This window comes from Trachypithecus francoisi, unplaced genomic scaffold, assembly GCF_009764315.1.
Source record: "Trachypithecus francoisi isolate TF-2019V2 unplaced genomic scaffold, Tfra_2.0 Lachesis_group1, whole genome shotgun sequence".
NCBI classification, from domain to species: domain Eukaryota; kingdom Metazoa; phylum Chordata; class Mammalia; order Primates; family Cercopithecidae; genus Trachypithecus; species Trachypithecus francoisi.
In genome coordinates, this window is record NW_022681454.1 from 8,668,266 (window position 1) to 8,810,865 (window position 142,600).

Consider the following 142,600-nt stretch of genomic DNA (forward strand, 5'->3'; position numbering starts at 1 on the left):
TAATTTGTAAAGAAAAAGAAGTTTAATGGACTCCCAGTTCCACGTGGCTGGGGAGGCCTCACAATCACGGCAGAAGGCACAAGGCATGTCTTCCATGGGGGCAGACAAAGGACAGGAGAGAATTTGGGCAGGGAAACTCCCCTTTATAAAACCATCAGGTCTCATGAGACCTATTTACTAGCAAAAGAACAAAACAGGAAAGACCCGTACCCATGATTCAATTACCTCCCACCGGCTCCCTCCCATAACACATGGGAATTGTGGGAGCTACAATTCAAGATGAGACTTGGGTGGGGACACAGCCAAACCGTATCAGTGATCTTTTTCAGTCAAAATTGTCAGTTACTGTGATACATTTAAGGCAAAGTTTGGCAAATGTGATGCAATTAAAAGGTGTCCTTATTTCTGCAGCAGAGTCTTCATTTCTGTTCTTGCCATCAATGACCCCAGGTCCTCGAGAGTTAGAACTTCTGGGGCCGGCTGTGCTGCTCAGGAATTCAGCAGAGCAGCCATCCCACAGGGGTTGGAAGTGGCCTTAGCTCTCTCAACTCTACAAGGACAAAGAAGCAAAGCTCATGATGGTGACTTGATGGTTCATGTCATAAAAGAGTCTGCAGTCAGTGGCAGGAAGGACTAACTGTAAGTACAGTCGCCCCAGGGGTCTGGCTGCAAAGCATGGTCCAGGGGTCATTCCCAATGTCCTTGCAGAGACCACCCTTTTCAGTTTGGGCAGCTGCCTGCCTGACTTGGACTCAAAACACACCTGATATTGAAGTTCCTATGGACTTTAGAAAGTGATCTAATGATATTGCTCTAAGGTCTTTCAGCTTCATTTTGTCTAAGTTGGGTATATATAGTGATTCCTGAATTACATGTGGGCAGGAGGTTGTTTGTGTATTTAATCCTTGCTCTCATTCCAGTAAACTGGAGTTTAGCCAATGAGTTGGAAGGTAGGAGACAGCCCATCCTTTTCAATTTCTTTCTTTTTGTTTGTTTTTGAGACGGAGTCTCACTCTGTCGCCCAGGCTGGAGTGCAGTGGTGTGATCTCAGTTCACTGCAAGCTCCGCCTCCCGGGTTCACGCCATTCTCCTGCCTCAGCCTCCCAAGTAGCTGGGACTACAGGCGCCTGGGACTACAGGCACCCGCCACCACGCCTGGCTAATTTTTTTGTAATTTTAGTACAGACGAGGTTTCACCATGTTAGCCAGGATGGTCTCGATCTCCTGACCTCGTGATCTGCCCGCCTCGGCCTTCCAAATTGCTGGGATTACAGGCCTGAGCCACAGTGCCCGGCCTTTTCAATTTCATAAGAGGAAGTACCAGTCATAAGCACATGGTGGGATTTCACATGGTAGGCTGGCAGTGGCTCACACCTGTTACTATAATCTCAACACTTTGGAAGGCTGAGGCGGGTGGATCACTTGAGCCCAGGAGTTCAAGACCAGCCTGAGCAATGTAGCAAGACCCCGACTCTACAGAAAAATACAAAAATCTGTCTGGTGTGGTGGCACACGCCTGTAGTCCTCCCAGCTACTTGGGAGAATCACTTGAGCCTGGGAGGCAGAGGCTGCAGTGACCCAGGATCGTGCCACTGCACTCCAGCCTGGGCAACAGAGTGAGACTCTGTCTAAATAAATAAATAAAATAAAGAATTCTGTTGTGAAGTTGTCTTACGTGTCTTGAGTTTTGCTTCCCCCACAAGCATGTTTAGACCTCAGTCCTCTAGTGCCCTTGGTGCCTGCAATTCTGCATCAAGCCCTTGTATCACTGAGCCCATTTTCAAATGGGTTCACAAGGACTAATAAAATCACTCCAGATTGCCCACCCCGGGCTGAGATCTAGGCTGGGTACTCGGGCACTGAGGTCTTCAGGAAGGAAGAGACCATAGTGAGGCCAACACAAGGAATGTTATGAGGTGTGCTGGTCAGAATGTGGGTCTGAGAAGGACTGGCTAATTCTGCCTGGGTGGGGATGGTGGGTACCAGTTTATTAAAGGCCCCTGGACTGATTCTTGGAAGGTAAATGGTTATCTATTAGCTGCTTGATGTTTTAAGACATTTTTTCCATATTCCTGCCACTCTATTTTCACCCAGGCTGTATGAGGTGACATGTTCTAAACAGGGTCCATGTGCCAGAATGAGACTTGAGGTTGAATCTGAGCTTTGTATCCTACTCGCCAAAGGTCCCCGCGTGGGCATGTTACTTAGCATCTCTAAACCTCAGGGGTTTTTCTCTTACACTAACTTTCTATGATAGATAGAGTGAAATCGATATGCTGTACACAAAGTAGCACAGAGTAGGTGTCTGAAAATATCTCCTCTTCAAGTACAGGAAGTACACAGACTGAGCAGTGTCTACCATTGGTTGTCCGAGGCACTGACCCAACAGAGAGGCTCTGACGCCTTGCTTTCTCCTGCACAAAGCTCTCCAAGTGACTGGACAGCCGCAAAGAAGAACCAGTGTGGCCAAACCATACAACAGTTAAATGAAGAAATCCACTTCAATTTTTGAAGTAACACTCTAGTTTATAGTTAATGTGTAACCGTTTTTCTGAACAAAGACGCAATCCTAAAACTGTCAAACCTATATGAGTTAATATTTTAATGTGGGTTTCTGTTGAAGTATGACATAAATATTGAAACGTGTAAAATGTAAATGTACTACTCCGTGAGTTTCATGGAGTGCCCTCACGTCAGTCAAGAAACAGACTATTCAGGCCGGGCGCGGTGGCTCACGCCTGTAATCCCAGCACTTTGGGAGGCCGAGGTGGGCGGATCACGAGGTCAGGAGATCGAGACCAACCTGGCTAACACGGTGAAACCCCGTCTCTACTAAAACTACAAAAAAATTAGCCGGGCGCGGTGACGGCGCCTGTAGTCCCAGCTACTTGGGAGGCTGAGGCAGGAGAATGGTGTGAACCCGGGAGGCGGAGTTTGCAGTGAGCTGAGATCCGGCCACTGCACTCCAGCCTGGGTGACAGCGCGAGACTCCATCTCGAGAAAAAAGAAAAAAAAAAAGAAACAAGATTATTCGGCCCACCTTACTTCTGTCTGCATGGCTGGTTTTGCCTGATTTTGAACTTGATGTAAATGAAACCATACAGCATGTATCTGTTTGTGTCTTGCTTCTTTCACCCAACATTCCATGAGATTCATCTCTTGATGAAATGTTCGATTGTACAGCCTGGTGTGGTGGCCCATGCCTGTAATCCCAGTGCTATGGGAGGCAGAGGTGAGAGAATCACTTGAAACCAGGAGTTCAAAAGCATCCTGGGCAACATAGCGAGACCCCATCTCTACAAAAAATAAAAAATAAAAAAATTAGCCAGGTGTGGTGGCACATGCCTGTAAGCACCTGTAGCCCCAGCTACTCCAGAGGCTGAGGTAGGAGTGTGTCAGCCCAGGAGTTGGAGGTTGCAGTGAGCATTAATCATGCCTGTGCATTGCAGCCTAAATGAGAGAGCAAGACCCTGTCTCAGAAAATAAAAATAAAGGCAGGGCTCGGTGGCTCATGCCGGTAATCCCAGCACTTCGGGAGGCCGAGGCGACAGGATCACTTGAGGTCAGGAATTCAAGACCAGCCCAACCAACATAGTGAAACCCCATCTCTACTAAAATTACAAAAATTAGCTGGGTGTGGCGGCAGGCGCCTGGAATCCCAGCTACTTGGGAGGCTGAGGCCGGAGAATCGCTTGAATCCAGGAGGTGGAGGTTGCAGTGAGCAGAGACTGCGCCACTGTACTTCAGCCTGGGCGACAGAGCAAGACTCCGCCTCAATCCATCAATCAATCAATCAATCAAATGTTCAGCTGTTTCAGGATGGCTAGGTTTCTAATGAAATTGATGATGTCTTCTCCACGTCTCCCGGTGTGTACATACACCTTCTCTTTGCTGCTGAGGGTATGCCCATAGTGGTATGACTAAGTCATAGAGTATATTTCAGCTTTAATAAATGTGGCCCCTTTTGAGAGGGTTTTTTTTTTTTAGCAGTTTAGACTGCCACCCTCATTATTTGAGGGTATATGCATTTATTTTGCCCAAAAATGCACCAAAATTTAGTATGACTCCAATTTCCATCTCTGTGTTTGTCTTTTCAACATAGCGCTGTTATTGAATGCTGTCAGGCAAAGTCACTGGCTACCCCTAGATTATAAAACTGTGAAACATGGTGACTCCATTTTCCCAGCAGATTTCAGTCTTGGATGATGTTAACAATAAAACGGAATAGCAATTTCTTCCAGGTTAAAGAATAGCATCCGCCTTGCCCTGTCCTTTTCACATTTAAGAAACTTGAGATCTTGCTCTTGGCTCACTTATCATTAGATTTAACAGCTTTTGTAATTTGTGGTTGGTCCCTGCTTCTCACTGTCTGTCTGCGTTATAACACAGACGGTTTCTGAGAAAAACAGAAATGGTACGTACTGGTGAAAAGAGAAGTTTCTTTGTTTTCTTTTGAGTGCAAATGCTACCTTTGTTTCTTGTTGCTGCTATGGGATCTAGGGAAGCTTTAATTTATTTCCTTTGATACAAGTGATTAAATTGCCCCTTGGGTAGTTTAAATTGTAATTGCTGAGTAAATACATATGTTTGTCAGAGTTTGAAGGTCAGACATCGCTCAGGAGGTCAGGCCTTTGGCCACAGAGCGGGTATTGTGAGCTGCTGAAATACCACCTTTGCTGCCCGCCTCCCTTCCCGGTGACCTCGGGCCGACTTCTGTCCACTGTAGATCAAAGGCAGGTAAAGATTCAGTTCCACTGAGAGTTGCTAACAGCATGGCTTTGGGGATTTGCCATCAAGTTGGAATCAGGATACTATAGTAGTAATGTCATAGGATAGCCCCGCTCAGCCTGATTTTATACTGAACAGGGAGTTATTAGACAGCTGAACTTGAAACGGCAGTCTCTCTTGCAGGTTTCAGAAAAAAGTTAAGGTCATAGAATTTCTCAGTTTTAGTGTCCCTGCTTAACATCTCTTAAGCCTTTCGGCATTTGTGGCTATGAGATTCTAATTTAGATGCTGGGAGAGCCGGCATAAACATTTATAGCACTTGGCTATTTTTTGCTTAATTTATCCAGATTTCATGATGTTCCACAAAAGTGTGCCTGGCACTCTACTGTGTGAATGAGTTTGAGAGTTGTGGGTCTATAGGGGGTGGCAGTAATTGCAAGACAATTGTAATAATGGTAGCAGCGACTGTATCTTTTTTTTTTTTAATTTTGAGACAGAGTCTCACTGTCGCCCAGGTTGGAGTACAGTGGCATGATATCAGTTCACTGCAACCTCTGCCTCCCAGGTTCAAGTGATTCTTGTGACTCAGACTCCTGAGTAGCTGGAGGCAAGGGCATACCACCACACCCAGCTAATGTTTGTATTTTTGGTAGAGACGGGATTTTGCCATGCTGGTCAGGCTGGTCTTGAACTCGTGGCCTCAGGTGATCTGCCGGCCTCGGCCTCCCAAATTGCTGGGATTACAGGCATGAGCCACCGTGCCCGGCCTAGCTACTGTATCTTGGGGGCTCTTTGTGCCAGGTGCTGTGTCGGTTTCTGAATGTCAGGTTTGCTTCCTGGCGCATCATAGCACCCAGGCTAGGATTCCAGATGTGGCTGTTCTTTCCCTCACAGCTGGGCACTCTGCTCACTGTTGCCAATCTTGAAAGGCTGATAGTTTCTCTCCTTTGTCTTTTCTTTATTTTTTATTATTATTATTATTTATATTTTTGAGAAAGAGTTTCGCTCTTTTGCCTAGGCTGGAGTGCAATGGCGTGGTCCCAGCTTGCTGCAACCTCTGCCTCCCGGGTTCAAGTGGTTCTCAAGTGGCTCCCGAGTAGCTGAGGTTACAGGCACGCACCACCACGCCCAGTTAATTTTGTATTTTTAGTAAGGATGGGGTTTCTCCATGTTGGTCAGGCTGGTCTCAAACTCCTGACCTCAGGTGATCCACTTGCCTCAGCCTCTCAAAGTGTTGAGATTACAGGCGTGAGCCACCGTGCCCGGCTGCCTTTGTGTTTTTTAACTTGAGGGTCAGCAAGTATTTTCAGGAGTTGACATGGTGGTGTTAGGGTGATGTCCAAAGGGATATTACAGCATCCAAGCATCCAACTGACTCACCCTTGTGTGTGGGGACTCATCCTCCAGGGACAACCTTATAACACTGATTTTCTCTTTTTTCTTTTCTTTTTTTTTTTTTTTTTTTTTTTTTGAGATGGAGCTTCACTCTTGTTGCCTAGGCTGGAGTGCAATGGCGCAATCTTGGCTCACTGCAGCCTCCACCTCCCAGGTTCATCCATCCATCATCCATCCGTCCATCATCCATCATCCATCATCCATCCATCTGTCCATTCATCCATCCATCATTCACTCATCCTTTTATCATCCATCCATTCACCCGTCTATCCATCCATTCACCTGTTCGTCCATCCATCCGTCCATTCATCCTTCCATCATCCATCCATTCACCTGTTCATCCTTCCATCCATCCATCATCCATCCATCCATCCATCCATCCATCATCCATCCATCCACCCATCCATCCATCCATCATCCATCCATCCTTCCATCATCCATCCTTCCATCATCCATCCTTTCACCCATCCATCCATTCACCTCTTCGTCCATCCATCCATCATTCATCCATCCACCACCACCAATCTACCTATTAATCCATCCCTCCATTCATCTATCTGTCCATTTGTTTATCCATACATTTGTCTATCCACCCGTCTATCCATATGTACATACATCATCTACCCTCCACCCATCCATACATTATCTACCCACCCATACATGCATACATACATACACACATCATTCCAACCATCCATCCACCCACCCATCCATCCATTCATCTGTCCATCCATCCGTCTGTCCATCTATCCATCCATCCATCCATGCATCCATCCATCCATTCATCCATCCATCCAGGCATCCATCTATCCACACACCCATCCATCCATCCATGTATCTATACATCTGCTCATCCATTCATCCATCCATCCATCCACTCATTCCTAAGCCACTGCTGAGCACCAGTTGTATGCCTTTTCCCTCCCTCCAACTGGTTCCTTCATATCCTCCCCCAGTAGCCAGCATCTTCTCCCTGAGGGCAGAGGCGTGGCCCCTCACAGTGCCCAGCACCTGCTGGTATACAGCACATGCTCAAATAATGTGGCCACTCAGTTAACACACAGAAGAACTTGCTCCAAGTGACACGTGGCACATCTCCTTACAAAATGCATCTATCATAGCAGCTGTTTTCAGAGGCTTTCCCAAACAGAGTGTGATCTGGAACAAACTGAAGCCCGCGAGCCTGGTGAAGCTTTCATTATTGAGCACCTGCTGTATACCTCCTTGAGCTGAGGAGAGAGATCAAGAGCTCATGGCCAAGAGGGGACCAGGCCCACCCACAAACACTGTTGATGTGCGGCCCTGAGCTGTGGCAGGGATGTGGCAATGCAGAAGGGAGCCAGGGGATGGGCTCCCAGCAATCTAGGGGCCATGGAGACTGGTTTGAGTACAGGTGCAGTGGGCTAGGGCTAGCCCTGGTGGTAGGATTCACAGGTGTCAGCCTCCTGGGCTGCAGCTGCTCAGTCACCTCCTGGCATTCAGGAGCATCAGTTCATTGTCCTCATGCCAGTGGTGGGGGCAGCCCTAATGCACAGGGTCTGAAAAATGCTCAGGTGTACTTGCAGTGTGTGAGAGGAAGGAGGCTGGTGAAGGTGGGCGTGGCCACCTTGCCAGGTGTGGGTCTTGAGGAAACTTCTGCCTCCTTTCAGGTGGCACAGAATGTGGCCCTGTACACAGGCGACCCCAACCTGGGGCTGGAGCTGTTTGAGGCAGCTGGAGACATCTTCTTCAATGAGGCCTGGAAGCAGAAGAAAGCCGTGTCCTTCTACCGGGTGAGCTGGCCTGTGGGCTGATGTGGGTGGGCCTCAGGGGGGCACCTGGAGGGCTGAGGCACAGGTGTGGCAGGGCAGAGGCCTCCCACCTGGAGGCAGGGCCATCCATGCCCATGCTTAGTTTTCCAGTGGTCTCACCAGGAATGATATTGACCATGCCCCCTGCCGGGGACAAACGCTTGGGGCCTGGACATGGCAATGGCCCTACCCTTGCCTAGTGGTCTCACCAGGAATGATATTGACCGTGCCCCTGCCCGGGACAAACGCTTGGGCCTGTACATGACAATGGCCCTACCCTTGTACCTGATGATCTTAAGCAACCATGAGCGGGAAGTCCTGTCCCCATCTTACAGATGAGGACACTGAGGCTCAGAGAGGCACAGGGACATGTCAAAGGACACATAGCATGTCAGTGCGAGGCCCAGGGCCAGGGCCCGAGTCTGCCTGCACCCCGAAGCGGGGACGGCTTCTCCCTTCCTCTGAGCTCATGGTATGGCTCAGCCCTGGGCACAGATAAATGTGGTGTTTTTAGAGCAGAGAGGAGTGCTGGCTCCCCCCAGTCAGACCCCCAGTGCCCAGGTGGGAGAGGCTGGTCTGAGGCTGCCGGGTGTAGCTGGATGGGCCTCAGGTGACTCTTCAGTCCCCAACTTGGGTGTCTGAACTGTGCGTTATCCCAGAGCACAGAGCTGTGTCAAGGTCCAGGGGTAGCTGGTGCATGGGAAGCTCCAAGCACATGTTTGAGCTCTGAGGAGGGCACTGGGCAAGGTGGGTGCTGCGGGAAGCCTAACCCCACCTGCCTGTGCGGTAGGACCAGGCCCTGCCCCTGGCAGTGACTACGGGCAACCGCAAGGCGGAGTTGTGGCTGTGCAACAAGCTGGTGGCACTGCTGGCTATGCTGGAGGAGCCCCAGGAGGGCTTGGAGTTTGCCCACATGGCCCTAGCACTCAGCATCACTCTGGGTAGGTCCCCTGAGCCCCCGCCCTGCCAGGACCCACACTTTGCCAGAGCCCAACCTCCAGGTCTGCAGGGCAGGAGCTGAAACAGCTGCGGGATTTTCCTGGTCTCCTGTCCAGGCAGGCAGATCTGCCCAGCTGGCTTTCCCATCCGGCCATGGGGCTCAGCCCGAGGTCTCTCACGCAGTGCAGAGCTCCCTTCCTGGCTGAGCTCTGCTTCCTCTGCCTCTTCCCGCTGCTGACAAGGGCCGTGCAGTGTGCCATCTGCCTTCCAGACATGCCAGGCATCTCGTTGGTCCCTGTATGTGCCAGGTTGAGTGGCACATTCCCTTTCTCTTGTGCCCTTCCCACCCTCATCAACCACACGGCTCTCTGGCTGATGAAATCCCAGTTCCCCTTCCAGTAGCCTGCTCCTTAAGGCCAGGCATCCCCTGGTGCTGTGCCAGGATCATCTGTCCTCCTCCAGAGATAGGGAACGCTGGGCAGACTGCATGCCCCAGCGCCTTGTGCCCTGGGGTCCAGTATGCAGTAGGTGTGCAGCTGTGCGGGAATACATCGAATGCCGGCTCCACGGCACTCACCCTGAAAAGGGGAGGACATCAGAGACAGCCTAGGTGGGTTTGCGCATCTGTGGGGGGACCTGGAGCTCAGGCATGCAGTGACTCCCCAAGGTAGGGGCTCTGATCATGACACACCCAGGAGGAGTCAGATGTCACGTCTGTGGGTTGCCTGGAGCCAGGGTGCCCGGGAGCACCTGGACTGCATGGCTTTTGGGCTCCCCTGGTTAAAACCAGTGAGCAAAGGCAGGTGGCTATGTGTAGGCACAGAATTGGGCCATCCAAGTCCGACTTTGCCAAAGCCTCACAGTAGACGGGGCAGGCCTTATTAGTTCTGCTTTGCAGATGGGAAAGTGAGTCTGGGAACCTGGAAGGGACTGGCCAGAGCTGCCCAGGTGACCACAGGTGCCTGGAGGCAAGCCAGGTGTTGCTCGGGGTCTGCATACCTGCTCCTGAGGGGCCTGTGCCTGACTGCCCCAGGGAGCCACGTCTTCACACCTGCCCCTTTGGCCTGCACCCCAGGGGACCGGCTGAACGAGCGCGTGGCCTACCACCGGCTGGCCACCCTGCACCACCAGCTGGGCCACGGCAAGCTGGCGGAGCACTTCTACCTCAAGGCCCTGTAGCTCTGCAACTCGCCGCTGGAGTTCGACGAGGAGACCCTCTACTGTGTGAACGTGTACCTGGTGCTCGGTGACATCATCTTCTACGACCTGAAGGTGGGTGGGGAGGGGCAGGGCTCTGGGTGTTCCCAGCCCCCTTGGAGTGGGATCCCCACCCAGACCCCAGGGGTCTGGGTTCCAGCCTTCCTTAGGAATGGCCCAGTGGCTTCCCTGGAGCTCTGCACCCAGCTGGAGGAGCCGCAAGGTTAGCAGATACAACCCAGCTCCCAAGCTGGCCAGGCCCCACCCTCAAGAACTCAGTCTCAACCAGGGAGGCTGACACATGAGCGGGCAATGGTGGCCTCTGAGTAAAGAAGGGGGATTGTAGTCAGGGGGGCCCTCCTGGAGGAGGTGACACCAAAGCTGAGTCTTGACAGTCAAGTGTCAAGTTGCATTTAACTAAGAAAACAGGGTCGGGAGAAGGACATTTCGGAGGACGGCATCATCCTCACATTGAATCCACATTGTAAGATCCAACCCAAATCCCGGCGCCTCCTCTAGGAAGCCTGCCCAGGGTGCCAGCCTGCACCGAGCAACTCCTTCCTGGAGTCCCGAGACACCTTGAATCTTCACATCACCCAGGAAGGGTGGGGTGGGGCCGGTGTCTTACCATCTGCTTCACAGACAGGGAAACCCCAGTGCAGGGCAGGTGCAGTGGGGCCGGGCCCCAGCCAGCCAGGCTGAGGCCTTGCTGGGTCGGGTCTGTCTCGAGGGGAGGTGCTGGGACCTGTGCTCCCTCTGCCCCCAGCCCTGCAGGGGTGGACAGCTGGGACTGGCAGACTCAGACCTGGAGCTGGGGTGTCTCCACCCTTCTGCCCAGCAGGTGCCCACCCCTCCTAGCATTGCACCGGCACCGCGTTAGTGCTCCTTATGGGCTGAGGAGCCAGGGCGCTCCAGTCCAGGGACCGAGATCTTAGGGGCCTTAGAACAACATGAGGAGCTGGGGCAGCCCTAAGACCCCGCCCCGTAACCCCCACCTCAGGCCTGGGGCTGCCTGGGAGGTCCCCGCCCAGTGCTGGCAACACCTGGTGGTCAGAAGCGGTCCCTGTGGACTCCCAAGTCCCAGCCAGACAGGGAGGTGCCAGGTGTCAGGCCTAGAGGGACGCTGCTCACGGCCCAGGGGCTCGCCTGGGACCCAGGGGACGGGCCTCCCAGAAGGGGCCTTTATCTCTCTTGGTCAAGCCTGCCGCCCACTCTGCCTGCCCAGGAGCAAGGAAAGGGCCAAGTAGTACCTGAGAGGCCAAAGTCCACGGTTGGGGTCGAGGGGCAGAGGCCTCCTTCACCGGCTACCCCTGCACAACCCTCTGGGCCTCATGGTGACTATGCTGTCAGCGCAGGCCAGCTTCCCACAGGGAGGTCCCCTCGGAATTCCCCAAGGGCGGTTGTCTTTCCAAGGCCACACCCTCCTCCTTGTATAGGAGGCTCTGGACCCAGGGCCCAGAGGAGTGGGAGAGAAAGCCGGGCTGGATGGGGCCTGGAAGGCTGGCAGAGAGGCAGGGGTAAATGGGCATCCTTGCAGATTGCCTCTAAAATGGGGTCCCCTTTAGTCTACATGTGAGAGTGAGCCCTGGAATAGGGTGGATTAGGTGTGTCCTGGCTCAGCCTGCCACTCACTAGCTGCTCACTAGCTGCTGTACACACTACAGGCACACGCAAATGTGCATAGGCACACGCACACTCAGGCACACACACTCAGGCACACACACACAGGTACACGCACACACAGGCACACACAGATGCACACACGCACAGGCACACACACACAGGTACACGCACACACAGGCGTGCACACACAGGCACACACAGATGCACACACGCACAGGCACACACACAGGTACACGCACACACAGGCGTGCACACACAGGCACACACAGATGCACACACGCACAGGCACACGCACACTCAGGCACACACACACACTCAGGCACACAAACACAGAGGCACAGGCACCCACACAGGCACAGTCACACGCACACACAGCCACACACACAGGCACAGGCACACATACACAGGCACAGGCACACAGGCACAGGCGCACACACAGGCGTGCACAGACCCACACGCACACAGGCACACACACAGAGACACGCACACACAGGCACACACACACAGGCACACACACAGGCACAGGCACACACAGGCGCGCACACAGGCACACACACACGGACACGCACACACAGTCACACACACAGACACGCACACACAGTCACACACACAGGCACAGGCACACAGGCACAGGCACACACACAGACACACACACAGACCCACGTGCACACAGGCACACACACAGGGACACGCACACACAGGCACACACAGGGACACGCACACACAGGCACACACAGGCACACACACACAGGCACACACAGGCACACACAGGAACACACACACACAGGCACACACATACAGGCACACACCCACAGGCACACACACAGGCGCGCACACAGACCCACGCACACACAGGCACACACACAGGAACACACACACACAGGCACCACACACAGACACACGCGCGCACACAGGCACACACACACAGGCACACACAGAGACATATGCTTTGGCTGGCTCCTTCCTGTTTCGTTGGGATGTCCCTACCCCTTCAGGAAGCCCTTGCCTCCCACCCCCGACTGAGTCTGGGGCCTCCTGGGCTCCCCACAGGCTCCTGGGCTTCCCTCTGCCACAGCCCAGGCCACCCTGTGTGGTCAGTGTTCACTCCCAGGTCCCCCAGACTGGGAGCTGGGAGCAAGGACGTTAGGCTCAGCCATGCACCCAGCACAGAGTCCAGTGTTCGGCTGGGCCAGGGGGGCATCGGATGAGCAGTGGCGGTGACTCGGGGACTTCTCACGCCCCTGCTGCGTGTGTGGGGCGGGGCAATGAGGGAATGGACTGCTGCATCTTGGACTTTGTCCTTGGCCCTGGGAGCCATCTTGAGATGGTAAAGGGGGACAGGCCAGGCATGGGCCTTAGAGAGGTCCCTTGGGTGACCCCCATGTGGAGGAGGCGCCTGGGGAGAAGTTGGGTGGGGGATGGGAGGGTCAAGGAGGAGGTCTGGGAGGTGGCACCCTAACCCAGGGATGGTGAGTTTGAGCCAAAGATGCATTGAAAACGGGAGTGGATGTCGGCCGGGCGCGGTGGCTCAAGCCTGTAATCCCAGCACTTTGGGAGGCCGAGACGGGCGGATCACGAGGTCAGAAGATCGAGACCATCCTGGCTAATACGGTGAAACCCCGTCTCTACTAAAAATACAAAAACTAGCCGGGCGAGGTGGCGGGCGCCTGTAGTCCCAGCTACTCGGGAGGCTGAGGCAGGAGAATGGCGGAAACCCGGGAGGCGGAGCTTGCAGTGAGCTGAGATCCGGCCACTGCACTCCAGCCCGGGCGACAGAGCTAGACTCCGCCTCAAAAAAAAAAAAAAAAAGAAAACGGGAGTGGATGTCTTGGGAGTCACACTCTGTCAATATTTCAGGGAACATTGCCAGAGAGGACACCCGTGAGATGGTTTTGTACCTGGCCTGGCCCGTGGAGGGCCTGGAAATGGTCAGCATGGACAGGGGCCAGAGGAGAGCCTGAGTCACTCAATGCTGTGCCCCTGCTGTGGCTTGGAGCCACGGGTCCTGCATGGAACTCTCAGAGCAGGCAGGATCTGCCCTGACCTCAGCCCATGGGGAAAGCAGCCACTGCCTGCAGAGAGGGTGGGACTGGGGCAGGAGGCTTGGGATGAGTGGGGTATAGGGACAGGAAGGCTTCCAGGGGTGTCAGGGTCGTCCCCATCTCCTGCAGCTGAGACCACAGCAGTGTCACAGGCTTCAGGGCTCATGGGGTGAGCCAGCATTGGCTGGACATGTGGAATGACCTGGAGACAGGAAAGGCCTCTGGGAGGACAGGCTCTGAGTCCCCCTTTTGCTGAGCATGGCCTGTCCCCTTCGGGACCCGTTTGATGCAGCCGGGTACTACCAGCTGGCACTGGCAGCCACCGTGGACCTGGGCAACAAGAAAGCACAGCTGAAGATCTACACACGGCTGGCCACCATCTACCACAGCTTCCTCCTAGACCGCGAGAAGTCGCTCTTCTTCTACCAGAAGGCCAGGACCTTCGCCACGGAGCTCAATGTCTGCAGGGTCAACCTGTGGGTGGGCCCCTGGTTGGCCCCCAGCCACCCTCGCTGAGGACAGCGTCCGAGGTAGTGGGTTTTGTGCAAGGAGGATGGTCTGCCTCTCCTGGTGTCTCCCATGGCTCATTTTCTGGGAAATGGAGGCATGAAAGCAGGGTTCAAATAGCAATAAATGTTTTTTGTTTTTGTTTTTTGCAATAACATACCGAAGTCCCCAGGGCATCCTTCCCTGGTGTGCTTCCGGGGTGTGTCTAGGGGCCAGCTCCTTCCCTGGTGGCAGCCCTCTGATCTTGGGGATGAGAAGGACCCTGAATCCAACAGACCTGGGCCAGGTCACCATGAGCCTCGGTTTCCTTGGCGGCCAGAGGGGAGATGGTGGTGGAACTCCCTGGGCAGCTCCCTGCTCAGAGCTTTTGCTGTAGGTCTCGTGCCACCCTTGCTTTTAATCTTCAGGCCACTGTGCCCGGATGTGGGGGCTGCTAGTGCCCCTGTTCGCCATTGAAGAAATAGAGGCACAGAGAGGTTAGGCGTCTGGCCCACCATCACACAACAGGCAGGGGCGGAGACGCAGAGCCCAGTACACTGACCACCACACCACCCTGCCAGTCTGCTGCCAGGAAGGTGTCCCCCATTAGGACCCAAGGTCAGCTCCTGGACCTCTCTTGTGGTGTCAGGAGAGCCACAGGCCAGTGAGGGTGGCCCCGAGGATCCCTCACTCAGTGTCCTCTGCTCCCAGACTTGGCTGGGCCGAGCCTGGCCAGTCCCACCTCTGGCCACTGGTCAGCCCTGCGGGAAGTGAGATGCAGGGATGTACACAGACCGCCTGTGTCGACGCTGCTGCCCAGTGTTGAAAGTCTTATCTGGGCTGCCCCCCAGCCGTCCCCACATACCCCTCCCCTTCCGGCCCCGGGCCCTCATCCCAGTCCCAGGAATCCCAGGTTTTCCTTCTTGGAATCTCTTGGCCCAGGGAACACGGCTCACACGGTGTCTTTGCCAGTTTACGGCAAGGAAACCGAGGTTCAGAGACTACGGGTGTCCCACGTGATTCTCACATACACTGCACTCTCCCGCCAAACCCAAGATGGCCACGAGAGTGACCTCTGGTTGTCCTCGCGGCTCATTATGTGCTAACTACAATGTGTTAGCTGCTAAAAGACACTCCCACCAGCGCCACGACAGTTTACAGATGCCGTGGCAACATCTGGAGGTTCCCTACATGATCTCAGAAGGGAGGGCAGAAACTCTCAGTTCTGGGAATTGCCCACCCCTTTCCTGAAACACTCATGAACAGTCCAACCCTTGTTTAGCGTATGATCAAGAAATAACCATGAAAATGGGCAACCAGCAGCCTTTGGGGCACTCTACCGCCTCCTGGGTTCAAGCAATTCTCCTACCTCAGCCTTCGTCGTAGCTGGGATTACAGGCACCTGCCACCACACCCAGCTAATTTTTTGTATTTTAGTGGAGACAGGGTTTTCCCATGTTGGACCAGGCTGGTCTCGAACTTCTCACCTCAGGTGATCCACCTGCCTCAGCATCCCAAAGTTATGGGATTACAAGAGTGAGCCACTGCGCCCGGCCAGAGTAGCCATTCTTATATTCCTTTTCTTTCCTAATAAACTTGCTTTCACTTTATGGACTCGCCCCGAATTCTTTCTTCTGTGAGATCCAAGAAACCTCTCTTGGGGTCTGGATCGGGACCCCTTTCCAGTAACAAACTTGCTTAACCTCTCAGACCCTTCGTCTCTTCATCTGTAACCAAAGACAAAGCCTCCCCCAAGGTTCCAACAGTGAGGAGAGAACGCATGGGAAACGAGGGGCACAGCGTTGGTGTGCAGAACCAGTATCACAGACTGGGTGGCAAGCCACTGTCATACTGGAAGTAATATGCTCTCCCCCACAAGTTACGAGGAACAATATCACAGGGGGGTGTGTACCTTCTCCAGTAGTGGGAGTAGTATCATCATCTCTTCCTTTAGATGACAGGAACAATATCACAGGGTGGGTGTACACCCCGTGTGTTTTTGGAAGCAATGTCATTCTCTCTTCTTCTAGGTTTTACGATTCATATCACAGGCGGGGTGTACACCCCTTCTTATATTGGATGGAATCTCAACCTCTTTCAACCTGTATCTTTAGAACAATATCCCATGGGGGTTATACATCTCTTCAATATTGGTGGTAAGACTATCTTCTCCTTTCTTGGATATAAGAAACAGTATCACAGGAGGGTGTACACCCCTTGCAACATTGGTAGTAATATCTCCTTTCCCCTGTGGTTATTAAGGACAAAATCCCAGGGTGGCTGTACAGTTCCTACTTTATTGGGAGTAATATCATCCACTCACCCCCTGGATAAGAGGAACCATGTCACTGAAGAGGTGTCCACCCCCTTCGATACTGTCAGCCATGTCATCTTCTTCCCGCCTGGATATTAGGAATGACACCCCAGGGGTATCGTCCAGCATCTTTCCCGCTGGATATTAGGAACTATATCACAGGTGTGTGTGCGCCTTCTGGGATAGTGGGAGTAAGGGTTGCTTTAAGTTAGGAGGGACTCCCACGTACCCAACCCATCTGTGTAAATTTCTTCCTTCAGAGTTCTTCAAATCAGCATCACCATTGTTAAAGGTCTCACACATGGTAATAATTGTGCTACAGGGTTTTACAAACATGAAGTTTATGTTTGACTGAATTAACCTCCTTGCTGTGGCACAAGGGGGCCATAGGTGTTTTCACCAATTACGAAGCGGGTTCACTGTGCAGTGGCTACCAACTTTTCTGAGTACAATGAGACCAAACACATTCAAACATAAATTCCATGAAGTGAATTTATTACTTACAAATAGCAAACAAAAGACAACAGAAGTCTAGGATTCAATATGAACCGCTACCACAAGATCAGGAAGGCTACCCAGAGCAGATGGATGGAGTTTTGACTGTAAACGCTTCACTTGCACTACAACTGAGGGACCCCAGAAAGCAGCCCACCTTGGGTTTTCTCCCAGGATGTGGTTTGCTGGACACAAGCGTTAAAGGCCATTCTGTTTCGAGCAGGGACTCTAACAGAGCCTGGGCTGTTCTGACCAATGTCACCTGATTATCAGGATATTGCATTCCCAGCATATCATACAGGTATCTTGAGAACTACCAGTAAGAAAGGGAGGAAAATGGCCCTGCACCCTTAAAACTGAAGGATCAGGATATTTGTTGTGACAGAGGCACAGACAGTAGCGACAGAGTGTTCTTGTGAGCCATGTACTAGTTCTCTTGACTGGAGCATGGCACCTGACTGCTTTTCTCTTCCCTTTCAATGGAAACTGTTTCAGAATGTTTTGAATATTTTGAGTTTCTACATCTATAGAGTTGCAGCACATGATCGCTGGCAGTGTAGACTCTCTGCATGGTTAAAGGAAAGAGTTCAGGAGCCCATCAAGCCACATTGGTGGAGACCACCTAATCCTCCAGAGAGTGCCACTCCAGCTTCCTGGGGTTAGCTCCACATGCAGTAAGGCCATTATGTCTAAGGCCGGCAAGACTTGCAGTCTGAAGATTCGATTTTTGACATGCTAAGCAGCAGTGATCAGAAAATCCCACACACTGGCCAGGAATTTTTCAATGCAAGCAGCTCAGACGCTTCTTCATATGCTTCGGTAGGGGCTAATATCAAACTCTTTCTTCCCATTGTCTTTACTCATCCGTGCCTGAACCATGAGGCACCATAGATGTACACCTCATTAGGAGGGTGTATGGGACAGCAGCAAGGGGAGCAGCAGCACAAGAAACAAACAAGGCCACTACTTCTGCCTACATAATAACTATTGTCTTGGAGTGTACAATAATTAATAATGTTCACATGGCTGCCCTCAGCATACAGAGATGGTGACCAGAGTAGGTGCAGGGACTACAGAGATACAGCCTGATTCTTGCTAATTAGGACTTAAGTGTTGGCTTATGTGCTGTGCTTTTGTGCATTAATAAGCCAGGGCCTCAAAACTGCGTGCTAAGCACAGGCCAAATGTCATGCTGGGGTGCAGTTAAACATTCATGTCTAGGAGGTGAGAGCATTTTAGTGTGGGAGAAGATGACAACACCTGAAGACCACAAAACACTGTGCAGACCAAAGGGAAGGCCCATCGTCAGCTCACGGTTCTGACCCAGGTGCTGATGTGTTACAGAACCGTCAGCCGACAGCAGGTAGGTCAAGTTCAGCAGGTGTCCTGCATGAGGGCTGGTCCATTCCTTTTGTGTTGCATTGCCAATTGTTTCAATAGCGTCTCATGCACCCCACTGGTGAGGAAGGAATTAGCACCCTACGTTTACTGGCACTGTTAAACACATAACATCTATTACTAAACAGATAAGCCAGACATCAGTTATTAATTACATATAGGAGGATGGTGTAAGCTCCCACAGGCCCAAACAGGGATTAACTTGGGAGCAGAGAGTGGTATCGCATTTAAAAAGTTAGGATGTTCCTTTTTTTTTTTTTGAGACAGAATCTTGCTCTGTCACCCTTGCTGGGGTACAGGGGTGTGATCTCAGCTCACTACAAGCTCCGTCTCCTGGGTTCACGCCATTCTCCTGCCTCAGCCTCCCCAGAAGCTGGGACTACAGGCGCCCACCACCACACCCGGCTAATTTTTTGTATTTTTAGTAGAGATGGGGTTTCACTGTGTTAGCCAGGATGGTCTCGATCTCCTGACCTCGTGATCCGCCCACCTCGGCCTCCCTAAATGCTGGGATTACAGGCATGAGCCACCACGCCCAGCCAAGGAATCTCCTTTGTTCCTACAGGAGTATATGATTGGTTTGTCTGTTGGCTGGTAGGGAACTGAATCATGTGACACTGACTGGTAAGCCTGTAATACTGTAAAATACAATATATAAATTATAATATCATAATGGTGTAATACTATCTACCACAGTACCAAAGTCATCGATGAAAAGCCCAACGCTATCATATGTGACTGAGATTGAATGCTTCCTCCCTCAGATTGGTTACAACGTATTGTCCTACCACAGTTCTCTCTCCTTCATTCAAAGTGAACGATCCAAATAACAGACAAAAATAATAAAGAATAAAGGGCAACAGATGCAAAGAACTCACGAGATGATACTCTATGGTAAAGTTTATGTACTTAGGAATTAATACCAACTCATTATTAGCAAAAAATAAACATCTTTACATCAAGAGTAGTTTTTCCTTTAAAAAAAAGAGGTGGAATGTGTATAATGGACAAGGGATAATCAAAATTTGCCCAATGAGGCTAGTAAGACAATCCCAACAATTCACAATCATTATTCACTGGTCCATTAATCACAGGACAATACATACAAATGAAACTTACCTGGCCAGGAGTGGTGGCTCATGCCTGTAATCTCAGCACTTTCGGAGGCCGAGGCGGGCAAATCATGAGGTCAGGAGTTCAAGACCAGCCTAGCCAACATGGCGAAACCCTGTCTCTACTAAAAATACAAAGAATTAGCTGGACATAGTGGCGGGCTCCTGCAGTCCCAGCTACTCAGGAGGCTGAGGCAGGAGAATTGCTTAAACCCAGGAGGTGGAGGTTGCAGTGAGCCGAGATCGCACCACTGCACTCCAGCCTGGGCAACAGAGTGAGATTCCATCTCAAAAAAAATAAATAATGAAATAAAAAAATTAAACTTACCTACATATTAGAAAAACATCAAAAGTCAACCATGAATCCAGCACATTATCAAATGAATAGACAAAAATTCTACCAACAAACTTAAGAAAATATCATTATCTGTGAAACTCAAGTACTACTGCTTAAAGAGCATTGACAGAACTCTCACCTCAAGGTTTCCCTGCCAAACAAGGTGAAATGCATACTCAAGACTCTTTAAGAATGAGCCACTGATAAAAACAACATACTTGTAACTTGTGTAACATTTCATACTTTTTTCAAGCACTGCACGATAGTTAATTTGCATCAGACTTTCCAAATGAGAAAAGCTTCACTTATAGAACTTCTTTCCGGTGGGAATTTTCACATGACTTTTCAAGTAAATGTGAAAACTGAAAATATTCTTGCAGTTTCTAAACTATTAGAGTTTTAATCCTGTGTACGTTCTTGTATTTACAAGGTCCAGCCAGCTACAGTGTGCATTTTCATATGTGCTTGAGTGGGTGTGAGAGAAATGAAACATTCCCACATTCTGGACATTCATAGGGTTTTTCTCAGGAATGAGCTGATGTCTTCAAATGGAACGAACACAACTGGAGGTCTTACCACAAATTTATATTCAAAAGGCTTTTCTCTACTCTGAGTCCTCCCAAATCTTCAAAAACAGGAAAATCTGAAGGCTTGACCACATTTCCTACATTCTTAAGATTTCCCTGCAGTGTGAGCTCTTTCATGTTTATGAGAGAATGGGAAAGAGTAAATGTTTTACCACATTTCTTACATTCAAGGGGCTTTATTTTTTTTGAGACGCAGTCTCACTCTGTCGCCAGGCTGGAGTGCAGTGGTACAATCTCGGCTCACTGCAGCCTCCGCCTCCTGGGTTCAAGTGATTCTCCTGCCTCAGCCTCCTGAGTAGCTGGGATTACAAGCATATGCTACCACACCCAGCTAATTTTTGTATTTTTAGTAGAGATGAGGTTTCACCATGTTGGCCAGGATGGTCTCGATCTCCTGACTTCGTGATCTGCATGCACAGGGCTTCCCCCCAACCCCCCATGGCTTTTTATGTCCTTGAAAAAGAACTAAGACAACTGAAATGTGCCACCATGCCCAGCTTTTCCTTTTTCTTTTTTTTTTGAGAGGGAGTCTCGCTCTGTCACCCAGGCTGGAGTGCAGTGCTGCAATCTCGGCTCACTGCAAGCTCCGCCTCCTGGGTTCACGCCATTCTCCTGCCTCAGCCTCCCGAGTAGCTGGCGTGAGCCACCGCGCCTGGCATTATTTTATTTTTTGTAGAGACAGGGTTTCACCATGTTGCCCAGATTGTTTCACATTGTTTTAATCCAGGCTGGTTATGAACTCCTGGGCTCAAGCAATACACACAATTTGGCCTCCCAAAGTGCTGGGATTATAGGCTGAGTCACTACACCCAGTATCTATATCATGACTTCTTTCATGGTGAGTCAGGTGACTGGAAGGAGTGTAGGCTTTACCGCATCTCTTACATTCATAGAGTTTTTTTCCAGTATGAATTCTTTCGTGGAGGTGAAGGGAACTGAGACGACTGAAGGCTTGGTCACATTGTTTACGTTCGTAGGCTTTCTCTCCAGTTTGAGTACTTCTATGGTTACAAAAGGAACTCAAAAGACTAAAGGCTTTGCCACATTGTTTACATTCATAGGGTCTCTCTCCAGTATGAATGCTTCCATGGTCACGAAGGGAAGCGGAACAGCTGAAGGCTTTATCACATTTGGTACATTTATAGGATCTTTCTCCAGTGTGAGTCCTGGTCTCTGGTGCCCAAGGCGGGGCTCCCCGTAATTTCTACATATAATCCAGTGAAGGAACACCAGAGCGTGGAAAGCTGAGGACGACCGACAAAGAACTCACGAGTAGGTTTTCACTTCAAGCTCTAGGGTAAGTCGGGCGCTCCGGGAATTCCAGGGAAACCTCGGGAAAGTGTGGGTCAGGCTGAGAGTAAGTTCGCTAATTACTTAAGCCTTGTGCGGCAGTTACTGCGCCGCGGAGGGGTAATTGTGAGGACCCAAAATCTCACATCTTTGTTCCATCTGGTAGACAAGTATTCTCCTTGGTTTCCGGAATATGGAACCTTGAATGTAAAAGATTGGGACAAGGTCGGATCAGACTTAAAACGAGCACAACAAGAGGGCCACGATATTCCCGTCTCTGCTTGGTCTGTGTGGTCGGCAATTAAAACAGCACTGGAGCCCTTGCCCACTGAGCGGGAGAAGGGAGAGTTTCAGGATGCCATAGGAAAGTTGAATAATCAGGAGTCTAATTATCAGCTAAGTGAACCATGACAGTCTAGTTTAAAAAAGGGCGAGAAACCGGAAGGTATGTATGCTAACTTATAAAGGAAAACAGTGCCACCTACTGCGCCTTTAGGGGAAGGTCTGGAATGGCCACCCCCAGGCCAGCCTTAGGAATTTTTGGAAGGGGAGCCTGAGACAGGCCTTGCCGCTCGCATTGTTGCAGGCCCCGCCAGTAACTATGGCGAAGGGAAGCTTCAGGCTTGTCCAACAGCCGATTAGGATGCGGGAATGATCCAGGCTTGCCCACCTGTTAATTATGGTAGAGGAATGCTGGGAGCTGGTCCAAATACAAATGATGGCACAGGGACAATCCAGGCATCCATTCACCAGGCACAAGAAATGGGGGATTTGAATGCTTGGCAGTTTCTGGTAATTCTTTCACCAGCTGAGGAGCCCAGAGAACTTGCTCAAAGCATGCTGGGAGCCATTTCCTTTTAAAATATTAAAAGACTTAAAGCAAGCAATTGGACAAGATGGGCCAAATTCTCCTTATGTTCATTCCTTGTTACAATGTGTGGCTTATAACACGCTGAATACCTACAGATTGGGAGGCAGTAGCCCGATCCACCCTGTCCTCCTCTGAATTTCTCCAGTTTAAAACCTGGTGGACGGATGCAGCAACAAATCAGGCACGCAGAAATGCTCAAGCCCAACGTCCCCTTAATGTCACATCTGATCAATTGCTTGGAAGCAGACAGGCATGGGGTACTCTAAATCAACGGATGGTAATGGGTGATGAGGCTGTTGATCAGCTCAGAACTACATGCCTAAGAGCCTGAGAAAAAATTCACGACCTTGCTACTGCTTATCCTTCTTTTCACACAGTTCAACAGGGTCCAAGGGAGCCTTATCCAGATTCTATCGCCCGTTTGCAGGATGCAGCTCAAAAGGCTATTTCAGATTCTCGTGACAAGACAGTGATCGTTCAGCTGCTTGCTCATGAAGATGCTAATACAGAATGTCAGGCAGCAATTAGACCTATTAAGGGAAAGGCAGATCTAAATGAGGAAAAAACTTTAAGTGAATACATTAAAGCCTGCGATGGCATGGGGGGGCACCTCAGCCATCGCGGGGGGTGCCTCACCCCACTGCAATGTGGATCTTAACAGCGAGGGGGAGAGAGGGGTTGCTATTACTCCCCATTATGATGTGGATCGTAATAATTACTCCCCCCTGCAATGTGTGTCCATTATTAGCAGTCTCTTTTGTTCAGGATATTAGGAACAATTTCACAGGTTGTGTGTACACAGTCTGTGATAGGAGAACGAACACCATCCTCTGCACCTCCGGATATTAGGAACCATATCACACATGGGTGTATACTTTTTGGGAGATTTCGGGTAATGTTGTCCTGTGTTTCCCTGAACAATCAGAGACATATCACAGGGCGGCTGTACACCCACTACTCTCTTGGCAGGAACTTCATACTTTACCTACTGGAAATTAGGAGCAATAACACAGACTAGGTGTCAAGCTACTGTCATATTGGAAGTAATATCATGCTCTCCCCCACAAGTTATGAGGAACAATATCACAGGGGGGTGTGTACATTCTCCAGTAGTGGGAGTAGTATCATCATCTCTTCCTTTAGATGACAGGAACAATATCACAGGGTGGGTGTACACCCCATGTGTTTTTGGAAGGAATGTCATTCTCTCTTCTTCTAAGTTTTACAATTCACATCGCAGGCGGGGTGTACACCCCTTGTTATATTGGACGGAATCTCAATCCTCTTTCAACTTGTATCTCATCCTCTTTCAACTTGTATCTTTAGAACAATATCCCGTAGGGGCTGTACATCTCTTCAATATTGGTAGTAATGCCATCTTCTCCTTTCCTGGATATCAGAAACAAGATCACAGGAGGGGTGTACACGCCTTGCAATATTGATAGTAATATCACCTCTCCTCTGTGGTTATTAAGGACAAAATCTCAGGGTGGCTGTACGGTTCCTACTTTATTGGGAGTAATATCATCCATTCACCCCCTGGATATCAGGAACCATATCACAGAAGAGTTGTCCACCCCCTTCGATACTGTCAGCCATGTCATCTTCTTCCTGCCTGGATATTAGGAACGATACCCCGGGGTTGGGGGCGGTGTACACCCACTGCTATATCGAAAGTAAAATCAGCCTCTTTCCCGCCGGATATTAGGAACTATATCACAGGTGTGTGTGCACCTTCTGGGATAGTGGGAGTACTATCAGCCTCCACCCTGCTGCATATTAGGAACAATATATGGGGGGCAGGGTGGTTACACCCCCTGCAATATTGAGAGCAATATTCTTCTCTTTCCCCTGTACAGTAGGAACTACCTCACAGGGATCTGTACACCTTCTGTGATACTGGGATTAATGTTATCCTCTCCCCCACTGAATGTCAAAAACAGTATCACAGAAGGGTGTACACCCCCTGCGATATGGCCAGTAGTATCATTGTCTCTACCTTTGGATACTAGGAACAACATCACAGAGGGTGTGTACACTCCCCTGCAATATTGGGCATAATGTTATCCTCTCTTCCCCTGGATATTAGGAACGATATCCCTGGTGGTGGGAGGTGGAGTACATTAAGAACAATTTCACTGGGTGGGTGTATACCCCCTGCAATATTGGATGTAGCATCATCCTCTCTTCCCTAGGATATTAAGACCAATATCACAGGAGGGGTGCACAGTCACAGCTTGCAGGACCCCAAGGAGCCCTCCTTCTGCTTGGAAGCTGAAGACAACTAGGAGGACCCAGAGGCCCTGAGCTCTCTGCTGCTGTTCCTGAATGCCCCCGGGTACAAGGCCAGCTTCCACGGCCTGTACAATGTGATGCTGCCATGGCTGAGCAGCGTGTTCTGCAGCTTTAGCGACGAGGAGGAGCTGACTGGGCACCTGGCACAGGCCTCCTCATGGCCCTGGCCAGGCTCTGCTTCCTCCTGGGGCGGCTGTGCAGCAGGAGGCTCAAGCTGTCCCAGGCCCAGGTGTACTTTGAGGAAGCACTGGGGGCCCTGGAGGGCAGTTTCGGGGACCTGTTTCTGGTGGTGGCTGTGTACGCCAACCTGGCCAGCGTTTACCAGAAGCAGAAGAATCGGGAGAAGTATACACAGGTGGTTCCCAAAGCCATGGCCCTGCTTCTGGGGATGCCCAGCCACATCTGCAGCACCGAGGCGGAGGGGGAGCTCCTGCAGCTGGCGCTGCGGCAGGCGGTGGGTGGCCAGAGCCTGCAGGCCGAGGCCCGGGTCTGCTTCCTGCTGGCCAGGCACCACGTGCACTCAAGCAGCCCGAGGAGGCCCTGCCCTTCCTAGAGCGGCTGCTGCTTTTGCACAGGGACTCGGGAGCCCCAGAGGCTGCGTGGCTCTCAGACTGCTACCTACTCCTGGCTCACACCTATAGCCGCAAGTGCCTGCCCCACCTGGTGCTGAGCTGTGTCAAGGTGGCCTCATTGAGGACACAGGACTCGCTGGCCGGCTCGCTGAGGAGCGTGAACCTGGTGCTCCAGAACGCCCTCCAGCCCCACAGCCTCCCCACCCAGACTTCCCACTACCTCAGGCGAGTGCTGGCCTCCCTAACCCCGGGCACAGGCCAGGCGCTGCGCGGCCTTCTCCACGCCAGCCTGGCCCAGCTGTACAGCCATCATGGCTACCACGGCCCGGCCGTCACCTTCATGACGCAGGCAGTGGAAGCCAGTGCTGTTGCCGGAGTCCGTGCCATTGTGGACCGCCTGGTGGCCCTGGCCTGGCTGCACGTGCTTCATGGGCAGAGCCCGGTGGCCCTGGACATCGTGCAGTCTGTCCAGGATGCAGTGGTGGCCAGCGAGGACCAGGAGGGCGTGAATGCCAACATGGTGGCCGTAGCTCTGAAGAGGACGGGCCGGACGAGGCAGGCAGCACAGGGCTACTACCGTGCCCTACGGGCGGCTCGGGACCTGGGCCAGCGGAGGAACCAGGCAGTGGTGCTGGCCAACTTCGGGGCCCTGTGTCTGCACGCGGGTGCCAGCAGGCTGGCCCAGCACTACCTCCTGGAGGCCGTGCGGCTGTTCTCGAGGCTGCTCTGCGGGGAGTGTGGCCGGGACTTCACCCATGTGTTCCTGCAGCTGGGTCACCTCTGCACCCGCCAGGGCCCAGCCCAGCAGGGCAAGGGCTACTAGGAGTGGGCCCTTCTGGTTGCCGTGGAGATGGACCATGTGGAGAGTGAGTGCCCTGGTTCCTCCTGTGCGCCTTCCGGGGCCACTCAGGTCAGGGCACACCTGGGGTTTGTGATTTAGAAACAAGTGGTGGTTTTTCCACCATTGAAAGTGCTGAGTCATGGCCAACAGCAGATGTTGGCAAGCACCCTGGAGACAGGCGGTTCCCACACAGGGCCAGGCCCTCTGTGCCCTACTGGGGCAGCCAGCTCTTCCTGGTTTGCCCAGGGACCATCCTGCCTTGAGCACTGAAAGTCCTGCATGCTGGGAATCCCCAGACATAACCCTGGGATCAAGGCAGGCTCTGCTGAGCTGGGACTTGGGGCTCCTGCATGAGCCAGGCCCTGAACGCCGGTTCTCGTGCCCGTGTTATCTGCTTGGTATCTTGGCAGCCCTGTGCACCTGTCATCCCACTTCACAGAGGACACAGGGGCGGGTGATTGCCCAAAGTCGCAGAGCAGTTCATGCAAAAGCAGCTCGTTGTGCAGAGTGTGCCAGGCCCCACCCACAAATGGGGCTTGTGGGGTCCTTGGGTGGCAGGGGCTGAGCATGGGAATGTGAACTTCAGGCCAGAGAAGCCACAAAAGGGTGAGTGGCGTGATGGTGGGGCAGCACTTGGCCCCGGGTTAGGGAAGCCTCTTTAGTCTGGGACCAGAGGGTTGAGAGGATTTAGTCAAGTAGTAGGTGGTGGGTGAGGGGCTGGTGGTGGGGGAGGGGCTGGTGGTGTAACCTGTGTGAAGGCCCAGGGGTGAGCGAGTAGGGGTGAGTGAGCGGGGAGGAGTGGGGTGTGAGTAGTGGGGTGTGAGTGGTGGTGAGTGAGTAGGGGTGAGTGAGCGGGGGTGTGATGGGGGTGAGTGAGCGGGAGTGTGAGCAGGGATGAGTGGGGTGTGAGCAGGGGTGAGTGAGCAGGGCTTATGCAGGGAAGTGCACAGTTGGGAGTGGGTGGGTTGGGTGCTGGATGGTGAGAAGCTGTTCTCGAGAGCTAAGCAGGGCCTGGGGTCTCAGGCTGTGGCTTGGCCTTTTCCCCAAGAGCACTGGGGAGCCATGGAGTGCTATAGAACAGTCACTGCAGACTGAGCAGTGAGCGGACAGTAGGTGGGCAGGGCTGTCCGAAATCTAGGCCACAGAGGATAGATGAGGAATTTGAGTCCAGGGAAATTGCCGAGACAAGCGATACTGTTGTGGGTCCCCTCTGCCTTGCAGCGCTTTGTTCATCCTCCCAGGATGGATGTCATGGCATAGTGAGACCACTCAGAGGTGCCTCCTGTGGCCTGGCCCAGAGCCCCAGGGGCTGTGGCCAAATCTGCCCATTTCCCAGCACAGGCCTGGCACTACTCCTGGCCCTAGGAGGGATGAGATTTTGGAAAGGACCATGTGAAGGGGCCCCGGTCCCACACATCTGCCCAAGGAGGGGTGGGGTTTCAGACCCAGGCTTCTTCCCCAGGGGCATTCTCTGACTGAAAGGAGACCCTCCAGGAACCCAGCGCCCCAGCCCCCACTGCTGCCTCCGGCCTCCGGTGGCTCCTGGCACAATAGCCCGTGGCACCTCCTCCTACGAGGCCCTCCCCGGGGTGCTGGGGGATTCAGACTTGGAAATGCAGGCCAGGGAATAGAGATCATGCTTCCCTGTCTCCCCAACCCACGCTGAACAGTCGAGGAGACCGAGGGCAGGGCTGATGCCCCACATGCTTACTTGGGGTCATTTTTGAGTCACTTTTGGTAATTTGTGTCTTTCTAGGAGTTTGGCTGCTGGGTCTAGATGGTCTGATTTGTTGGTGTACAATTGTTCGTAGCGTTTTCATGGAATCCTTTTATTTCTGTCAGGTCGGCAATAATGTTTCCTCTTTCATTTCTGATTTTAGAAACTCTGATTTTAGATTTTTTATTTTTTATTTATTTATTTTTATTAGAGATGGGGTCTCATCATGTTCCCCCAGGCTGGTCTTGAATGCTGGCCTCAAGCGATCCTTCCACCTCAGCCTCACAAAGTGCTGGGATGACAGGCGTGAGCCATGGTGCTCAGTCTCTCATTTTAGGTGTTTGTGGCCCGTCTTTCTTTTCTTGGTCAGTCTGGTGAAAGATTTGTCAATTTTGTTATTATTTTCAAAAAACCCACTTTTGGTTCTGTTGATTATCTCTTTTGTTTTTCCATTCTCTGTATTTTTACTTTGCATTTCTACTCTCATGTTTATTATTCTCTTCCTTTTGTTCACTTTGGGTTTAGCTCATTCTTTTTCTAGTTTCTCAAGGTGGAAGGTTAGGTTTTTGATTTGAGATTTTTCTTCTTTCTTTGAATGTAGACATTTACAGTGATAAATTTTCCTTTCAGCACTGCCTTAGCTGCATCTTGGAATTTTTGATATGCCATGCTTTTTTTTTCTTTTTTCTTTTTTTTAAAGACAGAGTTTTGCTCTATTGCCCAGGTTGGAGTGCAATTTTGGCTCACTGCAACTTCTACCCAGGTTCAAGCCATTCTCATGCCTCAGCCTCTCAAGTAGCTGGGATTACAGACGTGCATCACCACACCCGGCTAATTTTTGTATTTTTTGTAGAGATGGGGTTTCACCATGTTTCTCAGGCTGGTCTCAAGCTCCTGGACTCAAGTGATCCTCCCGCCTCGGCCTCCCACAGTGCTGGGATGACAAGCGTGGGCCACCACGCTGGCCCGGGCTGTGCATTTGTTTGCATTCTTCTTAAATTAGTTTTCAGTTTCCCTGACGGTCTTTTCTTTGGCTCACTGGTTGTTTAGGAGTGTGCAATTTCCACGTATTTTTGAATTTCCCACGTTTCCTTCACTGTTGATTTCCAGTTTCATGCCAGTACAGCTGAAGAACACCTCTGCTTTGGTCTCAGTCCTTCTCCATTCACTGAGGCTCGTTTTGTGGCCTGGCACGTGGTCTGTCGTGGGGAATGTCCCGTGGGCGCTCGAGAGGACTGTGTATTCAGCTGTTGTTGGGTGATGTGTGTGACAGATGTCCATTTGGTGTACCTGGTTTCCGGTGTTAATCTCTGGAATGTTTTTGACACTAGAAAATCAGAAGCTTTCCACCGTTCCCAGCACCCTGGTTTTGGGAGAGGCCAATGAGCCTGTGGGTTTGGAGCATGGTTACGTGAGAGAAGCATGTGTGGGAACGCCAGGGGCCAGCTTTGAACCCCATTCCCCCAACATGATGCTGTGTGTGGCAGACATGACGCTTGGCTTTGCTCTCTCAGGGTTCCATCTGCGACAGGGGCTACTTGTGCCCCTGGCCTCATCAGCTCAGGCTGAAGGCGGCCCTGGTTCTGGCCAGAGGGGCTTTGTGAAACAGAAATAGATGACCTGGTGCAGGGGCCGAGCCTGGCCAGGACCTCGGCCCTGGGGGTTGTAAAGGCCAGCCTCTACCATGAGCATCTGCACCAAGCTGTGCCCATGTCACGGTGTGCTCGGCGGGTGCCCTTGCACGGGTGCATGGCCTGTCTGCGCTCAGGCTCCCCGCCTATGGGGCCCAGGCTCACAGAGGTGTGAAAGAGACAAGCACAGCGCAGGGGCCTCCGAGCCCAGCCAGCCTTGCTTCGATGCTGGGAGGTTGACGTCTTCTTTTTTGTCTTCTGCCCAGGCCAGCTGTGGGCCATCCAGCGGCTGTGCTACTTCTACAGCGCTGTCATGCCCAGCGAGGCCCAGTGTGTCATCTACCACGAGCTCCAGCTCTCCCTGGCCTGCAAGGTGGCCAACAAGGTGCTGGAGGGGCAGCTCCTGGAGACCATCAGTCAGCTCTACCTGTCCCTGGGCACCGAGTGGTGAGGGCTGGCTTTGCAGTGGTGGGGGCGGGGAGGGGGGCAAAGGGGGCGGGGGAGCAAGGCAGGGAGGGGGGCACAGGGAAGCTGGCCCAGGGCCCCAGCAGCCCCTCTCCTTGGGATCATTTGGTTCCTTGGCATCAGATGCTTTGAGCTGGTGGGCCTGGGGTCGTCCCAGGGCTGCTGATGGCCCGTGAGTCCCAGCTTGAGCCTCCCTTCTTGGGTGACACGTCTTCCCATCCCTGCCTGCACACCTCCCCAAAGGTCATCTCAACCCCAGCAGAGGCAGTACATGCATTCTTGGCTGTTCTTCCTACTATGGTGGTTTTGTCATCTGACCTCTGCCTGCCCCGAGTCTTCACTCCTGGCCTTCATCTGTCCCCTTAAATGTGACCACAGCAGACACCTGTGGCTTCTCTCCCACAGAAGACAGAGCCAGTTGTGTCACCTGCTTCCCTGGGGCAGGGTTTCAAAGTCTTACGTCCCATATGTTGCCCACTCGGCTTCCCCCGAGCATCCTGACCTGGTGGGGTAACCATGGCCCTGGCCACCCCACCCATAGGGCCCGGTGACATTGCTGCAGTCACACCCCCTCGAGTGTTGGACTTACTGAGAGAGCAGGGAAGGAGCCAGATTCCATGGGGACCCCGGAGACTGGCTCCAGTCTTGGCCTCAGGTTCACAGAAGGAAAATGGGCCAGTGTGCTACAGCCATGCTTCTCAAAGTGTGGTCCCTGGACCAGCAGAGCGGCATCCATGTCACCTAGGAGCTTGTGCCAAGTGGGAGTTCTAGGGCCTGCCCCAGGCCTGTGGAGCCGGAAGCTCTGGGGGCAGGGCCAGCAAGCTAGACAGACAGGCCTCCGGGTGACTGTGATGCCTGCACACCTTGAGAACCATCGGCCTAGATAGCCTCTGAACACTAACGGCTCCTGGTGCGTCTGGAGAAGACACAGGCCATGTCTGGGAGGCAGGGGAGATGGACTAGCACACTCCTCCTGCCACAGGGCAGCATGATGCTCGATTCCCTCAGAAGGATGTCCTTCATTTTTTCCATGCTGTGTGTGTTCACCCTGGCCCTCCCAGCAGCCTGGGAAGGGCAGAACACTGCACACACAAGAAGGCCGTTCCCAGTCCCCACATTCCAGATTCATCTGTCACTAGACCCACAGGAGGAGGCAGACTGGTTCCAGGAGGATGAGAGCCCTTGTTCTGACACCTGTGTCTGATTCCAGGGCCTACAAATCCGCTGTGGACTACACCAAACGAAGTCTGGGGATTTTCATTGACCTCCAGAAGAAAGAGAAGGAGGCGCATGCCTGGCTGCAAGCAGGGAAGATCTATTACATCCTGCGGCAGAGCGAGCTGGTGGACCTGTACATCCAGGTGAGTGGCAAGGGATGCAGGAGGGCCCCTGTGCTGTTCACTCTCTGTCCTTCCATCCATCCATTCATCCTTCCATCCATTCATCCTTCCATCATCTATTTACCTGTTCATCCTTCCATCCATCCATCCATCATCCATCCATCATCCATCCATCCGTCCATCCATCCACCCGCCATCCATCCATCCATCATCCATCCATCTCTTCATTCATCCATCCATCATTCATCCATCCTTTTATCTTCCATCTATTCACCCATCTATCCATCTGCCTGTCCATCTACCCATCCATTCATCCTTCCATCATCTGTTTACCTATTCATCCTTCCATCCATCCATCCATCATCCATCAATCGACCCATTCTTCCATCATCTACCGATCCACCTGTGGGTCCTTCCATCCATCCATCCATCATCCATCCATCCATCCATCCATCCATCCTTCCATCATCCATCCATTCACCTGTTCGTCTTTCCATCCATCCATCCATCATCCATCCCTCTGTCCATCCATCCATCTCCGTAAATGTACCTGACAGCAATAACTTAAGCAGACCCTATGGCAGATGCACCTGAATATGTGTTCCAGGCTAGGGAATCCGGGAGTGGCTAACTGGAGATTCTTTCCTTGTCATCTGAGCCCCTGTCCTGTCCTATGGAACACGAGCTGTAGAGAGGATCGAAGCCTTCAGTTTTGGGTTGCATGAAGGTTGCTAGGCGTAGAGTGGAGGTTGTTAGGGGGAGGGTGTTAAAAGATGCTATATAAGCTCTATGCCTTTTGAAAGCAGTTGCAGTTATCCAGGCCAGGCCTCCATCACTGGACTCTGTCTTGTATGTAACACCCCATGTCTCATTTGCTCTGTCTCTGGGTCTCTTCTTCGGCCTCTCGAACCTGGTGGCATCCCCACTGGAATAAATAGGGGTTTGGCACAACAGGTGTCTCCTTGATTTCTTTGTATTCTCCTAGCCAGCATTTTCCCTTGGTGAGGACCTCCCTCTCGTTTCCCTTTCCCTTTCTCAGCACTGATTAGGTCACTATTATAAAGATCTTGCAGGTAGGGTTTTAATTAAAAACAACAGGGTTTTCTAAGTGGGTTCCATGAAGGGCCATGTGATCAGAAAGCCTTTATCATAGTTTTATGGATGATAACATCAGGCACAGCCATCATTCAAATATACAGGGGTTGTTTTGAAAGAGAAAAAAAATGAGTCTGCTTTATTTGATCATCTGCAAACCAGTAACAGACCAAGTTCCAGGCACTGAACAATCAGCAAGTGACAAGACTGACAAGGCTGCAGGGTTCACCTGGGAAGGGCAGTCAGCCAGGACCCACCTCCATTTTCCTCTAGGTTTGCCAGCCTAGTAGTGGCCCTCAACCTGAATGGCAGCAATTTAATAAAATAAATTGTCCTCCCACAGAACTGGAACCCAAATGTTGCCACACAGCCAGAAATTTCAGGAGTGCTTGGAACACTTCCATAGTCAAAGGTCCTGCCCACCTGGCCTTTCCATTGAGGCCAGTTCCCTCCTAGGCCTCCCCTCTTCTTTCTGGTTTTAGGAACTCTCCTTTTCCCGGCTCCTGGTATTTTGCTTGAGACCAGCACCTCTCTTCTCTGTTCTTCTCCCCAACATCCTGTTTCAGAAAACAACACGCTGCCTGTCCTTAGAGGCTCACTTGCAGCCCTTTTCTGCCAGTGCAACAGACAGCTATTGCACTCACATTGACTTCGCTTCTGTGAGAATCCCCTCCATCTCGCTGCATAAATAGAATGCATCCGGAGAAATGCCTGGGAGAAAATCCCAGGCAAAGTGGCACAGGTGCTGAGAGTCAGAAGTATGGCAGGCAGGCACTGAAGAGGTGAGTTCCACAGGGATGACGGCAGGCACACCATATGTGACAGATGCACAGTGTCCTCAAAGCTGCATCACAAGCTGTCCTGGGCTTCACACTCACTCAGGCTTGATGGAAATCCTATTTTTCTTTCAATCTTATGAAATAGTTCAGAGGAATTCTAATAGGTCTCTTTCTAAAAAACTGTACATGCATTTTATGATGATAATGATTATTACTGTCATTATTATTATGATCGATAGAAACAGGGTCTTATCATATTGCCCAGGCTGGTGTCCAACTGTTGGGGCTCAAGCGATCCCCCCGCCTCAGCCTCCTGAAGTGTTGGTATTACAACTGTGAGCCACTGTGAATGGCCCAATATTACTGTTGTCATTACTGTTATTACTTTGCTTAGACTGTGTATTAGTCAGAGTTCTCTAGAGGGACAGAACTAACAGTATATATATATACACACACACGTATATACACATATATATACACACACATATATATGTATATGTACACACACACACACATACAAATAAAAGAGAGTTTATTAAGTATTAACTCACACGATCACAAGGTCACACAATAGGCTGTCTGCAGGCTGAGGAGCAAGGGGAGCCAGTGCAAGTCCCAAAACTAAAAAACTTGGGAGTCTGATGTTTGAGGGCAGGAAGCATCCAGCACAGGGGAAAGATGTTGGATGGGAGGCTAGTCCAGTCTAGCCTTTTCACGTTTTTCTGCCTGCTTTATATTCTAGCCGAGCTGGCAGCTGATTAGATGGGACTCACCCAGATTAAGGGTGGGTCTGCCTTTCCCAGCCCACTGACTGAAATCTTAATTTACTTTGGCCACACCCTCAAAGACACACCCAGGATCAATGCTTTGCATCCTTCAATCCAATCAAGTTGATAGTACTCACCATCAGAGGCTGGTTAAAGTTGGTTACCTTTGCGGGTAGGACCTCTCACAGTACAGCTAATTTGAGTAATGAATGGGTGAGGAAAACTTGGCTCACTTGAAGATGGTTCAAGTGATTTCTACCACACAGTATGTCCCCTAAGTGAAAGACACTAACATCATGAACACTTCCCACGAAATATGCTTTTCCATTTAGATCCTACAGGGCAAGCCCATTCCAACTCTCTTCATCACAGGGTATGAGAAGTAAGAAACAAAACATAGGTATGAACATATGTTGAACATGATCAAACTTAAAAGGCAAACACATTGGAAAAAAGTAGACTTGCCACATATCTGAGGTTCAAAGACAGCCTTGATCTATCAAAATATGCAAAAATGAAAATTCCAAAAGGAAAAAGATATATGCATACTCGATTAACATACAAAAATCTGTTAGCAAAGAAACGCAAATTAAAATGGCAGGTCCCTACGGCCAACAACTATCACTTGGGAAAAATGTATCAAAATGATAAAGCCCACTGCTGGTGCAAACATTGAAGATGGCCTCTCCTGCCCTCTGCTGGTGGGAATTTAAACTACAGTAGTATGGTAAGTCCTTTCTGGAGTTTGTTTGAAAATATCAATCAAAAGTCTTTAAAATGGCCGGGCGCGGTGGCTCAGGCCTGTAATCCCAGTACTTTGGGAAGCCAAGGTGGATGGATCACAGGTCAGGAGATCGAGACCATCCTGGCTAACACGGTGAAACCCCATCTCTACTAAAAATACAAAAAATTACCCGGGCATGGTGGCTGGCGCCTGTAGTCCGGAGTACTCGGGAGGCTGAGCCGGGAGAATGGCGTGAACCCAGGAGGCAGAGCTTGCAGTGAACACAGATGGCGCCACTGCACTCCAGCCTGGGCGACAGAGCGAGACTCTGTCTCAAAAAAACAAAACAAAACAAAACAAAAAACAAAAATTAGCTGGGCATGGTGACATGCACCTGTAGTCTCAGCTACTCCAGAGGCTGAGGCAGGAGAATTGCCTGAACCTGAGGGGCAGAGGTTGCAGTGAGCCGAGATCGTGCCACTGCACTCCAGCCTGGCAACAGACGAAGATTCTGTCAAAAAAAAAAAAAAAAAAAAAAAAAGTCTTTAAAATGTTTGTATCTTTTGATCTAGTGATTCCAATGCTATAGCTTTTACCAGAGGAATAATCACAGCTGTGTAGAAAGAGACACACATTTTTATTGTGTTTTTATACAACAAATGGAAGACCTTTCTAAAACTAGCTTTCTTCTTGGAATGAAGAACAGTATCCCAAATGATAGATATTAACCTTTACTGAGCACTTTCCACATGCCAGGTGCTTTCTAAGAGCTTTACCTGTATTCTCATTCCTGGAGGTGCTCATAGAATACCTGGGGATCAAGGGGGCAGCTACATGGCACAATGAGAGAACAGGGTGGTACTGGTCTAGCCTCAGAGTTGCAAGTAACAGAAAACAACTGAAATTAAAGTTAATTTGAAAAAAAAAAAGGGAAAATTTAACCATCTGTAAAGTCTCAGCAATGGATAATAACAGTTAAGATTTATTGAGAGTTTTCTATGGGCTGCTCTAACGACTCTGCATGTATTAATACTTTTAACCTTTACCCAATCCTGTGAGGTGGATATTATTCTTAATCCCATTTTGCAAGTGAGGAAACTAAGGCAAAGAGTGGATAAGACGCTTGCCCAAGGTTGAAAGAGTCAATAATGACAGGACCGGCAATGACAGCCAGGCAGGCAGCTAGCTCCAGAGCTCAGTTCCTTAACAGGGTTAACTAAGGCTTAGCTAGATCTGGGAGGCGGTGCAATGCTACCAAGACCTCTTAGCTTGCCTCTCAGCACTTTCTTCCCACGTGGGCTCCCCTGTTTCCAGAACGGCAGCCCCAAGCCCAAACTGACCTCACAGCTCACCATATCAAAGCAACCGTGAACATCTTCCCAGCCTAAGACCTGGACTATGAGAGGTCTGTTTTGGGTCTTGTACCCTCCCCTAGGACAGGGTCAGTCTCTGGAAACTGAGCAGGACCACTATAGAAAGCAGTAGTGGTTTCTCAGAGGAAGGATTGTAGGCAGACACGTGTATGTCCATATTGAAGACAAGTTCGCTGTGCTCAAGGACCTGCTATGTGCTCCGTGTTTGCAGGGCACTGGGGGATACCAAGACATGGTTGTTTCTCCCAATCAATTGGGGGAAACACAGGCAAAAGGAAAACAGCAATAAAGCTTGGTAATTCTTGGAAGAGAGACATGAACAAAGAGTAGCTGGAACCCAGGGACAAGGAAATACTGATCAAGGGGTGAACAGGTCCCAGATCTTGACGGCCTGGCAGGCCAAATAAAGGAGTAGTGAATAGTAACTACTGATGTTTGGAGGCAAACTATATATGCCAGGCACTAAGCTAAACAATAAACCTGTATCTTCACTCCAATACCTGATGTTTCACAGATCAGCAAAACTGATACTCAGAACGATAAAATAACTTGCCCAAGGACCCACAGTGATGGAGGCAGGATTCAACAGTCTATAAACATCTTGGATTTCACCATGTTGCTAAGGGGAGGCCAGCAAAGGTCACAATGAAATTCATTGTTCCCCACAAGTAATCCACATTGAAAATGAAAATGTCTTAATTGGTAGCAAATCTGGTATCACATATCTATCTATAATTAGGGTGCCACAGTACACACATTGAAGGCTTTCTATTCTTTTTCTTTCTTTTTTTTTTTTTTTTGAGAGAGAGTTTCACTCTTGCTGCCCAGGCTGGAGTGAAATGGGCGGTCGTGGCTCACTGCAACCTCCACCTCCTGGGTTCAAGCCATTCTCCTGCCTCAGCCTCCCAGGCAGCTGGGATTACAGGCGCTTGCTACCACGCCCAGCTAATTTATTTATTTATTATTATTTTTTTTTTAGTAGAGATGGGGTGTTTCACCATGTTGGCCAGGCTGGTCTCAAACTCCTGACCTCAGGTGATCCACCTGCCTTGGCCTCCCAAAGTGCTGGGATTACAGGCGTGAGTCACCGCACATGCCCAAAGGGCTTCTTTAATGGACCTCAGAAATGAAGCTGTGGTCATTAAATACTGGAATTTTTCCAACCTGCTTTTAAAGTATCAATATGGTGTGCAAGCAGTGCCATTTAAAATTGCAGAGAAAAAAACTCTGGAAGGATTTCAGATCCAAATTCAAAGGCTCTGAAACCACAAAAGGAGAAACCTGATCTGACCTGAACATACCACGTATGGGAACCTGGGATAGCAGCGATGCTCTTGGGAGTATTCAGTTACCAGGGAGGCCCTGCACTGACCCTTTTTCGAGGAGACAATCAACAGAAGATTGTATTTGATGGGACAAATTCACTTCCTGTTAACAAGGCTTCTAACCCTGTACGAGAGAGAGAAGAAGGGAGGGCAAAGACTTTAGTTGGCTTTGAAGAAACGAATCCAGTTCTTTAGGAGTCTTGAAAGAAAAAAAAAAAAACAACGAAAAAAAAGGAGGTATTGTTTAGAAAGGCCATATGATCCACCCAGCTGTTAAATCCTGTGCTCCAAAGGGTGAAGAAAGGCCGAAGAAATGATAAATCAGTAGAGATTTGGTACTTCTCTCTCTCTTTTTTTTTTTTGAGATGGAGTCTCGCTCTGTTGCCCAAGCTGGAGTGCAGTGGCGCGATCACTGCAACCTCCTTCTCCCAGGTTCAAGCGATTCTCCTGCCTCAGCCTCCCGAGTAGCTGGGATTACAGGTGCTGGCCACCACACCTGGCTAATTTTTGTATTTTTAGTAGAGACAGAGTTTCGCCATGTTGGTCAGGCTGGTCTCGAACTCCTGACCTCGTGAATCGCCCGCCTCGGCCTCTCAAAGTATTGGGATTACAGGGATTACACTCTTTTCTTGAGTATTTATTACTTTCCTTTTACAAACACCCCAACACATAGGAGATATTAAACAGTGCCTACTAATTCAAATTTTACTCCCTATGTAGCTCACTGGCTCTCCACCCCTGTATTCAACCCACCTGAAATCACTCTCCCTGCTCTCCCACACTCCAGCAGAATAAACTGCCCTTTACATGTACAGTGCTTCTATTATGCCCCATGTACAGTGTTTCTATTATGGCACTGTATTGAAGCTGCTTCCTCTACTAGATTCTTCTGTCCTCACCACTTTATCACATGCAGCCGCTCAGAAAATGCTGGCTACATTGATGAAGTGCTTTCACACATTTATAAATACAGAGTTACCTTGTAGTACACATCTGTGGTTTTCTTTGGACCAGGAGCTCCTCACGTGCAAGGCCATGTCTTCCTCATCTTTATCTCCACTGCTGGCATGGTGCCTAACAGCTCCTAGCAAATAGTAGGTGCTCAGCAAACGTTTGCGTGGTTAAGCCCACCATTTCTCAGCACATGACTCGGTGGGAAAGGGTTGGGAGAGTAATACGCGGGATTACTGACGGAGAAAAAGTTGTGAACTTGTAACACACAGTTTGTGGGCGTGAGTAGTGTGGAAAACGGCAGTTTGCTGGGAAAGTAATTTAGTTCCCTCGGTTCAGGCTGGGAGGATTTTTCACAAGTGGCGAGGAGGAGGCTCAGGTGAACCACATACAGGTGCTTCTCACTGAAACGCACAACAAATCTAGAGCCAAGTGTAATAGCGAAACGGGCCCCAAGAAGTAAGTTTAATGCCCAGGGGTCTTCAAGTGGTCACTGCCAGGCTCTAGCATCCTGTCCAGCAGGCCTTTCTCCTCCTTTCAAATCTTGCTGGGCGACTCCTGAAAAGCAAAAGTAGGAAAGAAACTGGGGGCTGAGGATGGAGGCCTGGACAGAGGGTATCTCTCCTGCTCTGGCACCCGGGAGTCTGCGAAGGCTTCGGAAGTGCAGGGTCTCACTGTCTCGCATCCAGGACCCGGACGCATCCTGCGGCAGCGGTAATCCTGGTCCTTCTGGGCTTCCATAGGTCGGAATAAACTTGGGAACCTTTCGACCCGGAAAGCTCAGTGTTTTAAAATTCAAATCACACCTGCCGACGCGAAAGCGAAACCCTTCACGCCGACTCAATCCTAGCTGCTCGTTAACTAAAACCGCGAAAAGAACACAGTCTCCAATCTAAACGCCAGGAGACCCAACTCCGCAGCCGACGCCGGAAGCGCTGTGCCTGACGTCACTTCCGTCGCGTTTCGGGGCGGTACCAAGATGGACTCTTCACGGGCCCGGCAACAACTCCGTCGGCGATTCCTCCTCTTGCCGGACGCCGAGGCCCAGCTGGACAGCGAGAGTGACGCCAGGCCGGGTGAGGCGCGCACCAAGCCGCCCCGAGGTTCTCAGAGGCGAGGCGCTGGAAAATGGCCGGCCTCCGGCAGCCCCGGCCCAGTCTGAAGGGACCGAGTTTCGGCTTTGCAAGTCGAATATTTAATGTCAGGGAAGATCTTTAGAATCGCGTAGGGCTGTGCATCGTCATCTCAGCTGCGCTTCAGAATTCTCTGGAGAGCTGATTTGACATCTGTTTGGAAATATCGATTAAAATGAAAAATACCCACCGGTTCTAAGTCTTAAGAATTTACCAGAAACATGCCTGTATCGCCTTGTACGATGATGTGCGCAGGGTGTTTCACCTCAGCATTGCTTGCAATAGCGAAGCACTAGAAACACCTGTCTTGCCCGTCAGCAGAAAGCTGCTTAAGTAAATTTGGATATATGTATACATGACATGCCAGGTCGACTTGTATGTACCAATGGGGATGATTTTCAAAGGGAAGTGCGGAACACTATGGTATGCCGCCATTTGGGTACAAAACAGGTAACCTGTGATGTATGTTCACCTGTAGATGTATAGAATATGGAAGAATTCAGTAGAAATTGTAAGTGGTGGTTGCTTCTGGGGATTAGATCTGAGGTTAAGGATGGGAGTCAGATACCTCATTTTGGATATTTGTATCCCATATGTTTTAAAACCGTGTCCATTTATTACCTTTTCAAAATAAACACGAATAACCTGATGCCCAGGCATGATGGTGTATACATTTTGAGGATATACCAGAATATTATGAACATGCTCCGCAGGTTTTCCGATGGTCATCTAAAGGCCCAAAACCTCAGATGTGGACCATTCATTCTCACGTGAACATAGAGGGCATGTCGGAATCCTCGGAAAACTTTCTAGAAATCATCCATCTGACGCAACCCCCATCCACCCTTTCTTTTGGATTGCGTTCCAGACAGGAAAAATGACTTGTCCATCACCTGTCTAGACAGGGCTGTGCTGGAACTAGAGCTCAATTGTGCTGTTGAAAATATTTAGTTATAGGCTGGGCACCGTGGCTCACGCCTGTAATCCCAGCACTTTGAGAGGCCGAGGCGGCCTGATCACGAGGTCAGGAGTTCGAGACCAGCCTGGCCAAAGAGACCATCCTGGCCAACATGGTGAAACCCCGTCTCTACTAAAAATACAAAAATTAGCTGGGCGTGGTGGCAGGCGCTTGTAATCCCAGCTCCTCGGGAGGCTGAGGCAGGAGAATTGCTTGAACCCGGCAGGCGGTGGTTGCAGTGAGCTGAGATGGAACCATTCCACTCCAGCCTGGGCGACAGAGGGAGACTCCGACTCAAAATATATATATAATTTAGTTATAAAAGTGTTCTTGAAAGACCACAAGTCCAGTTCATGCGCTACCATTTGCCTTTGGCATTTTTCCTAATCAGCAGGACTAATTCCTTTCCTAGAAGAAACGTGAAACACATTAAAATTCTTACATTTCCAGGTGGCATTGTTATTTCCGAAAGACGATGAAAATGTAACTTTGATTTCAAAATATATTTAGAGGAAATAAATTGACTGTATTTGTTAGTGGGCTCTGATTATTTTTTGTAAATATAAACCTATCTCAAGGGTTTTTTGTTTTTTTTTTTTTTTGAGACGGAGTCTCGCTCTGTCGCCCAGGCTGGAGTGCAGTGGCACGATCTCAGCTCACTGCAAGCTCCGCTTCCCGGGTTTACGCGATTCTCCTGCCTCAGCCTCCCGAGTAGCTGGGACTACAGGCGCCCGCCACCTCTCCCGGCTAGTTTTTTGGATTTTTTAGTAGAGACGGGGTTTCACTGTGTTAGCCAGGATGGTCAAGGGTTTTACAGAAGAATTTGTTATCATGGGAGAGACTCTGATTCTTAACTCTAGGAAATGATTTTATTTGGCTTAAATTAAGTGTAATTTTTCCTCACAAAATTATGGTAACTTAATAAGTTGAAATCTCCCTTATTTGCAGAAACCTCCACAGCTGTTGAGAAAAAGGAGAAACCTCTTCCAAGACTTAATATCCATTCTGGATTCTGGATTTTGGCATCCATTGTTGTGACCTATTATGTTGACTTCTTTAAAACTCTTAAAGAAAACTTCCACACTAGCAGGTAAGAAAACTTTATTGCTTCATAAATTAAACGCATGTCTGATTTTTCGTGTTGTATTTTGTTTGTTGAATTCTTCAAACAGTAAGCACCTACCTACTCTCTGCCAGGCCCTGTGTTGGAGGTGCTGGTGATACGAAGATGAATATGAGATGGGGATCAAAGGGTACATATTTTTAGTTATAAGATGAATAAGGTCTGGGGATCTAATGTACATACAGTATGGTGACTGTAGTTAATAATGCTGTATTGTATACTTGAAATTTTGTAAGAGTAGGTCTTATGTCTTCCCCCTGTTCCCTGACCAGTGGTAACTGAGGTGATGAGTGTGATAATTAACTTGATTGTGGTAATCATTTCACAATGTGTGTATATATATATATATATATATATATATATATATCAGGTCATCACATTGTACATCTTGAATATATAAAATTTTAATTTGTCCATTATACTTCAATAAAGATGGAAAAAATAAAACCAGTGGGAGGGTGTGTGCTCTGGGCATACACAGTAGAGTGGAAGAGAACTGGAAGTTATTTGTGTGCAAATAAATATGTTGTAGGATGAGGAAGGTAAGAAATTTAAGAAGGACCTAATCCATTTGGGGAAAAAAGGAGGGAGAAAGAATGACTGAAGGTCTTCATGAAGACCAAGTACAAGAGTACTGGGAGAAAGGATTGAGAACTGTGGCTGGTGAGAACCGGGTCTCAAGGTTGGTTTTAGAGAGTACTTACAGCTGACAAGGTAACTACGGGGTGTGACTGCGTTGGAGTGGAAGTGAAGGTCAGCAGTGGGAGAAGTGCGAGCTTTGTGGCCAGGCCAGATGTACGATAGTGCCTCATCCACAGGGACTGAGATCCCTTCAGTATCCAGAACTGACATGGAGGAGAGGGTTGGAATCATATCCTAGGGTCCTTACTGCACATTGGAGAGTGATGTGGAGACCCTCAGATAATAAACGGAAAGGAGAGGTATGTTGGTGAGCAGCAGAGCTGGCATTGGGAGGGCTGGTGTGTTTAGGGTCAAGAGTAGTAATTTGGAAGTACCAGTGGGGTTAGGAAGATGCAGACAGGACTGTGGTCCTCTAGTATCACCGCAGGACACATGATTTCTCCTCAGGGGCCTTCAGGAGGAGCAGTGATTTCTGGCGGGGGAGACTGTCGAGCCACGTGGAACAAGCCCTCAGGGGAAAGTAGGCAGAGGGGAGTTTATTTAAACTGTCCTCTACTTTCTAGGGGAGAAACTTTCCCTAAACACTCCCATCTTCTCCCCTTCCATGTCACTCACTCCTTTGTGGGAGGTGGCGTGACTGATTGAGTGTGTGATGAAGAATTGGATGAAGGTAGCTCAGCACCTTCTTCTCCTGCACGTCAGCTGCCTGTAGGAAGTGCAGAGTCTGGTCTGCCTTCCCACGGTGTCATTTCATGGGGGCAGCCCCCACAGGAAAAGGTCTCTAGGTTTTCATTTTGACCTGGGACCCAGTGGGTAAGCCTGCCTGTTTCTGGATCTCAGAGATCTGGTATTAGGAAGTGGTTTGTCACCACTCACCAAAGCCATATTCTTCCCACAGCTGCATCAGTATACCAGACATTTAATCTTCATCAGCTTGACTCAGTCATCTGTCTTAGAATGTGGGCTGGGAAAAGAGGGATGGATACTTTATTTTTATTTTGAGACAGGGTCTCGCTGCACTGTCACCCAGGCTGGAGTGTAGTGGTGCGATCATGGCTTACTGCCTTAACTTCCTAGGCTCAAGTGATCCTCCCACCTCAGCCTCCCAAGTAGCTAGGATTATAGGTGCACACCACCATGCCTGGCTAATTTGGTTTATTTTTTTATAGAGACAAGGTCTCTTCATGTTGTCTAGGCTGGTCTCAAACTATTGGACTCAAGTGATCCTCCTACCTTGACTTCCTAAAGTACTGGGATTACAGGTGTGAGCCACTGCACCTGCCTGGAGGGGAGGGATACTTTAATCACCACCAACAGCAGCTGCTCTTTCCTTCATCAGAGACTTTATGGAACCTGAGACGTGTTTGACTGTGGGTGCCAAACACATAGAAGGTGCATTTCTAGCTCTCCAACAGCTCATTTTAGGCTGCAGCAGACAAGTTACCAGGCCTCTTGTGTGCTCTGTAAGTGTAGGCGCAAGATATGGGAGCGTCTAGGAGGGGTACACCTAGTCCAGGTCAGCCTCAGGACTGAGATCTTTTTGAGGTTTTAGGAGATGTGAGTTAACTTCTCTATTTGTGTCCTTTTATTGGTTATTTCTGGTAGTTTAAATAAATGGCAGAGTAAGAAATGATCACACATAAGATGTTTGGGGGCAACTGCAGTGAAGTGGAGTGCCCAGGACCACACAGCTGCTGTGTGGTGAAGCCGGGACGCAGACAATGGGACCAGGGCTGTGGGGGTTGGGGAAAAAAAGTAGAAGTCATAGATCTGTCCTCAACAAGGTGTCATCTTTGAGAGCAAAAGGCATAAATGCATTGTCAAAGGCTGAAGATTTTGAGTCGCATTGTTTTCTTGGGAAGGACTCATTAAGGGGTGTTGGAGGGTATTGAGCAGCCATGAAATGAGAGGGCGGCACAAAAGACAGTGCTGGCTGAGTTCTGCTTTTGGAAAGTGGCTAAAATGGCTTGTTCCTCTGACACCTGAGGTGATTTCTTTTTCCCCTGGTTGTAGCCTAAGTTTAGAAGCTTGAGGCCTTAAGGTTCTTTATATTGTTCAAAGATAGGAGAGCAGATCTGTATTAAAAACTGAAAAACACTGTGATGCTATAGAAATCACAGTTTAAAAAACTCTGCTTGTGTGCATCAAAATCAGCTGTGGACTTAAAAGCAGAAAGCAAAATTAAAATCCCAGATGCTCGGGCCCAGAATTTTGGAAAGTGGGGACTAGGTAGTTTCTCTTAGAAAGGTGCAAGGTGACTGTGATATAAAGCCAGGGCCGAGGACCACTGACCGATAGTATTATATTTTGTTCAGGCAGTTTAAAATTTTTTCTTAGGCCGGGCACGGTGGCTCACGCCTGTAATCCCAGCACTTTGGGAGGCCTAGGTGGGCGGATCACCTGAGATCAGGAGTTCAAGACCATCCTGGCCAACATGGTGAAACCCCGTCTCTACTAAAAATACAAAAATTAGCTTGGCGTGGTGGCGGGCACCTGTAATCTCAGCTACTCAGGAGGCTGAGGCAGGAGAATTGCTTGAACCCGGGAGGTGGAGGTTGCAGTGAGCCGAGATCGTGCCATTGCATTCCAGCCTGGGCGACAACAGCGAGACTCTGTCTCAAAAAAAAAAAGAAAAAAAATTCCTATATCCTTTACCAGTATGTGCTTTTCAGCCTTTTATCATCACCCCTAAGGAGTCTTTTTAGACATTTTTTTTCTAATCATCCCTGTGGAATGTGGAGTTAGATAAACTATATATTCACTTATATACTGCATGCATATCTGTGCTTTATACATACAATTAGAGCCAGATTTTTTTCTTCACTTTGGGGGCAATACTCCCCACAGTGAGACTGCACGCTCTAGCAGAAGAGAGGTCTTTGAAGACTCCTAAAGATGAACATGGACATTTTTTCCTCATAGATATAACTTGAGTGATGGCCGTGCACAGTGGCTGATGCCTGTAATCCCAGCACTTTGGGAGGCTGAGACAGGTGGATCACTTGAGGTCAGGGGTTCGAGACCAGCCTGGCCAACATGGACATGATGAAACCCCGTCTCTACTAAAAATACAAAAATGAGCTGGGCGTGGTGGCCGGCGCCTGTAATTCCAGCTACTCGGGAGGCTGAGACAGGAGAATTGGTGAACCTGGGAGGCGGAGGTTGCAGTGAGCTGAGATTGCGGCACCCCACTCCAGCCTGGGCAACAGAGCGAGACTCTGTCTCAAAAATAAATAAATGAAAATAAAAATAACATGAGTGGAATAATAATGATTATGATTGAGGGTGAGCTGTGAGGAGCACTTTGCTGACTACTTGATTTAATTCTTACAGCTATTCTGAGTTAAGTACTGTCAATATTTCTGAAACACACAGAGGTTAGGTAATTTGCCTAGGGTCACAAAACTAGTTTTACTCAAGTTAAGATTCAAACCCATATAGACAGATTTCAGAGGCTGTGCTCTTAATCCCTTCACTCTACCGCCTCTCATGACTCTGAATCTCAGAAGTGCATCGTCATAAAAAGCCTTCATGGAATCTGGAACCTTGCCATTATTGGAAGCTCACTTTGTGCCTTTGTAACTTAACAGTTATAGTCATCTGTTGTCCCTCTCTCTTCCACATGGACTGTCAGGCTTTTCCCATAGTGAAGCAGATGATGATGGGATATTGGATTGAGTTGGGAGAATGGGAAAGGGACTTCAGCTGGGGTGGAGGGAAGGTGTTGTCCAGGTTGCCTCACACGGGCTGAATCAGATCACAGGTAGAATTGGAAGGGAGTCAAAAGGCATTGGCATTGAAGGTGAGGTGGTGGATAGAAGATATTTTGAAAATGGGAGAATTTCATTTAGGAATCTTTTATGAGAGAAAATTTGAATTATAAAGTCCACTTAACTTGGAGGAATGAAGTTTCCCAGTGATAAACTTCTTTAATCCTGTCACACTCAAAACTTCAGAAACAACCAGAAAGCCACTGTCTTCCTTGTATTTTTATTTATATTTATTTTATTTTATTTTATTTTATTTTATGGAGACAGAGTTTCACTCTTGTTGCCCAGGCACTCCAGGCTGGAGTGCAGTGGCGCCATCTCAGCTCACTGCAACCTCTGCCTCCTGGGTTCAAGCGATTCTCCTGCCTCATCCTCCCAAGAAACTGGAATTACAGGCATGCACCCACCATGCTTGGCTAATTTTGTATTTTCAGTAGAGATGGGGTTTCTCCATGTTGGTCAGGCTGGTCTTGAACTCCTGACCTCAGGTGATCCACCTGCCTCGGCCTCCCGAAGTATTGGGATTACAGGCGTGAGCCACTGTGCCCAGCCTCTTCCTTGTATTTTTAAAGAAAATGCATTGTCGGCCGGGCGCGGTGGCTCAAGCCTGTAATCCCAGCACTTTGGGAGGCCGAGACGGGCGGATCACGAGGTCAGGAGATCGAGACCATCCTGGCTAACACGGTGAAACCCCGTCTCTACTAAAAAATACAAGAAAACTAGCCGGGCGAGGTGGCGAGTGCCTGTAGTCCAAGCTACTCGGGAGGCTGAGGCAGGAGAATGGCGTAAACCCGGGAGGCGGAGCTTGCAGTGAGCTGAGATCCGGCCACTGCACTCCAGCCTGGGCGACAGAGCAAGACTCCGTCTCAAAAAAAAAAAAAAAAAAAAAAAGAAAATGCATTGTCGTGACCAGACTTTTCGCTTGGTTGGTTAGCTGATGAGAGTGTATGTGTAAATGCATGTTTTTCAGGTCTGTCTTTTCATTCTTTCCTGAGTTGTGTGTCTCTTTTTCTGACCCCCATCTGCCATAGATTGAGACTTTCTGAAAGTCTGGATTGTTTAAGTATGGCTTTCTCTGCATCACTTGATATTCTTAGAAGTAGATTTTTTTTGTTGTTGAGATGGAGTCTTACTCTGTCACCTGGGCTAGAGCGCAGTGATGTGACCTCGGCTCACTGCAACCTCCGCCTCCTGGGTTCAAGCGATTCTCCTGCCTCAGCCTCCCGAGTAGCTGGGACTATAGGCGTGTGCCACCACAGCTGACTAAGTTTTTATTTTTACGGGGTTTCACCGTGTTGGCCAGACTGGTCTTGAACTCCTGATCTCAGGTGATCCACCAGCCTCGGCCTCCCAAAGTGCTGGGATTACAGGAGTGCCACTGTGCCTGGCCCCTTAGAAGTAGATTTTTAAGCTGTTAATGAAAACTTTTAAAGATACCCGATGATTCATTAAGTGTTGTCAGCCCTCTTATTGTGTTTATCTCCACAGCTGGTTTCTCTGTGGCAGTGCCTTGTTGCTTGTCAGCTTATCGGTTGCGTTTTACTGCATAGTCTACCTGGAATGGTATTGTGGGATTGCAGAATATGATGTCAGGCGTCCAGCCTTGATACCTGTTACCACTGCCTCCTTTATTGCAGCAGGAATTTGGTAAGTTAACTTTGAAATGACTAACAGGAATGAACAACACATTTTTTTTTATCAGATAGTGATATACTTGGTCCAAACTTGGAAAGAAAAAAGGTATAACAGAAAAGTAGTCTCCTGGTCATTCATACTCTCTGGTTCCCTTTTCATTAGTGTCTCTTTCTCCTTCTATTTATGGATCTAGTTATTTAAAGCACAGATGGTGACATTCTGTACATATTTTGCATTTTGCTTTTTAAATGTATTTGACATACAATGCATATAGAAAAGTGGAAAAAACTAAAATGAATGAATCAGTGAATGAATTCTCATGAAGTGAGTATTGGTGTAAATCGAGCCAGCACAGTGGGAACCCCCTTCATTCTCCCTCACAGTTCCTACACCTTCCCTCCTGCCACAGGTAAATACTGCCCTGACCTTCATGGTAACTACTTGCTTTGCTTCCATTAGGTATTCTATTTTTGTTTCATCTACGCTTTTGAACTTTATAGAAATGGATTGGCACAGGGTGTATTCCTTCACATTGAGCTGGCTGTGTGCAGCATTATGTGCAATTCTTTCATATTGTCGCCCGGAACAGTGACTTATCTTCATTGCCCTTTCGCATTCCATTGTTTAATTGAATCCCAGTTTCTCTTTTCCATTGTTGATTGTGTTTAGATTTTTTTCAATTTGGGGTTACTATAAAGGATGCTATAAAGAGCATTCTTGTATATGGCTCTTGTAGCACAGTGAACACATTTCAGTTGGGTACACCCAACTGAAGTTGGTGTGTGTGTATATGTGTGTGTATATATATATATATGTACCCCAAGGGGTAAAGTTGTTGGGTGTACATACCTTTGACTTCAGTAAATCATGCCAAACCGCTTTCCAAAGTGGTTGTTCGTCTTTTTTTTCCTTTTATTTTTCAATGGATTCTTATAGTTTAGGATTCTTCCATAATGGTACTTATAGATGTTTCTCATTCTTTTAAGCAGTTGCATAGTTTTCACAGCATGGATATATCATGATTTATTTAACCTGTCTTCTGTTGTTGGACTTAATTATATTTATACTCAAACAATGCCACAATGAATAACCTTCTTCATAAGTTAATTAAGTGCTCAATGAAAAATACAAGGTTTTTTTGGGTTTGTTTATAAAAGTAATACTTGCTCACTGAGGAAAGAAAATCTGTAAATTACAGAAAAACACTAAGGAAATACATCCTATGATCCAACCAGAAAGAAAACTAGTTTTCCTATGTTGTGTGTAGCTCTTTAGTTTTTTCTTTCTTTATATCAATTGGATTTTTTTTTTTTGGAGGGAGACAGGGTCTCACTCTGGCACCCAGGCCAGAGTGCAGTGAGTGGTGTGATCACAGCTCACTGCAGCCTTGACTTCGCAGGCTTAAGTGATCCTCCTACCTCACTCAGCCTCCTGAGTAGTTGGGACCACAGGCACATATCTCCACACCTGGCTCTTTTTTGTATTTTTTGTAGAGATGGGGTTTCGCCATGCTGCTCAGGCTCATCTCAAACTCCTGGCCTTAAGCCATCTGCTTGTGTCGGCCTCCCAAAGTGCTGGGATTACAGGCGTGCACCATGACCACCCCCAGCCTAATTGAATTTTTATTTTGGAAGAACCACATACCTTTATACATATTCAGTTTAAATATATTCTTTCTATGACTCACTTTCTGTAGTTGAAGTTCAAAGTTGTTTGACAGTGTGATACGGTTATTGCTAACCTTTTTAGCGATGTGGGGGCATACAGATATGTTGTTTTACTTTTTCCCATAAGGCTAAGGTCATCTCCAGAAACATTAATTTTTTAGACAGTGTGATTATAGTTATTTAATACTCACACTTATCAAAATATTATATATTAAAACCAATAACTATCTGAACTTATTTGAATATAGTTTTCCCTATTCTGTTCTTAGAAATTTCAGTCATTGGCCAGGCGCGGTGGCTCAAGCCTGTAATCCCAGCACTTTGGGAGGCCGAGACGGGCGGATCACGAGGTCAGGAGATCGAGACCATCCTGGCTAACACGGTGAAATCCCGTCTCTACTAAAAAATACAAAAAACTAGCCGGGCGATGTGGCAGGCGCCTGTAGTCCCAGCTACTTGGGAGGCTGAGGCAGGAGAATGGCGTGCACCTGGGAGGTGGAGCTTGCAGTGAGCTGAGATCCAGCCACTGCACTCCAGCCTGAGCGACAGAGTGAGACTCCATCTCAAAAAAAAAAAAAAAAAAAGAAATTTCAGTCATTAAAAATCATTTATACTTAGAAAGTTTTTAATTTTACTTTGATGACAGGAATAGTGTTTTTCTCAATGAAAGATATAATAGCAGCTTATAAATGATAACTGTTTTCATTCTGTTTTTAAGAGAAAATACTTTGGTATTTTTTACCATGATAATTTAGTGTGTGATTTCATAAAAACGGGCTATAGCCATTTAAATTCTTGTTCAGGTGCAGAAACTAAGAGACTTCAGTTTCTATTAAGCCATGTCAACTCCTATTAGGAGACCTTTAGTGGTTTCAGTTCCAGGGCCTTCTTGAAGAAACTGTGATAATTGTGTAAGTATATCTAGAGTTTTCCTTTTCAGCATTGGCTAAGTCACATAACTGAGAATTATGATACATAGAGACAGTTGCCGACTGGATGAACTTTTCCACATTGAATTCTTTAAATCTAGATTCTAGAGTAAAACATATTGATGCATATCAGAGTCGTCAACTGTTTATTTGTTGTTTTTTCAGCTTCAACATTGCTCTATGGCATGTGTGGTCATTTTTCACTCCGTTGTTGTTGTTTACCCAGTTTATGGGGGTTGTAATGTTTATCACACTCCTTGGATGATTTCTGAAGGTAAGATATCTGGAATGGTTTTTCTAAAAATGAACTCGTTTGAAAAATGTCTTTTATGACAATTTTGTTGTCCACACTAGAATTATCCGTCCGTTGACCTCTGAGATAGAACGGATTGAGACTCTTTTTTTTTTTTTTTTTGTAGACAGGGTCTCACTCTGTTGTCCAGGCTGGAGTATAGTGGCATGATCACAGCTCACTGTAGCCTTGACCACCTGGGGGCTCAAGCAATCCTCCCACCTCAGCTTCCCAAGTAGCTGGTATTACAAACATGTGCTACCATGCTTGGCTAATTTATAAAAAATGTTCTGTAGAAACAGAGTCTCCCTATGTTGCCCAGGCTGGCGGGGGTGGGGGACTGAGACTCCTTCTTTTGAAAAAGTTGGTTCTAAGTTTACTACTTTTTAGACAAGGTACACTGCCTCTCAAAGACCTCATAAAGACAGGATTTGCACCTTCCAATGTAGTTAAATTCACACATTAGACCATTTTATGTTGAGATCATATTAATTTCTGTCAGCTTACATTCAATGACTGTTGGCTAGATCATTCTTAAGAAATGGGAATACAGGAAGAATGGACAATTTTACCCAATTGGGAAAAAAAAATCTGCCATCTTCTAACTGTCCTGACTTCCTCATAAAAATGTGTTGGATGACACAATCAGCTTTGGTTTGGTGTTATTTATAGAATTTCTGCCTTCCCACAGATCACCCCATCCTGAGATCTGTTGCCTTACACAGTGGAGGCTGTTTTCTGAGTGTCAGATAACTCTGTTATTAAATAAGTGTATATTGAGAATGCTCACTCCAGATGCCTAGGGGTATGGTGAAAAGGACAAAGTGCCTCCTGTCAGGTCACTTACATCAGAACTTGCAGAAAATCTGCTTTATACAGCAGTTGACAGGTGTGGAAACTGAGGCCTATGGACATGAAAGTTAATACACTAAATTTTCAAGATGTTAATGAAAAACTGACATTTCTGCCAACAGCATGCTCTCTGGGATTTAAAGGAAGGTCAATGGTAACCGTGTATAGAAGAAATGGACATAGTCTCGTTGTTAGCAGTGTGAAAATAGTTGCTAGCACCTCCATGCCCGTTCCAATGTCTCCAGCCTCCTTCATGCACCTTGCTGTGCCTTGGGATCACTGGGAGCCCTCACAGGAGGCCCTTCATTCCTATAACTTGTGGTGTCACAAGCGGCTCTGGGCCTGGAGGAATCCTACACATCTCAGAACACTTCCTCACCTGACCCTGTGAGCCATCTCTCTCCTCATGCTCTCAGCCCCTTCTTTGGCTCTTCAGTTTTGAGTTTTTACAGATGTTTGGGAAGTCTTACTCTGACATGAATTTATAATTGGTAATGGAGACTCAGACAGTGTTGTAGATCACAGAGTGAACTATGCTTTTTAGTGTTAAATGCAATAGCTTAAGATAGAATGTTTTCCTTGGTACATAAATGCTGGTTTTCTTTCAGATTTAAGGACATCTACTTTTTTTTTTTTTTTTTTTTTTTGAAGAGACAGGGTCTTTTGTGTTCCCAGGCTGGCTTTGAACTCCTGGGATCAAGCGATCCTGCTGCCTCACCCTTCAAAGTAGTTGGGACTACAGGCCCACGCCACCGTGCCTGGCTGGACATGTAAATTTGAAGTGAATGGTTAAACATCCAGCTAGCTGAAAGTATGGCAGACCCTAACGGAAAAGCTACAGTGTGTTTTTGCAACTATGAAGTGAATGGTTTCCTGGGAAAAATTGTGACTTTGTATAACTGTTGTTGAAATCAGAATAAATTATATTTCACTTGCATATTCTTAAATTATTAAAATTTTCAGAAGTCAGTGAGTCAGTGATACAGGAATACTATTTTGCAATGTTAATCCATTTGAATATTTGGAGAAGGTGGTATCATTATAGGTGCATAATGCACTCTTAATATTTTAAACAAATAGTTCACTCTTCCATTTAAGGGATAGCAGTTCCTTATATAAAATGACTGGATGTGTATAAAGGAATTATGTTGTCATGTGCCTTTAACCAGCTTTAGTAATTACTATAATCTCGTATTTATGATAGTTTTGTTAGGTACAGGACCAAATGAAAGTGTTTTACGTTTTCCCATCACTTTAGATTTTATCATTGTGTAAATTACTGGGTTTTTAGCATTTCCTAATGTGAAGTTTTAATCATTTTTAAGTATACATATTTTTTTCTGTACCATTTAAATAAAATATTTTTATAACTTTCTTGTGAGTTTTGTTCATGCAAACTTTGGAATAACTTCTGGTTTTTAGCTATTAGCACTTTGAATTAACTATATAAATAACAAGGGCTAACTCTGTTCCTCAAAGACTTTATAAAGACAGTATTTGCACTTTCAAATGCCATATGTCTGCATTTAATCTAAACAGCATAAGCATTGTGACAGAAGGTACCTCATGTTGATTGTGTTCTCTGTAAGGTGACTTCTAATAATGACTTGACTTAATCACCACTTGTGTGTGTGTCTGGTTCAGATCATACCCTGCCATTTACTAGCTGCAAGACCTTCAGCAGTATAGGTTTAGTATCCCTAATTTCAAAATCTGAAACTTTTTGGTTGCTGACATGACACTCAAAGGAAATGCTCATTGGAGCATTTCAGGTTTTGGAATATAATGCAAATATTCCAAAATCTAAAACACTTCTGGTCCCAAGCATTTCAGAGAAGTGGTAGTCAGCCTGTAATCTTTTTCAGCTGTGAAATGGGAATAATATCTGTCTTATTGTGGGTTGTGGGTAATAGTAATAATGTTTGTAAAACCCCAATTACAGTGCCTGACACACAGTAGGTGTCCACTCAATAAATGGTAATGGAGAGGGAAAGAAAAGGGAAGCAGAATCGAGGATCAGGAATATCACATCCGGTTATGATATTTGCAAAAGGGAAAGTCAGGCATGATGAGTAGACAAAAGCAAACCCAGTTTGTGGTCATGGGTATGTGAAGGTGTGGCGAGAGTGTCATTTAAAATAGGGAGCAAGGCCAGGCGAAGGCCATAATCAGGCAGCTGAGTCAGGCAGTGATGAATCAGGCAGTGATGTGAGGGTCCAGCATAACTGAGGCTGCAGCTCTGGAAGGTAGGGCATTTGGATCAGATCCCCTGGAGGGAGCTTGGGTGAAGAGTGCCCCAGTGTCAGCCTTCACACATTTTATATCTGTCTTTTATTTATTTATTTATTTTTCTTGAAGAGTATGCTTACAACATGGATCGAAATCTAAGGCTGGGATGTGTTTAAAACAATTAGTTAAAATCTAGTTTCCCAAGTGCTAGTAACTGGCCAATTAGGATGGTATGAAGATTATCCTATTACTTAAAAAGAGACTTTTTGAGACAGAGTCTTTAACTTGTCATAACATGTCTGAACAGGGTCTAGTTTGAGACACTAAGAAGGGTAAGACATCAGTTTGGAAAGAGACCACATCAGTGCAACATGAATTCTGCTAAAATCAAAGCAAGAACAAACATCAATTTATTGTGAAGCTTGGGTGAAAAAATGGTGAAATCATTAATGCTTCACGAAAAGTTTATGGGAACAGTGCCCCAAAGAAATCAACAGCTTACAAATGAATAACTTGTTTTGAGAAGGTATCAGATGATGTTGAAGAGGAAGCCCTCAGTGAGAGACCTTACACACGAATCTTTGAGGAAAAAATTAATCTTGTTTATGCCCTAATCAAAGAGGACTGATGATTAACAGCAGTTAACAATAGCAGAAACAATAACCAGTGTCATAGACACTGAACACTTGGTTCAGGTTACACAATTCTGACTGAAAGCAAACTTTCCACTTGATGGGCACCAAAACTGTTGTGCCCAGATCAGCTGCAAACAACAGCAGAGCTTTCAATGGAAATTTTAAACAAGTGGGACCAAAATCCTGAAGTATTTGTTCAAAAAATTGCAACAGGATATGAAACATGGATTTTGTAGCACTATTCCTGAAGACAAAGCACAATCAAAGCAATGGCTACCAAGAAGTGGAAGTGCGTCACTCAAAGCAAAAGCAGACCAGTCAAGAGCACAGGTCATGGCAACAGTATTTTGGGGCTCAAGACACTTTGCTTGTTGACTTTCAGGAGGACCAAAGAATGGTAGCATCTGCTTATTATGAGAGGGTTTTGAGAAAGCCAAAGCTTTAGCAGAAAATTCTTAGGAAAGCTTCAGCAGAGTCCTCCTCCACCACGACAATGCTTCTGCTTATTCCCATCATCAAGGGCAATTTTGGGAGAATTTTGGTGGGAAATCATTACAGTCCCAATCTGGTTCCTCCTAACTTCTTTTTGTTTCCTAATCTTAAAAATTCTGTAAAGGGTACCCTTTTATCTTCAGTTAATGTGTAAAAGACTGCATTGTTATCGTTAAATTCTCAGGACCTTCAGTTCCTTAGGCATGGGCTAAATGGCTGTATCATGACTTACAGAAGTGTCTTGAACTTGATGGAGCTTATGTTGACAAATAAAGTTTGTATTTTTTTTTTTTTTTTTTTTGAGACGGAGTCTTGCTCTGTGGCCCAGGCTGGAGTGCAGTGGCCAGATCTCAGTTCACTGCAAGCTCTGCCTCCCGGGTTCACGCCATTCTCCTGCCTCAGCCTCCCGAGTAGCTGGGACTACAGGCGCCCACCACCTCGCCCGGCTAGTTTTTTGTATTTTTTAGTAGAGACGGGGTTTCACCGTGTTAGCCAGGATGGTCTCGATCTCCTGACCTCGTGATCCGCCCGTCTCGGCCTCCCAAAGTGCTGGGATTACAGGCTTGAGCCACCGCGCCCGGCCGTATTATTATTTTTAATTCATTTTTCTCTAAATTTTGAAGTCCGAGGGTACATGTGGAATGGCTAGATTGAGTTCATTAATATATGCATTACTTTGCATACTTATTTTTTGTGGTGAGATTTCTTAAAATCTACTCTCTTCACAATTTTTAAAATGCTATAAATTGTTATTAACTATAGTTACTATGTGTACAGTAGGTCTCTTGAACTTACTCTTCTTAATTGAAATTTGGTACCCTTTGACAAACATCTCCCAACCCCCCAATTCCCCCTGCTGCCCAGCCCCTGGTAGCCACTATTCTACTCTCTACCTATATGACCTCAGCTTTTTTAGATTCTATATATAAATGAGATCATGTGGCATTTGTCTTTCTGTGCTTGGCTTATGTCACTTAACATAGTATCTTCCAGGTTCATATCCATATTGTTGCAAATGTCAGGATTTCCTTTTTTTTGTTGTTTTCTTTTTTTGAGACAGGGTCTGGCTCTGTCACCGAGGCTGGAGTGCAGTGGCACAATCTCAGCTCACTGAAACCTGGACCTCCCAGGCTCTAATGATCCTCCTACCTCAGCCTCCCAAGTAGCTGGGACTACAGGTGCGCACCACTGAGTCTGGCTAATATATATATATATATATTTTGACACAGTGTTTCACCCTTGTTGCCCAGGCTGGAGTGCAGTGGCGCGATCTCGGCTCACCCGCAACTTCTGCCTCCCGGGTTCAAGTGATTCTCCTGCCTCAGCCTCCTGAGTAGTTGGGATTATAGGCATTTTTACTAGAGATGGGGTTTCTCCATGTTGGTCAGTCAGGTCTCAAACTCCCGACCTCAGGTGATCCACCTGCCTCGGCCTCCCAAAGTGCTGGGAGTACAGGCGTGAGCCACTGCCCTCAGGCTTTTTTTTTTTTTTTTTCTGTAGAGTTGAAGTTTTGCCATGTTGCCTAGCTGGTCTTGAACTCCTGGGCCCAAGTGGTCCACCCACCATGGCCTCCCAAAGTATTGGGATTACAAGCGTGAGCCATTGTGCCTGGCCGTTTCCTTCCTTTTAAGGCTGAATGAATAGTATTCTGTTCTGTATGTATACAACGTGTATACATACACACATTTTCTTTGTCCATTCGTCCATTGATGGATGCATAGGTTAATTGCATATCTTGACTATCATTTGTGTGTTATGGCTTGAATTTTCTCTCACCAGAAGATCTGTTGAAATCCTAACCCCTGGTCCTCTGATTGTGGCCCTATTTGGAAATGGAATCTTTGTAAATTTAATTAAGTTGTAAATAACAAGTCATACTGGAGTAGGGTGGGCCCTTAACCCATTATGACTGGTGTCTTTCTAGGAAGAGGAAAAGAGACACAGATACAGAGGAAAGATGGTTAAATGACAACAGAGGCAAAGATTGGAGTGATACAGCCACAAGGCAAGGAATGCTAAGGGTTGCCAGCAACTAGCAGAAACTGGAAGAGGCCAGCGCTACTGGAGCCTTCAGAGGGAACTTGGCTCTTCTGACATCTAGATTTTGAACTTCTGGCCTCCCAAACTGTGAGAGAATAAATTTTCATTGTTTTAAAGCCACCCAGTTAGTGGCATTTTGTTACACCCATCCTAAGAAATGAATACACTTGGGTGTGCTTGGTGGCTCACACCTGTAATCCCAGGACTTTGGGAGGCCGAGGTGGGTGGATCACGAGGTCAGGGGTTCGAGACCAGCCTGGCCAGCATGGTGAAACCCCCGTCTCTACTAAAAGTACAAAAAATTAGCCAGGCATGGTGGTGTGCACCTGTAATCCCAGCTACTTGGGAAACTGAGGCAGGAGAATCACTTGAACCCAGGAGGCAGAGGTTGCAGTGAGCCATGATCACGCCACTGCACTCCAGCCTAGGCGATAGAGTAAGACTCTGTCTCAAAAAAAAAAAAAGAAAGAAAGAAAGAAAAGAAACAGATACACTAACTCTTTTGTTCTTAAAAATACTGGGATTACATAGCTACCACCAAAGGTGACTGAGGGCAAAATGTTCTAATTGCCCCTTGAGACCTTCTGTTATCTCTGGTAGCTGAGTGTGCTAGGGGGCCTCTGGCCTTGTGAAATCCCATCATCTTCACTGGAAGAAGGGAGCTCATGCGATCTTTAAAAAGTCAGGAAACAACAGGTGCTGGAGAGGATGTGGAGAAATAGGAATGCTTTTACACTGTTGGTGGGACTGTAAACTAATTCAACCATTGTGGAAGACAGTGTAGCGATTCCTCAAGGATCTAGAACTAGAAATACCATTTGACCCAGCAATCTCATTACTGGAAATATACCCAAAGGATTATAAATCATGCTACTATAAAGACACCTGCACATGTATGATTATTGCAGTACTATTCACAATAGCAAAGACTTGGAACCAACCCAAATGTCCATCAATGATAGACTGGATTAAGAAAATGTGGCACATATACACCATGGAATACTATGCAGCCGTAAAAAAGGATGAGTTCATGTCCTTTGTAGGGCCATAGATGAAGCTGGAAACCATCATTCTGAGCAAACTATCGCAAGGACAGAAAACCAAACACCGCATGTTCTCACTCATAGGTGGGAATTGAACAATGAGAACACTTGGACACAGGGTGGGGAACATCACACACTGGGGCCTCTTGTGGGGTAGGGGGACAGGGGAGGGATAGCATTAAGAGAAATACCTAATGTAGATGACAAGTTACTTGGTGCAGCACACCAACATGGCACATGTATACATGCATAACAAACCTGCACGTTGTGCACATGTACCCTAGAACTTAAAGTATTTTAAAAAATAAAGAAGGGAGCCCATGTCTGAGGGCGGCATGTCTGCCTGTCCATCTGCGTGGCACTGAATCATCATTGGGGGGCAGGTGCCTGGTCAGGACGTTTCCAGCTTTTACACTGATTGAGCCATGCCACACAGTTCTCAGGACACAGTGTGGGCAGGGATAAGATGTGCCAAATGTGGTGAAAACAGAAGGCCTGGGTGCTACTAGAGCATCATATCTGACCCCTTGTATCTGCCCACCACAGAGCAGGGGTCAGTCATAAGAAATGGGGGGCCCCGTGTGGCTCAGATTTTTGAAAAAACATCTCACTGGTGGAAGGCAGAACACAGTGTGGGTAAATCTCTGATTTATTTACTTACTTACTTACTTACTTACTTACTTATTTATTTATTTATTTAGATGGAGTCTCGCTCTGTCATCCAGGCTGTAGTCCAGTGGCACAATCTTGGCTCACTGCAACCTCTGCCTCCTGGGTTCAAGCGATTCTCCTGCCTCAGCCTCCCAAGTAGCTGGGATTACAGACGCGCACCACCACACTGGCTAATTTTTGTATTTTTAGTAGAGATGGGGTTTCACCATGTTGGCCAGGCTAATCTTGAACTCCTGAATTCAAATGATCTGCCTCGACCTCCCAAAGTGTTAGGATTATAGGCTCTCAGTTAGTTTTAACATTGTCTTGAGATTACAATAAAGGGGGCTGACTGTAGCCTCCAGAAACTTTCATTTCATTGCTTCTTAAAAAAAATGCAGGCCAGGCGCGGTGGCTCACGCCTGTAATCCCAGAACTTTGGGAGGCCAAGGCAGGTGCATCATGAGGTCAGGAGTTGAGACCAGCCTAGCCAGCATGGTGAAACCCCATCTCTACTAAAAATACAGAAATTAGCCAGGCATGGTGGCAGATGCCTGTAATCCCGGCTACTTGGGAGGCTGAGGCAGGAGAATCGCTTGAACTTGGAAGGCAGAGGTTGCAGTGAGCCAAGATTGTGCCACTGCACTCCAGCCTGGGTGACACAGTGAGACTCCATCTCGAAAAAAAAAAAAAAAATGCAGGTAGCCCAGAGACAGGCATTCCACCTGATTTTCAGATGGTGACTGCATGTTATTTATCTTTGTATACAGCGGGTTAAGGTACTGCTAGCTACTGGAACATTTCAGACTTGTGGTGGCTTAGCACAATGGAAGTTTATTTCTCACTTGTGTAAAGTCCAGCTTCGGGAGAGGAAGCTGCTTCACCAGTCACTGGGGAGACAGGCAGACTGCCTCTTCCATCTTCAGCTCAGGCCCCCAGGTTGCTCTAGCTGCTGGTGTCGGCATCCATTGGTAGGAAGAGGAGGGGAGAATGTGGAGGGTTCCTAGTAGGTTTGCTGGATCCTCTTCCTGGACTGCCTTTCCAGACCCCGCTCCCTTCCGCCTGGCCATCCACTCCTAAGCCTAAAGAATGTACAGGAGGCCAGACGCGGTAGCTTGAGCCTATAATCCCAATGCTTTGGGAGGCTGAGATGGGAGGATGGCTTGAGCCCAGAAGTTTGAGATCAACCTGAACAATATAGCAGGACCGCTGTCTCTACAAAAAACAACAAACAAACAAACAAACACAAAAAAAGAACCAGGCGTGGTAGCACACACCTGTAGTCTTAGCTATTCCGGAGGTTGAGGTGGGAGGAGCACTTGAGCCCCAGAGTTCCAGGCTGTAGTGAGCTATAATCACACCACTTCATTCTAGCCTGGGAGACATAGGGAGACCCTGTCTCTATTAAAAATAAAGAAAGAAAGAAGACTGTGCAGGTGTTGCCTCCTCCCTGAACCTCTCAGCCTTCCTGCAGACCTGGGTTCCTCCCAGGCCCCTCTTCTAGCCCTGCTTAAGGGTGCTGTGCTGCTTACTCTGTCTCCACCCCCAAGCTCCTAGAAGTTGAGGGCTAAGTCTCACAGGTCATGCTCCCCAGCTTCCCAGTAAGGGCTCATTAGCTGTTTGTCTATTGCTATATCTCTCTGCCTGAACATCAGCTCCACCTGAGCAGAGCCTTTCATAGCTGAAACCCCAGCGCCTAGAACAGAGACCAGCAAATGATTCATAAGTCAGCACGTAAATATGTGTTGATCAAATGAATGAACGCATGAATTGGAAGCATGATGGTGGCAAGGCAAGGTCCCCCAGGTTGACTCCTTGCCGGCCCAGGGCTACCCGCCCCTCCTTTACTAGTCAGGACCTGCTATTGCAATTTGCTGCGCTCAGCGCAAAACAAAAATATGGGCCCTCTTGTTCAAAAATTAAGAATTTCAAGACGTCAAGAGCCTTAAACCAAGAGGGAAAGTGTGTCTTCCGGGGCCCAGCCCTGGGCTGCTGCACGGTGGGTTGTGTGCCTGGCTCCCAACTCCCCTCTCCAACCTGCGGCTGGGGTGCGGCGCCTCCTGTCAGCCACGCCTGACCCGTAGGACGCTCTTCTGCAGAAACTTCCCAGACCTCCACTTAGCGGCACCCCAGCGGGGAGCCTTGGCGGACGCAGTCCCCTTCCGGGAGCAGGCGGGTGCCAGGCGGGCACCGGGGCTTTGGAAGGGGCTGGTGGAGAGGCTTGGGCGCGGGTAGCCCCAGGGCAGACCCTGGGGCGTCCCACATTCCAGCTCCTCTCTGTCCAGAATGGCTGCCGCTCTTTTGGGAGAGGGTACAGGATGGTCTCTTCTTAGAAAGTGACTCAGGTCTTATTCCGCGTCGGGGCATCTCGCAGCCAACACACAGGCACACCAGACGGACAAACAGAAAAACCCACAGAAGGCGGCCCCTCCCCCAATTCAGAGAGCCAGTGACGGGCGTTCCTCCACCCCTAACCAGACACACCCGAAAACAGACGGCCAGAGTGACCCGCACAGAGAAGACAATACAGAAATACGCAGGGACGAGGACAGACCGAAGGACGCTCGGACACGGACCCAGGCAGGATCACCTGGACCTCTGGGTTCCCCAAAGGAGACCCTCGGGGAAGGCTCGGAGCATTGCACGCCCTGGGGAGCCCCGGGCACCCCACTTGGCAACAGCCACTCCCACCCCCGCGCACACCCCCTCGGGCTGGCTCCAGGAGACCCCCTCTCCCCAGCCCCGCAACCCCGCGACCCCGGGAAGCACCTCTCGTCACCCAGCGTTTCCGGGGCGCCCGGACAGGGGCAGGGTGGGCGGGCGTCGGCGCAGGGGTGAGGGCTGCAGACGGCGGGCAGGGGCTGGGCGCGCGGGGGGAGTTGCGGGAGGACGCGCAAGTGTCTCGGCAGTGCTGGCCTGTGTCCCAGGGATCAGGAGCGGGGAGCTGTCCGCGTGGGTCCCGGAGCGGGCAGGGGGCTGCCCGGGGCGTTGCCTAGTGAGAGGCAGTGGGCAGGGGAGCTCGTAGAATCCTGGGTCAGCGGGGTGGGGCGCTGGGTAAGTGGACAGGGCGGTACCTTGACGGAGGACGAAGGGGCAGAAGAGGGGAGGGTGGGCGTCGGGAGGTGACAGGAAAGGGGGCAGGTTGGCAGGGGCGTGGGATAGGAACAGGAGGGGAGTTGAAAAGGGGAGTGCTGGTTGGCAGAGGCGTCGGGGCAAGGACAGGAGCCAGGAGCGCAGGCGGAGCCCGACGGTAGCCACCCCCAGGACCAGACTCGGCGCGGGTGTCTCGAAGATGTTCGAGGGCCTGGGGTCGCCCGCCTCGCCCCGGGCAGCTGCGAGCACCTCGGTCGTGGGGTCGTCGGGGCCCGCGGCCTGCCCGCCTCCCTCCCCCTCGGCCCCTCGGTCCCCGGAGTCCCCGGTCCCCCGGCGGGGCGGTGTGCGCGCCAGCGTCCCACAGAAGCTGGCCGAGACGCTGAGCAGCCAGTATGGGCTGATCCTGTTCGTGGCGGGGCTGCTGCTGCTGCTGGCCTGGGCGGTGCATGCCGCGGGCGTGGGCAAGAGCGACCTGCTGTGCTTCCTGACGGCGCTCATGCTGCTGCAACTGCTGTGGATGCTGTGGTACGTGGGCCGCAGCTCCGCGCACCGCCGCCTCTTCCGCCTCAAGGACACGCACGCCGGCGCCGGCTGGCTGCGCGGTGAGTCCAGGCACCGAGCGAGCGGGTCTCGGCCTCCTCGCCCGCTGGCTGCATCCTGAGGCGGCTCTGCGCATTTCCCACCGCTGCCGTCTTCCCTTCAGCCTTTTCTGCCTTGGTCTCTGTGCATCTTTCCTTGCTTTCCCGTCTGCCCTTCTTTCCTCTCTCTCTCCCAGACGCTTCCATCATTACAGCTATAGTTACAGAAATCTCTCCAGTCCTTCCCTGGCTTAAAGCTATGCAGTGGCCCTACTGACCCCATGATGGAGGCCACACTCCCTCTCCTGGCACTCAGGGCCTTCTAGCATCCGACCCTCGAGGGCCCGTTTCCTTTGATCCCCTCCTTTGTTCTCATCCTGTCCTGGGGTCATTCTCGCGGACTTTCTTCTCCCTTCGCAGGATCTCTGCCTCTGCACACTCGGCACCTTGGGTTTCCTCCTCCAGGAATGTCTTTTCCACTCTCCCGCCTGCCTCCCTGCTTTCCGAGACAGGGTTTAGGCCTCACCCCATTCTTCCCTCGAAGCTTCTCTGACCCCGTCTCCTCCCCGCTTTGCAGGTCTGACCACACGCCCCCAGCCCGCACTGGGCCCCAGTGCTCTTGTCGACATGTCTGTACCCTCCATTCCACTGGGGAGCTCTGTGATCCCTGTCTCTCGGTCCTAGAGCCACCTCAGGGCCTGACACGAAGTGGGTGTTGAGAAAATGAGGGGGGGATGAATGAAGTAATGAATGCGTGGATTCAGAGTGCGGCAGAGAGGGATAGAGGCTCCTGCTGGTACTCACAGGCATTGACTGAAATTGTCAAGATAGGAACTCTCCCTTCCTCAAAGGGCTGCGACTTATTATTATTATTATTTTTTGAGACAGTGTTGCTCTATTTCCCAGGCTGGAGTGCAGTGGCACAATCACAGCTCACTACAGCCTCTTCCTCCTGGGCTCAAACAATCCTCCCACTTCAGTCTCCTGAATAGCTGGAGCTGTAGGCACACATGGCCTTGCCCGGCTAAGTTTTGTTTTATTTTGTATAGATAGGGACTCGTTGTGTTGTCTTCTGGTCTCAAACTCCTGACCTCAAGGGATCCTCCTGCCTTGGCCTCCCAAAATGCTGGGATTACAGGCATGAGCCACTGTGCCTGGCTGGGGCTGCCAGTCTTGAATGGGAGAGAGATGTCGTGCAGGTGAAAGGGAGGAGGTCATGGGGAGCATGCTTGTGAAGAAAGCCTCTGTCTGAGTAACCTTCCCGGGAGAGGCTGGGTGCATTTCACACCATGTGGTCCAGACACATCACACATGGCCACTTGGATTCTCATATTAGACCTGAATTTAAATCTCCATTAGAGTGGGGCTTCCGTGTTCCTTGCATGCATGAGCTTGGGCAAGTTACTTGATTGCCTCCCTTACCCTGAACCCTGGTTTCAGCATCTGTAGAACAGGGATCCTGCACTGGATAGGATCCAGTGACTGACGAGGTGGCTGCCCAGCACACACTAGGCCTCCTTTCCACATTTCTTTCAAAGGTCCTGGCCAGATGCCACCTTCTTTCCAAATGCCTGGCAGGAATTACTCCTCACTTCCATGGGCCACCATGACCTTCTTTCTGTAAAGGTCTTTTGGTCTTTGTCCATTTCTGCCTTGTATTATGACTATTAGATATTAACCTTATCATCCAGATGAGATTTTAGGCTTCTTAGGCTCAGGGACTGGATCTAGTATCTTGCTTTTGGGAAAATTTGATACCATTGCAGGGTGGCCCAAATTCCTGTTCTGAAAATGGTTGTTTTAGGGAAGTTCATGGTTTTGTGATTCTGTGAATGACAGTGAATCTGGTACTATTTAAAACAAGGCACAAAGTGTTGTTTTAGGATATTGACTTACACAGGCTAACAAGGATTATACACATGAGCCTTTACCTATGCTTTCCTGCAGTCAAAGCCCCCTTTTCTGTTCCTCACTTCTTTTTCTCCTCCATCCTTTTTTTCCCTTCTTCCTTCCTTCCTTCTCCTTTCCTTTCTTCCTCCTCCCTCCCTCCCTATTTCTTCCCCTTCCTTCCTCTCTCACTTTCCTTCTTTTTTTCTTTTCTTTTCTTCTTCTTCTACTTTTTTTTTTTTTTTTAAGATGGAGTCTTGCCCTGTCTCCCAGGCTGGAGTACAATGGTGTACAATCTTGGCTCACTGCAACATCCGTCTCCTGGGTTCAAACGATTCTCCTGCCTCAGCCTCCCGAATAGCTGGGATTATAGGCGTCTGCCACCATGCCCAACTATTTTTTGTATTTTTAGAAGAGACGGGGTTTCATCATGTTGGCCAGGCTGGTCTCGAACTCCTGACCTCATGATCCGCCTGCCTCGGCCTCTCAAGGTGCTGGGATTACAGATGTGAGCCACCATGCCCGGCCTCCTTTTCCTTCTTTTTTCCTCATTTTCTTTCTCTCTTCTCCTCCTTCATCCTTTCTTCCTCTCTTCCTTCCTCTATCCTCTCCACCATCCCTCTTCCCTCTCTCTCTCCTTTCTTTGTCTTCCTTCTTCTTTTCCTCTCTCCCCTGCTGTTTTTTTGTTTGTTTGTTGTTTTTCTTTCTTTCTTTCTTTCTTTTTTTTTTTGATGGAATCTCACTCTTTTGCCCAGGCTGGAGTGCAGTGGCTCGATCATGGCTCACTGCAACCTCCACCTCCAGGGTTCAAGTGATTCTCCTGCCTCAGCCTCCTGAGTAACTGGGACTACAGGTGCGCACACCACCGCACCCAGCTAATTTTTGTTATTTTTTAGTAGAGACAGTGTTTCAGGTTGGTCTCGAACTGCTGAGCTCAGGTTATCCGCCTGCCTTTGCCTCCCAAAGTGCTGGGATTACAGATGTGAACCACCACACCTGGCCTGGTGCATTTAGAATGTTCTCCTTCTCTCCTCCTCCTCCTTCTCCTTCTCCTTCTCCTTCTCCTTCTCCTTCTCCTTCTTCTTCTCCTTCTCCTTCTCCTTCTTGTCAGTCTGTGCTTATCCAAGGAATGCTCTTCTTTATATTGAAGTGCAGTTAACTTCCCAGAACCATCATCCTCTTCCCTGGAGCTTCTGTCATCATTCATTTATTCATCTGATCCATCCATCCATCCATCCATCCATCCATCCATCCATCCATCCATGTTTTTTTGTTCTTCCTCTTTCTCTGCCTCCTCCCAGGTTGACTCCGAGCATTGGCGCCTGAGTCTATGGGTGAATGGTTGCACCATTTCCCAAGATTGGGAAGCCAAACGGAAGAGCAGGGTGGGGACACAAAACCAATAATGACATGTTACATTTCTCTTGTGGACATGCTACCTTTAAGGTGTCTTTGGGACACTAAGTAGAGAGGGAATAAATGGGCGAGGTAGAGAGAGCATGTGATAGGTGTTCAGTAGATGGTGACTGTTTAGACATTCAGGGAGTTTCCTCATAATAATGTAATTCAAGTGAGGTGTGTGTATCATGGAAATGGTGTTGGCTCTGGAAGGCTTGACTTGAGGTCTCAGTTCTATCACCTTCACCTTTCTGAGTCCCGCTTTCCTCATCAGTAAGATAAGAATCCCAACCTTTCTGGGAGGAGCTGAGGGATGTTGAGAGAAGCAGTTTGCAAAGAACTGGCCATTCCTGTGGGTTCATCAAAGAAGCAAGAAGCTAATTATTAGTGTCGGGAGGCCCTGGTGCCAAAAGGAAGCACTCCAGCAGGGACTAGGGTTTCCTCTGGAATTCTAGCTGGAAAGACAGGTTTGACCCAGGAACTCTGCTCTGCCCTGGTGCTGGTGACAATCTTAGATCAATTGGCAGAGGGCAAATCCCTCAGGAAAAAGAGGAGTGATCTCCAAGATCCATTCTGGGGCCACTATGAGAGTCTTGCTTAACTGCATGCATTTTCTTACATATTTATTTTCTTAGATGAAATGTCTGGTCCAATGGAAAATATAGACTTAGTGTCACAATTTCAATACAAACAAGAGAACGTTGCTGCCAAAAAATCAGATGCAAGCTTGGCTTTCATTGGAAAGGAAGTCAGACTGTGCCTGGGGGGTATCATCCTTCTTGAGCATTTTACAGGCCCCTGGAAAGAGTGGTGGCAGGAGGAACAAAAGGAGGGTCAGTCTAGAAGAGAGAAGGATGAGGAGGTCACAGAGTAGAAAGTGCTGCTGCCTTGCACCTGTCAGCTCCAGGCTATCCTCTGTCTTTCAGCAAATAAGAGTCATTTCCTCTGGGAAGCCTCTCCTGATAGTTTCAGACCAGGGGCAGCTCCCAGGTTGTATGGTCTCATAGCACTCTTCATTTTCTTTCTAGCACTAATCAAGCAGGAGATTGTATTATTCAGTGACTGTTGGGGTAGCCAGACTGAGCCCCTAAAGGCCGAGACCCTGTCTGAATGTGCTTACCATTGTATCCTGAGCTCCTGGCATGGTGCCTAACATGTAGTAAACACCAATTCATATCTACTGAATAATGGAATGAATGAATGAGTGGATGGATGGATGGATGGATGGATGGATGGATGGATGGATGACTAGATGCGTGAATGCATAAGTGAATGATGATAGACGCTCCGGGGAAGAGGATGATGGTTCTGGGAAGTGAACTGCACTTCAATATAAAGAAAAGCATTCTAAAGTAAGCACCAGGCCAGGCGCGGTGGCTCACGCCTGTAATCCCAGCACTTTGGGACGCTGAAGTGGGCAGATCACCTGAGGTCGGGAGTTTGAGACCAGCCTGGCCAACATGGTGAAACCCTGTCTCTACTAAAAATATAAAAATTAGCTGGGTGTGGTGGGGTGCCTGTAATCCCAACTACTCAGGAGGTTGAGGCAGGAGAATTGCTTGAACCCGGGAGGCAGAGTTTGCAGTGAGCAGAGATTATGCCACTGCACTCCAGTCTGGGGAACAGAGTAAGACTCCATCTCAATAAAATAAAATAAAATAAAAAATAAATAAAGTAAGTACCAGCTGGTGATGGAAGGGTGCGCTTTGAGAGATGTTGAGCCTCCCAGGCCTGGGTTTGTCCAAGTAGAGGTCAGATGGCTGCCAGTCATGATGCATTGGAAAGCATTCTTGCATGGGATAGAATGTAGACTAACTCTGTGAGACTTTCCACCTCTAAGAGGGGGGTTCAAGATTCTAGCCTCCTAGGAGGGATTTGGGTGCCTACCAAAGGGGGGGGGGTCCCTCTGCCATCACTAGATGGGTACCCTAGTTAGTCTTTGGATTATTCTCAAGTATTGTAGCTGGTAAACTTTCTAATTGATTCTAATGCATCGACTTTTTCTTGGCAATTGAGTGATGACAATAACATCCTGCTTATAGAACTTTCTAGGTAAGGAACACTGTTCTAGGCGACTTCCATATAACGACTCACTTAATCTCCTCAGCACCCCTATGAGATAGGTGTTATTACTGTCATTACATCTTAGAGATGGGGAAACTGAGGCAAAGGTAAGTTACATAATTGCCCAAGGTCATTAACTAATAAGTGGTAGGAATTGGGCAGCTGGCCTCTGCCACTCTATGTTCTACTGTCTTTTAGAGCATGATTTTTGTCAGTATTCCATGGACATCCAACATTGTATACTCTGTTTTGAGGTATGCAAGATTTTATATACATATAAAAGCAAGTTCATTGATTGTACGATTCAATTCTTCTATGTCTTATATTTTGTCTACTTGATCTATCTAGTTCTGAAATTTTCCATTTTTTTTTATTACCAGCAGTTAAATATATAAAGCAGGGAGGCTGAGGCAGGAGAATCCCTTAAATCTGGAAGGCGGAGGTCACAGTGGGCAGAGCTTGGACCATTGCACTCCAGCCTGGCCCAGAAGAGCGAAACTCCATCTAAAATATATATTTTATATATATATGTATATATGTGTATATATATTTATTTATATTTATATATATTTATACATATATGTGTATATATAAAGCAAGAGCTGTTTTATTTGGGCACACGTGTGGCTGTTATATCTTCCTCATACAGTCTGTCTTTTATCATATGTAGTGATAAAGGAGGAGGGATTCTTTATCCTACTTATTACATTAAGTTTAAATCCTGTGTGGTCTGATATTAATATTGCCATTCCGATTTCTTTTTGTTTGCATTATCTGATTCCTCTTTGTCCACTACTTTATTTTAAACCTTTATTACTTTGTTAAAAGTGTGATTTGTGTAAAGATCATGTAACTAGGTGTTGTTTTTAATTCAATCTTCCTATTGTTGCTTACTACTTAGTGGGAGGATTTAGATCATTCTAATTTAGAGTAATAATTTATATATTTGACTTTTTTGTTTCCATTTTTCTTTATGATGTTTATGATGATATATTTTACATTCCTATTTCTTCTTTTTCCTTTTCCACGTTTGCCTTTTTTGAGCATTCGAAAAATTTATTGTGATTTTTTTATTCCATTAATGGCCATTTTTTTTCTTTCCTTACTCTCATAATCAGATGCCTATTACTTCATTCTTTTTTTTTTTTGAGACGGAGTCTCGCTTTGTTGCCCAGGCTGGAGTGCAGTGGCATGATCTTGGCTCACTGCAACCTCCACCTCCCGGGTTCAAGTGATTCTCCTGCCTCAGCCTCCTGAGTAGCTGGGACTACAGGTGCCCATCACCACACTGGGATAAGTTTTTGGTTGAGACAGGGGTTTCACCATGTTGACCAGGCTGGTCTTGAACCCCTGACCTCAAGTGTTCTGCCCATCTTGGCCTCCCAAAGTGCTGGGATTATAAGTATGAGCCACCGCATCCGGCTGCCTATTACTTCATTCTTATTTGAAAACAAAATATTGAACATTTCCCTCAGTGAGCCACACTGTGTCCCAGTCCAAGATGCTTGCTGCTCCCACATCCTCTCTACCTCATGAGATGGGACCTTTAGCGTGCATTTGCCTCCCTGTTCCTTTCCATTCCTCCCTCTCCCTTTCTGTTTATTTACCATGAAGGCTTTCAAAGGTTTTTCTTTGTTCCGTATCCAGTCCTTCTCCAACTTAGGTTTTTTTTATTATTGTTGTTTGTTTTTGGTGTTTGTTTTGTTTTTGTTTTTGTTTTTGTTTTTTTTGAGACAGAGTCTCTCTCTGTCACCCATGCTGGAGTGCAATGGCACAATCTTGGTTCACTGCAACCTCTGCCTTCCAGGTTCAATTGATTATCCTGCCTCAGCCTCCTGAGTAGCTGGGACTACAGGTGCTTGCCACCACACCCGATTAATTTTTGTATTTTTAGTAAAGACGGGGTTTCACCATGTTGGACAGGCTGGTCTCGAACTCCTGACCTCTGCCTCGGCCTCCCAAAGTACTGGGATTACAGGTGTGAACCACTGCACTCGGCCGAACTTAGGGGTTTTCTAGAGATGGTTAATAGAATTTCGCCTCAAAATGTCTATTCTGTATGACAAGTCTATATAGGGCATGTCAATTACACATGTCAGGCAGTTATCCATTTGAATTTAACTTCTTTTCTTTTCTCTCCTATTAATCTAATCATCTATCTCCATCTGTCTCTCTATCCTTTATGCCTCCACCCTCCTCCAGCCTTCCACAAAGTTGATTGGTCACTGTAATTTGCTCTCCTTTTCATCTTCCCCTCTTTTGGGGACTCTCTTCCAGTTCCAAGCTGTTTGGTTAAAGTCCTTTGTCAGACAAGTTATGTGGATGACAGTTTTCTCTCACCCTCTGTTCTCTGTTCAACAGTCACCTCCTTTCCTGTCCATGTACCTTCAACCTCAGTCCCCTTTTCTGCTTTACTTTTCTCGTGCACTTAGCACTTCTTGACATTCCTTATATGTCTACTATTTACTGTTTTATCTTTTGCCTTCCCCACTAGATGTGAAACTCCTCAAGGCAGATACTCTGTTTTATTGACCTTTATCTCTTCAGTGCCTGGGACAATGCCTGGCCCATGGTTGCTGCTCAATAAATACTTGTGGAAAAAATTACATTTTGTATATCTTCAAACATCGTTCTGCCTTTTGCCCTGACATGTAGGCGACATCTTAACTGGTAATAAGGTTTCTGAGGTGCAGTCCTTTCCTTGTGGCAGATTCTTCCATTGTCTTCTGGTTTCTCAGGCTGCACAGAAAAAGTCTGTTGCCAGCTCATCACTCTGATATTTTGTGCACACCCCAATTTATGCAATATTATACTTGTATATTTTTGTTTCTACAGCAATCTCGTATGTCTGTCTTTGAGCCCGTCGCACAATGTCTCATGCATAGTAGGAGTCCCCAGTATATTTGTTGTATAAATAACTGGATGAATGAATCCATGGATGAATGGATGAGCACAGGAAGAAAGGGAGGACTTAAAGAGTATAAGAAAATATACAAATATTTATTACTGAACACTTGATATGTCAACCACAGAGATAGTTTAGACCAGTAGTTTTCAAAGTGGGGCCTAGATTAACAGTGGCAGCCCCACTTGAAAACTTGTTAGAGATGCAAATTTTGGGGGCCCCGCCCAGACCTACTGAATCAGAAACTCTGGAGGCGGAGCCCAGGAATTTGTATTTTAACAAGATGCAGGCTCCAGTTTGAGAGACACTGCTGTAGACCATCCTCATTTTCTGTATGGGATCCTGAGGCTGGGAGCAGGAAGTGACTCAGTGTTCTGTGAGTGTCCAGGTCCCTATAGTTTCAGGCCTGTGCTCTTGCCACTCAACCACGCTGCCTCGCCTCATCTTGCTATGTTTTTTTGTAATTAAAACCAACCACGTATTTGTCAAAAAATTTCAAAGCACTGGGATCGAATCTCCACTCTTACAAAGTTTCTGATTTCATTGGGGCATTTCCAGGATTAAAAAAAAAAGTGAGTTAGAGTTGTTTCTATAAGGCTTTGAGCAGTGGAAAAGTGCCAGGCGATTGCATTACTTTTCAGAGGAGGCTTCTCAGGCTGGAGCTGTAACGTTATAGCCCAATGTTATGGCTCATGCCCTCCTCTCTGCTCAGCGCCTTAATGCACGTCCTACATGATCCAGTTTCCTCCTGTTGGGGATCCTACATGATCCAGCTCCCTCCTAGTGGGAGCAAATGTGTAAATGGCGGTCAATGCTAGCCCAGGAGAGAGATGAGGATCTCTGACTTGATCAAGCGCTCATGATCATGGCCTTTTTCTCACTAATTTCTTCATTTGTCACCAAGTGTCTTTTTAATGTATTTTGTATATTTATTTCCAGTCTTTTTTATATGCATATTTTTTATTAGTTTGTTTTTATATTTTGGGCAAAACCATGCTCATTATCTTATCAAAGATTGCTTGCTTTCTTCAGTACATCTAGCACAGTCCCTTCCTCAGCTACTACTCTAGAGCCCTTACCCATCTTTTTTTTTTTTTTTTTTTTTAATATGCTTTCAGCTGGGCTCAGTGATTCATGCCTGTAATCCCAGCACTTTGGGAGGCTGAGGCAGGCTGACCACTTGAGGCCAGGAGTTTAAGACCAGCCTGGCCAACATAGCAAAACCCCGTCTCTACTAAAAATACAAACAATTAGCTGGGCATGGTGGTGCACACCTGTAATCCCAGGTACTTGAGAGGTTGAGGCACAAGAATCACTTGAACCCAGGAGGTAGAGGTTGCAATGAGCCAAGATCGTGCCACTGCACTCCAGCCTGGGTGACAGAGCAAGACCCTGTCTCAAATAAATAAATAAACATTCTATTTTAGAAAACCTTTAGATTTATGGAAAAGTGGCAAAGATAGTTCAGAGAATTACTGTATACCTATATGACCTACACACTCTGCACTCTAATTTTTTATTTATATATATATATTTTGAGACAGTTTCACTCTTGTTGCCCTGGCTGGAGTGCAATCACGTGATCTCGGCTCACTGCAACCTCCACCTCCCGGGTTCAAGTGATTCTCCTGCCTCAGCCTCCTGTGTAGCTGGATTACAGGCATGCGCCACCACACCCTCTAATTTTGTATTTTTTAGTAGAGACGGGGTTTCTCCATGCTGGGCAGGCTGGTCTCGAACTCCTGACCTCAGGTGATCCACCCACCTGGGCCTCCCAAAGTGCTGGGATTACAGGTGTAAGCCACTGCACCTGGCCAGCTGCACACTTACTCTTCAGAGAACAGGATTTTAGGATTAGAGAACTGAGATTTTTGAGTAGAACAGTGACATTCTTAGATTGCTCCTTTTTGAAAAAGCTTCTAGAAGCCTTCTGTTGATTGGACCAGGCTTCGTTGATTGTATATCATTTGTCAGACTCTGGGCTATGGGGTGGGTACAGTGATGAACAGGACACAGCACCTGCCTTCTAGTTTTACCTTCACAACTCAACAGTAGAATTTATTTATTTATTTAGAAATAATTTTTATGTTATTTTTGGGTAGAGATGGAGTTGCTTAGGCTCTTGGCCTCAAGTGATCCTCTGGCCATGGCCTCCCAAAGTGCTGGGATTACAGGCATGAGCCACCATGCCTGGGCTAGAATTTATTTTATTAACATATTTTCAATTATGGTAAAACATGCATTTATATATACAAGATTTACCAACTTACCAGTTTTTAAGTGTACAGCTCAGTGGTGTTAAGTACATATACACTGCTGTGCAACCAATCTCCAGAAGTTTTTCATCTTGCAAAACTGAAACTCTGTCCTCATTAAACACTAACTCCTCATTCTTCCCTCCCTCCAGCACCTGGCAACCACCATTCTACTTCTGTCTATGAATTTGCTTACATCTGATACCTCATATAATGAAATCCTACGGTATTGTCCTTTTGTGGTTGAGTTTATTTTACTTGGCATAATGTCCTCATGGCTCATCCATACTGTATCGTGTGTCAGAATTTCCTTCCTGTTTAAGCTGAATAATATTTTGTTGTATGTCTATTCCTCATTGTGTTTATCCATCCATCTGTCGATGGATGCTGGTTTGCTTCCACCTTTTGGATACTGAAAATAATGCTGCTATGAACAGGAGAATACAGATATCCCCTGGGGTCCCTGCTTTCAATTCTTTCGGGTATATACTCAGAAGTGGAAATGCCAGATCATGCCATAATAGTGTTTTGAATTTTTTGAAGGCCCTCCCTACTGTTTTCTATAGTAGCTGTGCCACTTTACATTCCCACCAACAGAGCACTATTTCTCTATATCCTCACCAGTGCTTGTTATTTTCTATCATTTTCTTCTTCTTCTTCTTCTTCTTTTTTTTTTTTTTTTTTTGGATAGTAGCCATCCTGATAGTGTGGCGGTATTTTTGTAGTTTTGATTTGCATCTCTCTAATAATTAGTGATAGTGGGCATCTTTTCATATACTTGCTGGCCATCTTTATGTCTTCTTTGGAGATATGTTTATTCAAGTCCTTTGCCAATTTTTAAATTGGCTTTTGTCATTGTTGATTGATTGATTTTTGGAGACGGAGTTTTGCTCTTATTGCCCAGGCTGGAGTGCAATGGCGTGATCTCGGTTCACTGCAACCTCTGCCTCCCAGGTTCAATGGATTCTCCTGCCTCAGCCTCCCAAGTAACTGGAATTATAGGCATGCACCACCATACCCGAGTAATTTTTGTATTATTAGTAGAGACGGGTTTCACCATGTTGGCCAGGCTGGTCTCCAACTTCTGATCTCAAGTTATTCACCCTCCTAGGCCTCCCAAAGTGCTGGGATTACAGGTGTGAGTCACTGTGCCCAGCCTACTGTTGTTGATATATAAGAATTCTCTATAAATTCCCTCATAGCAGCATTATTTTCAGTATCCAAAAGGTGGAAGTGACCCAGCATCCATCAACAGATAGATGGATAAACACAATGAGGTATAGACATACAACAAAATATTATTTGGTTTAAAAAGGAAGAAAATTCTGATGCATGATACAGTATGGATGAGCCATGAGGACATTATGCTAAGTAAAATAAACTCAACTACAAAAGGACAGTACTGTACGATTTCATTATATGAGGTATTTAATGTAAACAAATCTGTATATTGTGGATATTAATGACTTATTAGATATATAATTTGCTAATGTTTTCTCCAGTTCTGTGGGTTGTCTTTTCACTTCATTGGTAGCGTCCTGTGATATGTAAAAATGTTTCATTTTCATGTAGTTCAGCTTATTTATTTTAACTTTTGTTGCTTGAATTTTTGGTGTCACACCCAAGAAATTATTGCCAAAGCCAATGTCATGAAGCTTTCCCCCACGTCTTCTTTTACAAGGTTTATACTTTTATTTTAGATCTTTTATCTGTTTTGAGTGAATTTTTGTGTATGGTGTAAGGTGAGGGTCCAACTTCATTCATTTGCATGTGGATATCCAGTTTTCCCACCACATTTGTTGAAAAGACTGCTCTTTTCCCATTGAATGGTCTTGGCACCCTTGGGAAAAATCATTTGACCATATACATAAGGGTTTAATATATAATATAATTTATTTTGAAATGACATCATTGTATATTAATGCAATGTGTGTGTTTCCACTTCCCCTTTCATCCTGCATTTAGGTAGTATCACATTGTTTGCATTCATTACCATCATCCTGGGAGGCCTTAAAATTGGATACTTCATTGGATTTTCAGAATGTTTATCAGCCACTGAAGGAGTTTTCCCTGTCACGCATGCAGTGCACACTTTGTTGCAGGTAAACCACTGACGTTTATTTATGTTGTCTCATTCCTGTGAAGTGTCTCCCAGGATGTGTAGAAACTTGTAACATCAAGACGTGCGGCAAGTGGAGCCAGTGTGAGCAGCTGTGGACTGCTCAGCCAGTCCCAAAGTGAACTGAAGTCTTTCTTTGAGGCTTAGTTCTTCAGCTGCCTCCATTGCAAAATAAAAGTCTGTGTCCCCATGGCCGTGTCTGCAGGGATCCTATGAGGCAGAACTTCTAATGTTGAAGAGTCAGGAAATTCTGCCAAGCCTAAGTCTGCAGTAAAGGCTTGAGGGAATTTTATTTTCTGGGTATGTAACAGCTTTATTGAGAGAATTCACATGGCATATAATTCGCCCATTTAACGTGTGCAATTTAATGGTTTAGTCTGTTCATAGAGTTATGCAACATTGCCAAAATCAATTTTATTTTTTAAAAAAAATTTAATATTCTTCTTCTATAGAAACCTTGTCCCCTTGCAGTGCCTCCTCTGGGTCATGGGAACACTTTTGTTTTCTCATTTGGGGATTAAAATCTTTTAGAAATGTATGAGGATTTTTTCCCATAGCACCAGTAAACTTGGTGTGGCTCAGAAGTAAGGATTTGATAAATATGATTTAAATACATAGCTCAGGGTAAGAAAATTCTCATGGTTGAAAAGAATGCTAGATGGGCCTTCAGGGTAGTGTTCGCCCTTGGCAGAAATACTTGGTAATGTTATCAGAGTCAGGATGTGAATTGTTGAATTGTTAGCCTCATTTGTTTTTCTTTTTTATTGCATATGTTTAAGGTATACAACAAGATTCTTCTATATTCCTATCCATAGCGAAGTGATTACTACAGTCAAGCATATTTATGTCTGTCATCTCACATAGTTGCCTTTCTTTGTTTAGGTATGGTAAGAGCACCTAAAATCTATTCTCTTAGCAAATTTCCAGTATACAATGCAATATTATTAACTATAGTCTTCAAGTTGAGCATTACATCTCTAGAATTATTCATCTTACATATTTGCAACTTTGTACCCTTTGACCAAAATCTTCTAATTTTTCCCCTCCAACCACCATTCCACTCTTCATGTTATTTTATTTTTATTTATTAATTTAATTTAATTTTAGAGACAGGGTCTTGCTCTGTTGCCCAGGGTGGAGTGCAGTGGTGCAATCATGGGTCACTGCAGCCGTAAATTCAGCTCAAGTGATCCTCCTGCCTCAGTCTCCCTAGTAGCTAGGACTACAGGCCCACGTCACCATGCCCAGCTTCCACTGTCTGTTTTTATGCATTTGATTAAAAATGTTTTTCTAGATACCACATATAAGTGAGATTATGCAGCGTTTTTCTTTCTGTGTCTGCCCTTATTTCACTGAGCACAATGTCCTCCAGATTTGCCCATGTTGTTGCAAATGGCAGGCTCTGCCCTCAATCTTTTCTAAGGAAGAAGCTGGAGCTCAGAGAAGGCAAATGACTTGCTCAAAGTCACTGCGGAGACACAGTGATTATTTTCTTCCCGACAAGTCACGCTGGAAGACCATGAACTTGTTCTAGTGATCCTGCCATTGCTGGAAATATTTTTGAGTTCCCAGTTTGAGAATGTTCTTTGGAAAGTTTTCTACCTCTAGAAAACCAGTGATGCCATTTTTAAAACTTCGTCTTTTACCCAAAGTGGCCTTCAGTTTATATCCCCAGCTGACTTACCAGATAGCACTGGATGACCTTAGAGTGTTTCTCCAGATCAAACACATTCTCGAACAGTGAAGCTGACAGACAGAACATGCCCAGTGAGCCTGGAAAGAGTTTAACTCAGTGGTGGCACAGTGGGATCGCTGGGGAGCTTGCTGAGGGGCTCATTTGGAGGGGCTACGGAGGGGCTACCTTGCACTCGAAAGCTGTTATGGACTGAGTGACTGAGTTGTATCCCCATGAAATTCACATGCCGAAACCCTCATTCTCAGTCCCTGAGCATGTGACTGTATTTGGAGATACGGTCGTTTAGAGGAAATTGAGGTTAAATAAGATCATTAGGATAGCCCACATTCAATATGCCTGGTGTCTTTATTTTGCATTTTTTTGAGACGGAGTCTTGCTTGTCGCCCAGGCTGCAGTGCAATGGCATAATCTCGGCTCACTGCAACTTCCGTCTCCTGGGTTCAAGCAATTCTCCTGCCTCAGTCTCCCAAGTAGCTCGGCTTACAGGCACCTGCCACCATGCCCAGCTAATTTTTGTATTTTTAGTAGAAATGAGGTTTCACCATATTGGCCAGGCTGGTCTTGAACTCCTGACCTCAGGAGACACATCTGCCTCGGCCTCCCAAAGTATTGGGATTGTAGCGTGAACCACTGCGCCTGGCCTTGGTGTCTTTGTAAGAAGAGGAGAGAAGGACACAGACACACACAGAGGGACAGCCATGTAAAGACACCGGAGGAAATTGACCATCTACAAGCCGAAGAGAGAGGCCTCAAAAGGAACCAACCCTGCCAACACCTTGATCTTGGATTTCTAGCCCCAGGACCCAGAGAAGAGAAATTCCTGTTATTGAAGCTGATGGTCTGTGGTCCTTTGTTATGAAAGCCAGAGCCGATCAAAGATAACTGGCTGCTCATTCCAGGGGAGCCAAATCCCATGAAGACAGAGCCTTATAGTGATTCAGTGACAATGTGGAAAGCTTTAATGAGGCCAGAAAGAACTGCATTCGTTCATTCATTCATTTTTCATGCAGTTCATCTTTAAGTACTGGGCGAACATTGTTCTCAGCATGGGGAATACAAGGGTGCAAAGCCATGGTCTGTGGCACACACCATGAGGGTGTCAGTTAGGTGACAGTCTCCAAAACAGTGACAACACTGGGCTCAGTGCTTTGACCAGAGTGTCCCAGAGCAATGAGGGAATACAAAGGAGGGCATTTTGACAGCTTGGCGTGAGGGTCGCTTTCTGCCGGGGAAGGTCCCAGAACCATCTGCGAGAGAGGGAGGAGCACAGGGGTAGACGGTCAGAGGCCACTGGAAGAGGGTGTCTTTGGGACGTGCAGTCTTTCCTCACAGTGGGGTAGGGAGAGGATGTGTGGGCACAGGCTGGATTCGCGGTTTGGTGTAGGGCTTGTAAGCTTGCACTCTGGTCAGATTGCGTGACTCTGGCTCTGACCACAGCAGTGTGACTTCAGGCAAGTTACTTAACTTCTCTGGGCCTCATGGGTCTTACCTGCGAGGTGGGGACAATCACAGTACCTACTTCATCGGCTCGTTGTATAGATTAAAGGCACAGGTGTATGAAAAGCACTTAGCACAGGGCTAGGTGTGCAGCAAATTCTTGGTCAAGGCTGACCATCAGCTAGGGGCTTGGGTTTCACCTCGAGGGCAATGGGGAGCCACTGAAGGCTTTAGGCAAAAGAATGACCGGGACAGATATGAATTTTCAAAATATCCCTTTTAGTTGGTGGGTTGGAGATCCTAGCTTTCTAATTTAAGGCATTTTATTGGCCTGGCAAGTCAATGAATTAATCATTCTATACCTGTTGGACCCTTACCATGTGCTTTTGCTACATTAGATGACTAGAGAATGGGAAACAGTATATGTGTGTGTGTATATATATATACACACACACATACACACACACATATACACACACACACACATATATATATGTAACAATTAGGCGCTGTTCTAAAAAACAGAGTATGTATTTTAAAATTGTGGCAAACACTGTAAAACCTGTAGATACCAGGATGAAATCACTTTTGTCAGACCCAGGCAAAACAGGCCTGGGAAAGCACCAAGGAGAGGGGACTCCTGCCTACATGTCTGAGATATAAAGTGTTTCCAAGGACTTTCTAAAAACCTTTCATGCATCTCCTGCTTTGATGAAGCTAGACATTATTAGACATTCTTTAGGACTGCAGTAAAGCAGATAAGATGCTCCTGGAAGAACTCTTGCCCAGCACTGGCATCTCCACCAATAAACTGATGACAACTCTGGCTTTGAGCCTCTAGAACCAATGAACTCTGTTTCTCAGTGAATTATGTAAATCTCTCTTTGCTAATAACAGCTCCTCCTTACCCTTCCCTCACGCAACGCACTGGTGACTTGCCATTCCATGCATTCTGGATTGTAATTCCTATTTCTATTTCCAACTAAATCCAACATATTTAGAGATAATTTTCTCTAGTGTCTTTTTTTTTTTAGGTTGACAATCACATAACATCTACCATCTTAGTCATTTTAAGCGTACGGTTCAGTAATGTTAAGTACATTCACTTGTTGTACAACCAATCTGCAGGCCTTTTTCATTTTGCAAAACTGAAACTCTGAGCCCATCAAACAACTCTCTATTTCCTCCCTCTCCCCGGCTTTTGGCAAACTCTGTTCTACTTTCTGTCTTTATGAGTTTGAGTATTCTAGATGCCTCATACAAATTGAATCATACAGTATTGGTCTTCTCGTGTCTGGCTTATTTCTCACAGCATAATGTTCTCAAGGGTCATCCATGATGTAGCACGTATCAGAATTTTCTTTCTTTTTGAAGTTGAGTGAAATTCCATTGTATGTCTATACACTGTGAAAGGAAAATTAATCTTGGGACCCCAAAATCACTAAGCCAAAGGGAAAAGTCAAGCTGGGAACTGCATCAGGCAAACTTGCCTCCCATTCTATACCTAAATAAGATAGCTACACAGATTTTAAAGATTTTAAAAAGCTACAAACCTCCCTCACAATTTGTCCACTAGGAAATTCCTTGTGGGATCCAAGATCTTTACTCTACAACAGTTGTGTTAAATTTCACCCTCCCAATGTAAATGGATAGCTGATCTTCACAGGCACAGGAGAAAGGACAAAGCCCAAAGTCAGCCCTCTGCTCACCTGAGACAAACGCGTACCTGATGGCTTCTTGTGCTCTACATTTGTTTTATCTTAGTAGAAACGCAGTTTTGCCGAGCTAGATGGATGCGTAAGCGACTATTCCTCTACCCTCTTCACATGGGAAGGGCTGATCAAAGACTCAAAAGAATGCAACCATTTGCCTCTTATCTACCCACACCTTTATAAAAACATTTCTTCCTTGTTTCACAGTACTTTTCCTTTCTCTTTAAAATATTGAAGACCTCAAAATCATCTGTAAAGAAAGGCATAGACTTGTCTCCCAGGTGCGTGTCCTTAATGTTGGCAAAATAAACTTCTAAATTGATTGAGACCTATCTCAGGTGCTTTGTGGTTTTTTTTTTTTTTTTTTTTTTGAGACGGAGTCTCGCAGTCGCCCAGGCTGGAGTGCAGTGGCCGGATCTCAGCTCACTGCAAGCTCCGCCTCCCGGGTTTACGCCATTCTCCTGCCTCAGCCTTCCAAGTAGCTGGGACTACAGGCGCCCGCCAACTCGCCCGGCTAGTTTTTTCTATTTTTTAGTAGAGACGGGGTTTCGCCGTGTTAGCCAGGATGGTCTCGATCTCCTGACCTCGCGATCCACCCGTCTCGGCCTCCCAAAGTGCTGGGATTACAGGCTTGAGCCACCGCGCCCGGCCTGCTTTGTGGTTTATACTACATTTTGATCATCCGCTCATCCATCAGTGGGCACGTGAGGTGCTTCTGCCTCTTGGCTATTGTGAATAATGCTGCTATGAACATGGGTGGCCAAATTCTCTTTGTGAGAACTTGCTTTCACTTCTTTTGGAGATATATACATATATATATATATGTATATATTTCCAGAAGTGGTATTGCTGGATCATATGGTAATTCTAAAAAAAAAAGCAAAAAGCATTTATTTTTAAAATATAATGTAACATCACTGAGAAAAAGTGGAAAAGATAATAAAAATGCACCTGTAAGCAAATCAACTGCAACCAGCATTCGCTATTGTTTTTATGTATTTCCTCCATTCCTTGTACTTAAAGTGTACATTCTTCTCAAAGTTTGTGGGTGTAGAATTTTCTATTACAAGTTTTTCACTAAAAAAAGGTTTCAATGTTGGTAGGTAGTTTTTATAAAAAGCATCAATTAAATGACTGTCTAATTTTAAATCATTGATAATTGCTAATTTACTTAACTGTTTCCCTATTATTGGGCTGAATGTGTTAACGAGGAGTCACTGCTGTCTGTTTTTATTACTGGATGTTTCAAGACAGTTAATGCCCTGCGTGTGTTTTCCTGAGTAAGACGGTAAATCTTAGGTAAAAGAATGTGAAAGAGGTGATACGTGGATATTTGTTTTATTTTATACTGTCTGATTTTATTTTTGTGACTCTTAATTAGAAAATGAAGATTAAATGAGACATTTATAAAATGCCTAGCAGTGTTTGGCATGCAGTAGGTGCTCAATATGTGTTTATCTCTAAAATAAAGCCCAAAGCATTTTAGAAGCCCAAATAATGCCTGGTATATAGGAGGAGCTCAGACAATGTCAGTGAATTAGTGAGTTAACAGTGGAGAATATTATTGAAAACATACACGCTTCTTCAGGTGCTAGTCTAAGTGATTGACATGGATCATTTCATTTAATTGCTCACAACACCCTCTAGGGTAAGTTCCTATCATCCCCATTTCAAAGATGGGAAAACAGATTCAGCAAGGTTCCCTGACTTGTCCAAGGCCATGGGTTATTCAGTGAGGAAGTCAGGATTTTCACAGGTCTGTTACTATATAGAATCCATGATTTCAATCCCTTCCCTGTATTGCTGCTAGTGACTGCATAATTGGGAGACTGCTTAGCATATGTAATAGACTGAAATAAAAAACCAGCCCAAATCAATTTCATTATTCATTTAAAGCTCTCAACATTTCCTTTCTGGCCACTGGCACACAGTAACTGTACAGTGAATATTTCTTGGATGAAAACTAATATGTGATATAAACCAGTTATAGGATTAATGTCAGACAGGCTACTACTTCCATACCCTGTCCCACAGCAGACATCCTAAATCAATCACCCCATCTCACAGAAGACACAGAAGACATCCTTAATGCATTGCAGCAGCATTTCTTCCTGAACCAAGAGGCCTCGCTTTATCTTTCTGCACAGTAGTCCTGGATCATTGTCCCCACTGGGGAGTGGCACTGCCACCTAAGATGGAGCAGGAGGTCACTGATGTCCCAGCATTTTCTCATACCTTTTCTTTGAGTTTTATAGCTTCTCAAGTTTGCAAGTGTAATGATGAGTGTATCACCGATTTTTCTTTTCTTTCTTTATTTCCATCTAGGTATATTTTCTTTGGGGGCATGCAAAGGATATTATCCAGTCTTTCAAAACACTGGAAAGGTAAACATTGTGGGTAATTGCTTTATATATTGAATTTGGCATTCATTTAGAATTATCAAAACTCGTCACTGCCATCTCGCTTTGATTATAAAAACAGACCAACTCTCCACTCAGTCCTGAAAGCTAAGCCCCCACTTACGGCAGAGAGAAGAGGATTTCTGCTTTTGGCTTCTCCATGGGACAGGTCCAGAAGTAGCATGAAGTGGGCTTGAAGTTCGAATTTGAGTCTGTATCTTAGACACTTTTCCCTTATGACCCTCAGTTTCCTCCTCTATGAAATGGAGATGAAGGGAAGAAAATGTAATTTCTTTTTTTAACCCTCATAAATTCTCAGTTGAGATGCTGTCCTGAAAACAAAGGTCGGATTAAAAAGATAAAAACTAACAGGAGTTTATTGACACTTGCCGTGTGCCCATAATGTGGGAGGAACCTCAGTTCTAACAAATTTCTGTTAAGGCAGTGGTTTGGGGGCCTTGCTTAGATAGTATTTTAACGAGGAGCCATAAATCTTACAAGGACAAGACCAAGCCAAGTTTGCTCCCAGATCCTCCTATCTCTGCTGACCTCATTTCTGAGCTGGTAAGAGCCCAGAGCTATCCCCAGTAAGAACAAAACTCACATCTCTGTCTGTATGCAGGAAAGGAAGGGGAGGTAGCAAGATCTTTTGTTTTTGTGAATCGCCATCCTGCCATCAGGCAGGCACAGGGAGAGGCAATGTCCCCTGCGTTTTTAACCTTCTGCCGCTTGACAATCTTCAGTATCGTGGAGAAGAATCTATTGGTTTCTTTCAGAGAAAATAACGTAGCCTGCCTCAAGGACTGAATGAAGGAATTGATGTAAAGCACTATGTAACAGGCACTCAGCAAGTGTAGGATCTGTTACTAGGTCCACCCACCACCCTCCCAGGGGATTGTGAGGATGGAAGGAAAGAATCGACAGGGTAATGGAGTGAATCTCCTAACTGCAAGGTGTTGTTACCATGTAAGAAAGCACCATGCGCACACACACAGATGAAGGAAACATACACTGAGATTAGAAATGGCTGATGAGAGCCTTCCGTTTACAGTAGTCTGGGATTGTCAAATCCAGTGATGAGAAAGGCAGCCTGGCATGGGAAAATGACACCTGCCCTTGGTTTGTGGACCATTTCCAGATCAAGCCAACAGGAGGCTGCCAGCTTGCAGGGAGCTTGTATGGCAGAACAGCTTACAGCCATGCGTGGCAACAGTGCTACCTCCTTGAGTTCCATGGGCCTGGGACTGGATAGTGCCATTTGGACCAGGAAAAAGGAGAGAAGAAAGGGGAGCTGTGTGCATTATGAGTAAAAGAAAAGCCAGCCAGTATGAGGCAAACAGCATTGTCTGCGTTTGTCAAAGGCTCTATAGAATGCTTCCCAGATACTTTGGGGAAGGCTGGCCATGATCTACAGCAACTGGGCAAGCGCAAGGGGCAAACAGATTGGCAAACACCTGACTCAGAAACCCTGGGATTCTGTTTCCTTCTCCAGTTGTGCTTGGACATTATGCCAAAGGAAGCCAGGATTCAAATGAGGCAAGGTTTTGCCTGCAGTTTCCCGTGAGAGTCCCAAAGAGATCAGCTGAGGTTAAAACTGAGAGAAGAGGCAGGGTCAAGGTTGAGGACGCAGTTGCACCATTTTTCCCATGGGCAGATCATGGTTGAGGGGTCTCTTTGTTTGTCTCCTTTTAGTAAATTTTCATCCCTCTAGCTCTGCTTCCAAGACCCAGCTTCTTTGATGTCCTATAGGCATTGAGTTGAGTACTGTCAAGTTCAAGACTAAGGCTGAATGCCAAGACTCTGTGGTTTTGGAAGGTTCCATGGATCTGCCCCTCCCAGCCAGGCAGGGGACCCACCCAGAGCCTGAGCTGCCAGGTGAAACCGGAATCATGCTTCCTGTGGGCCTCTGCTTTCCAATTTAGGAGGGATCAATTCCACAGAAAGTTTTAAAGAATCCCTCTCTCAAATCACCAGTGTTTGCGGCACCTGCTACCTGCAAGGCACATTGCTAAGTACTCTGAAAGCTACCAGTGTGAATACACCTTAAGCCTGCAGGTGTAGGAAGACTTTGGAGTATTTGAAGAAATCAGTGACCCTATGGGGACCACATTTCCCATGGGTCTCTCGCCTGCTACCCAGAGTCCAGTGTCTACCTTCCACTTAGTTCTCTTTTCTATCTTCTGCTGTAGGAGGCAGCATGGCACAGAGCCAAGGGCAGGACTCTGGAATCAGACTAGAAGAGCTCTGCTGCTTACCGTCTCGGCAAACCCCCATGTGGCTGCTTACTCCATGTGTGACCATGGGCTCATCCTTGAGCCTATCTGGATCTCCCGCAGCTCAACAATGTCATTACCGAGCAGGCTCTTTCTAGATTTCCACTCTGCCATCCTCAGTGGGCTGCAGCTTTAGCCCAAGCTGGCTGTCTCATGGTCATAAGATGGCTGCCACAGCTCCAGCCTTCATGTCGACATTCAAGGCTAGATAAAAAGGAGAAAGGGACCATAGCAGACTTTTCTTATTCTTGTTTCTTTTGTCAGGAAAGCAAAAGCTTTTCAGTAGTGCCCAGTAGACTAAAGCTCACATCTCACTGGCCAGAATGGCCATGCCTGGCTGCCAAGGAGTCTCTGGCTTGTTTCAGTGTCCTTAGAAGTAGGTGGCGTGGTAGAGGGGTGGATGATGGTTGGGGCTGGCCAATCAGCAGTAAGGGTGGACCCGCTCTCCAGATTTCCAATGGTACTCTTTCATCTTTCCCTCATTGTTCTCTCCTCTCCTCTTCTCTTCTGGGAAAAAGATTTGGGGTGTGGTGTGGTGGGTTTTCTGCTTTCAGTAAATTTTCATCCCTCTGGCTCTGCTTCTAAGACCCAGCTTCTTTGATGTCCTATAGGCATTGAGTTGAGTACTGGCACGTTCAAGACTAAGGCTGAATGCCAAGAATCTGTGGTTTTGGAAGGTTCCATGGATCTACCCCACCCAGCCAGGCAGGGGGCCCATTCAGAGTCTGAGCTGCTAGGTGAAACCAGAATCATGGCTGAGAAGGAGCCGTGTATTTGTGTGCACACGTCTGTCTCAGTCCATGGGGCTTGAGGCTCTCCTAGGGCTGCTTGAGGCTCTCTCAGGGCTGCTTGAGGCTCTCCCAGGGCTGCTTGAGGCTCTCCCAGGGCTGCTTGAGAACTGAGTCCTTGTGTTTTTCAGGTTTGGGGTGATCCACTCAGTGTTCACCAACCTGCTTCTGTGGGCCAACGGCGTCCTCAATGAGTCCAAGCACCAACTCAATGAGCACAAGGAACGGCTCATCACTCTGGGCTTTGGGAACATAACAACAGGTGAGTGGTGAGAGAGGTGAGTGGCCCTTCGGCCATGTTGGAATATCTTGGAAACCTGCAGAGTCCACAGTGCAGGTTCCAAAGAACTGCAGGGCCACCCAACTCAGCATCAGCCAGACAGCCCCCTGTTGTTGAAAATCTTCCAAAACCTGAATCTCTCATACGTGATGTGTAATTAAAGGTTTCTTCCATGACTCAGGGACTTGTGAGACCGACAGTGATCATTCTGATGGCCATTCCTCATGGTCCAGTTTGCTGCAGAAATAACTGTCTTTGTTTTCAGCTAGAGAAGATTGATGGTTGCTTCTGCTTGTGTTTTTAATTAAACCTCTATTACCAGTTCCTTCTAGTGAAAGTATGGCTTTTAAAAATTCATAGAAGTCTAATGGTAGGTTGTGGTTAATAGGCTGTAGTTCATTTAAAGTTTTAATTTAGCTGTACTTGGCTTATAATTCTAGCTCATGTCTGTTCCACCTTGTTCCCATTTGAGAGCCTGTTGGGTTAATCTTTATATATATATATATATATATATGTATTTAATTATACTTTAAGTTCTAGGGTACATGTGCACAATGTGCAGGTTTGTTACATATGTATACATGTACCATGTTGGAGTGCTGCACCCATTAACTCATCATTTGCATTAGGTATATCTCCTAATGCTATCCCTCCCCCACAATCTTTATATTTTCTTCTAAAATCCTTTAGCATTTACAATATGTCACTCCTATATTAGAACATTCAGGCTGAGGGGAATGTGGGGCAGGGAACTGGGTGTCTCAGGTTTGTTCCCATCATGTGCGAGCTGTGTGACCTTTGGAAGGACATTTAATCTCTCTGAGCCTCCCTTTTCTCATTTGTAAAGTGAGGGTATCCAAATCATGCACTTGCAAAGATCCCTTCTGGCTTTAATGTGCGGTGAGTCTGTGCCAGCTGTGTACACCCAGCCTGTCCTGGAGAACCACTTTGAACCTGTTTCGTCATCAGTGGGGTGGAGACAATGAAATCACCACCCCCAACCAGCAGCTACTCTTGGTATTTGGGCCTCATGTCCTCCTTGGTATCAATATCAGTAGCAGCAATGGCAACAATAACAAAAGTAAACTTTTATTAAGCATTTGCTGAGTGCCTGCCACTGTTCTTGGAAATTTACACATGTCATTTAATTTGTGCCCCCACACTCTCTGGTAGGCTATATATATGTGTTTTTTTGTTTTGTTTTGTTTTGTTTTGAGACAGAGTCTCACTCTGTCACCTAAGCTGGAGTACGGTGGCACGACCTTGGCTCACTGCAACCTCTGCCTCCCAGGTTCAAGCGATTCTCCTGCCTCAGTTTCCTGAGTAGCTGGGACTACAGGTGTGTGCCACCACACCCGGCTAATTTTTGTATTTTTAGTAGAGACAGGGTTTAGCTATGTTGGCCAGGCTGGTCTCGAATTCCTGACCTTGTGATCCACCTGCCTTGGCCTCTCAAAATGTTGGGTTCACAGGCGTGAGTCACCACGCCTGGCCTCAGGTAGACAATATTAACCTCATTATATGGATGAAGCCATCAAGCCACGGAGAAGTTAGCCTAGGGTAACACAGTGAACAAGTGATCGAGTCATGATTTGAATCTTAGCAATCTGGCTTCAAGGCCCTCTGTGAAAGATGAGGTTGGATTAATTTTCTAAAAAAGAACTCTGTCAACTCTAACATTCTGTTACTCTGAACTTTTCCTCCTGATTTCTTCCCTTGTCTTCTGCATAATGTCGTATTGAATTGTAAGTGCTAGGGAAGCCCTGTACAGATTGAAGATTATTACCGGGGGCAGCGGCTCACACCTGTAATCTAAGCCCTTTGTAATCCCAAGGCAGGATCATCCCTTCAGCCTAGGAATTTGAGACCAGCCTGGGCAACAAAGGGAGACCCCATCTCTGAAAAAAAAAAAAAAAAAAGCCAGGCATGGTGGCATGGGCTTGTGGTCCCAGCTATAGCTACATGGGAGGCTGATGCAGGAGGATCACTTGAGCCCAGGAAGTCAAGGCTGCAGTCAGCTGTGTTTGTGCCACTGCACTCCAGCCTGGGCAACAGAGGGAGACTCTGTATCAAAAAAAAAAAAAAAAAAAAAGAAAAAAAAAAAAAAAAAAAAAGAAAAAGAAAAAAAGAAAAAGAAAAAGAAAATTACATAGTGTTCTGTGAATGTAAAACTAATGCTACGATATAGCTTTTCTCAGATTTTATAAGTAATATATACATATCACAAACTAAAACAATGACAAAGTGTGAAGGAAAAAAAAAAATCCACAACACTTATCCAGAAATGCAGTAAATGCTGTGAATGTTGGGTTATTTTTTTGTAGTGTGTCACATATTTATAGTTGATTTTATACTATATGTTTGATTTTTTTTATTGCAACCTACAATAAGAGACAGATTTTACACTGTAACCCAAACACGCACACACCTATGTGTGTATGGGTGATGAAATAATACTTACTTTTACTATGTCAGAGACGCTCCCAAATTTTATGGTAGTTGATTCCACTCCATTCTATGCTATTCTAGTCCACTGAAAATTACTTCTGCTACAAAAAAGTTGGTTGCTACCTGATTTTACAGCCTGGTACTGGGTTGTGACTTGCATTAAAAAAAATAGATATACGGTTTGTTCTTACTTCTTTCCATTTTCCTTGAAACGGGATTACTTTCTTAATATTCGAACACATCTTGGCCGGGTGTGGTGGCTCATGCCTTTAATCTCAGCACTTTGGGAGGCTGAGGTGGGTGGATGGCATGAGCTCAGGAGTTCCAGACCACCCTGGCCAACATGGCAGAACCCTGTCTCTACAAAAAATATAAAAATTAGCCAGGTGTGGTGGCACTGGCCTGTGGTCCCAGCTACTCAGCAGGCTGAGGTGGGAGGATGCTTGAGCACAGAAGGCTGAGGTTGCAGTGAGCCAAGATTGTGCCACAGCATTCCAGCCTGAGCAACAGGAGACTCTGTCTCAAAACAAACAAACAACCCCCCCCCAAAATACCAAAAAACCATAAAGCACATCTTAATTATAATGTACAGTGGTTGCCTACTATCTCATTGTTGGGATATACTAAAATTTACTTAACAATTTCTAAATTGTTGGAAATTGAGCTGTTTCTCTCTGTCTCTCTCTTCTCTCTCTCTCTCCCTCTCTCTCTCTCTCTCTCTCTCTCTCACACACACACACACACACACACACATACATACACATACATAATTTTACCTGACCTTTTTTAAAAAAAAAATTATTTTTTGAGACTGAGTTTCGTTCTGTCACCTAGGCTGGAGTGCAGTGGCGCAATCTCAGCTCACTGCAACCTCTGCCTCCCAAGTTCAAGCGATTCTTCTGCCTCAGCCTCCCGAGTAGCTGGTATTAGAGGCTTGCCACCACGCCTGGCTAATTTTTGTATTTTTAGTAGAGACGAGGTTTTGCCATGTTGGCCAGGCTGGTCTTGAACTCCTGACCTCAAATGATCGTCCTGCCTTGGCCTCCCAAAGTGCTGAGACTACAGGGCTGAGTGACCGCGCCCGGCCTTACCTGACTCTTCGATTATATTTTTTTATTCGTCCCTTTGAGTAGAAGGGTAGAATGGGAAGAATGGAATTATGGGTCAGAGACTGCATTGCCTTTAGGGCTTTGGTGACCCATTTCGTCATTTACTTGCAGCATCTGCCCTCCTGTGACGACAGGGCCCTCCATACCGCAGTCAGCTTCTCTTCCAGAAGGTGGTGCCCATTTGCTTTGCCCGCACTGATGCTGGAGAGCGCCTGTCTCCTGCATGCTTGCTAGCACTGGAGTCTTAAGAGGCATATCTTTTGCTAATTAAAAGGGGCAATTTCTCCAGAAAGTATTTTTAAAAATTAATTTTTAAAAATCACACGTGTAAATCATCTTCACAGAGAAAATTTAGAAAATACAGGGAAGCAAAATCTGGAAGACATTAAAAATCATCTGTCATTTTTCCACCCAGAGATAACCATTGTTAAGATTTTAGTTTGTGTCCTTCCAGATTTTTCCCATCTGTGTGTCTGTCTATCCATCTATCTATCATCTACATATCTATTTTTTACAACAATAGAGTCATCTTCTCTATCCTCTTTGGCAACCCACAAAATAAATGCGATTTAGGTAATGCATAAGCTTTGGGGATACTCAGGGCTATCAACTTAGCCATGACATTAAACGTGATAATAAGCCATGACATGATACAGCTTGTAATCCAGTGGGAAGATCCAAGCCTGAATCCACGGTGGAAACGGTTTTCTGTGCTTTTCTGCTTCCCCTTGCACATGCTAATCGCCCTCCTGTGTGATGTACCTGTCTCCCCTAGTTTTAGATGACCACACACCGCAGTGTAACTGCACACCCCCAACTCTCTGCACTGCCATCTCCCACGGGATCTACTACCTCTACCCCTTCAACATAGAGTATCAGATCCTGGCCTCCACAATGCTCTACGTCCTGTGGAAGAACATCGGGCGCAAAGTTGACAGCCATCAGCACCAGAAGATGCAGTTCAAGTCTGATGGGGTCACGGTGGGCGCAGTCCTGGGCCTGACTGCACTGGCCGCCACCATTGCTGTGGTGGTGGTGTACCTGATTCATATTGGGCGCTCCAAGACCAAGAGCGAGTCGGCGCTCATCATGTTCTACCTGTATGCCATCACCCTGCTGATGCTTATGGGGGCTGCGGGGCTGGCTGGAATCTGGATTTACAGGATAGAGGAGAAATCACTGGACGAGTCCAAAAATCCGGCCCGCAAACTGGACTCAGACCTCTTGGTGGGGACCGCCTCGGGCTCCTGGCTTATCTCCTGGGGCTCAATTTTGGCCATCCTCTGTGCCAAGGACCACCCCCGCTACACCTGGTACAACCTGCCTTACTCCATCCTGGTGATGGTGGAGAAGTACATCCAGAACCTCTTCATCATCGAATCCATTCACCGAGAGCCTGAAAAACTCTCTGAGGACATCCGAACCCTTCGGGTGGTCACAGTCTGCAATGGCAAGCCCCTTGCTTCTTCCTGCCTCAAGAGTGGAGGTGTGGCCGGAGATGTGGCTCCCCGGGGCAGGGACCTGCCACCAGCAGCCAAAGGAAATGTGTGCATGAGAGAAGGCTGTGGAAAGGAGGAGGAGAAGCAGGAGGAGAGCAGCTGGGGAGGGAGCCCAAGCCCAGTCCGCCTTCCCCGTTTCTTACAGGGCAACACCAAGAGAAAAGTCCTGAGGAATATTGCAGCCTTCTTGTTCCTCTGCAATATTTCGGTAATCTGCACCAACTTATTCTTATTCTTTTAATTTTACTTTAAATTTTCATTTTAGGTTCAAGGGGTACACATCAGGTTTGTTACCTGGGTAAATTGCGTGTCACTGAGGTTTGGTGAGCAAATAATCCCGTCACCCAGGTAATGAGCATAGTACCCGACAGGTAGTTTTTCAGCCTGCACCCCACTTCTGACCTCTCCCCTCTACTAGTGCCTAGTAGTGTCTATTGTTCATATCTTTGTGTTCATGAGTACCCAATGTTTAGCTCCCACTTGTGAGAGAGGACACGTGGTATTTGGTTTTCTGTTCCTGGGTTAATTCACTTAGGATAAGGACTCCAGTTCCATCCAGGTTGCTGCTAATAATGTGATTTCATTCTTTTTTAAGGCTGCATAATATTCCATGGTGTATAGCTACCACATTTTCTATTTATTTATTTATTGAGACAGGATCGCACCCTATTACCCAGGCTGGAGTGCAGTGGCATGATCACGGCTCACTGTAGCCTCAACCTGCTGTGCTCAAGCAATCCTCCCATCTCAGCCTCCTGAGTAGCTAGGACCACAGGCATGTGCCACCACACCTGGCAAATTTAAAAAAACTTTTTTTCTTTTTTTTGAGACAGAGTTTCACTCTTGTTGCCCAGGCTATGGTGCAATGGCGTGATCTTGGCTCATTGCAACCTCTGCCTCCCGAGTTGAAGTGATTCTCCTGCCTCAGCCTCCAGAGTAGCTGGGATTACAGGCACCAGCCACCACACCTGGCTAGTTTTTGAAAATATTTTTAGTAGAGATGGGGTTTCACCATGTTGGCCAGGCTGGTTTTGAACTCTTGACCTCAAGTGATCTGCTTACCTCGGCCTCCCAAAGTGCTGGGATTACAGGTGTGAGCCACCACGCCTGGCCAAAACTTTTTTTTTTTTTTGTAGAGATAGGTTCTCACTGTGCTGCCCAGGCTTCTCTTGAACTCCTGGGCTCAAACAATCCTCCTGCCTCAGCCTCCCAAAGTACTGGGATTACAGATGTGAACCACTGTACCCTGCCATAATACATTTTCTTTATCCAGTCCATTACTAATGGACATCTAGGTTTCTCTTGCTTTTTTAAAATAAGGAATGGAGGCAGCTTGTAATAAAAATACTGTAAGTACAAAATTAAAATATAAACCTGGAAAGTAGACCTATATTCTACGAATCTACCTACTGAAGACTTGCTGCATGCTAGGGGCTGGGCTGGGTACTAAAGATTAAAGTGGAAAGATTCAGTCTCTTTTCTCTAAAAGGTCTCAGTATAACGGGGGAGGGAGACAATGAGAAAATCTAATACAGTGAGCAGGACAAGTGCTGAGAGGGGCTTGTGCAAGTTGTACTAGGAGCAGGGATCCAGAAGGACTTCAGTGAGTAGTGGGTGCTTGAGGTGAGGTCCAGTGTCAATCAGGAATGCTTTTGGTTGCAAGTGATAGGCAATTTTATTCAGTGTCTTCAGTCTTAACAATGTTTAATTGTCTCATGAGAATTCCAGAGGTTGGCTGCTTGGGGTTGGCCTGGCAGCTGAACCAAGTCTTCAGGCATCCAGGCGCTGTTCATTTTGTCACTTGGGTGGTGTGGCGCTTGTTGCCACATGGTCATGAGATGGCTGTAGCTGCACCAGGCATCACATCTAGGTTCAAGACAGAAAGCAGCGGGGAAGAGCTGTGTGTCTCACGTGGGCACCCCTCGCTGCAAGGGAGGCTGGAGAAATGAATGGTTTGCTTTCCAGCTTCTCTGATGGAAGGTAGCAAGGGAGAGGAAGGTGTACAGTCACTCACCCAATCTTGTCTGCATCAGCAAGGAATGGCTGGAAGTTTGCCAGGTGATCAAGGCAGGGAAAAGCATTTCAGGCAGAGGCACACAATATGTGAAGACACAGAAGCAAAGACACCATGGCACGTTCTGGGAGCACCAAGTAGTTTGGCATAAATTCCACGTGTGTCAAGCAGAGCCGCAGAATGGGAAATAGGAGAGAGGGCCCAGCTAGGTGGACTCTGGCTTGAGCAGGGCTTCCTAGGCCTGGCTGGAGTCTGGTCTTTATGCTGAGGGTAAGGGAGAATTCTCTCAGATTTGTGTTTTGGAATGATCCTCCCAGCAGCTGTGTGTAGCAAGGATGGAGACAGATAGGGCCAGAAGCAGAAAGACTGGGAAAGAAAGCCCTACAACAGCCCAGGCAGGAAGGGGAGGAGCTTGAACCAGCGCAGTGACAGAGGGATGGAGAGAAGAAAAAGAAATAAGCATTGTGTGCTGTTGGGATTTTTTTAAAGACACATAAAGGAAGGATGGTGGGGGTTGGTGAGAAGGAGGGGGAAGCAGCCTTTGCCACCGCTTGAGTCTCTGCAGTGATGGTGACTGGTGGCTGGAGGGGAATGCCCCAGTCCACAGAGGTGCCTGCCCATCACTCCGGGTGAAGTCAGCTCTCTGCTACCAGCCTCCATTATCAAGCCTGCTCTCTGTTGCCCCAGAAGCTCAGAAGCTTTTGAGCTTCCTCCCCTGAATTTCAGGTGGTGCATACAAGGCCTGCAACTTTTGATATAGCCCTAAGAATGCAAAGTTGGGAAGGTCCCTTCTGAAGTCAGAATGGATGTGTGTCTGCCAAGCAAACCTGATCCACCCTAGCCTTGGATCACCCAGGTTCCTTCAGCTCGCTAGGCAGTGAGGAGGGGTTTGAAGGGGGAAGGTCAAGAAGAGTTTGGCTGCAGGCAGACTCTCTTCTCCATCTAATAGACATTTGCCAGGCACCTGCTGTATGCCAGGGACTATGTCAGGGGCACAGCAGTGAACCAAGAATTTAAAGAGTTAACAAGAGAGATAGATACTAGTCGGCTGCAGCTTTTTGAGGTGCATATTCCAAAATGCAAATTCTTGTAAAGTCAGAGCTAGTTCTAGAATCCTCAAGCATATGCTTTTTGTACATATCCTGTGATTAATATTAATATACATTTATTTTGAGATGGAGTCTTGCTCTGTTGCCCAGGCCGTAGTGCAATGGCATGATCTTGGCTCACTGCAGCCTCCGCCTCCTGGGTTCAAGTGATTCTCCTGCCTCAGCCTCCCAAGGAGGTGGAGCTACAGGGATGCACTGACCATGCCCAGCTAAGTTTTGTATTTTTAGTAGAGACAGGGTTTCACTAGGTTGGTCAAAAGGTGGTCTTGAACTCCTGACCTCAGGTGATCTGCCTGCCTAGGCCTCCCAAAGTGATGGGATTACAGGCGTGAGCCATCACTCCTGGCCTGATATATCTTTTTAAAACTGAGTTCTGAAAAGTTATTTTTCCCTGGTTGCCTTTTTCGTTGACCACTGGGTGAAATACTTGGCTTGCATTTTTGGACCCACTTGAAGAAAGATAGCACTGTCTGAAATACCAGAATCAAGTGGCAACTGATGGTCTGTCAGGACCGGAAGGCCAGACCCAGGGCCCAGTCCAAGGAAAAGGGTGGGCTTCATTTCTTCCTCCCTGTGCTTGGCCCATGATGCCCCCAGGCACTGGTTGGGTTCTGGGGGATTGAACCAGAGGATGGAAATCATCACAGGGTGGTGTCTTAGGATGCCCATGCTGGCTCATTGGGTGGCATTTTGAAACCTTGTGGTTGACCCCAGGTGGTGCCAAAGGCATCTGGCAGAGGGCAAGAGCTGTCTTCTCTAGCATCAGGAGCCAGTCCAGAGGCGCCAGCTGCAGGTGCTGACGTGCATGTCCAGGTGGAGTGGGCTCCACTCCAGAGACGGAGATGGAAATGTTAGTTAAATTTCCAGGAGCCGTGGCACTGGAGACAACAGAGGGTGGGTGTGGTGACAGGGAAGGGCAGGGTGCTGTGGGAAACGGGTCAGGGAAGGCCTCTTCTAAGAAAGGGTGTGGATGGGGCTGGGGTGAGAGACTATCAGGGCAGAGCTACAGGTGTGGGGAAGGGACGGATGCAAGGCAAGGCAGGGTTCACTGGACATGGCTGGAGCAGAGGGCAGAGGGGAGACCACACAGGGCCTGTGAGCCAAGACTCGATCCTAAATGCAAGAGAAAACCATGGAAGGGTCTACACTGAGAGTGATGGGATCTGACTCATGCTTATTTTATTATATTTTTAATTGTGGTAAAAACCATACCACATAAACTTTCCCATTGCACCCACTTTCAAGTGTATAGTTGAGTAAAGCACGTTCACATTGTTGTGCAAACATCACCAATGCCCTTTTCCAGGTTATTCTCATCTGGCAAAACTGAAACTCTGCCCCATTATATATGAACTCCTCATTCACCCCAGCCCTTGACAACCACTGTTCTTTCAGTCTCTAGGAATTTGACTCCTAGACGCCTCATATAAGTGGATTCGTGGAGTATTAGTCCTTTTGTGACTACTCATCATAACACCCTCCAGGGTCTCCAGGTTGCAACTCGTGAAGGGTGACAGATGCCAAGCATGACCCCTGCCTTCACACTTGAGTTCCTGGGGAGATGGTGATCCTATGTTGGAGACGGGGACACTGGAGGAGGGGCAACCTTGGGAGTGGTGGGTGGAGATCAGTGTGGAAGGAAGGACCAGAGTTAAGTAATGGACATGTTCTGTTTCAGGTGCCTCTGCAGCATCCAAATGGATGAACCCAATAGGCAGATATTTTGGTTTTCTATTGCCATGCAATGAACTACCCCAAATGTGTGACAAAAGCAACATGCATGACTGTTTTTGTCTCATGGCATTTATTGTGACTCATGGCAGGGCTTGGATGGGCAGTTCTGTTCCTCACAGTATCAAGTGAAGTTGGTAAAGCCTTGGCAGGAAGCTCCGTGGTCTGGTGTCTTGGGTGGGAGTGGCTGGGAGGCTGGGCTCAGCGGGACTCTTGACTGGGGTATCCACAGTTGGGTCTCCAGCATGATGTCTCAGGGTTGTCGGACTCTGTACCTGGTGGCTCAAGGTCCCAGAGCCGACCCTCCAAAAGATTGAACTGGAAGCTGCTTGTCTCCTAAGCCCTGGGCTTGGAAACTGCATGGTGTCACTTCTGCCATATTTTATTAGTCATGTAGTGACAGAGTCCATCTAGATTCAAGGAAAGAGGTCATAGGCCGCCTCTCAGTAGGATAAGTAACAAGAATTTACAGATAGCTGAACAGCAGACATAAAGATGTGGATTTCAGAAAAGAGGTCCCATTTTCCTGCCTTCCTTTCTTCTCCTTTCTCCCCCCTGTCTCCCTCTCCCTTCCTCTCTCCCTTCCTTCAAAAGGTGTCCCTTAAGTACCTACAGAGGTCTAGGGACTGCTATGAATGGTGAGGGTACAGCAATGACCAAGATCTCTGGTCTTCCTCTTACGGGGCTTACAAACCAGGCAACAGCAGGCAAAACCATCAACTGAGCAAGAAAGACACCTTATAGTGTACCCGTATTAAGCAGAGAAGTGGAAAAGGAGGGTGTGGGAAACAGCTCTTGGGTGGCCACTGCAGATCAGATGGACCAGCTTAGCGGGAAGTCCTCGCTGAAGGGTGACGTGAGACAGGGAGGGGCTGGCCACACATGTTCAGGGCAGAGGGAACAAGGACTGGTATAAAACCCCCGGTGGGAGTGAGCGGGTCTGGTTTGAGAAACAGGAAGAAGGGCTGTGTGCCAGGTGGGTGGGGTGAGTAAGGAGAAGCATGGGCAGTGGTTAGAAATCAGCTAACAGAGCGCTTTATCACCCCATGCAGGAGTGTAGCTTTTATTTTTATTTTTATTATACTTTAAGTTCTAGGGTACATGTGCATAACGTGCAGGTTTGTTACATATGTATACTTGTGCCATGTTGGTGTGCTGCACCCATCAACTCGTCAGCACCAATCAACTCGTCATTTACATCAGGTATAACTCCCAATGCAATCCCTCCCCCCTCCCCCCTCCCCATGATAGTCCCGGTGTGTGATGTTCCCCTTTTGGGAAGACTTTGGGGGTTTAATCAAGGTAGGGACAGGATCTGATTTCCATACAATGTAAATCTGGTGGCCGAGTGGAGCCCTAGTGTGAGCTGGGCGACCAGGCAGGGGGCCACCGCCATGGTCCAGGTTAGAGAGTCCGACTGGACAGGTGGAGAGAGAGAGCCACAGGTGGGCTGAAGATACTGCTTTGGAGGTGCACAGTGGAGATGCACTGATGGACTGGATGGGAGGGGGTGTGGTTACGAGAGTAGGAGGGAAATAAGGATGACACCTGGAACCTCGATGGACCACCTGGGAGGACGATGTAGCTGATCAGATGGAGAAATGGGGAAGGTAGGTTGAGTCTGAGATGTGTTTTAGACACTCAAGTTGCCACTGGAAACTATGAGCTTGGGGTTCTTGGGAGTGGTCCAGGCTGGAGTTTTAGACGGAAGTCATAGGCCTATAACTGGTATTTACAACCAGGGACTGGGAGAGAGCCCCAGGGCTCATGTGTATAGAGAATAGAAAGGGACCCAGGAATGAGCCCTGGACACTGGCCAACATTTAGAGGCAGAGCAAAGGAGAAACAGCAAAGGAGACTGGGAGGGACCGGACGAACAGGTAGGAGAGATCCTAAGAGTCACAGCAGCCAGTAAACAAAGTAGAAGAGAGGGGTCTTGGTTCCAGGGCCCCGTGGTGGATCCCAAATGCACAGATGCTCAAGTCCTATATAAAATGGGGTAGTATTTGCATGTAACCTACCCATCCTCCCGTATACTTTAAGACATCTCTAGATTACTTAGGATACGTAATACAATTTAAATGCTATGTAAGTAGTTGTCATACTGTATTGTTTAGAGAATAAGGACAAGAAGAAAGTTTGTACATATTCAGTGCGGACACAACCAACCATATTATTTTTGAATTTATTTATCTTTATTTTTTGAGACAGAGCCTCAGTGTTGCCCAGGCTGGAGTGCAGCATCACGATCCTGGCCCACTGCAAGCTTCGCCTCCTGGGTTCAAGGGATTCTCCTGCTTCAGCCTCCCGAGTAGCTAGGATTACAGGCACGTGCCACCACACCCAGCTAATTTTTTGTATTTTTAGTAGAGACAGGGTTTCACCATGTTGGCCAGGCTCGTCTTGAACTCCTGACCTCAGGTGATCCACCTCCCTCGGCCTCCCAAAGTTCTGGGATTATAGGTGTGAGCCACTGTGCCCAGCCTACTTTTTGAATATTTTTGATCCGTGGTTTGTTGAATCCACAGACACAGGTCCCTGGATACAGAGGTCTGCTGTACATACCAGGGAGTTTTCTATATGGTGATACTAATGAAGGCTCTATGTCTCAGTTACCTATTGCTATGGAAAAGAGCACCCCAATACTCAGCAACTTAAAACAATGTACATTTATGATTTCATAGTTTCTCTGACTTATGTTTCTCCAACTAGTTTTAGCTGAGTGTCTCTGCACAGGGCCATTCCCAGGCTGAAACTTTTGGCTGGGACTGCATTCATTTCAAGGCTTGACTTTGTGAGAGGTGGCCGAGGATTTATTTCCAAATCTACTCATGTGACTGTTGGCAGGATTCAGCTGTGGCTTGTTGGACTGAGGGTCTGAGTTCCTTGCTGGCTGTTGGTGGGAGTGCTCCCTGGGCTCCTTGCCGCATAGGGTGCTTTGCAGCATGGCAGCTCTGCCAACTGTCTTACGGGAGAACACCAGCAAGAGGGATAGCAGGTCCTTTTGCAACTTAATTTCAGAAGTGACTTCCCGGGCCTTTTGCCATATTTTGTGAGTTGGAAGTGACTTGTTAGGTGCATCCCACACTCGAGGGGTGGGGACTCCACAAGGGGGTGGCTGCAGGGGCTGGGGAGCATTGAGGGTCATCCTAGAGGCTGCCTGCCACAGCCAGGGGGTGGAGGAAGCTGAAGAAGTGTGCAGCCTGAAGTGGGAGTGAGGAGCCTGACAACTCAAGGGGTGGCAGAAGGAGAGAGAACTGGGACAGAGAAGAGACTGAGAAGCAGGGAACAGTGTATAGGTTCCACGAGCAACACAAACAAAAGTCACTGCTTTCAGTTTTGCAATCTTAGTTCTCATCTAAGCCCTCTCAGACACGTGTTAGAATTCCCATCTTACAAATGAGGAAACCGAGGCTGGGCGAGGGCTGTAGGGATGGAGAGAGTTAGATGGGTTCAAAAAGCGCTCATTCGGGAGGGATTGCAGGGAAGGGTGGGTGAGGAAGTGAGCAGGATCATGGCAGACATAGATATGGTGGTTTCTGTGGAGATGGGAAATGCCGCGAGGTCCCCTTATTGTTCTGTCAGGGGCGACTCAGTCTCCATGTATCCAGGTCAGCTCCCACGAGGCCTGGGACTTGAGTGGGGCCTCTGTGGTGGCTTGCAAGCCGCTCCCCACCACAGGCCATTTTCTCTTCTCTTGCAGCTTTGGATACCTCCTGCCTTTGGCTGTCGACCCGAGTATGACAACGGATTGGAGGAGATTGTCTTTGGCTTTGAACCCTGGATAATTGTGGTCAACCTGGCCATGCCTTTTTCTATTTTCTACCGAATGCACGCAGCTGCCTCCCTCTTTGAGGTCTACTGTAACATATAGTCTGGGTCCACAAGAGACAGAGGAGTGAGCTAATAAGAGTTCACTGGAGCCACCTGGGAGTAGCCAGGTTGGACAAATATTGCCTGACAAATATGAGAAGGGCCACCTTTTGTCTGCAAAGATTGTGCTTCCTGTGGGCTGGAACTGCTCATCACCCCTGATGAATGTAAACAAGTTAGATCAAAATCCATGAGGTTGCTGGAATCTATCCAATATAAAAAGATATTTCTTACCTGAAATGTTGGCACATTTTTGTGATCATTTTCAAGTATTTTTAAAAAGAAATTTCACTGTTCTCTCTTTCACTGTAAACACGTACATGTTTATTGTAAAAAATTTGGATATTTCAGGAAAGTAGAGTGAAAAAGTCACCTATGATGCCATTGTTCAATTAACAATTACTTTTAATATCTTGGTGTATTTCTTCTGACCATGTTGATGAGATTCTTTTTGTTGTCATTATTATGCCTTTGAATGTGATGTAACATATTTGATTTTGTATTCAGTTATTTTCCCGCTTAACAATATGGTGTAAACCTTGCCCCATATTGTTATAAGTTCTTTATAAATATCATTTTAATGCTGTACGATAGTCTATCAAGTGAATGTACCTTAATTAACGTAGTTTCCTATGATTGGTTTTACAGTGTTTATAACTTTTTGCTTTTATAAGTAACTCTGCAAAAATCAACCCTATTTGTGAAGCATTTCCTATATTTAGAATTGCTTCTTTAAGATATGGAATTACAATTAGGACGTCTAGTCCAAAGATTAAGATTATAAATATTTCAAAGGTGCCTAAGGAATATTGACATCTGGGAGGCCTTTGTATAGTTTTTCCATAGTTATTTCAAAATAATAATAAAAATAATTTTCTTACTGTAAGTATTAATGTGAATATCTTTTCATCTGAGTGTGTTTTTTTTTCAGACAGTGCAGGCAATAGGACAATAATAGATACAAAGTTTGTTTTTATATGACTAAGTACACTTATTTTAGAAAAAACTAAAAAATAGGCATATGCACTAAAAAAAAAAGGAAAACATCATCTATACATGTCCCATCTAGAGAATCGGTTCTCCACCTGGGGACCTTGTTCCTTGAGGGGACATTTAGCAATATCTTAAGATATTTTTTAATATTTATTTTTTATTAAAATTTACGTAAATCTAAATTCTACATAATATTTGTACATACTTATAGGGTACATGTGATATTTTGATATAAACATATAATAACTAATAATCAAATCAGAGTGGTTGAGATATTCCTACCCTCAAGTATGTATCTTTTTTTGTGTCAGGAACATTCTAATTTCACTATTAGTTACTCTGAAATATACAATAAATTATTCTTAACTGTAGTTGTGCTTTTGTGCTACCAAACACATTTTTGATTGTTATATTACTGCGCCCAGGGATACTGCTAACACCCTGCAACTCACAAGACAGCCCCACCCCAAAGAGGCATCAGGCTGATTGACAATGGTGCTGAGGTAATCTAGAGGTAACTGCTGTTAAGTTTTGTTATCTAGGTAGCTATTAGTACACACACACAGGCTGGGCGTGGTGGCTCACACCTGTAATCCCAACACTTTGGGAGGCTGACACGGAAGGATTGCTTGAGGCCAAGAGTTTAAGACCAGCCAGGGAACACAAACATAGTGAGACCCAGTCTGTACAAAAAACAAAAACAAAACAAAAAAATCCCAGGTGCGGTGGGGTATGCCTGTAGTCCCAGCTACTCATGAGCCTGAGTATAGAGGATCACTTGAGCCCAAGAGTTTGAGACTGGGTAGTAAGCCAAGATCGTGCCACTGCATTCTAGCTTGGGTGATACAGCCAGATCCTATTGCTAAAAAAAAAATAAATAAATAAATACATACATAAATAATATATATATATATTTATTTATTTTAAACTTTTTATTTTTTGAGATGGACTTTCACTCTTGTCGCCCAGGCTGGAGTGCAATGGCACAATCTTGGCTCACTGCAACCTCCGCCTCCTGGGTTCAAGTGATTCTCCTGTGTCAGCCTCTGGAGTAACTGGGATTACAGATGCCTGCCACCATGCCCAGCTCATTTTTGTATTTTTAGTACAGACAGGATTTCACCATGTTGGCCAGGCTGGCCTCAAACTCCTGAGCTCAGGTGATCCACCCACCTTGGCCTCCCAAAGTGCTGGGATTACAGACGTGAGTCACCGCACCCGGCCAATAATTTTTTTTTCAAAAGTACACATACACTCACACCCACATGAAGGGGGTGGTTTTTATATATATACTGCATTTGTATGTAACTTGCTTTTTTCCTCTTGATATACCAGCATGCTTCTTCCCTATTTTGAGTCCCAGGCATCGACGCTCTGGCTTTAGTGTGCCTGAGACTCATCTGGGGAACTTCTTAGGATTCCTGTCCTCCAAGCTAGAAGTGCAGATTCAATCTGGAGGAGAGCCTGGAAATCTGCACTTTCACCAGCATCTCAGGGGGTGCCAACTCCCTTTGATAGGCATCTCCTTGGGAGTCCATGGACTCCTGAGCAAGTTTCCTTGACATTGTGCAGTGTGATTGTACAGTATCCATGTGCAGTATGATTTTGGGTGGCTTTAACGTACATTCCATGGAAGGATGTACCATTCCTTAGTTTTTCAAACCGTGATGTTGGACATTTAGAGACATTTAGGTGGTTCCTTTTTGTTGGTACTACTGTAAACAATGCTATGGTGATCATCTTTGTAACTGAGTCTTGGAGGTCAGTGACAAACTGTGCTCTGGAGTGATTTATGCTGACTCAGCAGTGACTGAGCAGGAATACCAGTTTCCCCATTTTGGTTGGCATTACCTTTATCCCCATTCTAAGCACATTAGAATAGCCCTGAGGCCTCAGCTGTGGGTTCTGGGCTCTGCCAAGGAGACAAAGGAGCCATCATAATGTTGGGAATGATGGATCCAGGCTGTGGGGATGCTATTGTGGACACAGGGCAGCATTGGAGCTTGGAAAAGCCTGCATGGCTGGCCGGGCTCAGCGTTTCCAAGAAAGGACCTAAAGACGGATGGAGCATCTCTTATCCCCAACAGGCAGCCTCAGGGGTGGCTATTTCTTCCCTGTTTTGGGTCCCAGGCATCGACGCTCTGGCTTTAGTGTGCCTGAGACTCATCTGGGGAACTTGTTAGGATTCTAGCCCTTCAAGCTGGAAGTGCGGATTCAGTCTGGAGGAGGGCCCAGAAATCTGCACTCAGGAAGGTGCTTTTTACCTCCAAGTAATTAAGCATCCTGATTCAACCAGGGTAGGTGGCAAGGAAAATTTACTATTTTTTTTATATTATTATTATACTTTAAGTTCTAGGGTACATGTGCATAACGTGCAGGTTTGTTACATATGTATACTTGTGCCATGTTGGTGTGCTGCACCCATCAACTCGTCAGCACCCATCAATTCGTCATTTATATCAGGTATAACTCCCAATGCAATCCCTCCCCCCTCCCCCCTCCCCATGATAGGCCCCGATGTGTGATGTTCCCCTTCCCGAGTCCAAGTGATGTCATTGTTCAGTTCCCACCTATGAGTGAGAACATGCGGTGTTTGGTTTTCTGTTCTTGTGATAGTTTGCTAAGAATGATGGTTTCCAGCTGCATCCATGTCCCTACAAAGGATGCAAACTCATCCTTTTTTATGGCTGCATAATATTCCATGGTGTATATGTGCCACATTTTCTTAATCCAGTCTGTCACAGATGGACATTTGGGTTGATTCCAAGTCTTTGCTATTGTGAATAATGCAGCAATAAACATGCGTGTGCATGTGTCTTTATAGCAGCATGATTTATAATCCTTTGGGTATATACCCAGTAGTGGGATGGCTGGGTCATATGGTACATCTAGTTCTAGATCCTTGAGGAATCGCCATACTGTTTTCCATAATGGTTGAACTAGTTTACAATCCCACCAACAGTGTAAAAGTGTTCCTATTTCTCCACATCCTCTCCAGCACCTGTTGTTTCCTGACTTTTTAATGATTGCCATTCTAACTGGTGTGAGATGGTATCTCATTGTGGTTTTGATTTGCATCTCTCTGATGGCCAGTGATGATGAGCATTTTTTCATGTGTCTGTTGGCTGTATGAATGTCTTCTTTTGAGAAATGTCTGTTCATATCCTTTGCCCACTTTTTGATGGGGTTGTTTGTTTTTTCTTGTAAATTTGTTTGAGTTCTTTGTAGATTCTGGATATTAGCCCTTTCTCAGATGAGTAGATTGCAAAAATTTTCTCCCATTCTGTAGGTTGCCTGTTCACTCAGATGATAGTTTCTTTTGCTGTGCAGAAGCTCTTTAGTTTAATTAGATCCCATTTGTCAATTTTGGCTTTTGCTGCCATTGCTTTTGGTGTTTTAGATATGAAGTCCTTGCCCATGCCTATGTCCTGAATGGTACGACCTAGGTTTTCTTCTAGGGTTTTTATGGTATTAGGTCTAACATTTAAGTCTCTAATCCATCTTGAATTAATTTTCTTCCCCATCTTCGTGGTTTTATCTGCCTCTGGTCTTTGATGATGGTGACGTACTGATGGGGTTTTGGTATAGGTGTTCTTCCTGTTTGATAGTTTTCCTTCTAACAGTCAGGACCCTCAGCTGTAGGTCTGTTGGAGATTGCTTGAGGTCCACTCCAGACCCTGTTTGCCTGGGTATCAGCAGCAGAGGTTGCAGAAGATAGAATATTGCTGAACAGCGAGTGTACCTGTCTGATTCTTACTTTGGAAGCTTCCTCTCAGGGGTGTACTCCACCCTGTGAGGTGTGGGGTGTCAGACTGCCCCTAGTGGGGGATGTCTCCCAGTTAGGCTACTCAGGGGTCAGGGACCCACTTGAGCAGGCAGTCTGTCCCTTCTCAGATCTCAACCTCCGTGTTGGGAGATCTACTGCTCTCTTCAAAGCTGTCAGACAGAGTTGTTCGTGTCTGCACAGGCCTCTGCTGCTTCCCGTTTTGTTGTTTAGCTGTGCCTTGTCCCCAGAGGTGGAGTCTACAGAGACAGGCAGGTTTCCTTGAGCTGCTGTGAGCTCCACCCAGTTCTAGCTTCCCAGCGGCTTTGTTTACCTACTTAAGCCTCAGCAATGGCAGGCGCCCCTCCCCCAGCCTCGCTGCTGCCCTTTGGGTTAGATTGCAGACTGCTGTACTAGCAATGAGGGAGGCTCCGTGGCCGTGGGACCCTCCCGGCCAGGTGTGGGTATAATCTCCTGGTGCACCCGTTTGCTTAAAGTGCAGTATTGGGGTGGGAATTACCCGATTTTCCAGGTGTTGTGTGTCTCAGTTCTCCTGGCTAGGAAAAGGGATTCCCTTCCCCCTTGCGCTTCCCAGGTAAGGCAATGCCTCGCCCTGCTTCAGCTCTGGCTGGTCGGGCTGCAGCAGCTGACCAGCACCGATTGTCCGGCACTCCCCAGTGAGATGACCCCAGTACCTCAGTTGAAAATGCAGAAATCGCCAGTCTTCTGTGTCGCTCGCGCTGGGAGTTGGAGACTGGAGCTGTTCCTATTCGGCCATCTTGCTCCGCCCCCCAGAAAATTTACTATCTTAATGCCAAAGCAATTTGCCGAAGAGGAACCAGAATGTGCAATATGCAAGTGTTAAGATCTCAGGGATTAATACAGCTAACGAAGCCCTTCCCTCCACGCCTGTCTGTGAAGTCCCAGCTCACAGTTGACCTGGTTAGGTAAGCACTTATTTTGTTTGAACAGAGGGAACCTTTGGATCACATGTACATAAGTAGTCAGTGGCAGCATTTGGTTCATCATGCCTGTTTTAAGAACTTCATTGCCTTTTCTCTTCATTAGTCATATCATCTTATAAAGAAAGTCAACTCAGTAAAAATATCCGTTAAACAATGCCTCAGGGATATGCGTACAGAACAATCAAATCAGCTGACAGAACATCTGGCTTTTCACCCACTTATAAAATGCTGCACTTTGCTTAACATGGTGAAGAATGAAAGCTGCTAACAGCTGGTTCTTTCTCCCAAAATGTGAGCCCTGCTATGGGAGAGTGCAACTAGCAGGCGGTGCCGGCGCCTTTCCCTGAACTTCAGGGCAAACTTCAGAGGGGGCACCTGGCACGTGGACAGTGGCCTCAAGGTACCAAACAAAGGGCTGGGCGCAGGGTGTGCTGATTGGACTCCATTGGCTGCGCTGGGTTCCTGTAGAGTGTGTCAGAGATGCCTGTCACCACTTCCCAGCCAAGACTCAGCCTGTTTCAGAAAGGACGTTCCCTCACTGTACCCACTAGGACCCACTCCCTGCAGGGCACCCTGGTCTGTCTCAAGAGGCTTTGGAGGAACTTGGGGGTTACAGGGTGTTCCCCTGATGGGAGAGTCCTTGGCATGCGGGGTGTGAGTGGGACTGAATTGGGTGGGGGAGGCTGGGGCAGCTGGCTGGGAGGGCACTTTTGCTCGGTGTGATGGGGAATGTAGGCGATGTTAGTTCCTCCTAAGAGTAGCCACTAAGAGGACTCTGGGGAGGGACAGACGGGCACAGTGTTTTAACCCACAAATGGGAGGGTAATTCTGGCATGGTGGTTTCAGCAATGTTAGTAACATAAGAACCACCATAACCATGATAGTGAAGCTACATGTCTAAAAAATGTAAATCAAATCAGGCCACCTGCTAAAAACCATTCAATGGTTTCCCACTGCTTTTTTTTTTTTTTTTCTTGAGGCGGAGTTTCACTTTTGTCGCCCAGGTTGGAGTGCAATGACATGATCTCAGCTCACTGCAACCTCTGTCTCCTGGGTCCAAGCGATTCTCCTGCCTCAGCCTCCCGAGTAGCTGGGATGACAGGCGCGTGGCATCACACTTGGCTAATTTTTGTATTTTTAGTAGAGATGGGGTTTCACCATGTTGGTCAGGCTGTTCTCGAACTCCTGACCTCAGGTGATCCACCCGCCTCGGCCTCCCAAAGTGCTGGCATTACAGGCATGAACCACCACGCCCTGCCCTCCCCTTGCTTTTAGTAGAAAACACAAACTCCTACCCGTGGTCTATCGGAGCTGTCACGATCTGGGCTCTGCATCTCCATTTTCTTCTCATGCCAATCCCATCCTCTGCCTCCCCTCCCCCATCGCCCTTCCTCCTGCACTGCTGCAGCCACACCTGGCCTCCTCTCTTTAATAGTCCTACCTTAGCCACACCTGGCTTCCTGTCTTTACTATTCCTACCTTGCCTGCCCCACAGGACCTCCCCAGGAGCTGCTCTCTCTGGGGCGTGCACTTCTGGCTCCGGGCAAGGATCCATCTTTCTCATCCTTTAGGCCGTGTGTAGATAGATGTCCCTCTGTAGTGAGGTCCTCACTGTCCATCCCATTACGCTTCACCTCGGCACCCTGTCCAGCCCCTTCACAGCCGGCCGCCAGCTGTGTTTTCTTATTTATTGGTGCTCATCCAGTCCAGTCCTGGATGGGACTGCCTGCCTCATGAGGGCAGGAGCTTTGCTTCCTCCTCTCCCGGGGCCTCCCTGATGTGGTTGCGTGGACACGTGGGCCACCCTCCCAGCTCCAGACTATCGCAGGGCATGGGAAGGGCGGGGGCCTCCATGGGCCCTGAGGATCGCCATGTTTCCTTCTCTAGTTTTTGCGACTTTGGTGAAGATCCTCTGCCCGCTTCTAGCACACACATCCTGACCTCCTTTTGCCTCGAAGACACAAGATGGCGCTTTAAGCCTGGTTTTTGAGAAAGAGGACTACAGACGCTTGAGTTTCTCCCCTCTGCTCGCTCTCAGACCTGGCTTGCGAGGGGATCCATGGGGTCCACCTCTCCGCAGCTTGGTGGGTTCTGTTCTCCTCCTCGGACAGGGGAGGACCAGCAGCCAATCACTCCTTCCTGCCGGAGAACGAAGTGGACCTCAAACCGTTTTTCTGACATCAGTAATAGCTGCGTGCACTCCTCTGGCAGGCATCTCTGAAACATCAGTTTTGGATGATTGGTCTAAGCCAAGCACCTTTGATATCAAGGGTGAGCCTGCTACCCCTTTCCTGGAGATGGGCACGGAGGTGGGCATGTGAAGAGTGCCAGACCAGGTGTTGACAAACTATGGCTCATGAGAAGAATGGAGTGTACATTTTTAAAGGGTCTTCTCTCTCTCGCACGCTCTCTCTCTCTCTGACACACACACACACACACACACACACACACACAAATATGCTGCAGAGATTGTACATGACCTGACAAGCCTAAAACACTCACTATCTGGTCCTTTATAGGAAATGCTTGCTGACCCCTGGTCTAAACACTGAGAGGTAAGGGGCCTCTGCTGCACCACCCTGGAAGGATTTTGATCCCTAAATAAGAAGAGGTGAGGAGGAAGCCTGCCCTTCCTCCTGGCTTGAATGTGCTTGTGAGAGGCAGTCAAGCCTGTAACTGCGGCAGCAGGCTTGTGACCATGAAGCAACCAGCCTGAGAAGAAAGGCCAAGCTGCCGAGAAGGGAATAGGAGCCTGGGCCCTCAATGACATTGCTGAGCCTCTGTGTGACCCTGGAGCTGCCTTCCTCTGGAGTTCTTGTGATGGCAGATAATTCAATGTTGTCATTGCTCAAGTCAGGGGTGGGTGAACTTTTTCTATAAAGGGCTACGTGGAAAATATTTTAGGCTCTGGGTGGGCCATAAGATCTCTGTTGCCACTATAACCCTGAAAACAACCATAGACAATGTGTAAATGGATGGATACACCTATGTTCCAATAAAACTTTATTTATAAAAATAGATGGTGGGCTGGGTTTGGCCCTGAGGGCCAGAGTTTGCTGTGTATTTTGTTGGTTTGTTACTTGCAGCTGACCCAGCCTAACTAGTACTCCCTGATGTCTGCCTCAGCTCAGAAGTGCCCTTGGGTTCTAAGCCACAGGGGCTAAGCTTGAGTGTGGGTGGGGTCTGCAGCAGGGTGGTGGGAGGGATAAGCACATAAAGCCCCACCCATTGATCTGTCCTTTCTGCAGTCCAGGTCGTGCTTTTCTGCAATATCTTCTCATCATGGGCCTAGCAATCATGACGGGAAGGCACCGCTTGAACAGAATGCTTTCAGCATTTCCAGATGGTCCCTGTTTGCCCTCAACACCACACGCAGACCTCAGCCTCCACACCTCGCATGTTCATTAAGCAACACTAAGCCACACGAGGCGACAGGGCAAGGGGAGGGTCTTTGTGTCCACAGGGTCCCACGGCAGAAGTGTGGTTCGGGGAGAAATGGGGGAGTGTGCCCTTCCCAGAACAAGCACATTCCCTCAGTGTGGAGGAGCCCCTCCAACAATTTACAAGTGCTATGATGACACGATGCTCATTCAGACCATCGGCGGCAGACGGATTGCAGAAATACGTGAAGGCTGTGTCCCTGGAGGTAGGATCTGGTTGCTCCTTGTCCCTAAGCTGGGCCCTGAAGGGAAGGCAGGATTCTAGCCAGATTGAATGAAGAGTAAGTCTTCTGGGGAAGGACTTGGATTGCCTCTTGTGCTTGTGTTCACAGATTCCTGATGATTGGTTCTTTCTCAGGGAGACGAGGCTTCAAGGCCAGGTCTCTGCTCTGAGTTACCTTCACCACTCTGCACCTTGGTGGCAGTAAGAGAGCGACCTCAAAGGGCTGCTGAGAGGACCGAGGGGGATGCATGTACAGCTCTAGGTATGGCACCCATTCCGGCCCATGGCAAGCTCTTACTATGGTTGCAGGTGTAATTTCCAGTCTCTGCCTCCAGGGATTGCTGCTGAGTATAGACAGACGTTTCTCTGCTCACAGAGTGAGGCTGCGAAGATGATTCTAAGATCTCTGGTTCTGTACACAGCCCAGATAGCCTGTGAAAGGGGGAATGATAACCCCAAAAGATGTCCATGTCCTGATCTCCAGAACTAGTGAACGGGATGTTGGCAGAAGAGACTCTGTGGTTGTGATTACTTCAAAGATCTTGCGATGGGGAGACTATCGTGGGTTATCTGTGTGGAACTGCAATGTAATCACAAAGTGTCCTTATAAGTGAAGAGGGAGGCAGAGGAGATTCAGCTACAGAAGAGGAGGTGATGTGACCACAGAGGCAGAGATTGGAGTGATGGGGCCACAATTCAAAATGCCCACCAAAGAGGCAAGGAATGGATTCTCCTCTAGGGCTTCTACCAAGGGTCCTGCCAACACCTCAGTTTTAGTCCAGGAAGACTTGTTTCAGACTTGTGACCTCCAGAACTATGAGAGAATACATCTGCATTGTTTGAAGCCACCGGGTTTGCAGTAGTACGTTAGAGCAGCGTGGAAAATCCATTGAGTCCCATTGCCCTGCTTTGTGTGCCTTGTACAAAAGCAGAAAATGGCATGGATGGAACGGGAGGTCATTATGTTAAGTGAAACAAGCCAGGCACAGAAAGACACACATTGCATGTTCTCACTGATTTGTGGGATCTAAAATCAAACAGTTGAACTCATGGAGCTAGAGAGTGGAAGGATGGTTACCAGAGGCTGGGAAGAGGTGTAGGGGGCTGAGGGCAGGTGGGGATGATGTCAGAAAGAATGAATAAGACATACTGTTTGATCACACAGCAGGATGACTGTAGTCAATAATAACTTAATTGTACATTTACAAATAATGAAAAGAGTGTAATTGGATTGTTGGCATTAGAAAGGATAAATGTTCTGGGTATGGTGGCTCACGCCTGTAATCCCAGCACTTTGGGAGGCCGAGGCAGGCAGATCACGAGGTCAGATCGAGACCATCCTGGCAAACACTGTGAAACCCCATCTCTACTAAAAATACAAAAAAATTAGCCGGGCGCGGTGGTGGGCACCTGTAGTCCCAGCTGCTTGGGAGGCTGAGGCAGGAGAAAGGCATGAACCCGGGGGGACTGGAGCTTGCAGTGAGCAGAGATGGTGCCACTGCACTCCAGCCTGGGCAACAGAGCAGACTCCATCTTAAAAAAAAAAAAAGAAAGGATAAATTCTTCAGGGATGGACACCCCATTCTCCATGATGTGCTTATTTCACAGTGCATGTCTGTATCAAAACACCTCATGTACCTCACATCCATTTGCACCTACTATGTACCTAGGAAAAGATATAAAAGAGTATAAAAAGAAAAAAAAAACCCAAAAGCAGAAAAGAGGGCAAATGAGAGCCGGACACTGTGATCTCAGCTTGCCCAGGATGAAGCCAGGTGACCTGGGTATAGAGCAAGTCCCTTGGCTTCTCGAGCTCCCATCTGCAGAGTGAGGGGTGGATGCAGGGGTAGGGTGTGACTTCGATGACACATTCCCTCCAGGTGGCTCTGCCGTCTGCCCCCTCTCAGGATCATGTGTAGCTCTTTGCCTCTTCTTAGCCATTTGGAGTTTTCAGGGGCCCTGCTAGGTCCTCCTGACTTCTCACTTTGCTCTCGTTGGTGGTCTAATTCATGGCCAAGGGTCCACCTGCTGTCTGGATGCTGATTTTCAACCTGACCTCTCAGCTCCAGGCTGGTTATTTCCAACAGCCTACTTGGATGTCTCAAAGGTACTTTACACTCAATGTGTCCAACACTGAACTCAAGGCTCCTGGCATCACCAGCTGGTTCTCCCTCCACATTTCCAACCCAATGGATTGCACCAGGGTCTGTCCATTATGCAAGCTAGGCTGCAAAAGCTCTCTTGACTCTACCCTTATGCTCTGTCAGGGCTCAGAAAATGACACCCCAAAGCGTGGTGCCTCAGCCTGAGTATTTTGAACTGAAGGATACTGGAAGGAACTCAGAAGCAAGGTCTTTCCAACCTTCTCTTGACACCCTCTCTCCTGCTTGTCTTTCTCCTCCAAAGTGAGTAACATAAACCAGAATTCATCTTCCTTAAGGTGGGTCATAGAACCTAGAAACCCTCCTGCTAAAGCAAACCATAAAACCTAGAAAGGTCACTCTCTACCTTCTGCTTCTCCTTTGAAAACCCTCATGACAGAAGGGGTCCTGCCCCATACCCGGGAGGAAGGAAGGCTACACAGAGAGGCTGAGAAGAATCTGAGCAGACAGCTTTGCTGGGTCCCCTTTCAGTCTGTTTCCACTAGGTCATACCCATTTATCCAAACACATTTCTTCCTGGCTGTCCATTCTTCATCTAACCTAAGCATAAAAATCAACAGTGTTCCTTGGGTCTTTGGGTTGTGATTTCTGAAGCCTTCCATGTCACATAAAACTTGGAATAAATAAATTTGCTCTGCTTTTTCTCTTGTTAATGTGTGTTTTGTTACAAGAGTGTTGGTCATGACCCTTAAGGTGGATGAGTAAAGGACTCACACCTTCACAGCCCTGCAGCCCCATCTCCAATCAGTAGCCACACCTGCCACTTCTACCCACAAATACCTAGATTCCACTCATCTCTTCCCATCGTCATTCCTACCACTCAATTCCCTGTCACCATCATCTCCTGATGAGTCTTCTGGAGCAACTTCCTTACTCATCTCTCCAGTTCATCCCCTGCTTCTACCAGTCTGTCCTTGCTGTGGCAAGAGGGGCATTTGAGAAAGGCCATTACATGGTTACCTCTCCCCTGCTCAGCACCCTCCAGTTTGATGGACACCAAAATCCTTGCCTTGGTCTCCTCGGTCCTGTGTTCCCTCCACTCTGGCCTCATCTCAAGCCACTGCCCTCATGTCGCACTCTTCCTCTGTAATCCACACTGCTAGCTCCTTGAGTTCCTTGAATGTGCCATGCTCCCTCCTGCCGCAGCAGGGCCTTGCACTTGCTGCTTCCTCTTCTTTCTTCTAGTGAATTCCTACTCCTCCTTCAGCTCTCCATTCAAGCCAGTGGCTCAGGGAAGTCTTCCCTCACCTGTAGATCAGGTCTGGTGTCCCTGCCATGAAGCCTCACAACACTATCTAACTTTGCTTCATTGCGTCTGTCATAGCTTTTGATCATACAATGATGTGTGACTTTCTGAATAGTGGTCCCTCTTTACCAATTTACTGTGAGCCTCAGGAGGCAGGACCAATGTCTGTTTGCTCCCCCCCTGTATCCCTAGCGGTGGTAGAAGAGGAGTTCAATAATTATCCTCAAATGAACTAAAACGAATGGATGCTTAGATCTTTTTTTTTCTTTTTTTGAAACAGGGTCTTGCTCTGTTACCCAGATGTGATGATCACGGTTCACTGCAGCCTTGACCTCTGGGGCTCAAGTGATCCTCCCACCTCAGCCTTCCAGGTAGCTGGGACTACATGCATCCACCTCTATGCCTGGCTAATTTTTGTATTTTTTTTTTAAGAGATGGGATATTATTACGTTGCCCAGACTTGTCTCGAACTCCTGAGCTAAAGCAATCTGCCCACCTCGGCCTCCCAGAGTACTGGGATTACAGGCAGGAGCCACTGTGTCTGGCCCAATGCTTAAGATCTTTTGAGACAAAAAGGAGGAAGTGGGATAGTTTAAATACTAGAGGAAGCTCAGAAAAACAAAAAACCCAAAACACCCCCCCTAGTCCCCCCAAAAACATACATATATTTATTTGATACTTGGCTATGCAGGTTAAAAATTTATTTATTTATTTATTTGCTTTTGGCAAAACTCAAGTCAGCTTGGTGAGGTCACTTTTTTCTGGCATTCCTTCCTATTTGGGGAGTAAAGGGCCCTGCATGATCTGGATGGATAATTGTGATGAGGAGGTTACTGGGATTACCCTGAAAGCATTGACTGTGAGCTTTCAGGGATGGAAGCTGCATCTTCATCTCTATAACCCCATGTTTGGCGTCAGCCTGAGGAGACGCTCGGCGGCAAATACGAATTATGGCCCACACTGTTAATTTCTTACCCATGAGTAGTTCCTTTGCTTGATAAGAGAAAATCCTGATTTTGCTTGGGGAAACGAAGTATTCAGTGTCAGATAATGACTTATGGTTGGTTTAAGCCAGGCTGGGGGCTTTTGTTCCTTTTTGCCTGATACTTGAGAGAGTTTACAGTAGGGACTGTCCTGTGGTCCACTTCCGGATAATGAGACGTAAGAAATCTGCTGGATCCTTCTAAGAAGATTTTCTTCATTGGTTAAAGGCAAGAGACACATCAAGAAAAGCTCCCTTAACATAGTTTCCTCTGTCTTGCTCCTGGAGTCTGAACTTGGTGATGATGCCTGGAGCGATAACAACTATCCTGTGACCATGAGGCTCCAAGGGTATAAAGCAGTAATATTCAGGAAGGTGGTGCCTTTGGACAAAAAGATAAAAGGAATCTTGCAAAGATAAAAGGAATCTTGTAAAGGCTCAGCTACATCACTGAGCCTTTGCAAGCCCTTGCCTTCTTCCTCTTAATTTCTGTTATGTTAGATAACTAAATGTCTGTATTGCAAAAGCCACAAGTAGTCACACTTTCTGTTATTCACAGCTGAAAGCATTTCTCTTATTTTCAAATAATTTCAGACTTACAGAAGAATTAATTGTAAGGCAAAGAACTTTCATGCCCTTCACTCACATTTCACCAATTGTTATTTGCCACATTTACTTTCTCGATCTATATAGTCTATTCTGCTCTATTATCTTTCCCTGAACCATTTGAAATTCAGTTGCAGGGATCCTTCTCCTCTCCCTTAAACATTTCAGAACATATTCCCTCTGAACAAGAAGAGTCTAGTGCTCAAGTTCGGGAAATTTGAGGTTGATGCCATACAATCGTCTAGTCCTTAATAATTGTCTAATAGTTCACATTAAAATTTTGCCAACAGTCTCAATAACGCCCCTCAAGGCACCTTTCCCCTGATCTAGCTGTCATGCCTTTTTAGTCTCCTTTAATCTGGAACAATTCCTCCACCTCTTTTTGTCTATCATGGGGTTGACACCAATGAAGAGTTCAGGTCTGTCCTTGAAGGTCCCTCCATCTGTGTTTGTCTGATGTTTCCTTCGGGGGAAAAGAATGCTACAGAAGCGATGCTGTGTTCTCAGCGTGTCACATCAAGAGACACTTGGCACCCATTTGTCCTATTCCTGGTGATGTTAACTTTGTTCTGTTCATTAAGGAAGGACCTGCCAGGTTTCTCTACTGTTAACACTTTTTCTCTTCGTAATTAATAAACCATACGAGTGGAAGTGCTATGAGACCATGAAAATATACTTTACCTTTTTAAATTTTCACTCAGTGATGATTCTTCCTTCAATAACCTATTATGATCATGGTTGCAAATGAAGTTTTCTATTATTCCCTCTATATTTATTCATTGGCATTCTACTGTAAGAAAGACTCCGTCCTTCTTCCCTCCTTCCCTCTCTCTTTCTTTCCTTTCTTCCTTCCCTTTTCTTTCTTTCTATAGCTATGGGTTCTCATTGTATTCAATAGACTATAACCTACCATTGTCATTATTCATTTGGATGTTCACATCATCCCAGATTTGGCCAGTGCAAACCCCTTCCAATTGATTGATGTGTCCTTTGACATGTCCCTGCCATTTTTTGAGTGCTTCCTTGGTTTCTGGCACCACACAGCACTCTGGGCTCACCTTGTACTTCCCTACCCCAGCCTTAGCATCAGTCACTTCTCCAAGGAGCTCTGGGTCCTTTTAGTGAAGGGTGGTATTTATAAACCACAATCTGGATGGTTTGTGGATATTGCACAGCATTCAGTCAGAAGCCATGGGAAATGGAGCAACATTTATTCAAACTTGTATTAGTCAAGCTACTTAATGCTAGGCTAGGCTGCAGTGAGTAATAATTCCTAACCTCGGTGACAGTGCAGAAAAAGGAGGGTGTCATTATGTGGAGTCTGATGCAGGACAATGGCAGTTTCCTCCACTTGGTGACTCAGGTATCCAGGCACATTCATCTGTGCAGGTCTGCCATCTTGACACGAGGTCATTGCAGAAGGAGAGAGGGTATAGAGTCATGCCAGTTCTTAGGTGCTCCTGACAAGGAGAGCTGCAGCATTCTGCTCACATTCCTGTTTTCCAGAACTCAGTCAGTACCCAACGCAACTGCCAAAGAGTCTGGGAAGCATAAAGAGTACACGGAGAACTGGAGATCCCTCATCACTGCTGCCACGATATGTTCATTTATGCAATACATATCAATGGGCTCACCCCAGTAAGGCTGACTCCAAGAGGCTGACTTCACCTTGCGTGGTTTGCAGCTGGGAAAGAAAGGCAAGTCAGCACCGAATGAACATATTATCCACTTCAGTGGGTTGTCGAGCTGTGCTAGAGGCAGATTCAGTGTTCTGCAGAAATACAGATGGTGGCTACTACCCTGGAGTCTTGGCGAGATCCTGATGTGCATTGGTGTGGGGTTTGAAAGGTGAGTGGGCACTCACCCCCCTTAGGAAGAAGTGGCAAGGACATTTCAGACAGGGGCAAGTGCAAAGGCACAGGGCCTGAAAGAACTAGGCTGGGAGAAGAGGACAGCACTGGGTTGGGTGGGAGAGGGGTCTGCTGGGGAAAGCTGGAGAGGCAAGAGATAAGGCTAGACAAGCAGACTGTGAAGGGCCACACTGAGGAGCTGGGAATTAATGCATTAATTTTTATTAATTGGATTAATGATAAATAATGTGGGTTGCAGGGAATCATAGGGAATATGAAGAACACTGTGGTTGTGTTTTAGGAGGATTGCCTTGGTGGTAGAGTGTTGGATGGAGTAGATAGGGGTAGGGGTGAAGACATCAACACAGAAAGAGCTACCCAAAGGCTCTGGCAGCCATGCAAGCAAAAAGCATCAAGGACCTGAATTAGGAGGTGGCACTGGGGATGGATACAAGGGGTTGGCTGGTGGAGCCATTTTGAGATAATGAATGTATAATAGCTTCCATCTATTGTGGACTGTCAAGATGCATTATTGGCTCACAATCCTTCCTGGTCTTTCCACATTCCTGCGACTTCCCTGTGAACAGAGCAGATTTCTTTCTGTGCACATGACCAGCTTTGGCTAGAGACGCATGAGCAGAGTTAGTGCACACTTGGTCTGACCGGAGGCTCTAACTGAATGTGGTGTCAGGTGGCCCCATTGACCCCCACCCCTGCACTATGAGAAGAGCAAGCTCCAAGGAGCCATCGGCCTGTGAATGAGACACACAGAAGCAAACAGAGCCTGGACCCCAGTCCGAGGCAAGACTTCCCAGCTGACTGCAAACTATTAGCAAGAAGTAAACACTTGTTTTAAGCTGCTGAGACCGTGGGGCTGTGTGTTATGCAGCATTGCTGTAAAAAAACTTGACCAATGCAGGGACTTGCCTTTTCCTAAGTACAGCATCTTATTTCCCCATGATATCTCTTCATAGTAAGGATTAGGGGTGCCATTTTAAAGATGAGGCAACTGAAGCTTAGAGAGGTTACATCACTTGCTTCAGGTTCCAGAGCTGGTAAGTCAGAGGAGGATTTGAACCCAGGACTGTTTTGTAAGCCCATCCTTCTCCCTCTGTCTACACAGTGCTGCCTTTCAAAGCTGCCAAGCTCCTGAGTTAGCCATTTTAACCTGCCAGAAACCTCCTTGCCCCTGGACTGGGGAGAGGGACTGAGCTTTGGGTTTCAAGAGGAGGCTCTAGGGCCACCATCAGGGGGCCTGTGCTTGAGGTGGTGTGGCTGGCTCATCACTTGGGACTTTCCACTTGCCCCTCCCCAGCCCCTCCTCCCTACCCTGCTCCCTGCCCTTTGCCAAGCTGAGCACATTGGCAGGGCTGGTGGCTGGGAGCTCAGCGTGTATCCTGCAGCCACGGAACAGAGCTTTCATTGCTGTCATACAGAGTTGACTCTTTCGATACCAGCAGTGGGTGCAGCAAAATCCCACCCATTTTCTTATCAAGTTTTCCATTTATCTCAGTGAAGCAAATCCAATTTAAAATGCATCTTCAGAAAAAGGAGGGCCAATGAGTTCAACTGGAAGAATATTTGCTAACTGGATTAGGAAAACTCGCTCTGTGCTGAAATGTTCGAGGAAAATCCTCTTAGTACAATTTTGCAGGAGCCAGGCATGTGAAAGGATCATTTCCTCGCTATCATCCCCTGAGATCAGGGCTCTGGCTGGATGAAATGAGGCAGGAGTTTATTAGCTGCTTAGCTGATTAGAGCCTGTGCCGATGAGGCTGAGCTCTGACAAGTCAATGTCAGAGAGAGATCTTGGTTTCCAGTAGTTTTTAACTCTGCCCATCTCTTTGTGGGAAAGAGCCTGGATAAGAAAGGACACGCACTACTTACTCAAAACCACCATCCCCACCAGACAAGCAGCTCATGGAGCCCTCCCCGGGTAAGACTGAAGGCTGTGGAGACCTAGCTGCGTATTATATTATATTTTGCATCATAAGGTCTTGATACAGAAAAAACTCTCAGTTTCCAAAAATGATGAGAAACCCAGTCTTTTTTTTTTTTTTTTTTTTGATAGAGTCTTGCTCTGTCTCCCAGGCTGGAGTGCAGTGACGCAATCTCAGTTCACTGCAACCTCTGCTTCCCAGGTTCAAGTGATTCTTCTCCCTCCCGAGAAGCTGGGATTACAGGTGTCCGCCACAACATCCAGCTAAATTTTGTATTTTTAGTAGAGATGAGGTTTCGCCATGTTGCCCAGGCTGGTCTCGAACTCCTGACCTCAGGTGATCTGCCCACCTCGTCCCCCAAAGTGCTGGGATTAAAGGCGTGAGCCACCACACCTGGCCAAAAAATGATGAGACACTCAGTTGTTTGGATAACAGGGAGAATGTTTAGTGTTCTAAAAACGTATCCTTTCACATGTAACGCTTCCTGCCTCTGAGGCTATGCCTGTGCTGTTCCCTCTGTTAGGGTCGTATTTCCACTCTGCATGCTGGTGAATTCCACTTTGCCCTCCTGCCCAAGTGTCATCTTTTCCGGACAGCCCTTTCCTGTGCTGCCCATCAAACAGGTCGTCCCTTGTTCTCATGCCACTGCTGAACATTGTTTATTCCTTGTGCTAGTCAGGGCTTTGTCAGTTGTAACAACTGAAACTCCACTCAGACATGTTTCAGCTAAAGGGTGACTTACTGACTTTTGTAATTGCAGAGACCATGGTATACCTGAATTTAGAGAGTCAAAGAAGTCATTTTCTCTCTCTCTCCTCTTCCTCTCCTTCTTCTCATTTTCCTTATCTTTTTCTTTCCTCTCCTCCTTCCCTCGTTCTTCTTTTTCCTTCTTTTCCTCTTCCTTCCTCTCTCCCTACTTCTTTCTCATTCTCTCCCTCTAATTTGCTCTATTCTCAATATGGGCCTCATTCCTTCTACTGCAAATAAGGAAAATGACTACCTGGAAACCCAAGGCCCACCATATCCCAGCAGAGCCACCCCAGCAGAAAGAAACCCAGCTTCTCTCTCCAGCATCTACACATCAACCCAGGCCAGAACTCCATCTGACCGTTGTGAGACATGCTTCCATACCTCGGTGGACCGCTGAGGCCAGAGAATTCAGAATAATGACGGGCACTTCTGGGATCATGGGCCTTTCCCTGTAGCTAAGGTGACAGAAGGACAGACTGGTCTGGAATGTCCATGCCAGCTGGCTCACATGGCCAGCCATTGATGCTGGCTGTTTTCTGGGAGCTCAATTGTGCTCTAGACCAGAAAACCTCCATGTGGCCTCTCCACATGACTTTCATTTCTTGCAGCATGGTGACTGGGGCCCAACGGGGAGACTCTCATGAGCAAAGTTTCTAAAAGACCAAAGTGGCAGCTGTGAACCCCCTCATGGCTGAGCCTCAGCCCCCATGCTGCATCAGAGCCACTGCAGTCTTGGCTTCCCAGGGGGCCAGCCCAGAAGCAGCATGGAAGGGGATGTGGAAACCAGGAGGTCTGGTTCCAGGGAAGTCCCTCTGATATAATTTGGATATTTATCCCCACCCAGATTTCATGTTAAATTGCAATCTCCAGTGCTGGAGTTGGGGCCTGGTGGGAGTTGTTTGGACCATGGGGGTAGATCCCTCCCACAGACTCTCTCTTGCTTGCTCCTGCTTTGGCCAAGTAATGTGCCTGCTCATGACTGTAAGCTTCCTGAGGCCTCCCTGGAAGCCAAGCAGATGCCAGCACCATGCTTCTTGTAAAGCCTGCAGAACCATGAGCCAATTCAACCTCTTTCTTTATAAATTACCTGGTCTCAGATATTTCTTTATAGCAATGCAAGAATGGCCTAATACACCATCTTTGGAGACTAGCTAGCATATGGGCCTTCTCCATCTGTAGCTACACTTGTAGAACACACGGGGCTTCCAAGACCACTGCAGCAGCCGGAGGAAGAGCTCATCCTGTGGGATGTTCCTAAGGCTCAGATCTGTGGTTCACATCACTTCTGCCCATATTCTATTGGCCAGAATCTCAGTCCCTAGCCTCCACCTGACAGCAAGGGAACCCAAGGGGAAGGATCTGCTGGGGGCCATCTCTGCCATAAGGAGCAAGTGAACCCAAGTAGAGAGGAAGCCGAGACTGATGCCCAAGTGGGAGAGGTGCTGAGGAAAGAGGTATTTCTTTTATTTTGACAGAGTTCTGAATGTTTTAGAGTAGTCTAAGTGCACCCAAAAGCACAATGATTAAATGAGGGGCAAGAGAGTGGCTTAGAAAAAGATTGTTTTTCTAGATTCAGCTCCAACAAAATTTGTTCCCCACGTCTTGGTGCTGTGCCGTGGTCCTTCTCGCCACTGATATTCAGCCTTGATACCCCGCTGTGGCTCTACCAGGGAGGGAAAATATTTTCCTGCCACTGCCCTTAGCCTCCTGACTGACCCCAGCTACCTTGGACATCCCAGCTTTTGGGACTACCTCAGACCTCCCTATAACCAACAATCAGGCCGGCGCAGCAAGGGTGCTCTGGTACCCTGCCTGGTGCTCCAGGGTGACAGGCAGCACGTGCTATCATTGATCGGTGTCTGTGCAGTATTTGCTAGAGTTTTGTGGATCTCAGCCTTGAAACCTGTGTCTTTTTACAGTCAAAGGGTCTGAGTTGGGAGAAGGCACCTAGATATGCTCCACCATAGCGTTCTGGTGTTTCCTGTCATCTCTGAAGCCTCTGAGCTCTTATAACAGGGGCTTAAAGAATGTAGCATTGGGATATGAAGACTCCTAGTTATCGTCCAGTCCAGGGGACTTTAACTCCGGGTCTCTGGAACTTAGAATAAATCCTCACGCCCTCACCATGGCAACAGGGCTCACCTCCTCTGTCTCATACCTCTCCCTCTCTTGGCCACTATTGCTACAGACATCCTGACCCTTTTATCTCTTTATCTCTGCCCGAGGGCCTTTGCTTGGGCTTGCTTTCTTCCGAGAATAATTTACCCCTGATATTTGCCTGGCTAAATCCTTCTCACCTTTCTGATTGCAAAGAGGCTTCCTTGACAACCCATTCTGAAGCAGTTTTTCCCTCCAGTCTAGCTACTCTCTCTTTTGCTATTCTGTTTGATTTTATTCATAGCACTTAGCACTGTATGACATTGTTTATTTTGAAATTGTTTATTTCTCTCTCCTCAATAATATAAGCCCGAGAAAGACAAGGAATAAGTTTTTTATTCTGTTTCTATCCCTGGGCCCTAGAATAGGGTCTGGGAGGTGATTGCAGCAGAACCCCTAGCTGAAAAGGCAATCTTGTGCTAATTAGAAAAAAAGAGCTCCCTTGCCCCCATCCATGCTTTTTTTTTTTTTTTTTGATGGAAACTCCCTCTGTTACCCAGGCTGGAGTGCAGTGGTGTGATCTTGAAGACAGCCCTTTCCTGATATACTTTATCATCTTCTGCTAGAAGATTTTTATACTCATTATACAAACCCACCCTATCTGTGACTGACACGACCTGTATGGCCCTGCCTCCATCCCATCAAAAATGCTTGTGGAGTGAATGAATGGATTGGTGGAAGTCAGGGGGACTAGAATATCTGAAAACAAATGTCAACGTGTGTGGCCAGCGTCTGTGCACCCTTCTTGGTTGATTGCATCTTCTGTGCATTGATTTCACAGTGTTGGGCACAGGATACCTTTTTTTGCTCATTACCAACAAAGATTTGTCAAGCACCCACTCACTGTGTTCGCTTGGGGAATTCAGACACGAACAAGACACGATTTCTTGATTTAAGAAGCTGAGATTCTAGAGGGCCAGGCAGTGATGTGAAAGATGGTGCAGTCCAGGGTCATAACAGCTGCACTAGGAGCCAGCCCAGGGCTCTCCTGGAGACAGGACACCTGTTCAGTGCAGAGGACTCAGTAAGTCTTTCTGAAGAAGTGATTGAGCGAGCTCTGAAAGGATGGAGAGGTTCGAGCATTGCTAAGTGCTTTGTACAACTTATAGAGATCCATGTTGCCCAGTCTCCAAGCAGTCTCATGTTCAGTAGACAAAAGGCAATTTTCAAACGGAAAGTCTTTACTTGCATTTCTATTTCTATTTCCTCCCTTCCTTCCTTCTCCCCATCCCCCCACCCTGAATCTTGCTCTGTTGCCCAGCAGACTGCCGTGCAGTGGTGCAATCTCGACTCACTGCAACCTCCAGCTTCTGGGTTTGAGTGATTCTCCTGCCTCAACCACCTGAGTAGCTGGGATTACAGGCACACGCCACCATGCCTGGCTAATTTTTGCATTTTTAGTAGAGACAGGGTTTCACCATGTTGGCCAAGCTGGTCTCGAACTCCTGACCTCAAGTGATCCACCTGCCTCAGCCTCCCAAAGTGCTGGGATTACAGGTGTGGGCCACTGTGCCCGGCTCTTTACTTGCATTTCTTAAATTCTGTGAAGTCAGTAGGGATTGTTCTCTAGAATTCCCTTTTACTCTCCTATCCAGATTCCCCCAGATCCCAGTTCCCTCACCTCTTTCATGCAATTTTCCCTGCAAAACTCCACCTGCAGCTTTCAATACCTCTCCCCACTTCTCTGCTCTTTATTGTGAAGACAAGCACAGTCTCTTCCTTTTGGGACCATTCCTCCCTCCTCCAGCTTTTCAGGTCTAATGATGTATCCAGTCTCTATCACCAAAGCCAAGTTAGAATCCTCATTGGAGCGCAGCCCAGGTCAAGAAACTGCACAGATACAGCAGAGGGAGAAAGGAGGTTCAGAACACTCATGAGTTAATTATTTCGGTCTCATCACAGTTTCTTTTTTCTTTTTTCTTTTTTGAGAGGGAGTCTTGCTCTGTCACCCAGACTGGAGTGCAGTGGCGCGAACTTGGCTCACTGCAGCCTCTGCTTCCTGCACGCCATCATGCCCGGGTAATTTTTGTATTTTTAGTAGAGACGGGATTTCACCATGTTGGCCAGGATGGTCTCGATCTCCTGATTTGTGATCTACCTGCCTTGGCCTCCCAAAGTCCTGGGATTACAGGCATGAGTTACCACACCTGGCCAGTCTCATCACACTTTCTAAACGACTATTATTACCTAATTTCCCAGATGAGAAAACTGAAGCTCAGAGAGATCAAGCCACCTGCCCAATATCCCAAAGCTAGTAAGTGCCTATTCTTCCTGCCTGCCATACTTCTCTTCCCTCTGTCTTCCCCTTTGCCTACTTAACTGTGATTCAACCCAAAGAGAAATTTCCCCAGGAAAGCCTTCTCTAAACATCTTGCCTTGGCCAACCTCCCCAACTACTGTACACTTCAATAAGTCTGTGAACTTTCCCTTCACAGCCCTTGTCACATTTGTAATTGTGCATTTCTTTGGATTATTCCTGGGTTAAAGCCTATCGAGACTTTAAGCTTTTTTCTTTTTTTTTTTTTTGAGATGGAGTCTCACTCTGTCGCCCAGGCTAGAGTGCGTTGGTGTGATCTCGGCTCACTGGGTTCATGTCATTCTCCTGCCTCAGCCTCCCAAGTAGCTGGGACTACAGGCACCGCCACCATGATCAGCTAATTTTTTGTATTTTTAGTAGAGAGGGAGTTTCATCGTGTTAGCCAGGATGGTTTCATTCTCCTGACCTCGTGATCCACCCGCCTCAGCCTCCCAAAGTGCTGGGATTCCAGGCGTGAACCACCGTGCACAGCCTAGACTTCAAGCTTTTAGAATAGCGCCTCTCTCTCTTTCTCTCTCTCTCTCTCTCTCTCTCCCTCCCATTGTATAACCAGTGAGTAAAACAACATCTGGGACATGTCAGCACTTGTTAAATATTTACTGAATAAAAGAATGAATGACTGGAATTCAAACCCCTGTCTCCAAAATCCAAGTTCTTGTCTGACATCATGACTTGGCGTTCTCCAGGAGGAGAGGATGGGGGAAGGTCATTCCAGGTTGAGGAAGTACCATATGACCGTTTACAATGTGTGTTCTTTTCTGGCTGTGGTGGTGGTGGCAGCAGCTTGAATCCAGGCTGTATGCAGAGTGGTGAAAGGAGAAGCAGCAGGAGCTATGGACAAAGATGAGGGCAAGAGGAGGAAAAGACCTTGCATGCCGGGCCAGGAACAGGGGCCACAGGGAGCTGATCATGAAACACAGTGAGGGTGTTTCATCGGGGGAGTGACATGAGCATAGTCACATTCAGGAAAGATCACTGCCTGCTGGGAAGGCAGAGGGTCAGGGCAGAGCCTGGAGGCCAGGAGAGTGCCACCATCAAACCAGGTGGAGGAGGCACAGTTCTGGACAGGAATGTCAGTGGCGAGAGGAGTGGTCCAGCTCCCAGAAGATGAGGAGAGACAGGAGGTGAGAATGGTCCTTCGGTTTCAGGTTTAGGCACCTGGTCAGATGGTCTTACCCTCTCCAGCGGCAGAAAGCACTGAAGGGGAAGGAGGTTGGGGGAAGGGACTGCATAGGCTGAGCAGCCTAAGTCTGAGAAGCTGGGCCACTTGCAGGTATTGGTCCAGGGTGCAAGTGTGTTTGGTGGAGGAGGAGACTAGGAAGGGAGGAGAAAGTCCAGTCTGTTTCTAGACCGCACCATGCTGCAGGTGTCTGGGCCAGCAGGTCGCAGATGGAGCTGTGCAGCTGGCTGCTGTCACATCCCTTTCTCTCCCAGCTGCCTTCAGCTGAGGCCAAAACACTTCACAAATGCAACTTATCAGTTGGAAGGTGCGCTCAGAGCTCAGGAACAGCTTGCCCTCTTTATTGTTTGCCATCATTCTTTTTTTTCAGTTTGGGTTTTGGGCCCCCTCAGTTTCTTTTCTGTTGACACTGGGCTATTTATCCATCCCTCTCAAGGTTGAAAAAGAGAAAGACTGTAAAAGTGCCCTGCAAAGAAGAGGCTTCCAACTCTCTGGGGTACTCTCTTCCTCTTCTTGTCTTCTGGGTTCATCCCAAATTATTCCCCAAGGGAAAAATCGCTCAAGGATTTAGGGCGCTCAAGGATTTCCCCCAAGGGAAAAATCGCTCAAGGATTTAGGGCGCTCAAGGATTTCCCCCAAGGGAAAAATCGCTCAAGGATTTAGGGAAAAGGACAGTCTCCAAGAGGTCAGGTGGAGCCCCAGCCTCAGGGTGTTGAGGGAGGGGCTGGGGGAAGCGGGAACCTGTTCCTAGGAGACACTGTTTACCGGACACCTCGTCCTAGACGGCTTCCCCGAGTTCTGACATGGTCCCAGGAGTAGGAATCATTCATTATCCCACACTGCGGAGAAGGAAACCAAGGCCGGGTAAAGTTTTGTAGGGCCCTCAAAGTTGCAGAGCTGGGAATAAAGTCCGGATTGGGACTCAGGTCTGTGGGCAATCCAAGGCCGCCCCCTTTACTCTTCAAATGCTCTTTCCTCCTCCGGAAGCCCTCGCGTCCTCCTCCCTACCCCACCTCTTGTTCCCCAAGCGTGGCCAGGGCTAGGGCTCCAGGGCTGCGCCAAGCGCCGTTCGGTCTTCCCGGGGAGAATTTTCCCCGGCCCGGGGCTAGGGTCTGGCGCTGGGGCGCCCCTCAGACCTGCGGGATCTCCCCTAAACTCTGGGACGCTGAGCGCGGTGAGCGAGGTCGCCAAGGCACAGGTGGGGCGGGAGCTCGAGAGAGCTGAGCGCGGAGGCGCTGGGGGCGGGACGCCGGGCCCGGGAGCGGCCAGGGACCGCTGCAGCGCCGCAGTGCCAGCCCGGCGCCCGCGGCTGCCTGCCCCAGCCCCTCAGTGGCGGCTCGCTCTCTTCTCTCCCTCTGAACTAGACACAGCCGCTGCCGCTGCCGTCCGGTGCGCTGCAGACTCCCTAGAACAGCCCTGGCTGTCAGCGGGCACCAGCCGCTTCCTGTCCCCAGCGCTAAGACTGGAGGGGCGCGCCACCTCCACCGAGCCAGAGACGCTTCAGGAGGCAAGAGAAGTCCCCGCGCGCTCCGGGGCCCGGCGCAGCTCATGGTGAGCGCCCTCTGGGGCTCGAGGGTCCCTTGGCTGAGGGGGCGCATTCTTGGGGTGTCCCATGGGGCTGCCTGGGGGTCGCAGGTCTGAAATTGGGACCGCCCACAGACCGCCCCGAAATGCTGCCGCCAGGGAGCAACGGCACTGCGTACCCGGGGCAGTTCGCGCTGCACCAGCAGCTGGCGCAGGGGAACACCGTGGGGGGCTCGGCGGGGGCACCGCCACTGGGGCCCGCACAGGTGGTCACCGCCTGCTTGCTGACCCTACTCATCATCTGGACCCTGCTGGGCAACGTGTTGGTGTGCGCAGCCATCGTGCGGAGCCGCCACCTGCGCGCCAAGATGACCAACGTCTTCATCGTGTCTCTGGCCGTGTCAGACCTCTTCGTGGCGCTGCTGGTCATGCCCTGGAAGGCAGTCGCCGAGGTGGCCGGTTACTGGCCCTTTGGAGCGTTCTGCGACGTCTGGGTGGCCTTCGACATCATGTGCTCCACAGCCTCCATCCTGAACCTGTGCGTCATCAGCGTGGACCGCTACTGGGCCATCTCTAGGCCCTTCCGCTACCAGCGCAAGATGACCCAGCGCGTGGCCTTGGTCATCGTCGGCCTGGCCTGGACCTTGTCCATCCTCATCTCCTTCATTCCGGTCCAGCTCAACTGGCACAGGGACCAGACGGGCTCTTGGGGCGGGCTGGACCTGACTAACAACCTGGCCAACTGGACGCCCTGGGAGGAGGACGTTTGGGAACCCTACGTGAGGGCAGAGAACTGTGACTCCAGCCTGAATCGAACCTACGCCATCTCTTCCTCGCTCGTCAGCTTCTACATCCCCGTGGCCATCATGATCGTGACCTACACGCGCATCTACCGCATCGCCCAGGTGCAGATCCGCAGGATTTCCTCCCTGGAGAGGGCAGCAGAGCACGCGCAGAGCTGCCGGAGCAGCGCAGCCTGCGCACCCGACACCAGCCTGCGCGCTTCCATCAAGAAGGAGACCAAGGTTTTCAAGACCCTGTCCGTGATCATGGGGGTCTTCGTGTGTTGCTGGCTGCCCTTCTTCATCCTTAACTGCATGGTCCCTTTCTGCAGTGGACACCCGGAAGGCCCTCCGGCCGGCTTCCCGTGCGTCAGTGAGACCACCTTCGACGTCTTCGTCTGGTTCGGTTGGGCCAACTCCTCACTCAACCCCATCATCTATGCCTTCAATGCCGACTTCCGGAAGGTGTTTGCCCAGCTGCTGGGGTGCAGCCACGTCTGCTCCCGCACGCCGGTGAAGACGGTGAACATCAGCAATGAGCTCATCTCCTACAACCAAGACACCGTCTTCCACAAGGAAATCGCAGCTGCCTACATCCACATGATGCCCAACGCTGTTACCCCCGGCAACCCGGAGGTGGACAACGATGAGGAGGAGGAGGGTCCTTTCGATCGCATGTCCCAAATCTATCAGACATCCCCAGATGGTGACCCTGTTGCAGAGTCTATCTGGGAGCTGGACTGCGAGGGGGAGATTTCTTTAGGCAAAATAACACCTTTCACCCCAAATGGATTCCATTAAATTGCATTAAGAAACCCCCTCATGGATCTGCATAACTGCACAGACACTGACAAGCATGCACACACACGCAAATACATGCCTTTCCAGTGCTTATCCCTTTATCATGTGTTTCTGTGCGGTAGCTCATGTGCTTAGAAACCTCACCCCATTGATTGGTAGTTCAAAGAATTGGCGGAAGTGGTTGCAATAAACTCAGTCAAATATACCCAGCCTACCAGAGATGGACCAATGATCCTATTAGAGAAGAGAGTATGGTGCTGCGTCCTTTAAAAAAAAAAACAAGTGATACTTGGTCTTAAAAAATATGCTCTCCCCTCCCCTTTTAAACTAATGGCTTATTCAGTCACTTGTTTGTGTTTGAATTGATTTTTAAACAGCAGTTTGTGTGTGTGTGCAGTGATGCGGTGGGAGCACAGCTTTCCTGTGTCTGGATTCCCGTGACTCTGTGCTCATGTCATTTCTTCTCTCTGTGCTGGTGGGTGTCTCTTCACCATAGCTGAAGAAGTCTCTCTGATTTATTCTGGTGTCTAATAAACACAAATTATTTGTATTATGCAGTGACTGTCTTTGCTTTGCTACACTGGGTTTCAGGATTGCTTCCGAAAAAATCATGAGTGCATCCTTAAAATGCAAAGAAGATATTTGCTGGGTCTGGAAGTACATGCTTATTCTCTTTACAGTTTGGCCTTGAAGATACACCAGGGCAAAGGACCTTGAGGAGCTTCTGTTTTCTCAGGTTTCTTTTTATTACTTATACACGTGTTGGCTCTGTGCTGAAACCTGGATTCAATGGCATGGCATTAGATCTTCTCAAGCCTAGATTTTTTTTTTTTTCCTCATTTGTAATCTGTTTTGAAGTAACATAAGACGACTCTCCTGATTCCTAGACAGTTGCGATCAGTTCATTGAAAAGATCATGTAGAATAATACCTTGAATCTTTCTCCATCTGAAATCTGTAGCATGTTTTAGAATGACATGGCTTTTGAGAAATCGTGTTTTCTGAAGAGCTTTGAAATGTGTGAATCAAGATGCTTTAAAAAAGAAACGCTATTTTTAAATAGGCATTTTCCTTAGTGGACAATAGCAAAATAGGGAAATGCTTTTTAACTAAAATGTAGAAGCCAGAGATGAAATGTGAATGAACTTGAAATTGGAAAATCTGTAGGTCGAGGTGCTCAATAGAAAAGCCCAGCTGACTCCAGTGATTTTGTTTTTGCTCTCTGCAGTGTGGACAGTCAAGGGGAGTGTTTTATTCCAGACCCACACCAGTTGAGAGCATATTATTACCATCAGATCTAAATGTGAGCACTATTAATGGAAGCAAATGAAATGAGAATATGCAATTTCTTGCAAGTCCCTGCTTTGAAGCAGTTTTATCAAGGACAGTTCAATCAATTTTGATCTCTTTAAGGATAATTTTATTGTCAGTCTTCTGTGCAGCCATATTTTGATCACTGCAAAATGTGCAGTTCCTGGCACATAATGCTTAATAAATATTTGTTGAATGAATGACTATTTCTGGAACAGTGAGATTGAAAGCAAATCCTATTCAGTATGTCAATTTTTATATATAATTTAGTCAAAATGATACTGGAATCTGAGGTCCATGTTCAGTTTCTGACCTCCTGTGAACGGATAGCTAAGCAAACCATTAGGCAACATTAGGAGCAGTGAAAAGCACACAGCTCTAGGATTCAGGAGATGGTCGCGTGACCTTGAATGAGTCAATTAACCTTTCTGGGCCTCATTTTCCATCTGTGTCTGTAAATGGAAACACTTATACTAGATCACTGTTTACCCAATTGTGCTTTGTGATGCAGATGTTAATGGAAGGGGTCTCAGGTGAAATAAGTTCAGCAAACCCAGGTTCAATACCTGCTTTCTCGATAGGACTTCTTAGAGCTTCTCCTGTGCACGATGCATCCTCTAGTTGGGGAAGTTTCTGTATCAGTTCCCAATGCCGTTCACCTTGTGAACCTTGTTTGGTGGAATTCCTGTTACTGTTTCTCTGGAGTCCACAGTCACGGTTTGAGAAACTCAAATCTAACTGACCTGGAAGTCTTTACAATATTCTGTTCTAAAGCACAGGTTGCTATAAGCAAAATCTTTAGTGAAAAACACTGTTCTAGGCTCCAGTTTAGACAAGTTCTGGGTTATGGAAAATAGATTATGTAAGGACTTCGGAATTTCCTTTTGTAAAATATCACTCACCATTCATTATAATTTTGTACTATGCACTAGGCATTGCTCTAGATGCTGGGAATATAGTTGTCAATCAAATTCTCTGCTGTCTTGGAACATTTAGGTGAGTCGGGGGAGAGATAAGCCAATAAAGAGTTCTGTACTATACTGCACTGCATTGCACTGTGCCGTACTGATCAGGATAGGTAATGCCAGGCAGGGGTAATTGCTATGTTGCAAAAAACCCAGGGTGAATAGGGTGGTGAAGCTGCTGTTTTATTTATGGTGGTCAGGGGAGGACTTTCCAAAGACGCACATGAAGAGAGACCTTGATGAAGTAAGGGTTGGAGGGCTGCTAATGTCTGAAAAGGAGAATAATCCAGGCAGAGGGAGTGGCAAGTGCAAAGGCTTGGAAATGGGGTTGTTCTTGCAAAGGCTTGGAAATGGAGGAGTGTGGTTGGAAGGCTATAAAAGAGGAGCATGATAGGATTAATGTTAATTGCCATAGCAGCAATCGCAGCAGGCATGACGGAGACTCAGCCTATGGTGGGTACAACATATGTATTAATTAATTTGACTCTCACTGCCCTGTGAGGTAAGCACTCTCATTACCCCATTTTACAGATGAGGAAATGAAGGCATTGGCAGGGTGTATAACCAGCCTGTGGTCACAGAGCTGTTGAGTGGCAGAGCTCAAGTTGAACCCAGGTAGCCTGACCGTGGAGTCTTTAATCCTAACTGCACTTTGATGGTGAGAGAGGATGCCAGGACATCTTCAGTCAGCAAATGCACTAGTTCACAGATCAGAACATTCAGTTTTTTGTTCATTTATTACTGAAATCGTTAACTGATTCATCCCCACAGCTATACGACAGCAGATCTTCATTTTGTACCTGCTCTGTGCACGGCTTTGTGTTTGGAGGGAAGGCACCCTAGGGTTATGGGCAAAGTAGTTCTTACTTGATGGGCCAAGTGCTTTCCTGTATTCTTATTTATTCCTCACATTAACCTTACACGTTATTATTTTTCCATTTTACAGATGAGGACATAGGGGCACAGACGACCTTGAGGACAAGGTTGTTTGTACAAGGTCATGTGAGTAGTGGTGGAACCAGGGTTCAGTGTAGGTCAGTGGTTCTTAATTGAGGGAACTTTGCACCCTGCACCCCCACAGATATTTGGCGATGTCTGGAGACATTTTTGGTTGTCACAGCTCAGTGTCAGGTGCTCCTGCCATCTTGTGGGTAGAGGCCAAAGATGCTGCTAAACAACTTATGGTGCACAGAGAATTATCCAGCCCCAAATACCCATGTTGCAGCACCCAAGAGGCCTTGGCCAGGTGGACAGACCCCAGGTCCCAGCTCCCTGTCCACAAGGCCACCTGCCTGGGATTGGAGGCTCCACCGCCCTGAGTTTGAAGTTTGGTTCCACCATTTATTAGTCATCTGAATTTGGGCACCTTTCTGAGCTTTAGCTTCTTTATCTGAGCAATGGGCACACGAACCACACAGAGTGTGTATAACACAAAGCACATGCCCCAGAACTTTCTTGCTCTGATACATGCTGAATCTTCTTTTATAATCAGGCCTCCACACGCCATATTCATTGGTTAGAAGTGAGTCATTAAGTCCAAATCATATTCAAGGGGAGGCAATTAGACTTCACCTCTTCATGGGAAGAGTGCCAAAGCATTTGCAGAAAAGATGTTTCACATTTTATGCTTTATTTTTAACAACTGGTTCTCACAGTTTCAGACTTACAGAAACCTTGCAACATGGTACAAAGAATTCCTAAATATTGTTTACCTAGATCTCCCAAACATCAATATTTCACTGTATCACTTATCTCTGTTCTTCCCTTTTTCTTCTGAGTCACCTAAGATGTGATGCCCATTTATTCTTGAGCATTTTGTTGCATATTTCCTAAAAACAGGGAATTTTCTCATCTCATCTACAGACTTTATTCAGACTTCGCGATAATGTCCTTTATAACAAAACAATCCAAGACCATGTGTTGCATTTAGCTGTCCCCTGTAATTTGAAAGTTCCGCAGCTTTGTCTTTCATGACGCTGACCTATGTGAAGATTACCTGGCCAGTTACTTTGCAGAATTGTCCTTCAACTCAGGTTTTTTGGTGCTTTTCCATGATTAGATTCTGTCATGCACACTGGGCGGGAATATCACAGATGCCATGCTGCACTCCTCTAGCGCATGACAAGAGGGGCAGGTGCTGTTAATTAGTCCCCTTACTAGCAACGTTAACTTTGCTCATGGGGTTACGGTGCAGTCTACCATTTTACCCTTTATAATTCATAAGTATTTCCTCTGGAGAAATACTTTGAGACTATGAAGATATCCTATTATTTCTCGAACTTGCATCCATTGGTTTTCGCATTTATTAGTGACCTTTCCCTGAATCAGTTATTACTGTGGTTGTGAAAAGGTTGTTTTTAAAAAAATTCCACCATCTTTCTAAATTTATTGTTGGTTTTCTACTGTAAGAAACAGTACGCTTTTTCCTACGCTCTTCCAATGGCCCTTTGCAAAGGGTAATTAGACCTCAGTTGTCTACACGGGTGAGATCTGTTCAACATGAAGGGGGCTCTATTTTTCTACACCCTTGATAGTTTGTGGATTTGGGAAAGCATGCCCAGTATGGCCTGTCAGGGCTAACACATATGTCCCCGTTCGTATGTCAACTTGGCTTCATGGGTAGGGGCTGCCTGGAGTCCTGGGATGAGAAAGACTCCAAGGTTGCATTCCAACCAATGACATTGAGGGGCCTGGTTAATAAATGATTTCTATTAGGAGCTTGGGAGGTGGGGGATGTGTGAATGTTCTAAGTACTTGCTATTCTGGGTCTCTCAATAGCCCCTAAACCTGTCTATCCTAGAACCACTTGAAAGTTAAAATATTGATGCCTGGGGCCCACTCCAAATTAGTTAAATCCAAATTTCTAGGAATAGGGCCTACGCCTCACTTTTTAAAAAAAAACTTGAATGTGTTAGAACGTATATAGCCACAACTGAAAAACACCATTTGTCTACACTATCATTAGGCATGATTGAAATTTATCTGCCTTGATCCTGCCCTGATCTTGCCTTTGCTACAATATTAAATGAGCTCTTATTATCAACAAATACATCTAAGTATTCTCTAGATCTTTTATTAGCTTGAATTATTCTTATTCAGGAAACATAAAAGATTTTGAATGTATGGTCTTTGTGGTTGATGGTCTAAATAGCTAAATTCAAACCTCACTGCAGCTGTGACTAGAAAGTCCTCATTGATGGAGAACCCTAGAGGTCCTTTTACAGAAGAAAAAATAATTCAATGGGCTAAGCTGTAATATTTTGCCTCTGATTCTCAGATTCCTTGTTGGTAAAACGGGAATGCAAAATAAATAAGGAGTCTATAGTAAGTACCTAATGAGTATTTGTTGGATAAACAAATTAGTGGAATACAAAATTAAAATACTTGTCTCATTAAACATCTAGAGAAAAAGGAGACAGATACAGAGCTAACCCATGCCTGTTACACCGTTTAATGCTAGGTGTATGGAAGCAGATACTGTGTCTCTAGTTTCACAGGCTCTCAGATTGGGAGGAACTGTACTCTAGGAGCTGCATGTGACTAGTCATTCCTAAGAAGTCCCCACCCCAGTACCTGATTTGAAGAGATTCTGAACTTTAGTTGATGCTGAAGTGGGAGGAGACTTTTAGGGATGTTGGGAGGATGTAAGTGTATTTTGCATGGGGTGGGGGATGTGAATCAATAGGGGCTGGAGGACAGGATTCCTGGCAACCCCTAAGATGGCCTCCAGTGACCCATGCCTCCTGGTATTCCTGCCCTTGTATAATCCTCTCCACTCCCTTGCATGTTGGCTGAATCTAATGTCTTGCTCCTAACAAACACAATATGGCGAAAGTGATGAACAGCACCTCCGAGAGGTTACAAAAAGACAGTGACTTCCATCCTGCTCACCCTCTCTTGCTCTCTTGCTTTCTTGTTCTGATGGAAGCCAGCAGCCATGTTGTGGGTGTTCTATGAAGAGGCCCAGTCACAAGAAACTGGAGGTTGGGGAAGTGTCTGACCAAGAGCCAGCCAAAACCTGAACCTGCTAATAACCACATGAGTGAACTTGGAAAGGAAGCCTCCCTCGGTTGAGCCTTCAGATGAGGCCATAGCCTTGTATTACTGCTTGATTGCAGCCTTTGGAAGACTGTGAGCCAGAAGACCCAGGAAAGCTTTGCCTGGGCTCCTGACTCATAGATACTATCAGAAAAACACTTGCTGTTTTAAGCTGCTAAGTTTTGGGTTAATTTGTTACTTTGCAATAGATAACTAATATAGAAGAAAAGGGAGAGAACATTTATTGAATCCTTCACTATACCCCAGGTACTTTGTAAACCTTTTTCCATTTCATCCTTAAGTCAACCTGGATGAAAATATTCAAGTTCAGAGATGCTGGGTGAGTGCCAAGGGCAGGATGTGAAATTACTACCATTTGATTTGAAAGCCTGTGCTCATTTCTCTATTCCAGGATGCAAACCAGGAGACATTTTCTATTCTATGTTTCTGTTTTCTTTTCTTTTCCTTTTTTTCTTTTCTTTATTTTTCTTTTCTTGTGGCAGGGGGACAGGGTCTTGCTCTGTCATCCAGGCTAGAGTGAAGTGGAGCAATCATGGTTCACTGCAGCCTTAAACTCTTGGATTCTGGTGATCCTCCTGCTACAGCCTCCCAAGTAGCTGGAATTATAGGCATATACCACCACACCTGGCTAGTTTGTTTTGTTTTGTTTTGCTTTTTAATTTTTATTAGAGACAAGGTCGCCCAGGTTCGTCTCAAACTCCTGAGCTCAAAGGATTCTTCTGCCTCAGCCCCCACAAAGTGCTAGGATTACAGGTAGGAGCCATTGCGTCCGGCCACATTTTCTGTGTTCGTAAAGTCAGCAGTAGAATAGCTAACGTTGCTGCTAACAGTGTGTATAAAATGAGTAGTTATTAGTGTCCCTGCATGCAGCCACCTACTGTTGCTGACCTTCTGGGCCTCTGCAGCCAAACACACACCAGGTACTTATGTACACACACTCCACAGGCACACAGATGCCTCCGCAATACACATGTGGCCAAGAAGCAATTGCGAGCACACAAGTGCACAAATAAGCACACACATGTGTCTTCACAAAGAACTATCTCCACCTTCATTTTCTCCCATCCAAGTACTAACCAGGTCTGACCCTTTTTAGCTTCTGAGATCAGATGAGATTGGGCATGTTCAGGGTACATGGCTGTAGCCTACACCCTCATTTTTAAATGAAAGACCCTTTGAGACAGTTCATACCTAAATATGTAAATAGTACACAAGATTTTGCAGCCTGAACAGAAACAACCACTATGGTTTTTTCTCTTTAGCAATTTTCTATTTGCTTTAAGCACATTTGAAACCTGGCTAGAGACTTCATAAATCATGTTGACCACTCCCCGTGTTGTGCAGATGCGGAAATTGAGGCCTTGAGGGACTTGCCCACGCACCCCAGCAAAGTAGTGTGAACTGGAGTCCAGGTCTCCCAACTCCCAGTTGACTGTCCTTGCTGTGGCACTGTGCACTGTTGGTGGGGAGAGCACTCCTGGTCCTTGGGAATCCATTTCCGAAGGACATCAGGAGCACAAACAAGTTCAGGCCCTATTGTTCTTTCCACGTAAAAGAAGTTGATGACATTTATGCTTTTCTCACAGTATCCCATTAAGATAGAACATTGTTGAATTATTTGTGGATTAAATACAGATGTGCAGGGATTTTAGGGCCCTGATTGATTTTCTACTGAAAGAAGTGAAAGGAAGGTTAATTTACAACTGGCAAATGTTAGCTCTTAGGAGGGGGCAAAACAGCATTTCAAAGGCCTGTTTTTCGTTTGGTTTTGGTATTTCATGAAAGAGATTTTTCTGTGCAAGGTGGCAGGAAGCCATTTTCAACAAGAGCTAAAGGGAATGAAGATTCAAAAAATGCATTGAAAACAAACTCAAAGATGCCGGGCCTTTGTTACTGCAAGCCCCTCCTGCAGGATGAGAGGCTGCTAAAACAAAATCAATAATTTAAGCAACTTTCTGTCCCTCTCTCCCCTGCTATTCTGGTAAAATGATTTGACATTTCAGACAACAAAGAATGAACATCAGACCAGGAAGAAAAGGGCTTGGGTATGAGTCCCAGGTGTGTGATTTTAAGTAAATGATTAAATGTTTCTGAATTTGGTTCTCTCATCTCTAATAATGAAACCATCATGCTTACATCTTGAGTGTAAAAAATGCTCATTTACTAGAACTCACCCCATATCAGATGCCACATTAGGATTTGTGCAGAATGATCTCATTAATTCTTTTTTTTTTTTTTTTTTGAGATGGAGTTTCACTCTTGTCACCCAGGCTGGAGTGCAATGGTGTGATCTTGGCTCACTACAACTTTTGCCTCCTGGTTTTGGTTTCAAGTGATTCTCCTGCCTCAGCCTCCCGAGTAGCTAGGATTACGGGCACCCACCACCATACCTGGCTAATTTTTTGTATTTTTAGTAGAGACAGGGTTTCACCATGTTGGTCAGGCTGGTCTCGAACTCCTGACTTCAGGTGATCCACCCACCTCGGCCTCAAGTGCTGGGATTACAGGCGGGAGCCAACACGTCCGGCCTCATTAATTCTTTATAGCAGCCCTGTGAGGAGGTCTGTTCATTCTCATTGTACATCTAAAGGTGCTGAGGCTCAGAGAACTCAAGCTCCTCGCTCAGGGTCACACAGTTAAGAAGTGACAAGGTGGAGATTTAAACCTATGCTTGTCTGGCTAGGCACTGTCTTATATAGTAAGAGTGTGGGGATGACAGATTGCAAAACAAAGCAAAATAAAACTCACAAGCTCTGAAGATGTAGTGACTGCCTACTCTGCCCCTGTGCTAGTGACCCAGAGTTAAAGATGGGTTCTCATCATGGTCTCTGCTTCTGTGGACCCCTCAGCGGCTTGAGAAGAAAGCAAACCTGGTGGTGGCGACGAGGGGATCTGGTACTTTGGATTCCATTTTGGACTCATTTTAAAATACATATGGGCTATTCAGGTGGGTGTATGAGCTGAGGACCAGAGCAGAGGTCTGGGTTTGGGACCAACATCACCAAAGATGATAGCCAACCCTGAGTGACTGCTTAATTTGTGCTGGGCACTGTGCCAAAGAGTTTTCATGCATTACCCCATGCTTCTTTTTTTTTTTTTTTTTTGAGACAAAATCGCACTCTGTCACCCAGGCTGGAGTGCAGTGGCGCGATCTTGGCTCATGGCAACCTCTGTCTCCCGGGTTCAAGCAATTCTCCTGCCTCAGTCTCCAAGTAGCTGGGATTACAGGCGCGTGCCACCACACTCAGCTAATATTTTTGTATTTTTAGTATAGACGGGGTTTCATCATGTTGGCCAGGGTGTCTCGATCTCTTGACCTTATGATCCGCTTGCTTCGGCCTCCCAAATTGCTGGGATACAGGCATTAGCCACTTTGACCGGCTGCATTAACCCATTATATCCTCAGACTGATGCTGTGAGGCTGTTGTCCTCACCCTGCTGTACTGAGCAGTGAGAACACTTGCTTGTAGGTGAAAGTTAAAACCTCAAGGAGGATTCTTCTTGAAAGCCATCCCAGGGTTTTTCTTTGGTGATTCATGATCAGTCTTATGCCCCAAGTCCCCACATTCCCTCTATTTTGAGTCACTCAGTCTCATAAGAGCCCCTGGTGCCTTTATTTTGCTTCATTTGAATTCTGGATTCAGCGTGCATCAGAAATGTTCTCCCTGTGAGCTGGAAAGCATTTTTGTGATGGCTGGGCTGGAGGACCATTAAGAAAATGTCTCTGCACACCAACAAAAAAGGCTAAAGCCTTAATTGCTGATCAAAAAGGCAACAACAGGAAAGGATGCACCACTGCATATATGGTGAGGGACACATTGCCTTGGTCAGGGCACAGGTCCTCTGTCCCTGAGTCCTGTTTCCTTGTGGGGGTAGAGGACATTTTCATACTCTCTGTCCCCAAAAGACCTCAGGGGGAACCAAAGAGCAGCATGAGCAGAGGACCACGGTCATGGGCATTGACTGGGTGCTTGCTACATGCAAAGCCTCTATGTTAAGCACTTTGGAAACACTAACTCATTTAGTGTCCCAACAAATCCAGGATGTAGGTACAATAATAGTCCCACTTTACAGGTGACAACATTGAGGAATAGAGAGGTTTGGTGATTTGCTCAAAGTCACACAGTACGTGTGGCACAGCTGAAATTCAGACCCACAAGTGACACTCTAGAGCTTGTTCTTCTCACCGAACCCCCTGCCTTTCATGGTTCTGTGGCTCATGCTCCTATAGACTTAAGTCCTGAGGCTGAGGAAGGGTCCTCAGATAAAAGACGTCAATTTCTGTGTCTTTTCTGAGCAGCCCTCATGAACATCAACACTCATTTGAGATTATTAAGAGCATTTGCCTGACCTTAACATTGTCATCCCAAAGCTCTTTGCCAAGTCATTCCCATCTCCACAGCCCTGTCTTTCTCCAGCAGGCTTGGTCTGTGGTTCTAACTAACACAGAAGGCTTGGTTCATTTGGATGCAGGAAGTGAGGAGGAATAATATGAATGGGATTGATCAGATGCCTCAATTCTAATCTGTTGAATGGAGATACTTATCATACCACCTTATGCAGTGCTGTAAGGATTAGACGGGATTCTTTACATAAAGGACTTAGAACAATACCTGACATGTTGTTAGTACTCAATTGACTTTATACAATGTATTAGTCAGGCTTTGTTGTGATGATGCTGCATAACAAGTAATCCCCAAATCTCAATGCTAACAACAAACATTTACTTCTCATTTCTGTAGGTCAGCTGTGGTTCTATAGGGCTCTTCTGGGCTTGGCTAGATTCAGATGGGCCTGGATCTGGGTGGTGAAGCAAATTGGGTTCCTATTTGCTTCACTTGGCTCTCATGAGAGGATCCAGGGAAGTAGCAGCAGCTATCTGAAGCATGCTCTCTCAGGCGGGAGAACAAGATCACCAGAGGCCATGCAGGAATATTTAATGCCTCAGCTTGGATGTGGCATTCACTGAGTCACTCACATTCCATTAGATGAAGCAAGTCACATGGCTAAGCCCAGTGTCAGTGGGATGGGGAAGTACACCACTTCCATGGAAAGGAGAGAAAACAGATGTTTGCTGAATAATAATACAATACTATGATCTACCACAATACTATGATCTATCATTATACTATGCTCTACCCTTAACATTTCTTGAGTGCCTAATAGCTCTCAGGAAGTGTTCCAAGAATCAGGGATTCTAGAGATGAATCACATAGCAGCTCTGCTCTCTGTTCTCAAGGGTGCCCTCACTACAGAGTGTGGTCACTGCGATGACAGAGGTGGCCCCAGGACAACTTAACCTCTCCTGAACTGTTTTAATTCTCACAATTTCCCCATAACCCCAGTATCACTATCCCCATTTTATAGACAAGTAAACTGGGACTCAGAGAGGTTCAGTAATTTTTTTTGTTCCCATGGCTAGAAAATGGCTAAGCCTAGAACCAAACCCTGGTGTGATTGTTCCAGGGTTCCATTCTTTGTATGACCACTCTGGACTCAAGTATGTAGGCAGAGACAATAGAACTGAGACGGAGACTGACCAAAACTCTCATATCTTAACAGGAGCCCAGGTCTGCATATGTATGAGCCTCATCCATACATACGCAAGCTCTGGCTGAGACATCTGTAACCTGGACTTTCATAGCTGGGCTACTAACTTCAGTCATCTGAAGGAAGATTCAAGTTATCAGCTGCCACCAATTCAGTGAATTATCCATAAACTTGTTTCTACATTGCCCTATCATGCTCAGTCCAAGCCCAAATCAAATGCTCCCTCCTGAAAACTTCTTTGATTCCTCAGCCACCAGTTTCTGCCTGTGTTGCCCGTCCACAGCACCAGACACTTAAGACACTTTCTCTATGATCCTACGATTTTTTTTATTTTTTTGAAACAGGGTCTCACTCTGTCACCCAGGTTAGAATGCAGTGGCGCACATGATCCTACAATCTTGATGTATATATTTTAGGCAACCACTGCTCACAGAAAGCCCATATTCTCTTATTCTACTTCCACAGTCCCCAGAGTTCCAGCCCAGTACTTGGCATTCAGCAGGGGCTACATGAAAGTGTGTGGAATGAGTGAATGAATGATGGATGATAGAGGCCGCTAGGTCCTTAGGAAAGACAGCAGATGAGATTTATTTTTTATTTTTGTCCCTATCCCCTCTTTGGTCCTTTAGAGGGATTTTAATTAGGATGGGTCTGGTGCAACCAGGTGATCCAAGGGTTATAGGCATAGAGGGAAGTAACTGGAGCTCCCTTTGGTTACCACAGTAAACACTGGTGGTGGAATGTCATTGTCTTATCTTCTGAGAAGTAACAGGAGGCTTCCATATTCTTGTGTTTCTTCAAGTGTCTCTAGTCATTAAGCCAAATACTCAGCTTATGCAATGCATTTAACCCAGATGATTTAGAAGTGGCACCTTCCCAATCAGTCTAGAGCATTTGCGTGGTCACTGTATTCCAACATTCACTACAATTAGGGACTGCCAGAGAAGCCTGATTGTCTTCATGGGTTATTTATAACCAAATCATAGTAGCAATCATTATGTAAAGAGAATTGTTTCTCCACACCCCCAACTTCCCCGCCTTGCCCGCCCCCAATGTCAATCCATCTATTTTGTTTAATGCTTCTGGCTGCAGTGATTAGATGTAATGAGCATGATAGGGCTTTGAGTTGGAAAGTGCTAGAGGCGAAGGAGTTTTGTTATTCTCATCCTTAGAGACACTGAATCCCAGAGGTAAAGGGGACTTAAGAGATTTCTAGTCCAGCAATCCCATGTTATAGATGGGAAAACTTGAGGATCAAAGTCAGGTAGCTTCATGAAAAGGGCATAAATGTGGAAATCTAAGACTCCAATTCTAACTGAGGCTTAATCACAGATAATATGTGTGATCTTGAGCTACTTGCTTAGTGTCTCTGGGTCTGAGTTTTCCTTTCTGAAGATGGGGAAACTAATACGTATTCTAGAGTGATTAGAGATAAAGTGTGGAAGTAGCCAGGTGTATGGCAGCTGGTACAATGGATGCCATAGTAAAGGAGTTGGTGCCAGCATCACTGCATCACTGCTCTCTTCCCATCACTCCACATTGCCTTCAACTAGCTGAGTGCTCCTGCTGAAGAACCGACTCCTATGTTCCCTGGCTGTCAACCTGACTCAGTCTGACTTTTCATAAGTGCAGGTAAGCAAGATAAAATGGAAGTTCTTGTTCCTCTCTACAGACAGAAAATACCAGCAGGAGACCAGCCAAGTAGAGCTGTGGGAAGTCTTCAGACTCACCCCATGGTCTCACCCCATTTGTCTTAGTTCCTTTGCACTGCTAAAACAAAATACTTTAGATTGGGTAATTTATAAACAACAGAAGTTTACTTTTTTTTGCAGTTTCAGAAGCTGGGAAGTCTAAGATTGAGGCATCTGCAGATTCAGTGTCTTAGGGAGGGCTTGCTCTCTGCTTTAAGATGTTGCCTTCTTACTATGTCCTCACGTGGTGGAAGGGGTCAAAAGTTCATCTTCATCTCTTTTATAAGGTCATTAATCCCATTCAGAAGGGCTCTATCCAAATACCTTGATCAGCTCCTAAAGGCCTTACCTCTTAAAACTATCACCTTGATTAAGTTTCCACATATGAAATTTGGAGAGACACAGACATTTAGACCACAGTAGTCCCCATCCTCTGATGTGGACCAGCAGCACACTCTCAGTCTTGCGTAAATGATGTTGCAAGTACAGCTTTCTGAGCTCCATTCCAATTGTCCCTCCCCCAACCTCCATAGCAGTTTTGGTGAAGCCCTACGTAATTCCATGACCTATAGGCAGATTTGATAGATGGTGTTATGTTACCAGGAGTGGGGAGCTGCCAAAACACAAACCCTAAAATGTGTGGCTCTAGGGTCAGACGGCAGTCAGCAAGAGAACTGACCACAAAAGCCACATTCAAATGAGCCATGTGTCTTACACATGTGGTAGAAGCAGGGTTTCCAGAAGCAGCAAACACCAGTCTGCAAGTGCCTTCCACGCTTCTGCTTGTGTCATAGTAGCTGGTGTGGCAGCCATGAGAAGAACCTGGCAGACCTCCAACTCCAGGGACTGTGCCTGACTGCATGAGTGTACTAGGACTGCTGGAACAAAATGCAGTTGTCCCTCGGTATCTGCATTTCGAAAGGGTTGGAAAGACGGTAATCTATGTTATGCAATGGTGAAATATTTGGTAAAGCTGTTGTAGGAATAACTTGAAAGGCGGATGATGTGCTGAAGGAAATTAAAGCTTAAGGTTAAAAAATGGGGAAACTGAACGTTAGTAACATCCCTTGGTCACTACTGTAATAAAGAGATGAGCTCAGAAAAGAATTGGCTAAATTCTAAGCAGGTACGAAAATAAATAGAGAGGGTCCAGGACTTCTGGAGTCCCATTTCTCTTAGGAAGGGGCCTGCCTCAGCATTCCTGCCAACCTCAGTTACTGGCTGGGAGTGGCTTGTGGGAAGCTTGAACTCAGTGCAGAGCTGAATTTCAGAGCGCTGCAGCTGGGCTCTAGGTATGACGTGGGTTGAATTCTTCCCCCTCAAATTCATATGTTGAAGTCCTAACTCCTAGTACTTCAGAGTGTTACCTTGTTTAGAAATGTCCTTGCTGATATTATTAATTAAAACAAAGCCCTCTGGAGTATGGTGGATCCCTAATCTAATATGATGAGTGTCCTTATCAAAAGAGGAAATTTGGACACAGGCTTGTGCAGAAGATGATGTGAAGCCACAGAAAGAAAGTGGCCATTTATAAGCCAAGCAGGGAGCTCTCAGAATGAAATCAACCCTGACGACATCTTGGTCTTGGACATCTGTCCTCCAGAATTGTGAGAAAACACATTTGTGTTGTTTAAGCCATCCACTTTGTGGTACAGTCAGCCTTCCAAATCTGTGAGTTTTGCATCCTTGGATTTAAGGAGCCACGGATCAAAAATATTCAGGAAAAAGAACATTAAAAATAACAATCCATCAATAAAAATAATGCAGTATAACAACTATTTACACATAGCATTTACATCGCATCAGGTATTATAGGTAATCTGGAGAAGACTTAAGTAGATGGGAGGATGTGTGGGGTGATATGCAAATACTATGCCATTTTATATCACGGACTTGAGCATTTGTGGATTTTGGTATCCTTGGGGTCCTGAAACCAATCGCCATGGATACCGAGGGACAACTGCCTTTTGTTCCAGCAGTCCTAGTACACTCATGCAGTCAGGCACAGTCCCTGGAGTTGGAGGTCTGCCAGGTTCTTCTCACGGCTGCCACACCAGCTACTATGACACAAGCAGAAGCATGGAAGGCACTTGCAGACTGGTGTTTG

The 142,600-nt window shown here is 47.1% G+C and overlaps 4 protein-coding genes and 1 pseudogene across 13 annotated transcripts; all 5 read left to right on the plus strand.

Annotated features, from left to right (window-relative positions):
- The first annotated feature begins 6,899 nt into the window (after window positions 1–6,899).
- LOC117085131 lies at window positions 6,900–14,502 on the plus strand. 4 transcript variants are annotated; one of them, XR_004437803.1, is made up of 4 exons: window positions 6,900–7,895; window positions 8,704–8,854; window positions 9,886–10,124; window positions 13,991–14,502. XR_004437803.1 is itself a non-coding variant. In XM_033213741.1 (3 exons), the coding sequence occupies exons 1-3, from the start codon at window positions 7,416–7,418 to the stop codon at window positions 10,029–10,031; spliced, it is 777 nt and encodes a 258-aa protein (XP_033069632.1). In that variant the 5' UTR covers window positions 6,900–7,415; the 3' UTR covers window positions 10,032–10,894. The 4 variants fall into 4 exon arrangements, 1 of the variants encoding a protein (XP_033069632.1); XR_004437802.1 differs by lacking the exon at window positions 13,991–14,502 and adding an exon at window positions 13,844–13,955; XR_004437804.1 differs by lacking the exon at window positions 13,991–14,502 and adding an exon at window positions 13,844–13,951 and having other exon boundaries at window positions 9,928–10,124.
- A 481-nt stretch (window positions 14,503–14,983) lies between these two features.
- LOC117086267 lies at window positions 14,984–31,648 on the plus strand (annotated as a pseudogene). Its single transcript, XR_004438258.1, has 4 exons — window positions 14,984–15,113; window positions 24,822–26,337; window positions 29,927–30,107; window positions 31,336–31,648. The product of XR_004438258.1 is annotated as an SH3 domain and tetratricopeptide repeat-containing protein 1-like (transcript).
- Window positions 31,649–38,142: 6,494 nt separating this feature from the next.
- On the plus strand, window positions 38,143–57,057 carry TMEM128 (transmembrane protein 128). Of its 6 annotated transcripts, none has more exons than XM_033213744.1 (5): window positions 38,143–39,555; window positions 41,519–41,660; window positions 47,594–47,752; window positions 50,502–50,610; window positions 56,761–57,057. In XM_033213744.1, the coding sequence occupies exons 1-4, from the start codon at window positions 39,459–39,461 to the stop codon at window positions 50,599–50,601; spliced, it is 498 nt and encodes a 165-aa protein (XP_033069635.1). In that variant the 5' UTR covers window positions 38,143–39,458; the 3' UTR covers window positions 50,602–50,610; window positions 56,761–57,057. The 6 variants fall into 6 exon arrangements, with proteins under 6 accessions (XP_033069635.1, XP_033069637.1, XP_033069634.1 ...); XM_033213746.1 differs by lacking the exon at window positions 56,761–57,057 and adding an exon at window positions 54,017–55,091; XM_033213743.1 differs by lacking the exon at window positions 56,761–57,057 and adding an exon at window positions 52,132–52,854.
- A 4,745-nt stretch (window positions 57,058–61,802) lies between these two features.
- On the plus strand, window positions 61,803–100,019 carry OTOP1 (otopetrin 1). The gene is made up of 6 exons (XM_033215958.1): window positions 61,803–62,265; window positions 74,716–74,852; window positions 82,040–82,098; window positions 85,306–85,436; window positions 89,787–90,718; window positions 99,068–100,019. The coding sequence occupies exons 1-6, from the start codon at window positions 61,863–61,865 to the stop codon at window positions 99,236–99,238; spliced, it is 1,833 nt and encodes a 610-aa protein (XP_033071849.1). The 5' UTR covers window positions 61,803–61,862; the 3' UTR covers window positions 99,239–100,019.
- Window positions 100,020–124,993: 24,974 nt separating this feature from the next.
- DRD5 (dopamine receptor D5) lies at window positions 124,994–127,468 on the plus strand. Its single transcript, XM_033215959.1, has one exon. The coding sequence runs from the start codon at window positions 125,482–125,484 to the stop codon at window positions 126,916–126,918; it is 1,437 nt and encodes a 478-aa protein (XP_033071850.1). The 5' UTR covers window positions 124,994–125,481; the 3' UTR covers window positions 126,919–127,468.
- The last annotated feature ends 15,132 nt before the right edge of the window (window positions 127,469–142,600 follow it).

Excerpts from the sequence above, each read along its gene's own strand:
- LOC117085131 (XM_033213741.1), top strand. The coding sequence starts at position 7,416 with ATGTGCGGCCCTGAGCTGTGGCAGGGATGTGGCAATGCAGAAGGGAGC. Across the intron at positions 7,896-8,703 it reads AAGCCGTGTCCTTCTACCGG|GACCAGGCCCTGCCCCTGGC; the intron begins GTGAGCTGGCCT and ends CCTGTGCGGTAG. Across the intron at positions 8,855-9,885 it reads AGCACTCAGCATCACTCTGG|GGAGCCACGTCTTCACACCT; the intron begins GTAGGTCCCCTG and ends TGACTGCCCCAG.
- OTOP1 (XM_033215958.1), top strand. The coding sequence starts at position 61,863 with ATGTTCGAGGGCCTGGGGTCGCCCGCCTCGCCCCGGGCAGCTGCGAGC. Across the intron at positions 62,266-74,715 it reads CGGCGCCGGCTGGCTGCGCG|GTAGTATCACATTGTTTGCA; the intron begins GTGAGTCCAGGC and ends TCCTGCATTTAG. Across the intron at positions 74,853-82,039 it reads CAGTGCACACTTTGTTGCAG|GTATATTTTCTTTGGGGGCA; the intron begins GTAAACCACTGA and ends ATTTCCATCTAG.
- TMEM128 (XM_033213744.1), top strand. The coding sequence starts at position 39,459 with ATGGACTCTTCACGGGCCCGGCAACAACTCCGTCGGCGATTCCTCCTC. Across the intron at positions 39,556-41,518 it reads CGAGAGTGACGCCAGGCCGG|AAACCTCCACAGCTGTTGAG; the intron begins GTGAGGCGCGCA and ends CCTTATTTGCAG. Across the intron at positions 47,753-50,501 it reads TTTATTGCAGCAGGAATTTG|CTTCAACATTGCTCTATGGC; the intron begins GTAAGTTAACTT and ends TTGTTTTTTCAG.
- DRD5 (XM_033215959.1), top strand. The coding sequence starts at position 125,482 with ATGCTGCCGCCAGGGAGCAACGGCACTGCGTACCCGGGGCAGTTCGCG.